The sequence below is a fragment of the Balaenoptera ricei genome, chromosome 6, assembly GCF_028023285.1.
Source record: "Balaenoptera ricei isolate mBalRic1 chromosome 6, mBalRic1.hap2, whole genome shotgun sequence".
Taxonomy (NCBI): Eukaryota; Metazoa; Chordata; class Mammalia; order Artiodactyla; family Balaenopteridae; genus Balaenoptera; species Balaenoptera ricei.
In genome coordinates, this window is record NC_082644.1 from 109,601,473 (window position 1) to 109,744,711 (window position 143,239).

At 45.5% G+C, this 143,239-nt stretch overlaps 2 protein-coding genes and 3 pseudogenes across 6 annotated transcripts; 3 read left to right on the top strand and 2 right to left on the bottom strand.

The window, feature by feature from the left end:
• The first annotated feature begins 24,512 nt into the window (after positions 1–24,512).
• On the top strand, positions 24,513–25,175 carry LOC132367333 (cytochrome c oxidase subunit 2-like; annotated as a pseudogene).
• A 250-nt stretch (positions 25,176–25,425) lies between these two features.
• Positions 25,426–26,105, top strand: LOC132367334 (ATP synthase subunit a-like; annotated as a pseudogene).
• Positions 26,106–33,982: 7,877 nt separating this feature from the next.
• Positions 33,983–89,633, top strand: GSN (gelsolin). 5 transcript variants are annotated; one of them, XM_059925517.1, is made up of 18 exons: positions 33,983–34,088; positions 46,306–46,395; positions 63,996–64,200; positions 64,912–65,066; positions 70,501–70,662; positions 72,483–72,632; positions 73,799–73,888; positions 76,380–76,512; positions 77,002–77,090; positions 77,260–77,475; positions 79,303–79,436; positions 82,644–82,734; positions 84,615–84,785; positions 85,410–85,584; positions 86,663–86,787; positions 87,042–87,119; positions 88,611–88,671; positions 89,227–89,633. In XM_059925517.1, exons 3-18 carry the CDS (start codon positions 64,005–64,007, stop codon positions 89,394–89,396), a joined length of 2,196 nt encoding a protein of 731 aa, XP_059781500.1. In that variant the 5' UTR covers positions 33,983–34,088; positions 46,306–46,395; positions 63,996–64,004; the 3' UTR covers positions 89,397–89,633. The 5 variants fall into 5 exon arrangements, with proteins under 5 accessions (XP_059781500.1, XP_059781499.1, XP_059781498.1 ...); XM_059925515.1 differs by lacking the exon at positions 33,983–34,088 and adding an exon at positions 62,554–62,624 and having other exon boundaries at positions 46,307–46,395; XM_059925516.1 differs by lacking the exon at positions 46,306–46,395 and having other exon boundaries at positions 34,005–34,088.
• A 6,283-nt stretch (positions 89,634–95,916) lies between these two features.
• STOM (stomatin) lies at positions 95,917–124,474 on the bottom strand. Its single transcript, XM_059925518.1, has 7 exons — positions 124,337–124,474; positions 110,783–110,886; positions 109,776–109,848; positions 108,658–108,740; positions 105,288–105,491; positions 104,172–104,306; positions 95,917–97,995 (listed from the first exon to the last, which is right to left on the bottom strand). Exons 1-7 carry the CDS (start codon positions 124,395–124,397, stop codon positions 97,801–97,803), a joined length of 855 nt encoding a protein of 284 aa, XP_059781501.1. The 5' UTR covers positions 124,398–124,474; the 3' UTR covers positions 95,917–97,800.
• A 10,567-nt stretch (positions 124,475–135,041) lies between these two features.
• On the bottom strand, positions 135,042–135,935 carry LOC132368102 (kunitz-type protease inhibitor 2-like; annotated as a pseudogene).
• Between the last annotated feature and the right edge of the window lie 7,304 nt (positions 135,936–143,239).

Sequence of the window (143,239 nt, forward strand, 5' to 3'; positions counted from 1 at the left end):
GGGGGCAGCAATCAGTCACTTTTCCTCAGTGCCCAGCCTTTGCAACTAACCACACCGGATTTGAATCCTGGATCTGCTGGCATTTGCCAGTCCGTTGACAAGCTGTGTAACAGCTCAAATCCTTATCTCCTCATTTGTGAAATGGGGCTAATGATACCCACAGCTTAGAATGTCTTTGAGGAATTAACAAGATGATGAATGTGGTCTGCCTGACACTTATTAGCCAATTTTTTTTTTTTTTTTGGACCGGGCCGATGGGCATGCGGGATCTTAAGTTTCCTGACCAGAGATCGAACCCCGGGCCCCCTGCACTGAGAGCACAGAGTCTTACCCACTGGATCACCAGGGAAGTCCCATTAGCCAATTTTTTAAATGTGTGTTTTCTTTCCATTCTTTTCTCTGAGAACTCACAGATTTCTTGGACTCTCCAATTCATTCATTCAACAATGTTTACTTTGCATTTATGCATGCTGGGCACCGTGCAGTTCTGGGGAAACCAGTATGAATATGAGAGAGGCAGGTAATTTTCTGGGTTTTAGGAATGCTTTGTTCTTACAAGGCAGCTCTGGGTGGGCTCCTGGGTGGCTCCTGGATGAGGGTTGGTCAATACAAAGACCAAGCCATGATTAGAAGATTGGAATTTTCAGCCCTGCCTCTCATTCTCTTGAGTAGGGAGAAGGGCTAAAAATGGAGTTAATGATCAATCATGCCTACAGGATGAAGCCTCCATAACAATCCCCAGAGTTTGGGAAACTTCTGGATAGGTGAACACATCTACCGGAAAGGTGGTGTACCCCAACTCCACGTGGACAGAAGCTCCTGGGCTCAAGACCCTCCCAGACCTCACCCTATGTATCTCTTCATCTGGCTGTTCAGTGGTATTCTTTATCTATCCTTTAATAGAGTGGTAAATGTGTTTCCCTGAGTACTGTGAGCCCCTCTAGCAAATTACTCAAACCCTAGGAGGGGTTCATGGGAACCTCTGATTTGTAGCCAAGTCGGACAGGATTGTGGAAAACCTGGAGACCTAGTAATTGTGATTGGCATCTGAAGTAGTGTGAAAGCAGTCTTGCGGGACTGAGCCCTTAACCTGTGGTATCTGACATTATCTCCAGGTAGATAGTGTCACAATTGAGTTAAATTGTAGAACGCTCAGCTGGTGTTGCAGAGAATTACTTGGAAAACAGATTAAAAGCCAGTAATGGGAATTCCCTGGTGGTCCAGTGGTTAGGACTCCTTGCTTTCACTGCCCTGGCCCACGTTCTGTCCCTGGTCAGGGAACTAAGATACTGCAAGCCGGTGTGGCACAGCCAAAAAAAAGAAAAGAAAAGCCAATAATATTTCAGACAAAAACCATAAAAAGTATAACCATATTCACTAGTTCGCCACTCAGTCCTATGTCACCAATCCTTGATTTTAATCTTCTGTTAATAGTTTTATGAAGCCATCAGGGTTTCCATTAGAATTCTTTAACTTATTACCCAATTCACCGGTATTATCTGAAAGGTATCAGACATCTGTACTTGTCAAAAAGTCCTTTTTGTGAATCTTCTTGAAGATGAAGCATTTTTTGCAAAAGCATCAAACAATAACTGTTTATAGATGACAAAAGACTTAAAATCATGGTCAAAGATCTGATTACAATGCAGTTGACAAAGAAATGTGGTTACTTCTGTGATATACAACATTTTAAGATAATAACTAGAATTATGACTGATAACGTTTTATCAGCACATATTCAACTTTTAGAAATTTTAAATAATTTCTAGACATTAATATTAATGACATTTACTCGTACAATATAACCTAAGAAGGTTTATTACCACTCATTTGAGAATGCTTTCCATGTAATTTAACATACCAAATAAACCTAATTAGTTTAATATTTCTTTCTCTGAGATGCTTCCAGGGCCCTCTCTGAAGCATCCCACAGTTAACTAGAGGTCAAAAGAACTTCAATTAGAATTTGATATTTGGTTAAGTTTGTCAAAAATATCAGAAAAGTTTTAAACACTTGGGGTCAAATAGAATGATACGGCACTTGGAAATAATACTTATTCATTTAATTAAAGTGGCAATAAAAAGATTTCAAAAGCAAATACAGAAAGTTACAACAGATTACTTAAAAGGTAAAGAAACTTTACAATCTGGTATCAAAAGCAGTAATATTCTAAGAAAACTTTGTTCTCTTAACAGAGAGAAAACCAAATTCAGGTTTTGCACCACTTTGCCTTTAATATTAAAATTCATTTACTCAGTTAAATTTATTCTACTCTTAGTCCTGACCACACATAGAATTCCTTTCTAAAGATTCTTTTTTTCCCCTCACAAACCTTCTATAACTTCCTATATCCATATTAATTTGTCTTTTATTTTCTTTCCCATTTAGAAATAACCAGCTTTTGGACAAAATTACTTCCTTTTCCCTTAACAAAACACATTTCCATCCTTTATATCTTCTTTTTCCTTGCATACCAAGATGTTTTCCTTATTAATATTTAGTACATATTTTTATATATTTTAATTACATATTTAATTAGAATTCATAACCTTAAAACCTCAGTTTTAAGACATGAACAATATACCCAAACATCTTTAGTTCTTCTCTAATAAAAAGGCAAAAGTAGGTAAACTTAGACTTGTTTAGCAATTAATTTTCCAGAATCTTATTTGGAAATGATCTGGATATTCAGTCAATTCCTGTCATTTAACTTAATTTAGCAGTTTCAAGTTACCAAAATATGGAGAAACTATTTTAAAGTAAACAGTCCTGAAACATAATTATTTCTAAAGAGTTCACCTAAAAATTCTTATCTCATTTACATTTAATTTACTTAAAAGTTTGACTATATCACTAAATCACTTGGCTGTACACCTGAAATGAACACAACATTGTAAATCAACTATACTCCAATATAAAATAAAATTTTTTTTAAAGTTTGACCATATCAAGTTTTTTCCATGCTGACAAATTATTTTTTTTTAATAATTTATATAAGTTTTTAATTACTAGTCGTTTCTTTTGACGGTTTGTTTTTTTAAATTAATTAATTAATTTATTTTTGGCTGTGTTGGGTCTTCGTTTCTGTGCGAGGGCTTTCTCTAGTTGCGGCAAGCGGGGGCCACTCTTCATCGCGGTGCGCGGGCCTCTCACTGTCGCGGCCTCTCTTGTTGGGGAGCATAGGCTCCAGACGCGCAGGCTCAGTAGTTGTGGCTCACGGGCCTAGTTGCTCTGCGGCATGTGGGATCTTCCCAGACCAGGGCTCGAACCCGTGTCCCCTGCATTAGCAGGCAGATTCTTAACCACTGCGCCACCAGGGCAGCCCCACACTGACAAATTTTATAACAGGAATAATAAGATTGTATTTGACTTCCAGTAGACCTAGGTACAACAAAAATATATTTAATGTTTATGGCCCGAAAGATATGACTGTATTCATTAAACCAATAAACTTAAACTTGTTTTAATTCATTAAAAATTAATCCTATATCATGTGATCCTGAAATTCATTCGTGTTAGTTTCTTTTATATTTCTAAATATTTACATAAGTGCTTAATTTCCTTTAAGTCAATTAAATAGAGTTCTTTTACAATTTATTTCAGCAATACAACAATTCTAGAACACACGTATATAGATACATACAAACATGCAAACAGATACGAGACTCCACAGTTCCCATTCTCAAATTTTAGCCATGAATCACGTACAATAATACAAAACCCATCTGTTACAAGAGAAGTTGGATTCAAATTGTGTTTCTGGCAGATGGAACAAATCGAGGTCACCTGTTTACATGACTAAACTCTTTATTATTATTTATGGAGAAGACACTTAAGATTTGTATTTGACCTTGACAAGTCAAGTTCCAAATCACCTACCCCCTTTTGTTTTTTCTTTAGATAAAAGTTACCTTCCTGAAATTTGCATTTTAGCAAGATGGCCTAGATGAGAGTTTCTGGAGAAGACCAGGTAGAACATTTATATCTCAAAGGCATAAGAGGAGAAATGCCAGTTCCTCGTAGGAGGACTTTGTTCCCTTAAGGCCAGAATGTTTTACTTACAAGTCTTTAAGATGAATAGGGGAGGTTTGGAGAGTGTAAAATCTATTGGTGGGCTTTGAATTGTTTCTGGAGCCACATCTCTGGTCCTGTAAAGACTAGATTTGTAAAACAAGGACAACTATTTTTAATTCCTCAAAGAATTGGATGGCCATCTCAATGATATCAAAGGAGTGACATACCTATACACCTATGTTGGAATGTTTTCCTTTCCCTCATTTAGCTTAAAGAAGAAGGAAAAAAAAAAAAAATTCCTATCGGGCTCTGAATATCAGTTATGGTCAGTTTAGTCAGACAGGTGGCGTGCCATCTTGATTATTCATTTACAAAAACTTTTAAGGATCCCCCCAGGGCTTAAGAAATTCTTTAACTGTGGCCCTCAGTTCAGCCTTTGATCTGAAGAGGCTCGCTTAGAGCCTCATGTAGTCCCATTTCTAAAAGTAACCACTTAATAGTCTCTTAAGAGTGGAAAGGCAATTCAGACAGAGGATTACTACAGTGAGTACTCAAATAAAGGAAGATAGAGGGGAGCAGTAATTACATCAGTCTTAAGGGGGTTTTGTTGTTGTTGTTTATTTGTCTTTTTGTTTGTTTTAGGTACCTTTTATATCATTAATCTTTCATTAGCCTTCTACAACCAATCTTTCAATGAGGCTGTTTTGGAATTTTGAAGCCTTCTGGGGCTTCTACATACCAATTAAAATAGGTCAATATTTTAAGATGAGAGCTCTCTTTAGAACTCTTTCCAAGTCTAAGGATCCAAGGAGCTAGCCCTACAAATATTTTCTCCTGCTAATATAATTTTAGAAAAGAGAAAAACTCTTGCCACTCTTATTTCCAATAGACCCTGCAGGCTGGGCTCCAGGAGACTGACTGATATGGTTAGAACTTACCTTCTGCTGGCTTTACTTGCACACACAAAAATCGGTTTTGCAATGTCAGAAAAGAGTCCCATCATCCTTGCCATTTCAGGGCAGGATTTCCTTTAATTTCCAATTAAGTAAGCACTTGCAAGCATACATAAACCCTGCTGGTATTCCCATAGGTGACCCTCCACTGGGGAGCTGTTTGGCCTCTGAGGCAAAATTTCCCATTATTAATTTAGTAGTCTAATTCAGATATGGGATATGATCTGAACAATTTTTTTTTTTTTTTTTTTTTGCCCCGCCACACAGCTTGTGGGATCTTAGTTCCCCGACCAAGGATTGAACCCATGAACAACTTTCTGAGGACAGTGTGGTGGATCGAATATATGCTGCTTCTGGATCTAGCTCCCCAAGGTGTTACCCTTGAGTACATTCAACTCTTTTACATATCTCGATCTCTCCCTCTGACAGTGTAAAACCACCATGGGTACTCAGAGCACTGGATGATCAGTCCTTATCTCGTGCATCCCCAGAAGAGCACTATTTACTTAATGGCTGTAGTGGGGTTTCCCTGTAGAACCGCTACACGTCACGAGGATTAATCCTTAGATACTTCCACTAGGTCCTCAGTTGCCTGAGGACACCTTGTGGCCAGAAGGAGCAAATGTCCCTTGTTTTTTGGAGTTGAATAATTCAATCTGTCATTCACTAGCAAAAGTTTTATTCAGACCACATATCAACTTGTTTTTTTCCATTTAAACCAAATTTAACAAAAACCCAGCCACCCATGTTTCCCTGGGCCTCCTGCCCACATTTCCCCCCCTCCCCGGTCCCTGCCTAGGAAATGCACTGGTGCCCTTTAAGACTCTGAGTCTTAAGTAAAAACAGCTCAAATAAAATTTTTAGGATCATCAGGGACTTCCCTGGTGGTCCAGTGGGTAAGAGTCCGCGATCCCAATGCAGGGGGCCCAGGTTTGATCCCTGGTCGGGGAACTAGATCCTGCCTGCATGCTGCAACTAAGGAGTCTCCATGCCACAGCTAAAGATCCTGCAAGCTGCAACAAAGATCCTGGGTGCTGCAACTAAGACCTGGTGCAGCCAAAATAAATACATAAATAAATAATAAATAAATAAATAAATATTTTTTAAAAATAAAATTTTTAGGATCATCACTTAAAAGCAATGAAATCCAGATATCAGGAGAACTCACTGGAATACCTGAGGAGTACCGAGAAGCTGGTGGGGCTCAGTGGGCCTCTGCTGGTACCAAGTGCTGGTTCAGGGTAGACTCCAGGTGTCCTCTGGTGGGTATCTCTGATATCCTGCTGACTACACCATTCGTATGTCGATGAACAAATTATTCAATAGTTTATCTAAGAAAGAAATGGAAAGTTGTATTCGAGCCAACCTGAGGATTATAACCTGGGAGACAGTCTTTCAGAAAGTGCTGAGGACTGTTCCGCTTGTTAGAGGTCAAAGCACAGTTATTTAAGATTTTGAGACAAAGGGTCATATGTCAAATGATGTATTAACAGTTTACACAATCCAGATCTGCATGTACAAAATGAGTAGTGGGTCATCACGACCCCTTACAAAATTAAGAAAGAAGATTATTTCCTAAGGAGGTCTGGTTAATGCAGATGCACAATACACTCTAAAGGGGAGGGACGAGGCCCAAGCAAGCAGAGAAAAATTTTGTGTTTAATTTTTTCTTGTCTTGCCATAAAATACAAATTTTCTTTCATCACTGGCTACAAGTTCACTCATAGGCAAAAAAGGGGAGAGGGGTTTTGGTGAACATCTAGCAATCTCTTCCATACATCATTCCAACAGCCCACATTTCCTTGAGAGTCTGTATTAGCTTCCTAGGGCTGCCATAACAAAGTACCACAAACTGGGTGGCTTAACACAGCAGAAATTTATTGTCTCACATTCTGGAAGCAAGAACTCTGGAATTAAGGTGTCAGCAGGGCCATGGTCTCTCTGAACTCTCTAGGGAATGAACTGTTCTCCATGTTTCTTTTCTAGCTTCTGGTTGCTTCCAGACATTTCTTGCATTCCAGGCTTGTAGCTGTGTGATTCCAATTCTCCATCTTAATATGGCCTTCTCCCTGTGTGTCTCCACATTGTCCTCCCTTTGTATATATCTGTCTCTGTGTCCAAATTTCTTCTTTTTAAGGACACTAATCATATTGGATTAGGGATCACCCTAATGACCTCCTTTTAACTTGATTATCTTTGTGAAGATCCTGTTTACAAATAAGGTCACATTCAGAAGTATTAGGGGTTAGGACTTCAACATATCCTTTTTGGGGGGGAGACACAATGCAATCCATAACAAGATGTATTGTCTGCAGTCAACTCTTGGGCACTGATATCTGTATTATTTGCAACAAAAACAAACCTAAACAAACAAAGAGAATGTATTGGAAGGATATTGGGTAGCTCCTGGCATCAAAGGAGCACTTAACCAGGCTTTGGTGGAGAAAGTCTGGGCAGAATCAGAAATCAGGGCATCCCTAGGGAAAAACTCATGGACATCTCCTTAGGGTCTGCCTTCTGCAGGACTCAGCTGCAACATCCTTCTGGCCAAGTGTTTCTTCTCTCAAGACACAAATTCTTGGAAGAGTCAGATGGGTCAGCCTGTGGTGGAACCAAGGCCTCTTTAGGGGTTTGTGAATGGAACATATTGTCTTGCTGGGACCTCATGGGAGTGGGGAAGGGGCAGCTCCTCAAAAGAAACAGGGTGCTGCTACCAAAAGATGGGGGAGGAATGTGTTTTGCAGGCAAAACCACAGCTGTTTGCTACCCATTGTAATTCATTTGAGAAAGATTTTCAGCTCAGGCGGTTATATTTCTAAATATTTTGGCACTTAAAGGAGCCATTTAGTCATCTGGAAAATGCAGAGTTGTGGAAAAATGGCGTGTCATGTGGTAAAAGGAGCACTCATGGTGGGATCAGGAGAGCAGGTTTTATTTTTTAAAAATATTTGCAGATGGTATAATTTTATCCTAGAAACTGAAGAGCTCTTGGAAAAAACAGGAATGTTCAACCAAGTATCAAGTTACTAACTGGAAATAAAAATAATGCATTATAAAGCAATTAGAAGAAAAGCATAACAGAACCAAAGATGTTATTCAAATCAGCTATCAAGGCAATTTGTAAAGGAATAAACTCAGCAAAAAATGCAAAGCACCTTTATTAAGAAAAAACATCAGATTCGCCTTGGAGGCATAAAAGATGAAGGACGGGCAGACTTGAGATTAAAAAGATGTCACCTCTCACTAAATTGATTCATTCAGTGAAAAAACTCTCAGCCAAAAAAAAAAAAAAAAACACCTCAGCCAATCAAAATCTTAAGTTGTTTAAACTCGAAAATATGAGTCTAAAATTCAAGAGAAAAGTCCCTGTCCTTAGACTTCAGGTCCTCATAGCCAACAAGTTTCCTTGCAAGGGACAGGGTCCAGGTTTTTTTCTTTTTTTTTTTTTTTTGAGTGCATTGGGTCTTCGTTGCTGCACGCAGGCTTTCTCTAGTTGCAATGAGCAGGGGCTACTGTTCGTTGCGGTGCGTGGGCTTCTCATTTCGGTCGCTTCTCTTGTTGAGGAGCACGGGCTCTAGGCACGCGGGCTTAAGTAGTTGTGGCTCGCGGGCTCTAGAGCGCAGGCTCAGTAGTTGTGGCGCACGGGCTTAGCTGCTCCGCGGCATGTGGAATCTTCCCGGACCAGGGCTCGAACCCATGTCTCCTGCATTAGCAGGTGGATTCTTAACCACTGTGCCACCAGGGAAGCCCCTAGGGTCCAGGTTTTGATTCTGACTCTGCCAATTACTGATCTATGAGACCTTGGGCAAGTAATGTACCCTTTTGGGACCTTACTTTCTCCATCTGTGAAGTGGGATAATCATATCTTCCTGCTTCAAGAGCTGTTGCAAGGATCATGTAAAAGAAAGTATTTGAAAGTGTTTTATAAACTGCAAGGCACTCTTCATGCTATAACTATGATTTTTTTAACCCCCCAATGATGCCAGACAAATGTGACAAATCACAATGAGAAAAGTCTCCATTTTGCTCTCATTTTGCAAAAAGACAAACACTTTTTCTTATTAAACTCAAATTACAAGATGATTTGTCAGTATTTGATTCCTGTGGAAGACAGAGAAAAGCTCTGTGAGCTGCTTGCTGCACAAGAGGGGTAGTTATTCACTTGACTGCTCACTGGTCACGTGACCTGAACAGGACGCTTATACCTCCCAGTGCTCCTCTCTACTCTACCCCGCCCCCGCCCCGCCCAAGCTATCATTTCCCATCTGTAGAATGGAAGGTTTTGGACTTCATGGGGTTTGAGAGCAAAAACTCTGGAGTCTTCACAGGTCTCAGTTTGAACCCTGTTGCCATCACTTACCTTGGCTAATTCTTTCTTTTTCCTTCATTTCAAAATCTATTAGATGGGGATGATAATAATATCTACCTTATCAGGAAGACTTTAGGATTAAATGTGATAATAAATACAAAGTGCTTGGAAGATAATAAATGCTCAATAAATGGTAGCTGTTATAATTACCATAATAATAATAAACACTATTATTATCATATGCTAGTATTATTATTATCACCTCTAAGGGCCTTTGCAGCTCTGACATTCTAGGATAATATATCAGAGAAAAGCTAAAACAGAGAGAAAATGGAAAAAATGCCCTTAATAGGACTTGAGTCAGTATTGCAAATGGGACATTTTTCTGGAAGGCAGACCCATGTGTTCACAGGGCCTTATTTAACCTTGGTGACTCACAAATAGAGCTCAGCTAGGCCCTACCTCCTGTGGAAAAAGGGAGAGAGAAGAGGGCAAAGCCAGATGGATATGGGAAAGCCCTGGCCTGGGAAGCTGCAGCTGATGGCCCCTTAGAGAGTTTAGTCCAAGGGTTTTTAACTTGTATAAAATATATTTTGATCTGAGGGTTTTGATCTGAGGGTTTTGAGGGTTTTGAGGGTTTTGATCTGAGGGTTTTGATCTGAGGGTTTTGATCTGAGGGTTTTTCTTTTAATGCAAATAATTTTTGAGGTAGGCACCATTGGCAGCCCACCCAAAGCTATGCCCTTCTCCTTCCTTGAGGGCAGAACCCTGATGTGGTCTGGATCAGGCAGCTGTGTGGGTCATTAGAGAATGAAGCAGCCTCAGGGCAAGCAGTAGGAGGAAACCTGATTATTCTTGCCAGTGATTGGCTTAGGAAAGACCATGTGACACAATTCTGGCCAATGAGATATGAAAAGATGTCTGCTCAGGGGCTTCTGGGAAAATTTTCCTCTTCCTTATAAAAGGACGTTCAGTATACTTTTGATGGGACGGCAAAAACAGTACAGCTCCTATGGAGGGCACATTAGTTTCCAATTGCTTCTTTAACAAATTACCACCAACTTGGTGACTTAAAATATCACAAATTATTCTCTTAAAGTTCTGGAGGTCAGAAGTCTTACAGGGCTGTAACCAAGGTGGTTGGCAGGGCTGTGCTTCCTCTGGAGACTCCAGGGGAGACCTATTTCCTTGCCTTTTCTGTGTTTTAGAGCTTCATTCCTTCTGTTCCTTGGCACATAGCTCCTTTCTCCATCTTCAAGGCCAGCAATGCAGTGTCTTCAAAACTCTCTCTGCTCAGTTTTCACATGGCCTTCTCCTCCATAGTAAAATCTCCTTCTGCCTCTCTTTTTATAAGGACACTTATGATTGTATTAGGTTTTACCTGGATAATCCAGGGTACTCTCCCTATCTCAAGATTCCTAATTTAATCTCATCTGCAAAATCCCTTTTGCCATAAAAGGTAATGTCCACAGGTTCCAGGAATTGGGACCTGGATATCTGTGGGAGCCATTAGTCATCCTACCACAGAGGGGATTTGATACTAATTAGCAAAATTACCTGTGCATTTATCTTTTTTTTTTTTTTTTTGGTCAGGTTTATTGAGGTATAATTTACATATAGCAAAATTCACTCTTTTTAGTGTACAGCTCTGTGAGTTTCAACAAGCACGTATAGTTGCATAACTACCACAGTTCCATCACCCCCCAAAATTCCAACATGCAGCCCCTTAGGCATCAAACTATCCCCTCACCTCAGCCCTTGGCAACCACTGATGTGTTCTCTGTCCCTACGGTATTGCCTTTTGGACAATGTCATATAAATGGAATCATGGCGTATGTAGCATTTTAAATCTGATTTCTTTTTCTTAGAAGAATGCATTTGAAATACATCTATGTTGTAATGCACCAGTAGCTTGTTCCTTTTTATTGCTGGGTAGCATTTGATTGTAGAAATGTGTCACAATTTATCCATCAGTTGAAGGACACTTGAGCTGTTTCCAATTTTTGGCCGTTATGAATGCAGCCTCCTTAAATGTTCAGGTACACACAATTCTTATGTGAATATAAGTTTTCATTTCTCTTGAGTAAATAAAGGGATTGCTAGGTCATATTGTAAATGTGTGTTAAACTTTATAAGGGACTGCCAAACGGTTTTCCAAAGTGCTGTACCATTTTGTTTTCTCACTAGTAATGTATGAGAGTTCCAGTTGCTCTACATCCTCATCACCATTTGGTATTATTTTTTTCCTCTCTTAATTTTAGCCATTTTGATAGGTGTGTGGTGATGCAGCAATCCCACTTCTAGAGATCTATCACAGGGGTGCAGTGGCAAAAAGGTGAAAAGATGCACGTATAAGGCTATCCAATATAGCTTTGTAATCACAAGAGACTGGAAACAACCCAAATGCCCATCAATAGAAAACTAATTGAATAGACTATGGTACATCCCCCAAATGGAGTATAGCAAGGAATAAGAAAATTCTTTATTACTATGGTATGATCTCCAGGATACATTTTTAAAGTAAAAAAATAAATGTAAGAGAAAAGTGTGTAGAGTATGTAATCATTTATCTACAAATAAAAGAAGCTATAAAAATTTAATAAATATTACTATAGCAGAGGGAGGGACTAGAGAGGAAAGGAATAGGGTAGAATCTACAATCTATATTAAATATAATGTGTTTTGTAGATTTAACTTTGAAGCCAGGTAAGTATTTTATATAACTGCCAAAAAAATTTATATAATTACCAAAAAAAAAAAAAAATTAAAAAGCAACCCTTAGAAATTGAAAGTAAAATAAAATACAAATGTTCCTAACTGTGGATTCAGTGGATGACATAACCATACAGAGAAGGCTTTGAGTGACTTTAAATCATCATCATTTGACTCTATATCCCTAGATCAATATATCCAAAGACAAAAGAACTGTGTATTATGGGATAAAAATATATAATCATGTTGGTGCCCTTAAGACCTGAGATATTTGGCATAGAGATACAGATTAGGATTGATGAGGTTAACTTAAAACTGTAATTCTCCATTTCAGTTGGAATTATTCATGTGAACATGTTATACCTTTTATCTTTAGAAAATAATATATATTTCCTAGCTATGACCACTAAAAAGAATTCAAATTCAAGTAAACAGTAAAAAGGAAAACACATTTTTAAGACAAGTAGGAAAAAGTGAACCATTTTGCAGATTTGATAACACTAGGAAATGGTTGGCAATATTTTAGCTGTGATCATGATATTGTGGAGATTTTTTAAAAAAAGAATTTGTATCTTTTATAGATATATTATGAAAGATTTACAAAAGAAATAAATGTTTAGGATTTGCCTCAAAATAATCTGACAGGAGGGGAAAGATGTGTGAAAGTGTAGATGATACAGGATGATTGTGTAGTGATAGTTGTGAAAGCTGGGTGATGAGTATATTGGGACCATTATCCTATTCTATTTTTAAATGATTTAAAAATCCTTCAAAAGAAAAACCAGTGTTTTTCTGAAAAAAAATTTATTTGAAAAACTTTGTAGCTATTGTGTGAGGATGTGATGCTTGGAGCTGCTGCAGCCACCTTGTGACCATAAGCATGCAAGCCTGAAGTCAAAAGCATCCAAATTGTTAGCTATTTAATTTGTATAAATTCAAGTTTATTAAACTGACTAATTATGAAACTACTTAATGAGAAAATGAGACAATTTCGGTGGATAAAAATATTGAAATTGGAGATTCTCAATGTACATTCATGAAAATTCTTTGATTGTAATTAATAGAAATCTTAGCTTAGCTTAGGCAAAATTTGGAGGTGTATTATGGGCCTTCAGGGCAATCTCATGGAATTCTAGCACAGAAATGCCACTGAGACTCATGAAGAACATAGTTCAAGATGTAAAGTCTGTCATTATTTTCTTCAGTTCTCATCTCCACTGCTCAGCTTAATTATGACTATCACTGCTCTATCTTTTGTAGACCAACTTCCTTCATTTTCAGTCCACATCACGGAAAACATGCACATCCATAGTCTCTGGTTTTATACGCTCAAGTTCAGTCATTCAGATAGTGACTGATTTTTTCCCCCCTAGACCCAGTTCCAAAAATTCTGGAAGAATGGATTGATTGGTCCAGGAACTGGCATTGTCCTATCCAAAGGGAAGGGCTCACTTAGGTCAGTCATGGCCAGGGTTCAAGGCATGTGCAAAATGGCTGATCCTGTGGTTCCGGTGGTGTTCATGTGAATGGAGAGGGTGATAAGAACAATTCCCAGAGATGAGGCGGGGGGAGTAGTTGGGCAGACAGACAATAGAGGTCTAGTTGGGTCAGGCCAGATCATGATGTTTAGACTGGGTACAAAGACTGGTGAGAATGATGACTTGGATGAGTTTTACTTTGCTTGACTCGGGAAAGCAAACAAGCAGCGCATAACATATGCAAGGGACAAGGATACGAGTGAGGAGACTTGGCTTCCAGCTGCTCCTGGGTCCTCACCCAAGAAAGTTCAGTGGGTTGTGCGGCAACCCAGGGGTCAGAAACTAACCAGGCTAGAAGTGCTCAGGCCATGGCACTGGGGGAAGCTTGTGCCAGCGATCAAGGGTCCATTTACTGCCATATAAGGGACCCCTTGCCACACTGGTGTCCCACATTAGTCCCATGTTGTTCTCTTTCTTACCATGCCATCAGGTCTAAACAGGGCCCACCTGGTCCACCAGACAAGTGCAACATGACAACTGTAACCTTCCATCTGTGCAGCTTCTAATTTCCTTCTGCCTTCTATTTTGGTTACATAGTATTGAGAAAATCCTGATTCACACGGATAAGTAGTTGCAAACTGAAGCAGTTTTTCATCGTCTCCCATTGCAATGTCAGGCCTGAGCTGCTGTCCAATTAAACTGATCCAGAGCAAAGCGTGTAAAAAATGTTCAATTTGAGTTTAAATCATTGGTAATAGCCAATTGTTGTGGGTATTCCTTATCATTCATTTAACTGAGGAGAAAAAGAGCACCCAGGATTTAAAGTAAGTACAAAAAGTATCCAAAATAGAACAGTGTCAGGGACTTCCCTGGTGGTCCACCGGTTAAGACTGGGCTCCCAATACAGGGAGCCTGGGTTTGATCCCTGGTCAGGGAACTAGATCCCGCATGCCTCAACTAAAGACTTGGTGCAGCCAAATAAATAAATAAATAAATATTTAAAAAACAAACAAACAAAAAAACCCAAAATAGAACAATGTCATCAAATTTACACACTTGTTACACTGTGATCCTAATGGTCCCCAGTGTCAAACCCACCTGACTCACAAGGTTCTGGTAATGAGTCACTGATAAGACATAACTAATGCTACCTCATCCACCTTGACTCCGACCCCCTGCAAGGGAGTCCTGCCCAACAACGGTGGTCCACTAAGACTGCAGTCTTCAGTTAATTAGGGGAATAAAGGCTACACAGTAGCTCATTAATAATAACTAGTGTTTTCATGGAAATGAATAAAGTGCTTCCATATTCCTTTCTTTGATCTCCAATAAGCCTGTGAGTTAATTGGACAGGTTATTTTATAAAGGAGGAGCCTGAGTCTCAGAGGAGTGCCGTAACCTTCCAAGTTAGTGACAAATAGAGAGAACAAGTGTGGAACTTCAAGCCCTTGGTTTTTCCTTTTTCCTTCCTTCCTTCCTCCCTTCCCTTCCCTTCCCTTCCTTCTCTTCCCTTCTCCTTCATTCCTTCTTTGTTTTTCTCTCCCTTCCTGCTTCTCACTCTCCTTCCCTTCTTACATCCTTCCATAAGCATTTGTTGATTCCTACTGTGGGTCAGGCCCTAGGCTTGAACTGGGGATTTAAAGATAAATGAGACATGGTTACTGCTCTGAAAAAACACGGCAGGAGAGACAGATGTAACCAGAGCTAAAAATGAACACTATGTGGAGGCACCACAGAGGGAGGGAGATTTAGCTAGACCTTGAAGGGTAAGTAGCATCCCCAGAGAGAGATCATGGAAACGGGAAAGGCATCCTGGGCAGAGGAAACAGAGCAAATACTTGAGAAGACATGAAACATGGTAGGGAGGCTGTGGGGGAAAGTCCTGGTTTTTAGGAAAGAAGGAGAGCACATGAAACTGTCGCTTAGATCAAAAAGGAACTTGAAGGCTGTGCTAAGAAGCTTGGGAGGTAATGGGGGCCATCGAAGAGTTTTCAGCAGGGAAATGGTAGGATAATACGTTTGTAAGAAAGATCATTTGGAGGCCAGCTTGTGGTGGATGATTAGAATGAGGTTAGGCAAGAGGCACTGAGACCGGTTGAGAGACTGTTGCAACACTGAAGACCAAAGATGATAAGATCTGAGGCATTGGAGGTGGTGAGGAAGGAGATATTTCACAAGAGATTTAGGTGATAGAATTGATAGGACTTGGCAATGGAGGTCCATGAAGGATGATGTATAGGGAACTGCAAGAGAGTACCTATGAAGTGGCTCCTGCCATCTTAATTCCATCTCAAATATTGTGTCCTTATCCTCCATTCTTTTCAGAGGATATTTATGTTTATATATTATCTCTCTCGGAAGCTAGTTTCTCAAGAATAGTTCTCCCTTCTCCTGATTTTAGTAGGCAGCAATTGCTTTTCCTTCCCAGCCCCAGTTTTCTAGTGCCTGGTTCCTCCATAAAGAAGGTCATGGTGAGAAATAGCCATGTGTACACCTGGTGACTTTCCTCCCTGGTCAGTACCTGTGATTGGACCAGGTGGGCACGTGAACAAGCCTGGCCAATCAGGGGTTTTCTCCGAGGTCTTGAAATTGGGTTAAAGAATATGGCTGCTGCTCTCTGGAAAGGAGATGGAAACTGGGTCACTGTTGGCTGATGGTTCGAGTAGCTGTTTTCTCAGAAGCAGAAAAAGCTGGCTTTTAATGAGTGAGAATAATGAAGTAATATGCTCAGAGAGAAACTGAGATGAAAGAAGAGGGCTGCGTGTGTTCCTCAGAGCACTCTGGTCCTGATTCCACCTGATCCTGAGGCAGAATGTTTGTACTCTTGGGCTCCCTTTTGCTTTAGCTAGCTCGGTGGATGTTACTGCACCCCCAAAAAACTTTAATACTTTTGTCTACAGATGCTATTACAGAACTCACACACCAATGATTGCATTTTCTAGAAATGACTTTGTGTTTGTGACATTTACTCTCTAAATACTTCCCTTTTAGAATAATTACTTCCCTTTCCCTTCCCTTATTATTCTTGTTTGGTTTTTAGAGTAAACTTTTTAATTGAAGTGTAATATACACACAGCTGATGTTCATTTTTAAAAGACCCGCCCCAAATAAAATCAAAGACCCATTCACAGTTATTTAAAAATCATTATTCAAAATTAAACATAAGGCAGATTCATCAATTCTCCCCCAAACACTTACGGAATATTTTTTCAGTGCTCGTGGGTACTGGGGAAATCCAGAGTTCATAGCCTATTGGGGGTGGGTGGATGGGTGTGGGGAAAGACATAGAAACAAAGTATTATCTGAAAAATTCTAAAGTAGAAGTATTTACTTGACAAATATTTATCTAGTGTCCACTATGTGCCAGGCACTGTGAAAGATGCCAGGAAGTCAGTCCCATGGACTCTAAGTGCTAAAGGAAGTATATAAGAAGAGATGTGGCAGAACTGAAAAGGGTCAATTAGTTTTACCCCAAGGGCTCAGGAACGGAGAAGGTGGTATTTGAGTTGGGCTTAAAAAAGTAGAATTGGCAGATGGTGAAGGTAGAGAAAGGGCATTTTATTGTTCAAGAACCAGCATGAGCAAAGGTCTGGGGGAATGATGGTTCAAGGACATGTCTGGGGAGCTGGGAGAAATGCCTGTGACCAGAGGTGGATTATGAGTTGGGAAGGGGGGGCAGTGGCAGGAAATGAAGCGGGAGGGAATCCTGGGGGGAGATTACAAAGGGTCTCGAATGCTATGTATGAAGAGATATTTACTGCTTACCAAATATCCTTCTCCTCCCCACATTTCCCTGTCTCCTCGCAGTTAAAGAGAAGCACCTGCCTAGTTTCACCAGCGGCTGTCAGTGGAAGTTACGCGTGTCAGTTCTGGACTAGAGTATAAAAAAGCAAGTTCTTCCTTAGCTTTCCTGCCTTGCCAAGTAGCCAAGGAGCCCTCATGTTCCAAGTGATACAGCTCCACCATGGTGGCCCCTCCATCCGTCTGGGTCCATGAGTGATTACGTGGAGCACATGCGTGGGGTATGTACCATGAATAAGAAACAAATTTATGTTGTGTTAAGCCGTTAGGATTTGGGGATTAATTCATTACTGCAGCATAATTTAGACTACCCTGACTGATACACCAGGCTAAGAAATTTGGAATTTGCCCTAGAGGTGGAGTATAGCTATTGAAAGTGCGTAACATTGTCAGATTCGACAGACACTGCTATCCAGATTATCCCTGTTCATGTGTAACAGTGGTGTCATTAACCACTGTCCCATCTCAGGAGGATTTGAGCTTGTTCAGTTCAAATCCCACTTTTCTCATTCCCCTTCCCGCACTGAGTACAGATGCCCAGAGCTTTCTTGTCACCATTCCACTGGGTCCAGGTGCCCATTCCCTTGCTTTGGGCTCATGGCTTTTGTCCTGGGGCATGATGTCACCTGGAGTGATGGAGCAGGTTCATGTTGAAGCTGTGTGGTATGGCTGGCCATCTGTCCAGCTGGGCAGGCATCCAGTGAGTTAGAGACGCTAATGCATCTAACAGCTCCAGTGCTGTTAGAGTGACCTGTTCACCAGCTGCCCACAGAGGAACATTGTGTGTGGGTGAGTTTGGGGCAGGCAACAGGAGGTTCTCTGGTCATGGCTGAGTGACCTGTGACAATGACTCAGCTCTTGCCTTGCTCCTTGTTGCTCAAACAATGTCCCTTGAAGCCTTGTTTGCTAATTCCATTCACCTGGCTCAACTATGCTTTGGGTCGTGTTCCTTTTTGATAAACTGCCCCAGATCAGCTCCCAGGCCAGGAGTGTCCTTGTGTCAACCCCTCCCTGTCACTTTCCTCTCCTCCTCATATCCTCTGACCTCCTTCTACTTTGGAGAAAATCTTTCTTGCTCCTTTTGGTCACCTCCATGGTACTTCTTTCTCTCTTCTGGTTCCTCTGCTCCTCTCCAGTTCGTTAACAGGAGACTTGATGATCTATTAAATCGAGGGCCTGGATCATCAGCAATTAATACAAACAAACCAAAAAAGAAAAAGAAAAAGAGTTCCCTTTTTTTAAGGGTAGGGACAACTCACCTTTCAAACTGCACAATAAATAAGGGAGAATAATTGTGGTAAGTAGGCGAAAAAAGGGAGGCAACTGCAGACTGTTTTGGTATTGAAACGGTTTGAGCCCTCATATCCTGCTGCATTCATAATGGCAAGATCTGGCTCCCCCTAAAACAATGGTCACTTGTTCTAAAGGCCTCCAGCCTCGCACCATTATGGAGAGCCATCTCGGCCCTGGACATCTGTTCCTCTTTCTTATTCTTATTTAGTTCCTTCTCTTTATTCTTCTCTTTCCCCAGGTCTCAGTGCCCCAAACTCCTGGCTCTTGGGTCCACCTCAGAGGAGGTAAAGAATTACTTAAAATCAGAACTGCCTCTCACCCAGAGAGGTCACCCGTTACTTTCTGATGGTTTTAGCTGGGCTTTGGCTTTGCACACCCAGAAGACCCTTACAAGGTTTTCTCCCCAACAGGAGAGCAATTTTCTCCAGAATATGACTTCTTCTGCCATCTCTTTAGCAACAAGTACATACTGCAGTATTTTTGTGTCTCTGCGACATGTGTTTTCTGTCTATTATTGTTATTATTTTGAATAAAGGGTACATTCAGATGATTTAAAATTCAAAGGCAACAAAGGGTATACACAGAAAAATCCCCTTTCTGCCCGTGACTAGCTACCCCAAGATTCTCCCCAGAGGTGAGCAATGTTACTAGTTTCTTATGTATCCTTCCAAAGTACTTTATACAAGTACAAACACATGTATCTATTCTTTCTCTCTTTCTCTTTTTTTTTTCAGTCTTCTCACATATGCTAGCATTGTATACATGCTGCTTTGCATCTTGCTTTTTTCACTGACAAATGTGCATAGTTTGGGAATGCCCCCATTTTACTACATAGAGCGTCACCAATCTATGGTATTCTAGTGTATGCACGTTACATAACTTATTTAAATCATCCCCTATTGATGGACATTTAAGTGATTTCCAATTTTTTGCTACTATAAGCATTGCTGCCCTGATCACCTTGTAGATGTGCCCTTTTGCACATTTTTGAGTACATCTGTAGAAAAGAATTCCTGGAGGTGGAATTCTTGGATCAAATGATAAGTATTCCAATTGCCCATCTTTGGGCTTTTACCAATTTACACTCTCACTAACCATTAAGAGATTCTGTTTTCCCACAGAGTGCTTTACATGTATTTCTAGAAAAATCCTTCTGGGGCCATGTGGAAATCAGATTGGAAGGAGAAGACCTAACAGTACCCATGAGAGAGATGGTGTGTTCTAGGTAAAGTGGGGCAGGGAAGATTTGCTCTTTGGAGGTCAGGGAAGGCTTTCTGAAAATGAGGCTCTTGAAGAATCAGGGGCTCGCCAGACAGAGAGAGAAAAAGCCTGTGTGGCCATGCTGGCTCTTCCTGGTAGTTTAATCTGAAGAGATAATTTTGGGGAGATAAAAACATTGTATGCCTGAGGATGTACCTTGCAGAATCACCTATAAGAATAAGGAATAAGAAATCATTTGGTAAGGGTTAAATAATGATGATACATGAACGTTATGGAAAAGCAAAGTATAATAATAATAACAATAATAGCAATAGTAAGAGCAGCTTTTTTTTATATTTGCTAAGAAATTTATTATTTTCTGATATAAAGCTTAGCAATTAAATGATAAAATTGCATCTGAAAAATATACACATGCATATAAGCTTTAAGTTTAGGACCATATCTTGGCAAAACTAGCATAAAATATGAAAATAAGACAAAGAAAAAGAGAATTATCTTGGGCTAGGCAATTCAAGATATTTGATTTTGCATTAATAGCAGCTATTGTTTATTAAGGGCTACTATGTGTCAGGCACTGGATTACATATTACACATGCATTTCTTAAAACCCATTTAATCCTTATTCCATCTCTCTGCATAAGGCACAACTATTTCCAATTTACAGATAAGAAAACCGAGGATCAAAGATGACAAGTAACTTGCCAAAGGTAACATAACAAGGAAGTGGCAAAACCAGGATTCCACAAAGTTGTGTGACCACAAAGCCTGCCCTCTCACCCACTAGAATAGCCTCCTCCCTGTTAGCTTGCTCAGCTCTCCAGAGCTCTGGTGAAGGTGTCAGCAGAGATGAAGCGATTACAGGTGAGAAAACGGAGACTCAGGAAGTTATGACTTTTTCAGAGGAAATATAAAGAATATATTGCAGCAGGGGAAAATGTTTGCTAAATAATATAGCTATGTGCATAATTGTTTAAATGAGAAGATCACAACTATGTAAAAATAGAAATACCTGTGGGTTTGCTGATTACCCATCCAGAATAGTCTAGGGCAGTCCTGGAATTAAGTTCCTGATTGTTGGCAGTCCTGTATCAGGTGCTATGCTCTGACTTTAGGAAAGTTGGGGAAATTTGGCTATTGTACTTAAAACTAAAGACTATATTGAAGACATTTAAGTATTTTTGATACCACTGAGCATTTAAATATGTAAGTATTATGGAACAAACAGAGTTCCTAAAACCTTTGTGATTTCCTAAGTGATAAGGCTGCCAGGAGCATCTTTTGTACTGATGTTTGGTTTATTGATCCTGGTTCCTGACACAGAGCTCCTAAATCCCTTGGAATGTCCTGGGTGATAGGAATGTCTGTTGTTCTAATGAGGAGAGTTTTGGTGGGTAGGAATGACTATTATTCTAATGAGGAGACTCTTGGTGAGCTGGTGGATGGCTTCAGCATGGGGGTTGGTCATCAGAAAAAACTAAGCTGTGGTTAGAAGTTTGGAACTTTCAGCCCTACTCCTCCATCCTCTGAGAAGGGGAGAAGAGCTAGAGATTGAGTTAATACTTGACCATGCCTATATGATGAAGCCTCCATAAAAATTCCTGAACTACGGGGTTCAGAGAACTTCCAGGTTGCTGAACACATACAGCTGCTGGGAGAGTTGTGACCCCAGAGAGGGCATGGAGCCCAGCTCAACACCTTTCCTCCACATCTTGCCCTGTGTATCTCTTCCATCTGGCTGTTCCTGACTTGTATCCCTTATTGTAAACTGGTCACCTAGTAAGTAAATTGTCTTCCTGAGTTCTGTGAGCCATTCTAGCAAATTACCAAACCTGAGGAGAGGGTCATGAGAACCCCTGACTTATAGCTGGTTGGTCAGAGGTACTGGAGGCTTGGGCTTGCATTTGGCATCTGAAGTGGAGGTGGAGGACATTCTTGTGGGACTGAGCCCTTAACCTGTGGGACCTGATGCTAACTCCAAGTAGATAATGTCAGAATTGAATTGGATTGTAGGACACCCAGCTGGTGTCACAGAATTGGTCAGTGTGGGGAAAACACCTACATATTTGGTGCCAAAGTAAAGTTCTGTGTGAGTAGTAGAGAAGAAACAGTAGTTTCCCCTTTACACACACACACACACACACACACACACACACACACATATTTCAGGGTTGTTACAGTGACTCAAACTTCTTTAAAATATGAAACTTGCAAACAACCAAGGGGTGATATTTGATACAAATCTAGAAGGTTAAGGAAGCAGACATTTTGAGAGGGTATCTTAGCCTTACTAATTAATGTAAATTGATAGCAATGTCTTACCTATTCATTACTCCAGTCATTGGATTTCTGTGGTGATTGTTTTTTAAAGGTTAGACTTGACCAACTCCATTATAATTTTTTTTCCAGTAGTACAAGCAGACAGAATCAAGAGAAGAGGCTGATGTTTATTTCAAATAGTGAAAGTAACAGCTATCAATTGGTTGTGTCAGAAAGGTTATTGGAATTCCTTTATTTGATCATTTGTTCATCCTGCCTTCATGTTAGTTCTTCTCTTTATTCATTAAAAAAAATTTTTTTTTAATTTATTTTTGGCTGTGCCATGTGGCATGCGGGATCTTAGTTCCCCAACCAGGGATCGAACCCGTGCCCCCTGTGGTGGAAGCGTGGAGTCTTAAACACTGGACCGCCAGAGAAGTCCCTATTCATTTAATTCATTTATTCATTCCACATTTACTAGTCTCCCATTATATGCCAAGTTCTGTGCTGGGCACTGGGAGCATAATAGTGAATGAGACTTTGTCCCTGCCCATGAGGGGTTCGCTGGTACAGCTAGAAACATAAACAGATGATTATAACACAGTGTGATCAGTGCCATTTCAATTCAATTTAACAAGTGTATTCTGAGGGTCTGCTCTGTCCAGGATGCTGTGCCAGCCACTTTCATAGGTGGTAGAGGATGAGATATCTGGCCTTGTCCTCAGGGAGCTCATAGTCTAGTGAGGGAGGCAGTATACAAACCAGTAACTAAATCATTACAAATGACCATCATTTGTAAGGGAATTAAGCAGGGTTCTGGGATGAAGAATAACAGGACAGGGGAACCTATTTTGGCAGAATGGTCCAGGAAGTGCTATGACAGAGGCATCGCAGGGGACCATTGGAGCACGGATGGGCAGCTGGTATAATATACCGTCTAGGAGTCAGAGAAGGCTTTGCCAAGGAGGTTCCCCCCAAAGCTAAATCTGAAAAGATAGGAAAGAGTTAAACAAGAGGAAAATGTCAAGATGGGCAATCCGAAGAGAGAGAGAACTGGGGTACAAAGCTTTGGAGGTGTTGAGGTGACAGAAAGCAGGATCTGCTGGAAGATCAGCAGGTGATTCAGTGACAGAGGGGTACAGGGTTCAGGCAGGAGGGGATGAGATGGAGCTGCAAAGATAAAGCAAGGCCAGATCATGTGTGGCCACCAATACCAGCCTATAAAAGCTTGGAATTTGTCTGGATGGTGATAAAATGTAGAGCTTGCCAACCCATGGCCCTCAGCACCTAAGGTTCGCACAGCTTTCCATGGGTCCCCTAAAACCAGACTGTACTGATTGCATTTTATGCCATGATTAAGTTGTATACTTTAAAAGAGTGTAACAGGTTGCCCTCTGAAGATGTATATGTTTTTCTTTTTCATCTCTAGGGAAAGATGAGCTTAAAGATCCTCTTTGGGTAATTCATCTTTAACTGCTTAAAGGTTTCTCCCTCATCCCTGAAGGGGGATATGTAGGGCACCTGGAGACAAAAAAAAAAGGGGGGGGGGGAGGTCTGGAGTCCCAAAGGGCAGAAATGCACACAAATTTTGATTTGGACCTTTCAGATATATGGGTATGGTATGAGCTATAATATCAATCGGGTTCTTAGGGTTTATCGTATGAACCCACCACATATTCACAGTAGGTATAGACGTTGATACACGAGCATATTTTACATCAGCCACTATAATTATCGCTATTCCCACAGGGGTAAAAGTGTTTAGCTGACTGGCAACACTCCACGGAGGTAATATTAAATGGTCCCTGGCCATGATGTTTCATCTTCCTTTTCACGGTCGGTGGACTAACAGGCATTGTCCTAGCTAATTCATCATTAGATATTGTCCTTCATGATAACCTACTATGTAGTCGCACACTTTCACTATGTGCTCTCAATGGGAGCTGTTTTCACTATCGTAGGAGGATTTGTACACTGATTCCCACTATTCTCAGGATATACACTCAACATGAGCAAAAGTTCACTTTGTAATCGTATTTGTGGGTGTCAACATAACCTTCTTCCCACAACATTTTTTAGGCTTATCTGGCATGCCTCGATGATACTCCGACTACCTGATGCCTATACAACATGAAATACTAGTTCATCAATAGGCTCATTCATCTCATTAACAGCAGTCATGCTGATAATCTTCATTATCTGAGAAGCATTTGCATCCAAGCGAGAAGTACTAACAGTAGAACTCACAACTACAAATTTAGAGTGATTAAATGGATGTCCTCCACCATACCACACATTTGAAGAGCCAACCTACGTCAATCTAAAGTAGTCAAGAAAGGAAGGGGTTGAACCCTTTTTTATCAGTTTCAAGCCAACACCATAGCCGCTATGTCTTTCTCCATGAATGAGATATTAGTAAAATTTTATATAACTTTGTTGAAGTTAAGTCACAGGTGGAAATCTTGTCTATCTCTATGGCATATCCATTCCAACTAGGTTTTCAAGATGCAACATCGCCCATCATAGAAGAGCTACTACACTTTCACGACCACACACTAATAATTGTTTTCTTAATTAGCTCCCTGGTTCTTTATATTATTTCACTGAGAATAACTTAGCTAACACATACTAGCACTATAGATGCACAGGAAGTAGAAACTATCTGGACTATCTTGCTGGCCATTATCTTGATCTTAATCACCCTGCCATCACTACAAAGCCTTTACATAATAGATGAAATTAACAATCTATCTGTTACTGTAAAAACTATAGGTCACCAATGATACTGAAGCTATGAATATACTGACTACAAAGACCTAAATTTTGATTCCTATATAATCCCAACATCAGACCTAAAACCAGGAGAACTACGACTGCTAGAAGTAGATAACTGAGTAGTTTTGCTTATAGAGATAACGATCCGAATACTACTCTCCCCCGAAGATGTACCGCACTCATGGGCCGTACCTTCCTTAGGTCTAAAAACAGATGCAATCCGAGGACACCTAAACCAAACAACCCTAATGTCAATACGACCAGGCTTATATTACGGACAGTGTTCAGAGATCTGTGGGTCAAACCATAGCTTCATGCCAATTGTCTTTGAGTTAGTGCCTCTAAAATACTTTGAAAAATGATCCACATCTATGCTATAAGCTCATCAAGAAGCTAGGTTAGCGTTAACCTTTTAAGTTAAAGACTGAGAGCTAAGATTCTCCTTAATGACATACCACAACTAGATATATCAACGTGATTTATTACCATTTCATCTATATTTCTAACACTATTTATTATACTTCAACTAAAAATCTCAAAACATATCTACTACCCCAACCCAAAGTCAACACTCACTAAAGTGCAAAAACAACCTACCCCTTGAGAGACAGTATGAACGAAAATTTATTTGCCCCTTTCGTGACCCCAACAATAATAGGCCTCCCCATAGTCATTCTAATTATTATATTCCCAAGTATTTTATTTCCAACATCAAAACAACTAATTAACAATTGCATAATTTCCCTTCAACAATGGCCAATCCAACTCACATCAAAACAAATAATAAGCATCCGTGATCATAAAGGACAGACTTGATCACTGATACTAATGTCGCTCATCCTATTTATTGGGTCAACCAACCTTCTCGGACTAAGGCCCGCTCATTTACACCCACCACGCAGCTCTCAATGAATGTGGGGGTAGCCATCCCCCTATGAGCCGGTGCCGTGGTTACAGGTCTCCGCAACAAAACAAAAGCATGTCTAGCTCACTTCCTACCACAAGGCACGCCCACCCCCCTCATCCCCATGCTAGTAATTATCGAAACTATCAGCCTATTCATCCAACCAGTAGCCCTAGCTGTGCGACTAACGGCCAGTATTACAGCAGGTCATTTATTAATACATCTAATCGGAGAAACAACCTTAGCGCTAATAAGCATCAACACGTTCGCGGCTCTCATTACATTCATTATTCTCACCCTACTCGCTGTCCTCGAATTCGCCGTTGCTATAATTCAAGCCTATGTATCTACCCTCTTGGTAAGCTTATATCTGCACGACAACACATAATGACCCACCAAACCCACACGTACCACATAGCATAGTAAACCCTAGTCCTTGGCCCCTTATGGGAGCCCTTTCAGCCCTTCTCATAACATCAGGCCTAATCATATGATTTCACTTCAACTCAATAATTCTACTAATACTAGGCCTACTAACTGATACTTTAACAATATATCAGTGATGACGAGATGTTATTCGAGAAAGCATTTTCCAAGGCCACCACACACCAACTGTCCAAAAGGGACCTCAGTACGGAATAACCTTATTTATCGTCTCAGAAGTCCTCTTTTTTTACCGGCTTCTTTTGAGCCTTCTATCACTCAAGACTCACCTCTACCCCTGAATTAGGCGGGTGCTGGCCACCAACAGGTGTTCACCCTCAAAACCCCTTAGAGGTACTGCTTCTCAACACTTCTGTGCTATTGGCCTCTGGCATGTGCATTACTTGGGCCCATCACAGCATTATGGAAGGAAATCGTAAACACATACTTCAAGCCCTCTTTATTACAATTACTCTTGGTATCTATTTTACAATCCTACAAGCATCAGAGTATTACGGTCTCAGATGGGGTCTACGGATCGACTTTCTTCATAGCCACAGGATTCCACAGACTACATGTAATTATTGGGTCTGCCTTCCTTGTTTGTTTCCTGTGCCAATTAAAATTCCACTTCACATCCAACCACCACTTCGGCTTTGAAACTGCTGCTTGATACTGACATTTTGTAGATGTTGTATGACTATTCCTTTACATGTCTATCTATTGATGAGGCTCATAGTTCTTTTAGTATTAATTAGTGCAACTGACTTCCAATCAGTTAGTTTCGGTACACTCCGAAAAAGAATAATAAACTTAATACTGACCCTATTAACAAATACAACACTGGCCTCATTACTTGTACTCATCGCCTTCTGACTCCCTCAACTAAACATTTATGCAGAAAAAACAAGCCCTTAGGAACGCGGATTTGACCCTCTAGGATCCGCCCGCTTACGTTTTTCCATAAAATTTTTCCTAGTAGCAATCACGTTCCTCCTTTTCGACCTAGAAATTGCTCTCCTACTGCCCCTCCCCTGAGCAATTCAAACAAACAACCTAAAAACAATACTCACCATGGCTCTACTTTTAATCTCGATATTGGCAATTAGCCTGGCCTATGAGTGAACTCGAAAGGGACTGGAGTGAGCTGAATATGGTATTTAGTTTAAAACAAAACAAGTGATTTCAACTCATTAGATTATGACTAGGCTCATAATTACCAAGTGTCTTTAGTACATATAAATATTATCATAGCTTTCACTATATCACTCATAGGGTTACTAATATATCGATCCCACCTAATATCCTCGCTACTGGAAGGCTGGGACCTTGGAGAATGGCTGGGTGAGAAACTGAGCGCGGGGTCTAGGCTAAGCAATATGGGAGCTGGACAGCTCCTGGAGACCCCTGGCACCTGCTCAGGGACCTGGATCTGCAGGGTCATCTGTCTGAGGTCAGGGTCAGTACAGCACCACTGTGTGCCAGGGAGAAAGCAAAACTCCAGATTGCCTGCTTGGTGTGGACATGGGCAGACCCTCTCCCTGCTGGGGCTGCTTCAACCTCTGAGTTTCTTGTTGAAACCTGAAAACAGGTTTCTCAAGTTGGTGGTTTTGATTTGAGAAGAAAAAAACTGAAGTGATTGCATTTGCACTGTGAGTTTTTGAAGACATTCTTACAAATCACAGCTGTAAAATAAGACAAGCTAGAGTGACTTGACCTGAAGTCTAACATTTTGAAGGACAGTTTACTAGATCTTAAGAGACAGAGGCCCTCTGGCTCTCCTTGGGGCCAGTGCAGCAGAAGCAGGGGCTGGAAAATCTCCTGGGTTTATGAGCTAGGTATAACCTTTCTCAGAGGCGGTTACTTCTATTGTCCCAATTTGCCGATGAGACAATGGAGGATCAGAGGAGTGAGTGACTTGCCCAGGATCATCCTGCAAGAAAGAGGCAGGGCAGGGAGTGAACGCAGGTGTTCTAATTCCCCGGGCAAGGCTATTTGGACTCCAGCAAAGCACTGCTACTGCTGAAACAGCAGTGAGAAAGGAGAAAGCGGAGAAGGAGGAAGAGGGAAAAAAAGAAAGAGAGAAGCACGAAAGAATAGGGGGAAGGGAAAGGAGGAGGAGAAAGTGGAGGAGCAGGAAAGTAGAGGAATGAGATCAACTTTTGTTGAAAACCTTAACCCAATCAGCTGTTATGGACGACTTTTTGTTTGTTTTTTCTGTTCCTCACATCCCAAAGAAGGTAATGCATTGCTGGTCTGATTGTGTTTCTACCACAACTTGCAGCCCAAGATGCAGCACAGCCTCTGAAAAGCCCATTGTTCCTTGGAGCAATAACTATAACTCTCTGTAAATGGTGCGGTCCAGTGCACACAGCTCTGCCCGCTCCCACCCCACTGGTGACCTGCTGGGACAGCTGAATGCCTTCTGGTCCGCTGAGCCCCGAAGAGTGGGGCTGGGCTTTCAGAAACAGCTGGGCTGATTCATCTAGAACAAAAGCCAGCTCCTCCTGCTAAATCCTTGGCAGGCAAGGGTTGCGAGGCCAGCAGGCCCCTGTGCCCCTCCGCAGAAACTTCTTCTTGATCCGGCTACAACAGCGTCGGTCTGCTGCATGAGAGCCAGCTTCCCGCTGCCCCATCCCTTCAGCCTGGCCTGCTCTTAGCCTCTCCTGGGAGACAGTGGCTTTAGAGTGAAATCTGGGTTCTCGTCCCAGTCTTGCCGTTTCCCAGCTGTGCAATGTAAATGAGGGACTTCACTTCTCTGAGCCTCAGTTTCTCCATCTGTGAACTGGGAGGGAGAGTAGTTCCAATCTGAGGAACTGCTGTCAGATTTGAAGGAGATAATGCCCGGAGCGGGCACCTATGACTAGTTGTCCTCTTGCTGTCTTGTCATCTTGCTGTCTGGCCTCATCTTTCATAACTCAGTCCGGTACCTTGCATTCCAGACACGGTGGCACAAGCTCACCCTTCTTAAACTCCTCCGTGTCTTTACCTGTAGGCTTCCCGTAAATGATACCAGCTTCTGTTTACAGAGGCCCTGCTGTGCCCCAGGCCTTGCAGCAAGCAGTTGACATAGATAATTTCACTTCATTTTCCCACAACTTTTTGAGGTGGACACAGATATCAGATGAAGAAACTGAAGTACAGAGAGGCATCCTCCAAGGCCCAGCTCATCTCCTTCTTTGAAGTCTTCCTGGAGCCTGTTCCCCAGCCTCTACTCCCGTCCCCACCCTGAGCTTCCTCCTTCTTAGTTCCTATAACACACTATTGTAATTGTCTGTTTCCTTAGCCACAGGCCCTGCAAAGATTGAGTCTATGACTGATTCACCTCTATGCCCTTCATGCCAGGCACAGGGCTTGTACTCAGAAAAGCGGTAAGTAAATAATAAATAAAGAAAAAACAAAAAACATGAACTTCCTATGTGGATACAGAATAAAAGGATACAAAAATAGCACTGTGTCAAAGGTTTTTTTGGTGTGTGTGTGTTTAAGGGGTTTTATGAATTACTTTTTATTTGTAAAGCACAGCAGTGTGCAACCTTTCTTAAAACAGGCTTACATTTCTTAAACAACTCCAGATACTTTCCACATAAAGAAATACTGAGTTTTCATAAAACATTAAATGAAATGTACAGGGAAGGGCCCAACTTCAGGCCCTAACATTGTCAAGATGAAGAGAAATCATTCCTGATCGTGAATAGGAGGTATGGAAAAGGCTTTATCTTCCCCTTGACTTTCACTTTGGCTGTAGAAAGAGCCTGGACTTTGGAGACAGACCTGGGTTCAAATCCCAGGCTGCCACTCACCCAGCTGTGGCACCTTAATCAGGTTACTTACCTTTTCTCAGACTATTTATTTGTGAAATTGAAGATTATACCTAACTTGGAGGTAGTTGTAAGACTTAACTGAGATAATAAAGTGGCCAGTAAGCATCCCCAAAGCGGTAGCTATAATTACAATTTTAGTTTTTATTATTTAAAGTGCCACTGTCATAGGGCCAGCTATGTGTAGCTGTGGACAGCAGTGACAGGCACGGCAGAAGGAAGAAGGGTGTCTGGGTGCTTCTGCAATTTCCTTGAAAATCTAACCTGGGAGGCTGGACGGAGGGGAAATCAGAATCAGGAGCCTCTCCAGAGCTCATGCGGCTCAGCATCTTATTGGCATATATGGGGCACAATTATAGAATCAGGCCTTCTAGGAATTCGAACGATGTGCAAATATATAAACTACGGGTTAGGACTGAGCTGACAGTGATTGTATGGCACCCATACTTCTAAGTTCTCATTAAAATAGTGGGACACACACATTCCTGCCCGGGGCGTTCAGAAGACGCTAGGATTGGCAGCTCTTGAAATTCAAAGTGTAGCCCTCTCCTGAGTCCTTCTGAGGCATCCCAACTCACTCTGTCTGGCCAAACTTAATCTCTTGTTTCCCTCACTTACTGATTAATTAATTCAGTAAAAATTTGCTAAGCACTGGCTCTGTGCCAGGCACTATTTGACACGGGATATATTGGAAAACCAAGCAAACACACTTCCTCCTTCTACTGAGTGCCCAGTCAAACAGGTGATCTCAATGCAGAGACCTGAACGGGGGAAACCCACCTCCACTCCGGCTAGAGTCAGTTGGATAAAGGGTAGGCATCTGCCTAAGTTAGCATGTGGGCCACAGACACTGAGTCCAGCTCACTGCTGGTAAAAGGCATTTTGTGGAAAGCAGAGATGTTTTTCTCATGTGAGGCAGAGCAATGAAGCAGATGGGCAGAGATGAACGATGGAGTGAGAGTACTTCCTGGGTTTCCTTAGTACTCACACCCTGCTTCTAGTCTGACTCTGAGGCCCAGCTGCATCCCTGCCCTGGGGCTCCTTGAGATAATTCCAGGATCTCTCCTGAGAGCACTTCTTCAATTACTCCTTTGCATAACATCTCCACTTGGGCTCTGCTTCTATAAGGCATTCAATGCTCAAAAAATACCTGTCCTTATAACTTATTTTTCTGAAGCTAGCTCCAGGAGAGGTCTGCATCCAAAAGAGCCCCACAGATCCAGAAGTCTTCCCTGGTCAGCCCAGCCTTTTCCTCCCTGAGTTTCTTCACACCCATCTAGTCATTTAATGAGAGTCTCATTGGCTTTCTCTGTGGAAGACCCCTGCCTCACAATGGTGGCACTGGCCTTCAGAGATGACCAGTCCTCACATGCCCAGTTAATCAATCACAACTGTTATGTCCCAAATTCTAATTCCAAATTCTGATAGTCCAGTTTGGTTGTGGTGTCCACTCCAGATGGTGTCAACTGTGTTTGTGGTGGGGTGAGAGTTATAGTACCAACTTGGGTACCAAGTGAGGGCCACCACTGTGGATGGGGAAAGGCATTCTCAGAAGAGGGAGCGGGTACCCCCAAATTGTCTACTGCATGGCCTGGGTGTGGCCTTTGTTTCCCCCATCCTCACTCCTGGGAAAGAGGTGGTCTTCTGGCAAAAGACGTCAAAAGTTCTTCCATGAGAGGAGATCCATATCAGCAAGAACAAGAAGACATTCACTCTGAAGGTGAGCTACAGGGCAAATAGTCCTTACTGATCCCTAGACCAATGGGGAGAGGAGTACAAAAAGGAGTCTAGAAAGAAATGAGACTAAGACACCAAGGCAGAGCGGACCTCTGTGCATCCATGCAAGGCAGACTTGACCCTGACTGAAGGGTCAGGCCAAGATATATCCTGATTAGCTGTGAGACACACATTGTCCTGTTGATGTATGTAAAGCAAAGCACTAGGAATTTGCTTGGCCCTCCGATGTCTTATTGGATGTCACTATTGTTGTCATAATCATTTTTTAAAATTATTTCTCGTGACAGCCTAGACTTACGGGCTTCTCCAGGACCAAATGGAGCTGTCAGAGTGTTCTGTGGGCAAGCCTCTCTGCTCTCTTGGCCTCAGTTTCCCCATTTCTAAAATGAGGGGTTGGACTAGATGTTCTCCAATGTTTCCTCCATGCCAATATCATATCCTCCAGTTCTCTGGAGACACAGATTCAGAGGTTTCCCTCTCTTTGCCTGAGAGAAGTTGCTGGGGTTGGAAATGATATGTTAGATAATTCGAGGTCATGTGTATGACAGGGGCTGTAATCAAAGAGCTTAGAACCAAATAGTCTGTGTTTATGCCTTCCTCCCCACCTGTCCCGCAGTGGGCCACAGGCAGCCTCTGGGAAAAAGCAGGGAGTGGCAGAGAGGGTGGGAGCCTCCTGGGGGTGAGGCATCCTGCTTCAGTTCTCAGAGAATGTGGAACTGGACAGAGTTTGCCAAGCCAGGAAGAGTGGTAGAGTATGACAGAGGACATTGAGCAAAGGAGAGGGGGCCAAAGACTCAGACATGTACAGTGTCACTTGTGTGAACTCAGGAGAGCTACTTAACCTTCTCTGTGCCTGGGTCTCCTCATCTGAAAACTGCACATGGTAACGCTTACCTTGGGGGAGCAGGGAACGGGTAAGGTGAGGATGAACGTCGGTAGCATGTGGGAAGCCCAGAGCATGGCACAAGGTGTTCAAGAAATGGTTCTTGTAATTACTAGAGTTGTAGAAAGGGATTGGGGGCAGGAGGAAGAGCCAGGCTGGGATTTCCCCAGGCCCTGTGGCTTCCCTGACTGCTACTCAGTGGAAGAACTAGGAAAAACCAGGAAGTGAGTGTGTGCTCTTAGCTTCTCTGCTACTTTGACAACACCAGCTTTTCTGTCTCTGATTCCCAGCACTTGGCAATTATTGACTGGGTACATTTTACCTTCTGTTGGAGGGAAGTTTACCCAGCTGAACATGGGACTGCTGCCAGCACCTAAGCTGGGAATGGACATCTCAGTCATCTGGTCTAGTCTCCTGTAGTGTGAATCCTCCCAACTTGGAGTCACAGAGCAGCTGCAAGAGGCCAGGATATCACATTTGCACAGGACTGTTGGGAGGCTGTCCTATGCCCTCCTCCAACGTAAATGGCTCTCTGTCAAATGCATGTGAGATGCTATTGCTATAAATAAAATATTACATTTGTTTAAAAGTGACGTTGCATTCATCTTTTTGACAGTGTGGATTTGCTCTATCATCTAAAATAATATTCGCCATCACACTAATAAGAACGTCCATTTATAGAGAACCCACAGTACCAGCCATTGTGTTGAGTCTTTCTCTCACTGAGTCTTCCCAACAGCCCTATGAAGAGGAAACTATGATGCCCATTTTACAGGTGAGGAAATTGAAACTTTGATACGTTAAGTCACTTGCCCAAAGTTACAGGACTAGTAAGTGTCAGGGGGGTCCACCCCAGGCGGTGTGACTCCAAAGCCGCCGCTTAATATTTTAAAGACAAGGATGCGCTTTGGCATTTCTTCTATTTCTTGTTTCTGAATGCAGTTGGGAATCATTCTGCTCCTTTGTTCCCTTCAGTGGGTCTAGCTGCTGCTTATACGCCTCCTCGGTTTTGTGGGTTGCCCAGGTTTCAGTGGTTTTGCCTCCTGAAGCCTGACCTCCCCCGGAGCTGAATCTGCCTCCGCACGCTGCCCATTCCAATTGAGCTCTTTGGCCCCAGCCCAGCTCAAGCGCTCCCCGGGTCTCCTCCCCTGCCCCCCAGGTTCCTGCAGATCTCCCCTCCGCCTCCGGGCCTCAGTTCCCTCCCGTGTAAAGCAGGGAGCTTGATGCTTTCCTTGGGCAAGTAGCGAGGGGTTTGGGGCAAAGTCACATGCAGTGCACTCCACGAACCAGCCAGGAGCCGGAGCCGCCATCCTCCCCGCCGCCTATGGGAGGAGCCGTCGCTCCTCCCCTCTCCCCCCCGACCGCCCGGCGGCCCCGCCCTGAGGGCGGCTCCCGCCCGCGCCCTGCCCATCCCAGCCCGGCGACCGCAGCGCCCCTGCCTCGCAGCCAGGAACCAGCTGAGCACAGCTGGACGCAGCAGCCGCCGTCGCCAGCGCCGCAGCAGCAGGTAGGGGAGGGGAGCGACCACGACCCTGGGGCATCTGGGGATCCCGGGCCTCTGGGTCCTTCTCCCTCCTCTCGCGGTCCGGTCCGAGGTTGCCCGCGCCTGGAGCTCGGCCCGGCAGCCGGGGCGTCGCTGGAGAAGAGCTTCCTCCCTCACCTTGCTGGTCTTCCAGGGGACCAAGGAGAGTTGCATTGGAGGCTTAGGGCGGGGGAGGAGGAGGCTCAGGCCTCCACCCACAGGCCCCGTTTGCTGCAAGCACCTGAACTAACTTTGACCCAGTTCGCGCGGTTGGGGTTAAGTGGGCCCGGGGTCACCCCTGCCCTCGCTTGCCGGCGGTCTCCAGCCCGCGGGCTGGGCGGCGGCTCCGCTGGGGGGCGGTCTGCTCCGCGGATCCTGGACTCCAGGGTTAACGCCTTTGCCTGCGCTCCGCCGACGATGAGGAGCCCTCCACCTCCTTCCTCTTTCAGGGCCCAGGACTGTTAGAAAGTTCTTCCTCCTACTCCAGAATCCGCTTGCATTTGCTACCTGTCGGTACCGTCTCTTCCCCCGCCCTGCAGAGTGTGTTCTCTTCCCTGACTCACACGGAAACTTCTTTCAGAGTTGAAGACAGTGATGGGAATCTCCCTTTCCCTCTAGGCCCCCATCTCTTCTTGGGTCCAAACGCCCCAGATTGTGATTACAGCAGTGTTTCCTGGCCCAGTGCAGGCCGGCTGCTCTGGGCAGTGGCCAGAAGGAAGCCTGGGTCCTTGGAGACTGTTGGGGAACATTGGCTTCTTCTGCGGCCCCTCATCTGCCCAGACATCCACTCCTTATCCTGCTCTCACATCTTCCTCAGAGCAGAGAGGACATCTTTACAACACCCAGAACTCTGTAGAGCCAAAGACATTCAGGGCTGCCCTGGGGGTAACTGCTTTTTGTGGAAGGCAGGGCCTCTGGGGGCTTTTCTGAGGCTTAATCCTGCAGGTCCTGTTCTCCCAGGACCATGTTTCTGACCAGGGCACTGTGAACTCTTGCTGCACTCCACTTTACAGTGACTATAGCTTGTTGGAGTCTCCCCCCAGCCCTGTTCGTTCCACAGTTGAGAAAACTGAAGGGCCCTGAGAGTTTGTGACTGGCTGATAGTCACACAATGAGGAAGGGGCAGGGCTGGGACCCAGTTCCAGGCCTCACTTAGCTGACTCCTTCTAGCTGGTGGGGCTTTAGACTCTTTCTTGAGTCTCGAGTTCCCTTCCCAAAGAAACTGAGCACTGCAGCAACACCCCTGCCCCAACACACACCCACACGTCGGGGCACTGGCTGGTGTTTCTTGGGGATGTTAATTAAGGGGTAGAGGCCTTGGAACAAAGGAGGAGGGCTGGGAGTGGGGACAGCTGGCATCCAACTCCCTTGAAACTCCATTTTCCTCTTTGGGGCCTCGCTATTTATAAATGCCAGGGAAATTGTAAACAGCCGGGGGAGCTTGGATTGGCACCCGGGTGAGTTTCACAGCAGCAAATGTTTCCGTGTGAATCAGGGAAAGGAACTTTACTCCAGAATTTTCCATAATCTTTTTTATTGTGGACTAACATGAATCTGGAAAAGCAAGCGGCTCCCAGGAGGAGGCTGCAGGAGTTGCCTCTCAGGGCATTTCCTTCCTTCCCTCCGTCCTTGATTTAGCGCTCTTCTGGGCCCGTGTTCTGTGTCTTACCCTGTGAGGGGCCCCAGAGCCTTGAGGAGGACAAAGCTATTTGTCCTCAAGATGCTTCTCATCTATAGTGGTTGGAACAAACATGCAATACTGAGAGCTACTTCAGCCTAAAGGGGTGATTAGGTCTGTCTGGCTGACCCAGGCCTTGGAGATGAGGATAAAGCGATTGGGGAAGAGGCATTCTAAGAAGCTGGAACAGCTCAGGCAAAGGCACTGAGGTTTTCTGAACAATCAACATGGCTAGAATGGCAGATGAGCGAAAGGTGGAGTGGTGGGAGTTGAGACTGTAAATCAAAATGGAACTAGATTGTAAACTAAGGGCTTGGACTTACTTTATCCTGAAGGCAGTGATCAAAACTCTCATTAATCTTGTGGCTGATGTAGCGGATGCATTGGAAGGGGCTAACTGGAGGCAGGGAGATCCCAGGGAGGCTGTTGGATGGTCAAGAGAGTGCAGGTCTGGACCAGAGCAGTGACCACGGAATGGACTAGAGTGGCAGATTCTGGAAGCCCAGCTGAAGAACCTGTCAGAACCTGCAGTAAATTTCATCTAAAAGCAGACAATAGGCTTATAGCTATTGGATAAGGTTGCTAAGTTATTCTGAGTTGTTCAGTCTTGGGTTTTACTTTTAAAGCAAAAAAATATTGTTAAAGATTCAAACGTAAAGAAGAGTATAGAGTGGGCTTCATCCCTCTAACCCCCTTCTTTCCGAAGAGGTGGCCCCTGTTGACAGCCTTGTGTGCACTTCTGCCAAGCTGGCACACACAAGAGCTGTAGACTGGATGCCTTCACACTTCTTGCTTAGCCATGCAGTGCCAGAGGGTCACTTCTCCCCACTCCATGTGGGCAGTTTGGGTCTCTCATGAGAAGTTGCCAGGTCATGGAGATGATTTCTGCATGGTCTGTCATCCTTCGCTGAGGCATTGGTCTCTGGTTTCCTTCAAGAAAACTTTACAGCCTGTATCTAGTCTCTGAGCATGTATATTTGGTTATTAGAGATTGTAGGACTACGAGAAGTTAGACACACTGACCTAGGAGTGGAGCTGTAGTCTGAGTTCTTCTGAGTGACCTTGGACAAGTCCCAGTTTGTTGGGCCTCAGTGACCTCATCTGTAAAATGGAGATGTTGGTCTCCGTGATAATAATAAAAAGCTACCTTTTAGTAAAACAAGTGCTGGAGCATTAATTACTTTGTTGGTTCCCCACAACCATTCCTCTCAGGTAGCTACTATTATCCGCTTTTATAGAGGAGGTAACTGAGGCTCAGAGAGGCTAAATAACGTGCCTCGGGTTGTGAAGCTGTTAGGTGTCGGTGCCAGGATTCTGGAGGTCTGACTGTAGAGCTGTAGCTCTTAATCACTGCACTAAATGTTCTCCAGGAGGTTCTGTTTAGTCCTGACATGATGAGAACTGAGGGGGAGTTTTGCTGTGGCTGTGACGAGGGATGCAAATCAGTGTGCGTGGCTTGGGGAGCTCAGCTCTGCAGCACACAGGCCTGGAGGGGCCTCTCGGGACTGTGAGGAAACTCATGCTTTTCTGCACTGTCTACAGGACTCCAGAGTGTAGGTCCATCTCCCCTCCATTTTAGGGAATTCAGGCTATGAGAGGACACAGACTTGCCCAGGGTCACTCAGAGAGTTAGCAGGGGGCCCAGCCAGGCCCTGTCTCCCTCCTTTCACCATTTGAGCCCATGCTCTGGAAAGCTTTCCGAGGAAGCCGGGAAGAGTGGGCACCCCTCTTGCCCCACGGTTATTTCCTGAGAAAATGCTGGCAGAAGCAGGGAGAACCAGGTCCCAGGAGCTATGCATTTTGGGGGGGAGGGAAAGAAAGAGACCAGTGTTCAGGCAGCTGGGGGATGTTAAGTAAAAATATCTCCTCCCTTTCAACTGAGTGAGCCTGTGTCATATTTCAGCCTGGTGTGGTTTGAGAGTTTGGAGACCACAGGCAGGCTGGGTTCCTGCTGCTCTCTGGCTTTTCTTCCCCACCCTCCACCCCCGGATGTAGACTGACTGCTCTCCCCTGCCCTGCCTGGGACCACATCAACAATTTAAGGGCAGGGCAGAGGACAGCAGTAGGCGTGGTGGGCAAGGCTGGACAGCAGAAGGCCTGGGCTTGGGTCCTGGTTTTGCCACTGACAAAATACTGGGTGACTTGAGCTAATCCTTGCCTTCCTCTGGGCCCCAGTGTCCTCCTGGCACTAGGTGGGTGGATGGAATAACGTCAGGCTTTCCCAGCTCTGGTGGCCTCTGAGTCAGAGGGCTTTGTGCTCAGTGCAGGAACATGGGACCCGCACGTCTGTAAGCATAAAGTGAGCCCACAGCAGTCATTTTTGTTTAAGTGACTTGCACCAGTGCCAGCTGGAGATTCAGCTACTGTTCATAAATTTGGTCTTTGTGTGTTGAATTGGTTGCCCATTTTACAGATAAGGAAGTTGAGGCCTAGGATTCATTCATGTATCCTAGTCCCTGTTCTATAAGCAATAAGGATGAGGGCCCCTGTCTGTAGTATTCTTACTGTCTGTGTTCACTTTTTGTCTTCACCACCTTGTTTAATCTTTTAACAGCTCTGCTAGGGAGGAGATATTGACTCAGTTTTACAGATAAGGAAACTGAAGTTCAGCCCAGAGAGCTGAAATGCCTTACTTTCTCTTTTTTTGAGCCTCACAGTAGCCCTGAGGTTGTTATGGGTCCCATTTCACAGATGAGGAAACCGAGGCCTGGAGATGTGAGCTCTCATGCCCAGGGGTCCCCAGGGGCCACATGGCCAGTTAGGTTCCTTCCCAGGCCCCCCATCCTACTCCTTCCAGTACCTTGCTGGTTCTGCCTCAGAACCTCTTACATTCAATGCTTGGACTCAGGGATAACAGTTTTCTTCCTGGGCTGAAATGTATCCCTGAAACATGCTCTTCCCAAGGGGGCTCCAGCAGCAGTTAGAGCCGCAGAGCTTCTCAGGGAACTCGGATGAAGGCGCCACCACACCAGTGGGAGTGGATTTATTTATTCTGCTGAACTGGTTAAGCAAACTACCTTATTTCTTTCCAGCTTCAACAAGGATATCATCTGGGCTCTGCTTATTTGCCAGACAAAGAATATATACCTGGTATATGTGAGCCTTCAGGGTGGGGCTTGGCCCTTAATTTTCCTTTTATAGTGGCTGTGGCTGTGCTGGGCCCTTGGTGGGTACTCAGTAAATACTAGTTAATTTTGAGGGAGTGGCAAAGTGGTATGGGTGGGATACCCATGGGATATGGGTACTTTTCCCCACCTCCTCCACTGACTTTTTTTCTTTTTCTAAATATGATAACTCTTTATGATAGAAAATGTAGAAAATAAAAATAGCATAAAAAAATGAGAACTGTCCATAATTCTGCCAACATGAGATAATCACTGCTAACATTTGGGTGCATTTCCTTCCTGATATTTTCAGCACATTTTTTTTTTTTTTACCCCCATATAATTGTGGTCATACCACGTTTGTAATCTTCTATTCTTTTCAGTTTTTTTCCAACGTTATAACATAAATATTTTTTCATGTTATTTAGTACTCTAAATTTAATTTTTAAAAGAGTTTTAAAAGTATACTTACTCAGCCATAAAAAGAAACGAAATTGAGTTATTTGTAGTGAGGTGGATGGACCTAGAGTCTGTCATACAGAGTGAAGTAAGTCAGGAAGAGAAAAACAAATACCGTATGCTAACACATATATATGGAATCTAAAAAAAAAAAAAAGGTCATGAAGAACCTAGGGGCAGGACGGGAATAAAGATGCAGAACTACTACAGAATGGACTTGAGGACACGGGGAGGGGGAAGGGTAAGCTGGGACAAAGTGAGAGAGTGGCATGGACATATATACACTACCAAATGTAAAATAGATAGCTAGTGGGAAGCAGCGGCATAGCACAGGGAGATCAGCTCGGTGCTTTGTGACCACCTAGAGGGGTGGGATGGGGAGGGTGGGAGGGAGACGCAAGAGGGAGGAGATATGGGGATGTATGTATTATGTATAGCTGATTCACTTTGTTATAAAGCAGAAACTAATACACCATTGTAGAACAATTATACTCCAATAAAGATGTCAAAAAAAATAAAAAATAAAAAATAAATGATTAGGAAACAAAAGTATAGTCTACCTAAGAAGATAAATGCATGTTTATTTAAAATCTTTCATTCCAATAGTCTGGAGGAATTAAAGAAATGAAATAATGCATTTTATTTGTAAAAAACAAGTTTTACGTTTTTATTATTAAAATGATAAACGCTGACCTGATTTTTTATTGTTCTCTATTATTGTATCTATGGTGTGAATTGTTCACTTAACTGATCCTCTATTATTAGGCATCCAGGCTGTTTATAAACAATCCTGCAATGAACATTCTAGTGCCTAAATTGTTCCTCTTTCGTTATTTTCTACAAGAGAGCCCAAGAAATGAAGTTGTTGGGTCAAAAATGATGTATTTACAGCTTTTGCTACATTTTGCCCAATTGCCACCCTTGAAAGGTTGTAGCAGTTCTTTATTTCCACCAGCCATTCACAAGGGCGGCAGCATTCTTTAAGGAGCATTGGAAGCTGATTATCAAAAGGCAAGCTGTCCTGTTAGAAGGCTCAGGGACCATTTTCCTGAAGCATCTACTTTATTTCTTCATTTAGCAAATACAGGCATAACTTGGAGATATTGTGGGTTCGATTCCAGATCACTACAATAAAGTGAATATTGCAATAAAGCGCGTCACACAAGGTTTTTGGTTTCCCAGCTCATGTGAAAGTTATGTTTACACTATACTGTAGTCTGTTAAGTGTGCAATAGCATTCTGTCTAAAAAAGAAAATGTACATACCTTAATTCAAAAATGCTTTATTGCTAAAAAATGCTACCCATCATCTGAGACTTCAGTGAGTCGTAGTAGTAACAGCAAAGATCATTGATGACAGATCACCATAACAAATATAATAATCATGAAAAAGTCTGAAATATGGCGAGAATTACCAAAATGTGACACAGAGACACAAAGTGAGCAAATGCTGTTGGAAGAATGATGCCACAAGACCATTTGCTCGAAGGGTGCCACACACCTTCAATTTGTGAAAAACACAGTATTTATGAAGCACAATAAACAGAAGTGCAATATAACGAGGTATGCCTGTAGATCTGCACAGTTCAGCATCAGTAAGGGATAACGATTAAGATCCCAGGCTGGAGAGGCAGAGAGAATCTGGTTCTCACTCCAGTTTCTGCTTGGCACTTGCCGTAAGACCTTGAGCTTATGCCCGGTCACTGCTCTGCCTCCACGCTTAGGACAGATGGACTTGCCTTTGTGTTTCCAGTGCAGAGACTTTGTTGTGATTGTGGTCACCCTGTGCTGAAGGCTTCTCTCCTGACTGCCTCCTCGCCTTGAAACCGTTTCCAGATTCCAACCATAACGGCTGGACCTTGGGAGTTGCTTGGTCCCATCTCCTCACTTCATGGCCAGGGGTGCTCATGCCCAGCGAGAGCAAGTGAATTTCCTAAAGCCCAAAGCAAGTTCTCTGATTGCTGCTCCACCACTTGTGAGATTTCAAAAGTTCCGGTCTAAACCAAAAGGATTTCAGTTATTATTAAACCCAAGGCCTGGGAAGAAAGGAACTTGGTCGTGGTCAGACCCCGAGCCTGTCCTGGCAGTGTTGTCCTTCGAAAGTCATTTTCCTCTCTAGCCTGTTTCCGCCACTGTGAAATGGGGATGGGCACCTTCTTTGGTCTGCCTGGGTCTACTTTTCCACCAGTCAAAGGCTTAATTACAAGATCCAACGGCAGGTCTTGGTCTCTTGATTGTGCATCCTAAAGTGGGTGACCTCAAGCTTTTTGAGGTCAGTGGTGCAGATGTTAGGGCAGAGACTTAATATTACAACATAAAAAAAGATGCCTTTGGACCCTTTCTCTCCTCAGGGGAAGGGTTTTGTTAACAATGTTGCAGTTGGATGTAAGGGATGTTCTAGAGCATCTCAAGCTTATCCTGCACACAGATCACCTGGGGATTTTGTGAAAATGCAGATTCTGGTTCCATAGGTCTGGAGTGGGTCCTGACACTCTGCATTTCTAACAGGCTCCCAGGTAATGCAGATGTTGCTGGGTCAGGGACCACACTTTGCACAGTAAGATTCTAAATCCTTTGGTAAGGGCCCAGACTAGAGCCCACATCTCTTCTTTTTTATATACAAATTTATTTATTTTATTTATTTTTGGCTGCATTGGGTCTTCGTCGCTGCACGAGGGCTTTCTCTAGTTGCGGCGAGTGGGGACTACTCTTTGTTGCGGTGCACGGGCTTCTCATTGCGGTTGCTTCTCTTGTTGCAGAGCACGGGCTCTAGGTGTGCGGGCTTCAGTAGTTGTGGCACGTGGGCTCAGTAGTTGTGGCTCGTGGGCTCTAGAGCGCAGGCTCAGTAGTTGTGGCTCACGGGCTTAGTTGCTCTGCGGCATGTGGGATCTTCCTGGACCAGGGCTCGAACCCGTGTCCCCTGCATTGGCAGGCGGATTCTTAACCACTGCGCCACCAGGGAAGCCGGAGCCCACATCTCTTGATGTCTTCTTTTTGAGGTTCTTTCTACCCATCGTATTTGCCTCCCTCCTCTCTTCACAACACTGAGTTGAACTGTATTTGATCCACAGTTATGAGTTTCTAGAATCTGAACAGCCCTTGAAATATTTTGCTACCTAATTGCAGAGCGAGGTAGGGCTCTTCTTCAGGAGAGAGTGACTCAGTAGGAAGCCATCTGAAGGGGGAGAAATACAGCTGAAGGACCTAGCATTTGGCATAAACATTTCCACCAGAAGTTTTTATACTCAAGATTATAAATATTATTCTTTTGTAGCTGTAGGCTGCAAACTACAGCCCCGGGGAAGCCCCAGCCTGTTTTTGTATGTCTCTAAGCTAAGAATGGTTTTTACATTTTTTTAAATGTGAAAATGTAAAAAAGAAAACCCAAAACCAAACAAGGAAGAATATGCAACAGAGAGGGTATGTGCCTGCAAAGCCTAAAATATTCACTTTCTGGCTCTTTACTGTAAAAGTTTGCTAACCCCGGTCTAGAGTAAGTGGAGCTTTATATTTTTCTCTAGTGAGCAAGAGGCCCAGCCTTATAGCTTGAAATTTAGTGAGACCAAGGTATCGGGGAGGCAGCCTGACTTGATGGGAGCTGCCCCGACATCTTAGCTGTGTGACCCTGAGCACATTGCTTCACCTCTCTGAACTTGTGCTCTTCCTTCACAAAATAAGGACTGTGACGTCTGCTGGCTGAGTTATTGTGAGGATGAGACATGGTGTATGTAAGGAATTTAACACTCGGTAGGTGCTCAAAAAATGACAGCTGTTGTCATTGGGGCGGCCATTTGAACCCTTCTGGCATTACTGGACAGATAACATGTTGCCCCCACAAAATCTGAGGGTCCTCCCAGCGAGCTGGGAGCAGTCTCTTAGGATAGAACACCTCTGTTCCAGCCTCCCCCAACCACCCCTTCCCTCCAGGGCAGAAAGCTCCTCTTCAGCCACCCAAACAGATGGGGTTCCTGGTGCTTGTGCACTTTCACTAACGGCAAGCTCTCTGCCCACTCTTTCCACTTGTGGGCAGCTCTGACTATTAGAAAGTGCTTCTCTCCCTCTCTAAGATATAATTCAGCAAACAGGCACCACGCGAGCCCCAGACTGGGGTGGTGAGTACTGGAAGGAGACCTCCTCTTTATGGCTCCATCCAACAAGTGGGTGGTAGACTAGAGCTAGTGGTTTATGGACCTTGTTTCTAAGTTGTGGCAGCCTTAAGGTCCAAAATGGAAAACAGACCAACTTGGAGTTAGCTGGAGCTAATTCTAAATCCAGTTGAGTTTGAAACTCTGGGGCTCCCGGTGTCCAAAGCCTGGAAAAGAGTGTATTGCTCTTTTTGCCCATAGATGGCAGCACCTGTACCCTTTGCCATCTCTGTGAACGCGTGTGCGCATGAGTGTTTATGCATGTGTGCACACACGTGTACACGCATGTGTGCATGCATGTGATTTACTAGTTCTTTCCTTCAATGAATCTTGAGCTGTGGTGGCCCTAGACTAGGCGCTGGGATAGCCAGGAGCAGGTCTTGGTCTGATGGGGGAGGCTGACTTGGAAACAGACCATAACAGTGTGATAGGGGAGATGGGTGGTGGCTCAGAGGAGCTCAACCTCACGGGGGAAGGGGAGGTTAGAGAAGAGTTCTTGGAGGAAAGCTGGGCTTGATCATGAGCGGGAGAAAAGAAGAACAGGGATGGAAGAGAGTTCAGGAACAGAGGAAACAGTCTGTGCAAAGATTACAGGAAGATTCAAGAAACAGAGTGCAGCTGTGTCTGGCTGGAGCTTGGAGGGGTGTGGGTGGAAGACAGGAACCGATGAGAGCTGAGGCTCAAGGCGCTGATGGGGGCAGATTGTAAAAGGCGTTGAAAGGTTCGAGGATCTTGTGTTTTATCTGGGGGCTGTCGGGGAGCCATGGTCGAGTCTGAGCAGAGGAGTAACGTGGTCTGGGCTTGCTCTGTAGGGGAGGAGAGAGGAAGTGGGAGGACCAGGTAGGAAGCACTGCAGTATCCCAGGTGAGAGGCAGTGGTGCCTGGACCAAAATGTTGGCAGTGGGGGTGGGGAGAAGTGGATGCATTAGGGTAGAACCAGCAGGCAGTTTTGCAGCTGAGAGTGACAGAGCAGGGAAGGCTGAAGAGGTTGGTGCCCCGGTGTCTGGCCTGGCCCAGTGTGTGCATGGTGGGTGATGGTGCTGATGTTGAGGTGGAGAGCATTGAGGGTGAAACAGGTGACACTTGGGAACAAATGCAGCACTGCCGGTAAGGATGAGCGTGAGATTTGGAGGTGTGTCAAAGAGAAGGGGGCTGGAATTGAAAGGTTTGTCCTCAGGGAGTTAACAGAAAGTGGGAAGTCATTAGTCATTTGCAGGAACCCAGCTCTACTTTGATCTATCCCGCGGAACCGGGAAGTTTCTGTGGAACTCTTTGAAGAGGGCCCATGGAGGTGGCGTTTAACTCTAGGTCATGGGGCCAAGATAAGCGCCCAACCTCTTTCCAGATCCCTTGCTATGCACTGGTGCCACTCACAATGCAGAAATCCACAGGAATGTCTGGGCCATTTACTGTCAGCTAAGAATAGGGTTGATTTGTGTCTTAATCCCAGGAGCCTGCAGGGCTCCACTGAATCTGGAATCTTGGACTCTCTCCCCTTGGCTTGGAGAAGCAGGTTTGGGCAGAGAAATTTTCCAGTTCAGGCAGGAGCCAGTGTGCTCAGCTGCTGCCTGAATGTGGATGAGCCGTGAATGAGTCTGGGAGTGAGGGAGGGTGGCGATCCAGGTTGTCCCTGAAAGTGTGGGAGCTGAAAGACTGGGCTGCATGATCTACTCTGGGGCCGGCGTAGGCTGGCCCTTCGTTTAGTCATCCAGCGTATACCCACTGGTCCGGCTGTCTGCTAGGTCACGTGGCAGCGCTGGAGCTTCAAAGGCAAAACAGTCTAATGGAGCTCACAGTCTGATGGGAGAGAAAGACCCGTCACCAGACAGTGATAATACAGTCTTGCAATAATAGAGCAATGCTAAGCATAGAGGTGGGGACATGGCATGTAAACAGCTTGGGTCCCCAATCTGCACCAGTACAGGATGAAAAAGATATAATGTTTAGAAAAAGGCTTAGAGATTAATAATCAGAGTAAGCACATACACTGTTCAAAACCCTGGACGTATTTTATCTCATTTAATCCTCATAATGAGCCTATGGGGTAGGTTCTAACATAATCCCTCTTTCACAGAGAAGAAAACTGAGACTCAGAAAGATGAAGGAACTTGGTTAAGTTACATATTAGTTAAATGAGGGACCATTTTTGTCTAACTCCAGGATCTTGAACCACAGCTCTGAAGCTGACCATAAGCTAAATTCAGTCATGCAATGAGGTTACCTTCGATGCTCGTGGGACTTCAGGCTGGATTAATAGAGGCATGATATCTAGAATGATGGAGGTGAGAGTTCTGCTTGCCCTGCCCTGGATAGAGCTCGGCTAAATGTTTAATTCTGAGCCTTGTGCTGTCAGTAGGGACAGGGTTCATTTGAAGTAGATCAGGGAAGCAGGGGGAGGGAACCAGACACCTTGATCTCAGGAAGAGCTGGAGGAAGGGGTGGTGTACAACTTGCAGAAGACTTGAGGGGCCCAGGGTCACTGTCTTCAAGTCTCTATGGAGACATTGGGAAACAGGGTGGCAGACCTGTTCTGGGTGACCCCAGAGGGTAGAGTTAGGACTAGTGTGTATGAGGCATAGGAAGAGAGATTTTAGCACATCCTTGTGACAAGCCTTTTAACCAGCCAGACTCTCCAACAGAAGGTCTTGCAGCCTTGGCAGGAAGTGAGTGCCGCATTGCTGGAGGTGTGCAAGTAGGGGCTATGTGATCTTGGTGTGGAGGGGGGTGGGGATTGGGGACGAGTGGAAGCATCACATGGGGCTTTGACCAGATGACCTTGAGCCCCTGACCCTGGGAGTCTTGGCCCTTTCTTTACAGGTGGTGCTGATAACCCCCTGTACCGTGCTTCCGCCTTGGTCCCGACACCTCCCGACAGGAGCAACCCTCTTCACCCAGCAGCCCTGCAAGGTAGGTAGAGCAGTGCAGACACCCTGGCGTCCTTCTAAACCCAGCCCTGGCTGCCCAGGGGAGTCTGGAGGGGACTGTGGAAGCAGCTGCTGGTCACCACGAGTGGATTCAAAGGCGGTCCCTGAGGTTTTTCTAGTAAAAGGCTCAGCGAACGTTTCTGCTCATTACTTCCTTCATTTGCTCCTCACCCTCCCTTGAGACGGAGGCCAGGCAAGGGTGATCCCGTGGGGAAGAGGCAAGAACTGGGCTGGGTGCCAGGGCTCCTGGGGGGCCCCGACCCTGGCTGTGCTGCTTGCGCGCTGGGTGACTGTAGGAAAGCGCTTTCCCTCTCAAGGCCTCTGTTAGCGCTTCGGTAAGAGGGCGGACTCCCGTGAGGAGGAGGTGTAGGAATTCTCTGGAGAGGTGAGAAAAGCTGGGGTACAGCTGCCAAGGAGGCTCCAGGCTTGTTGACCATAGGAGGAGTGAGAAGGGTGAGTCATGGGGAAAGTGGATGAGTCATACACACCTGGGATGGCCGGCAGGGCGGGGCCCGCCTGACTATCAGATTCACAGGTGACCCGCTGAAGGAGGCTGAGAGGCAGGGGGTGGAGTGCAGAGTCCTCGGCTGGAAGCAGGAGACCTGGTTCAGGTGCCAGCTCGGGTCTCGGTTTCTCTGCCTATAAAATGGGTGCATTGGTTTCCCCCAGTCACCTAACAAGGTTGTCGTGAGTACTGCACGAGCTCATAGATGCTGAAGGGCTTTGTGAGCTGTGGAAAGGGGAAGGATCTGCACTAGGGGAATAACCCAGCTTCCAGTGTCGGAACAGAAAGAAAGAAGTGAGTTTGTGATAGCAACCGTGCGGAGAGCCTGGAAAACACCCCTCCAGGTCATGACATCACCCTTAGCTGCCAAAAGGAGAAGGGGCCGCATGCCTCAGGGCTTACTCATCCTTGCAGCCCAGCTGGCTTCCAGGGGGTGACACGACAAGCCAACTGCAGTTGGAGCTGTTCCTCTTTCCCCACGCTTAGATGAAAGGGTCTTCCGATGGTCTCCAGAACGTTGTGTCCTCAAAGCTGGGGATTCCTACAAGGCCCGCTGGGTCCGGAGAGGGGGACTTGTCCAATTGTAGCCGCATCCCGAGGGTTCTAGATAAAGGGGCATCCCTGGTGCTGCCCAGAGAGGAGGGATGGGGGCCATCTTGGTTCTGACGCTCCTGATTTTGAGACTGAGCCCTGACAACTCCCAGAGCCGAAGTGCCTCAAAGCGATCTGTCACCAAAAAGAGAGTTATGCTGTGTTAATGCTTTTGGCGACAATGACACAGGGACCATCTTCTGCTTTCCCACTTCTGCAGAAGTGAGCACCCACCGAGTGAGAACCTGTCAGCTGAGGGCTTTGCGTGTCCACCCCTTCCCTCCTCCATCCCTGTGCTGTACCCTACCTCACGCCCACCTCTGAGGGGACCCCCCCCCGGTGACCTCCTGCTTGTCAAAATCCAGTGGTGTTTCCTCCGCTCTCCACGTCCTACCTCTCTGGAGCCTCGGATACCTCCTCCTTCTAGAAGCTCTCTCTTCTTTTTGCTTCTGGTGGGCTGCACCATTCATTTTATCTCCTACTTCTCTGACCTTCCTCATCAGGGCCCTGGTTTTTTGCCTCAAACATTCAGCAGGATTCTGACTACTTCTTTCTTGAGTTACACGTATAGTAACATAGTTACTATACATGCTATACTATAGTAACATAGTTCATTCACTCGTTCATTCTTTCATGCCTGCATTCACCTGACAGATATTTAGGCCCTGGATTGGGTGATGGAGAATCAGCAACGAAAGAGATTTTTCCAACCCTCATGGTCTTACAGTGTTGAGTCTTACATACATTGTTATACACATAACAAATTCATTCTTTCCTCAGCTATGAAGGAAAGGACCAGCGTCACGGGAGCATATGGGATTGGGTGGGTGTGATGGGATCTTGTCTGGACAGATGAGGGAGGCCTTCTGGAAAACCCTCAGACCTGAAGAAGAAGTAGAAGGTGGCTGAGTGGGTAGGGACAGAGCCCCAGGCAGAGGGAACAGCATGAGTGAGGCCTTGAGGAACTGAAAGAAGGGAGCACGACGAGAGAAGGGCCTGGAGACCAGCCAGCACCTTGGTCGTGCGGGCCCTTGGGGACCTTGGTTAGGGTTTGGACTTTTACCTAGACCCCTGGGGAACCACTGAAAGTTTTAAAGTAGGGGAGAGGTTTGCCCCGATTTCATTATTAGAACGCTTGAAAGAGAGAGTCACAAGTCCCACCCTGATGAGCCCCGAGGCTGTAATTTTGGGCTCTTCCACACTGTGGCATCCTGACGCTGTTCCTCAGTACAAGGCTTGGTGTTGGGCAGCCCTGAAATGTGTACTTTCCAGCATTCTCTGGGCTCCTTGCATTTTTTTCATTGCTGAACTTCTGCACTGGGGAGAGGAGGTGAATCAGACCCTGTCCTGCCCTGGGAGATCCAGACTTGCGGTGGCTGATGCCTGGGGCCCTGGGAGCCACAGAGGGCTTCCCCCTGAGTCAGGCGCTAGGCTGAGAGGATGGGCATTCCAGGAAAGGGAGGTGCCCGTGCAACGGCTTGGCCCCCTGGTGGAACCTCTGTGCCTGGGGACTAGTGAGCAGAGTAGCTAAAGCAAGAGGGTGGGGTTGAGGTGGGGAGACTGGGAGAGCGCGCATGGGAGAGGCTTTGAATGCAGGGTCCCGATCCTCTGGGTGTCAGGGAGCCATGGCAGGTCTTGAGCTGAGGAGTGGCTTGAGCAATGGGATTTGAGAACAATCAGTTGTTGGTGGGAGGCAGAGGGGAGGGCGGATCGAAGAGGCAACGCTGTGAACTGGTTGGAGAGAATGAGTATCACTGGGTGAAGCCTTGTCAGTCCCACCCACCTACACACACACAGTAAAATGCTCTGTGCCTCTTTCTGTTCTGTGCCCTGTTGGGTCATTCCCCCATTGGCTGGCCCTCCTGAGCTGTTTCGCTGGGGTTTGGTTACACCCTGCGCTCCAGAGGCAAGCAGGTCTGAGCATCACTCTGGCTCTGACTTGCTATGTGCCCCTTGACATGTCCTTTAACCCCTTTCAGCCTCAGTTTCCTCATCTGTGAAATGGGGGTGATATTAGGGTTGTTGAGGATTAATGATGGGGAAGTAAAGTCCTAAGCATATGCCTGGTACCTAGTGATGGCTTGGTTATCTTTATTTCCCTGTTGGTTGGTAATGCCCCAGTCCTTGTCATGATCTGCCCCTTTGGGAGGCCTCCTCTGTGGCCATAAATCTGTAATGTGAACTGGAAACAAGGTGTCCCCAGAAGCCCTGAAGGGAGCCTATAGTGGGATGCCGAGTGGTTTGGAAATGCCTTTACACTTCCCCCACTGGGGTGTGGCACAGGGCTGGGCTCCAAGAGCTGGACCAGGTCTTACCTGTCTTTTAGCACCAGCACTCAGCACAAGTCTGGCCTATCATTGTTCTCATAAATATTAAACAAACAAAAAAAATTTTAATTAAAAAAATGTCATAGACCTCAGGCATCAATCTACCAGCACCTTCATCTTATGACTGAGGAATCTGGGGCCCAGAGAGGGATAGTGACTCCTTCAAGGTCACCCAGCCCTTCAGTGGCATGGCTTGGGCCTGTCTCAAGTTTTTATTGCAATTCTAATTTTTAAAATGCTTACAATTTCAAAGTTCCCAAGTAGACTGGGAAAGAGGTAACAATGTCCCCTAGACAATTCTGGGGAGCACCCTGACTAGAAGGGCCCTAAGGATATCAAGTGCAACCTCCCAGTTTACATTTGGGGAGACTGAGGCCCAGAGAGAGGTAGTGACTTGCTCAGGGTCCCCAGAGAGCGGAAAGCAGAAAAGAAGCCACAAGGCCCATTTCCAATAGCCTGCAGTAGGTGGGTGGGCTCTTCCCCCCAGCCCACTTCCTCGTGTTTAAGAAAGTGAATTAGAGCATGAACAATAGTGTCCTGAGGAAGTTTTGGGTTTTAACTGTGTCAAGGCGAAGGAGCATTTCTGGAACTGTGTGCCTGTGGAGTTGGGCCTGGCACAGCTATTTCAGACTAAGCCGCAGGGCCCTATTTATAGGCCGATGTGATTAGGTTGATGTGGTCAGGAGGAGAGGCCCGCCTGTCCTCTGCCCAGCCCAGCTATGGTGGAGGAAGAGGCCCTCAGGGGCGACTCTGACCCATGGGTGAGTAACAAGGGATCTAGGGTCGTCCCCAAGGCCTGCTTGGAAGAGGAGCTCCAGGGAGGCCTCAGGGGAAGTCCCAGTCCTGACTCCCAGTTCATCCGCCAGCCAGGCCCTCTGCAGAGATGAAACCAGCTCCGAGCCTATTCTCTCTGAGCTTAAAAAATCCTCCACTGCCTCAGATCAGGCCAGGACCCCTAGCAGTCAGGCCCCTCCAGTGTTTACCCACCAGGTCTTAACCCCAGGCATGCCTCTCCAGTGTTTGCATTTTCCAGTGGGGGAACACCTCCGAGCTTTTGCTTTTGCTGTTCTCTCTGCCTGGCGTGCTGGTTCCCTGTTCCCCAAAGACAAACCTCCATTCATCCTTCAAGGCCCTGCTCAAATGCTCCTTTGTGGTTCATCAGGACCTGGGTGCTTCCTGCCTTGTGTTCCTGCTGCCTAGAGCCATTTGGGTGAATACCCAAGTTCATGTGTGTGCCCCACTGGGCCGGGGAGTCCTGAGGCAGGGCCTGACACAGGGAAGAAAGGAGAAAAGCATGTGTGGTTGAGCCCCTACTGGACCATTGACCTTACACGGTTATGAGACAAGATCAGCATGCCACGCTACGCAGTAGGTATTTTTAAAAGGAGTGAGAGTAACACTTTGGAGTCAGCCCTGGGTTTGGACTCTGCTCTGCACTTCCTAACTGTGTAACTTTGGGCTGAACCTTTCTGGGTCTCAGTTTCCCTATCTGTAAAATGGGCATGATGCTAGCCATGAGTTTTGGGGAAGCATTGTCAGCAAGACAAAGCTGAGAAGGACCTATCATGTTGCCTGGCCCACATTGAGCTTCTATGTGCAGCAGTAGGTGTTATTTACTCAGGGGAAACTGAGGTCGGAGCAGGGAAGCGCCTTCTCTAGGGCTCAGTGGTGGAGAGGAAAGACCAAGTCTTGGGGTCCCAGCTTCCAACTCCACCCTGTATTCTCCTCCCCTTCCTCTTTTAACCCCCTGGGCCTATTCTGTTCCCCAGATCAGGGGAAGCTTTGTTTGGGGATTGTTTTTCCTAAGAAGTTTCCTCTCTGGTGCCACTGGATGACTCAGAGCCCTGAGTCACCAGGAGGCTGAGGGCCAGGGAGGAGTGGGGCGGGAGGAGGAGGGAAGGAGAGAAGGAACCAGGGAGGGGCCCCAATTCCAGCCCAGGCCCTCCCACTGCTTGATGGACTAGATCTGGCAAGTCCCCAGTGCTGCCTGGCCTCAGTTTCCCCAAGTGCTAGAGGAGATGTTGGGCTTTGATGAGTGTTTCCCAGTCCAGGTTGAGCCTCATAACCCCAGGTTCCCAGGCCCCACCCCGAGCTATAGACAGACGCTGGGTGTGGGGTTTTCAGGAGCTCCCCAGGTAATTCTGCTGCACACCTGGTCTGCAGAGGTGTTTGGGAACCATGCAGCTCATGGCTGCTTTCCCCTGGGCCTCAGAGGGGCTGCTCAGCCTCTGCTTGACTTTACGTGGGATCTTAGCTCCCCTACCAGGTTTCTAGGGAATGTGTATTGCTTTTGCACAGTCGTAAAGTCCGAAAATCGTTAAGTTGGACCATCGCAAGTCGGGGACCGTCTATACAGAGTACATCACACAGCAGAAGTGACATGGTGCATGGTGCGTGATCCAAGGTATAAGTGACATGGGACGCAGCACGTGGGCTGTGCACCAGGGTACACAGGCAGGACGAGGTATGAGGAACACAGGGTCTGGTATGGGATACAGAGAACACGGTGTATGTGACAATGGGCGTGGTTCAAAGTATATGACGCAAGGACATGGTCCCCAGGGTGTAGGGTTTGATGTACGGCAATGGGGCACAGAGGGTCCTTTTTTCATGTCAGTGCCTGGGGCCCCAGCATGTGGCAGCAGGAGCCAATCTTCTCCTCTCACAAAGGCCTGTCTGGTTTGTCTCCTCCTCCTCTCTGCCTCTTTGGATGCCAAAGAGTGGGAGTGTCCCAGAGGAGTGGGGCCCAGAGTACCCCCCTACCAGCTCAGACAGGGGTCAGGGCTTGGGGCCAAGTTCATGGCTCAGGAAGAGCCTGCCAGGCCCCCAAGTCCCCTCTGTCAGAGGCAGCTGTGAGCCCCTGTTGGCTGGGCCGGAGCCGGGTAATTTTCCTCTAAGCCGTCCTCCCTCCTGCTCCCCTGCCTGGCTGCCACTGCCGGCTGTGAGCGCGTCTTAGTTCCGGGGCTTAAGGGGGAGACAGAGCCCCTACTGCTGCTGGGGCAGAGGAGCCGATCCCTACCAGCTGCTGTCAGCGTCGGGGAGACGGAGGTGCAGGTGCAGGGAGGAGGCAATGGCTCCCACGCTAGCGTTTCCCAAGCCCGCCTGGCACCTGACGCTCACTCCCTTACCTTGTCTCATCTGCGCAAGGCCTCCAATAGCCTGATGAGGAGACTGAAGCTCAGGGAGGCAAAGAGCTTGCCCGAGGTCATGCAGTCAGAGGCACCGCTGAGGCTAGACACCCGCTCTCCGGGAGGCAGGAGATTGAGGACGTATAGAGGCAAGAGGTGTCGCAGAGGGTGTCGGGGGCAAGGTGGAGGGGGGGTGTCAGTGGGTGATGAGGCTGCAAGAGCGTGTAGGTCCCAGATCCCAGAGGGCCTTAAGAGCCAAGCTTAGGAGTCCTGACTTCTTCCAGTTTGTGCTGGGGTCCGTGGAAGGGTCTTGAGCAGGGAATGATGCGATCCCTGTGGATAATGGGAGAGTCGAAGGCACTGAGGAAGCTGGTGCAGTGGTTCCAGAGAAAAGATGGGAACCCTGAACCAGGACAGTGTCTGGGATGCGGGAGAGGGAAGTGAGTGTAAATGGGGAGTATGTGGGGTTGAGCGTCTCTGCTCTGGCCTCAGCCCTTGTGTATGGCCTGGTGGGATGATTCTGGAGTGTCCCAGGGGGTTCTGGAAGCCCTCAGAGGGCTTGATGATGCGGGTCATTGGGCAGGTGCCTGGATGGAGGTGAGGCTGGGAGCACACCTGGGGAAAGGAGACGGCACCCGTTCCGGAGCCCTATCATGTGCCAGGCACTGTGCTTTCTGGACTGGATCTCATTTATTTCTTCCAGCTGGTTACGATTATTCACTGAGCTGGGAAAGGAACAAAAGGGTTCCAGTACTATACCTCTGTTTATGTTTAAGAAGGGAAAGTACGTTTTAAAAAGCCTTATTAAAATTAAAGGGATTAGTAAGGATAAAAAATATCTTTGAATCTCTGGTAGTTCTATTGTAGTTAAAAGTTTGAGATAAATTGCAGAGAATTTCTAATCATGCTATAGCATTTGGAGTTTTTCCATAACTGATTTTTACTAGTGTCAAGTTCCGGCAGGCCTGTGAGATAGTCTGGCTTTTCTATACCCAGGGACACAGGTTCAGAGAGGTTGAGTCACTTGCAGGGTCACCTAGGTAGTAAGAGACAGGGCTGGGATCGGGCAGTGACTCCAGAGCCCCTGTTCCTTGGGGTGGGAGCAGACCAGAGGAGAGGGGAGGGAATCATAAAGAGATTTGTGGATGGGGTGGGAGGCAAGGTGGGCTCTTGAAGTGCTGGCTTGAGGCCCCCTCCTGAGATGCCTTCCTATCCTTGGCATCAGCCATCCCTCCAGGTCTCTGGGCCTTGGCTGGGACCCTCCAGTCCTACCCTGCTTTGGATGCAAGGATGCAGAGATAGAAGTCAAGGGTGGGTATGGGGGCCAGTGGGCTGTTTGTCTCCAGGGCCTGGACACATGCTGGGGGGTTGTCTTCGGGTGTTGCGGTTATTGAGCACTTGCTGTGTGCTAATAAGCACAGTGCTGGGAGCTCCTTCAATCCTCCTCCCAGATGACCCCCAGGGTAGGACTCATCACCACATTTTATAGAGGAGAAATTGAAACACTGCAGAAGGGCCATTGGCCCAAGTCCCCCCCTGAGGTAGGGATTTGGGCTCTGTCCAAACTCAGCCTGGACATTATCTTGTCTTCCCTTGGATGGAAGGTTGTGCACCCCTCACCCTACTGGTCATTCTTGGTATCCCGAGCTCACCTAAGCTCTGCTCCTGCTCCTGGATTCTGGACTCTCTCCTCTGTCCTGAACCTGCCCACTTTGTGTTTCTTGGAAGTTCTGCCTGCAGGGTACAAACTGACACCCAGAAGATGGGCTCCCGCTGACAGGAGGTCTTGGCTGTCACTGGCTGTGCAAGGCTTGGGGACAGAGAAAGGCTTCATTCGGAGCCTGCAGCGAGAGGGATATGTCACCATCTTCTGAGGTCCTGTCATTATTGCTCCCATCATGGTGATTATTGGCCTAGGGAGCTGGGTCCTGCTGAAGGATGAACTTGATTCCCAGACAGACAGGGGGGGACCTTGACCAGATGTTCAAACACTGTTTGCCTTTTGCTGTTTCTTTCAGAATCCTAAAGTCCCAGGGCCTGAAGTGTCCTTGGAAATGGGCTGGTTTGCTCATCATCTGAGTCCCCTTGGCTGGGTCACCACTGGGCCACTCATTACCTCTCTGGAAGAGGGGGAAGGAAACCCGCATTTTTGAACATCTGTCTTATGCCAGGCATGGTCCTAGGATCTTCCACATTTATGGTCTCATTCAGTGCTCTCCACTCACCTTTGAGAAAAACATTTTAACCCTGATTTTATACATAAGGAACTTGAGTGTCGAGAGAGAGAGAGAGAGAGGGAGGGAGAGAGATGCTTCCTAGCACCCAGCAAACAACCACCACAGCTTCCTCTATATGTGCATACGCTAGGCCGAGCACCGTGCTAAGCCCCAAACGTATTTTCACCTTACAACATTCTCACAGCAACTCTGGGAAGAAGCTATTCTAATCCCCATTTTACAGATGAGGAAACTGAGTCTCAGAGAGCAGAAGCCACAGAGCTAGAAGTGGTAGGTCGGGATTTATACACAGATTTTCCTGGTGGGAGCTCTTTCCACAGTCCTGCACATTGTTTTCCTCTCTGTTGGAAAGCCTTTCCTGTGTGGAGCGGGGAGCTGCCTCCTGTGGCTTTTGCTGCTTCTGGTTCTGGTTTGGGCCCCGTAGGCCCTGCTGCCCCAGGAGGTGGGCAGGCGGAGACTGTGTTCCCATCTTCTACTGGTCCTGCACCACGGTGCCTGTCGTTGGGCCTCGTTGTCCTGCTGCTGATTTGTGTTTGTGCCTGGACTCCTCTATCAGTGGGCCGTGGGGTGCCAGAGGGGCTAGGATACAGCTGTTTGCAGCCCCAGCTGCTGGCCTGCCAAGCCTCCCAGGGCCACTGCCTCCCCCAGAGAAGGGGACACCGACTTCAAAGTGGACCCTGGCAGGAAGGGCACTGACTCACACCCATGGCCAGATCTGGCTGCTTCCAGGGCACAGGCTCAGGCAGTGGCGGGGCCAGTCCCTCTCTGAGTGTCCTGCCCTGGCTCTCAGCACTAGGTGGAGTTGCCTCCGAAGCTGGGAAAGAGCCAGTGGCTTTGGTCCCTGGGACAGTCAGCCTCTTGGAGTCCCACTGGCCATCTCCCCGACAGCTGTCCACACCCAGGATAGACTGGGCCAGGGCAGAGGTCCAGCTGGCCCTTACAGGGCGCCTTGTCATGTCACGGGCTCAGGCCTTACCTCTGGCCCAGGAATGGAGACCTGGGTTCTAGGTCTGCTCTGCCAGGTACTTGCTATGTGATTCGCAGAAGTTACACTCTTGTTCTTGGTGTCATAGTCTACAAAGAGAGGATGGACTAGTGAGCGTTGCTACAGATAAGTCCTACTCTGTGCAATGCACTCCAGCAGTCTCGCTCCTGAGCTCCCAGCTGGCCTGCAACTGGGCACTACTGTCCCTTTTTACAGCTGAGTGACCCAACGCTCAGAGAGGGAAAGCGACTTGCTCCAGGTTCCATAGCCCAGACCTGAACTCAGGAATCGCCTGTGAAGTCTGTAACCTTTCTCCAGCACCACCACACTGCTCTCACGTGGCACATGCTGAACAGAGGCCTCTGTGCAAAGAAGCCAGTTCAAAAAATGGGCACGGGCTTCCCTGGTGGCACAGTGGTTAAGAATCCGCCTGCCAATGCAGGGGACGCGGGTTCGAGCCCTGGTCCAGGAAGATCCCACATGCTGTGGAGCAAGTATGCCTGTTTGCCCAACTACCGAGCCTGTGCTCTAGAGCCCGCGAGCCACAGCTATTGAGCCTGCGCGCCACAACTACTGAAGACTATGTGCCTAGAGCTCGTGCTCTGCAACAAGAGAAGCCACAGCAATGAGAAGCCCACGCACTGCAACAAAGAGTAGCCCCCGCTCGCCACAACTAGAGAAAGCCCGCACACAGCAATGAAGACCCAACGCAGCCAAAAATAAATAAAAATGAAATAAATAAATTACATTTATTAAAAAAAAAAAAAAATGGGCACTAACTTTGGGAAGCTTCTACTGTGTGTGGGGCCCTGGCCCTCCTCACTGCTCTGTGAGCTGAGTATTATTCTCCCCATTTTATAGATAAGGAAACTGAGGCCCTGATCACAGGAGCTGAGTCTCCCAGATTCTAAAACGTGTTCTTTCAAGTCCCCAGGGCTCCCCAGACCTCACAGACGCCCTGTCCACTTTCACTGGGTTTCGTAACTGCCTTCTCTGTTTACTGCCTGTTGTCCCATTTAGCAAAACCAGAGGGGCGGGTATTCCCAGGAGGACCCAGAGCCCAGCAGTGAGCCAGAAAGCAAACAAGCTCTGAGAGAGGGCTTTCCATGAGTGGCCGGCTGCCCGGGAATCAAGAACAACAGTGTTTGGGGTGAAGAAAAAAGAACAGGGTGGTGTCTTCTAGGGCCAGCCAAGGCCTTTTGTACATCGAGGCCGGGGGCGGAGGGTGAGGCTGCCTGCTCCCGTCGCTGGTAGCTGCCTTGGGAGGTCCAGGGAGACACAGAGGCCAGCCTAAGGTCACAGAGGAGCAGGGCCGGAGCTGGTGGTGGGGGTCCTGGATCCAACTATAGGGGAGAGATGTGGGCTGATGCTGAAAGCTACCTACTGTGTGTAGCACTAGGCGGGAGTCTGGAACACCCAAGATCAGAGGTCAAGGGGATCTCTGAGGTCCAGAGAAGGGCAGGGACTAGGGCGTACTCACATAGCGAGTGGTGGCAGAGCCGGGCTGCCTCCCAAGTACAGGAGACCGTGACTGACCTGCGTGCCCATGAGTGGCACAGAGTGTAGGTGCCACAGTCCATCTTCCACCCAGTGGCTGCAGCCTGGGGACCTTCCTAGGACAAGCCTCTGTCCTGGGTGCTCACAGGTGCGGGTGCAGGGCTGGAGGGCTGCGACCTCTTCAGCCCGCGAGGCGTGGTAGGGACGGCCGCCCCATGGAGTTCCGGCTGCCAGGCTTGGCTTGGGCTTGACTGAGTCAGCGCCTGCAACCCTTTACCTGTAAAGGGTACTGTTGCTCCCTTCCTGCCCAGGTGGGATGGTGCTGGGAGGCCCTGCTTGATCCCCAGATAGAGCTTGGGCACTGGAGCCAGCCAGACTTGTGTCTGAATCTCAGCAGTGCCTCTTTCTAGCTGAATGACCCCAAGCAAGTGACTGAAACTCCCTGAATCTCTGTTTCCTGGTCTATAAAATGGGAACTTTAGGGCTTCCCTGGTGGCGCAGTGGTTGAGAATCCACCTGCCAATGCAGGGGACACGGGTTTGAGCCCTGGTCTGGGAAGATCCCACATGCTGTGGAGCAACTAGGCCCGTGAGCCACAACTACTGAGCCTGCGCGTCTGGAGCCTGTGGTCCGCAACAAGAGAGGCCGCGACAGTGAGAGGCCCGCGCACCGCAATGAAGAGTGGCCCCCGCTCGCCGCAACTAGAGAAAGCCCTCCCACAGAAACGAAGACCCAACACAGCCAAAAATAAATAAATAAATAAAAATTTAAAACCTTTAAAAAAAAAAAAAAAAGGGAACTTTAATACCTATTTCCTCTGGTTGCTGTGAGGAGACTCAGTATCAGACACCCCCCCACCCCTTCCTCCCTCTCTTCTCCCAGAGATGTCTGGATCCAGAGGTGAGGTGGCATGCTGCCATCGGTGACCGCCGTGCCCCCTTGTGTAGGTCAGGGGCCCTGCACTGTCTCATTCAGAAGGACCTGTAGAGGCAACCTGGACCAGTGCTCCCATTTTACAGATGGAAACCCTGAGGCTTAGAGACGTGTCGGTTCCGGATATGGTTGTAGAGCCAGTATCTGGGAATGCTGGGCTAGGAATGAGGCTTAGAGTCAGAGCATCAGGGCCTACTCCATCTTTTGGGTATCTGGACCTTGAGGCCCAGATAGGGACAGTGATTTTCCCAAGGTCACCCAGGAAGTCTGTGGCAGAGGCAAGCCTAGCACTGGGTGGGGACTCTTCCTTTCTACCTAGAAGTTTTTCTTTTGCATTTAAGTCCCCCCACTGGCCCTGAACTCATACATCCTCTTCCAGGCAGGGAGCAGCATAAGACCATGTTGTCCGCATCACAGTCTCCACACATCACTGCCCTGTAGTGAGAGTTTCTAGGCCATGGGCTCGCCGAGGGCAGGAGCCAGGGCCTGTTCACCAGGTCTCCGGCGCTGAGGACCCAGGCTCCAGAGCTATGCGACAGGCAAAGCTGCAGGGCCTTTGAGATCATTAACCAGGGGCCAGTGACCCTGGGCTAGTGGTCAGTGACCCCTGGCACTAAGGCCAAGCCACAGCAGCCCTCTGTTAATCACCAACTGAGCAGAAAGGACTGCTCAGCTGGGCCGGATGCCCCCTCAGGTTCATTCGGGGGACAGGGATGACGAGGAAATTTCTTCTTCCTGCTTGTTTGGATTTTCCAAATTGTCTAATGAGCAGGTATCATTGTCTATTTTAAAGGTATTATTTCTAGATCAGTCTTTTTTTTTTTTTTCCTCGGCCATGCCACGCGGCATACAGGATCTTAGTTCCCCGACCAGGGATGGAATCCGTGCCCCCTGCAGTGGAAGCGCAGAGTCTTAACCACTGGACTGCCGAGGAAGTCCCCCTAGATCAGTCTTTTATAAAAAAAAAAAAACCAAAAAAAACTTCATTGGATAAATACTTGTAAATAGTTTCAATCCCTATAGCACATTAAAAAAATTTTTCACACAAGTATATTGAGGTATAATTTAGATACTGTAACAATTCACCCATTGTAAGCAGATGGGACTATGATTTTTAGTACATTTTTCGGTTGTGTAATCATCACCATAATCCAGAGTTAGAATGTTTTCATCACCCTAAAATGTTCCCTTGTGCCAATTGCAGCGATGTGGGTGCTTAACCCCAACCTCTTCATCCCTTTCAAACAAACTGGCTTGACACTTTGGTGTTTACCCTCCTTGATTTTTTTAAGGATGTATACAAAAACAGGCGCCCTCATAAAACAGAGGAGAGGAGTCACATTATAGTTATTCTACAATTTGCTTTTTGCACTTGGAGATCTCTCCGTGCTTATTGAGCGCCTACTATGTGCCAGGCATGGTCCGCACTAGCTTATTCTTTTTTCACAGCTGCAGAGTGGTCCATTGTATGGCGGCTCCATAATTTGTTTAACCGGGACATTTGGGTCCTTTCCAGTTTTCTTCAAACAATGCTTCAGTGAACATCCTTGCACGTATATTTCCGCGTTCCTCTGTACGTGATATTGAAGGAAATGGCACTGTTGTCGCATTACCTGTTTCGAATTTGTGGTCATAAATTGCTCTCTAGAAAGGGGAAACTGGTTATACTTCCATCAAGAGCATATGAGAACTGTGGGGTTTTTATAATCCTCGAAATGCCTAAGGAGAGGGAAGAGCTCTCTGAATTTAGGCCAGAGCTGATCCACTGCAGGCTCTGCAGGCCCAGGACTAGACATAGAGCTTCAAGAACTCGGGCATCTCTCTGTGGTTCCCCACAGACACTGGGATAAAATTCAGACTCTTCAGTGTGACACACAGGCCCCTGTGACCCCCGCCGCCCTCTCCAGCCTCATCTCTTCTTGCTACTGTGTTTCAGACAGGACCCCTCCTTAGTCACTGCATGTGGCCTGCATTTGCCCTTTGCCCATGCTGTTCCCTCCCCAGAATGCCTCTTCTTCTCAATCTCCCTCCTCCCTGTCCTTCAAGGCCCAGGTCACAAGTCCCTTTGTCCGTGAAGCTTTCTTATAATCCCTGCAGTCTGATTTGTCTTCTCCATGTGTGTGTTCATTTAGCCCTTTATCTGACCCATAGTCCACCTTAAATGGGAGGAAGTTGTGTGTGATGGAAGGCAAACTTCAGCCTGATTAGATAGAAACTGGGCTCCAGGAGGAGCTGGGGCGGATGACTAGAGCTCGTGGGGAAGGAGGATGGGAACTCCCATTTACTAATTGTCAGACCAGGCCATTCTCACACAGAGAGACTGGTTTAATTCTCAGCAACCACTTTATACCCATTTACTAGATGAGGAGACTGAGGCAGAGAAGAAAGTAACTTACACACAGTGGAGGTGGGAATCAAACCCAGGTCTCCAGCTTCTCCATTCTCTTCCCTGTCATTGCATTCCCTGTTATTGGGAAAGGAGGAGATCTGGGATGCAAAGGGAACTTGGAAATAGAGAAGCTGGGTTCAGCAGAGTAGTGAGAGGGAGAAAAGAGGGGCTGGCGAAGGTGGGAAGCAGGCCTGGGTGAATCCGAACAGCACTTCTAACCCAGTGACTGACTGTAAGCCTCCAGTGGGAGAGTGAGAGATGGGAAGGGAGCCTGGGAGAAGGGCAAGAGGCTTGAATCCTTGACTTCCCCAGGGAGAGCCAATAGGACCTAAAACTGAAAAAAACAAGAACAAAACCAAAACAAACACCCCCCCCCCTCAAAAAAGAAAAAACCCCAAACAACAAGGGCTTGTTATTTAAGACATGAAGGCAAACACTGAAATCAGCTGAAGGAGGAAGATAGAAGTGGTTGGTTGCCCCAAGGTAGAAGTAAGTGGGGTTGAGAGGCCAAAATTTGCATAAATAACGTGACTTTAAGTTTTTATCAAAACAACCTTTTACAAAATAAAAACTTTTTTACAAGGAAGGAAAGAAGGGCAGTCTTGAGTAAAACAGAACCTGCAATCCGAGAAGTTGAGAGATCTGCCTGCCCCTCTCTGTCTGGCTTGTTCAAGGGTCCAGTGAAGGTCAGCCCCCTGGACTGTGTCCTCAGCTGGTGACAGCCACATGCTGCCTAAGTGGGTGGTCCACTCAGAGCACCTGGGCTGAAATCTTGGCTTTCGTTTCCTAGTTGTGTGCAAATTGCTTGACTTTTCTGCACTCAAGTTTTCCCCTCGTTAAAATGGGGCTGTCGATAGTACCCAGTCTGTAAAGGATGTTAGGATGTGTCAGTTTTCATATGAAGTGGAAAACCTTCAATAAATGTTAGTTCATGATATTTTTTGCTGGAGACGTTAGGGGTGGAGAGGGGAGGGGTCTTTGCATGGATCATACAGGAGGCTAAGATGGGTGAGCTCCCTGCCATTCTTACGTGTGCCCATTTAGTGTGCACTGAGTTAGCGCCTGCTGTATGCCAGGTCCTGCGCTTGGTCTCCACCCCTGAGCTGGGGTGAAGGGGTGGCCACGCCCAGTTGGATCTGTCCCTGTGGGAACCCCGAGGTCTCTAAAATCCAGGCCAGATCCCCGCCCTTCCCAGGCCCGTGGGGGCCCAGCCCTGCCCAACGCCCTGGGGCCCAGCCCTGCCCCACGCCCTCCCTATGGGGCGGTCCCCAGCTTGGGCGGGATGCGCGGGCGGCTACTTAAGGTCTGCGACTGGGGAGGCCCAGGCTGCCGCCCAGGTCTTCTGCCGCTGTCGCTGCCATGGCTCCGCACCGCTCCGCGCTGCTGGGCGCGCTGGTCCTGGCGCTGTGCGCGCTGTCGCCGCCGGCCCGCGCCGCCACCGCGTCGCGGGGGGCGCCCCAAGTACGGGCGCCCCAGGGGCGGGTGACCCAGGCGCGGGTGAGTGCCCGGGGGGCCACGGGGGGCTCCCGGAGTAACTCTCTATTGTAAGTTCTTGCAGATACAGCGCTAGGAAAAGGGGAGTAATTCAGGTCTAGAATGGAAAAACTGTTTTGTTGCTTTGTAAGTATCTCTTGCTGCTTCCGGGGCTCCGGTGGAGGGGGGTGGGAGCCTCAGGGCCCTGGCTGTTTCCCTTCCTGGAGGCTAACCTCACCTTGGCCGGATTTCTTTTTCCCTCGGTGCTACCTTCTGATTTCTTACCCATCTCTGCCCCCTGATTTCTCCTCTTCCTTGCCTGATTTCTCCTTCCCTCTGCCTCATTTCTCTCCTTCCCTCTTCTGATTTCTTCTTCCATTTCAGATTTTTCTTTCTCATCTAATTTCTCTCTGCCTCTTCAATATTTTCCCCCTCTTTCTTGTATGATCTCACCTCCGCCTGCTTACCGTCCTTCCTGTTATTTATACTCCCCTCTCTGGTACCTCCTCTGCCCTGTCTGGTTTCTCCTCACTCCTGCTGTTCTTTTGTGTTCTCCATCCCTCTGCCTGAGTTCTCCCATCTGTTTTTTTTTGACTTCTTCCACCAGATCCGGCCCGAGGTGACCTGCGCCTGCTGATTTCCACCCTCTGACTCCAAGCTAACCATGCCGCTCTGCTCCATCTCTAGCCCCAGTGCATGTCTGACGGCCTTCCCCCATCCTTGACCACCTCATCTCCAACAGGCTCCTGCAGACCCCGGCTGCGTCCTCTCGCCTTTTCCAAGAAATGGAATTTGCGGGGTGGGGTTTTGGGGGCAGGAGGGAGGAGGCAGACAGCGCAGGAGGCCACTTGGGCTCAGTCATCTAGGCCCTTCTTGGAGGTGTGGACATGGACATGGATGGGGCATGGGAAATCTTCCCACTTCCAAAGAGCAAAAGCAGACAGCCTGTGTGACCTTAGGCTAGTCCCCTTCCCTTCTTGGGGCCTCAATTTTCCTGTCTGCAGGGTGGAGTTGGATAATGAACTCTCTGAGGACCCTTCTAGTTCTAAGGACCACTGAGGATGCTGGAAGGGAACAAGCTGAGCCCCTGGCGACCCCCAGATTTACCATTGCCATCTGAGGGGTCTCCCCACGGTCCCAAAACTCGTGCTCTTAGAGCATGGGCCAATTCCTGCTCTGTCATTTCCTAGCTGGGGGTCCCCGTCTTCACCTCTCTGCGCCTCGGCTGTTGCATCTAATTGGCACTAAGAAAGGAAGAGAGAAGGGAGGGAGAGCCTTCTGTCCCCCCATCACCAGGGAGCTGAGGAGGGGAGACAGATGCCATGGACAGGGTTTGGAGCCTAAACTCTGCCCTGTTTGCTCACTCATCGAGCAGGGGTCATAAAACGGGGTGGGGAGAGTCAGCGGCTCAAGTGAGATGCTCTTGGTGCTGGAAACCACCCTCCCTCGTGCCCCGGGGTGGGGTCTCTCCCCGCCAAGGCCCCTGCCCTCGCTCAGGCTCCTCCCCATCTCTTGCAGCCCAGCAGCATGGTGGTGGAACACCCCGAGTTCCTCAAGGCGGGGAAGGAGCCCGGCCTGCAGATCTGGCGTGTGGAGAAGTTCGACCTGGTTCCCGTGCCCCCCAACCTTTACGGAGACTTCTTCACAGGCGATGCCTATGTCATCCTGAAGACGGTGCAGCTGAGGAATGGGAACCTGCAGTACGACCTCCACTACTGGCTGGGTGAGGCTGGCCCCGCCCGAGCCCCCATCCCAGCCCCTCTGCTGTAAAGCACAGACCTTTGAGGTGTGGTCGCCAGGAAGTGCCCACGGGAATTAAGTGACTATTGACCATCAAGTGTGTGCCAGACCCTTGGTTACATGTTCCCAAGACTCTAGAGCCAGCCTGCCCAAGTTCAGACCCCGGCTCTGCCCTTTGGCAAGATATTCAGTGTCTCTGTAAAGTGGACCTGATGATTGCGCTAGACTACCTCATAGGACTGTTGTGAGGGTTAAACAAGCCACTATGGCACACAGACTGGGGGTGACTTGGGGACCCTGGACCCCCTGCACAGCTCCAGCCACATTCCAGTTTGCCCTTCAGAGTCGGAGCCTGGAGCCCTGCCACGGCTCTGCTGTGTGACTCTGTGAGTCCTGCCCCCTCACTGGGCCTTGGTTTTCTGATGCTCCCTGGCCTGACTTCATGCTCAGGAGGGTTGAGAGTGAGTGCAGGGGGAATGCGTCAGAGCTGGGAGGACTCTTAGAGACCTTGGAGTCAGCCTCCCACCTCCCCCATTATACATACAGATAGATTAACCGAAGCTCGTAGGAGGCAGGGGCTTGCCCAGCTTCTGCAGCCAGGCCGGGGCACTGCTGGGGGCTCCAGACTCCTCCTCCATGGGAGGCTGGGGCCACTTTACAGAAGCCCGGCTCTTGCTGCTCTGATGTCCCCCAGGCAATGAATGCAGCCAGGATGAGAGCGGGGCGGCCGCCATCTTCACGGTGCAGCTGGATGACTACCTGAACGGTCGGGCTGTGCAGCACCGTGAGGTCCAGGGCTTCGAGTCCGCCACCTTCCTTGGTTACTTCAAGTCCGGCCTCAAGTACAAGGTGGGTGCCGGGCAGCAGGGACAGATGCACCAATGGCAGGACTCACTCAGGTCCATCCACCTGTCAGTCTTGTTTGGTGATGTGGGCAGACCGGTCAGAGCTCAGCCTTTGGAGTTGGTTAGCTCTGGGCCCTTCCTAGCTGTGTGACCTTGGACAAATCACACTCTCTCTCTGAGCTTCTGGTTTCTTATTACATTGAGAGAAGAAAATTCTCCATCACTTCACAGGGTGGTCTTCCTAGCCCCAGCAGTAAGGGGTGGGCCATGGGTGGGAACCTTGCTTTCCCGGGGCTTGAGCCTGTACCCTTTAGTTCTTAGTCCCTGCCAACAGGGCCTAGGTTAGGTATTTGAAACACATTTGATCACATTTCTCTTTCTGCTTGTTAGAATCCCCCTTGAACTTGAACTCTGAAGAGTCTGAGCCCCAGCCCCAAGCCAGGTAGGGCTGAGCAAAACCAAGCTGGAAGCCCCAGGAGGCTGTGCCGTATATGCTGTATGACTTCTGGGAAACCATTTGGCCTCCCTGAGCCTCCCTTTCCTCTTCTGTTACATGAGAACCAGTTGTACCTGCCCTTCGGGCCTGGGGAGAGGATTTGGTGAAGGCAGAGCTGGGAAATGCCTTGCACAGGGCTTGGCACCTTGGAAGGGCTCCTGGAAAGCTGTAGTTTTACAAAGCTGGGGTTCTCTTTGGTCAGGATAAGGAGGGGATCATAAGCTTTGATGGTCTTAATGTCAGAGTTCAAATCGCTTATTTTAAGAGAGGGAAGGGCAACTGAGGCATAGAGAGGTTAAGCAGCTGGTCCAGGGTCACACAGCAAGTCAGTCCCAGAGCCAGGACCAGAACCCAGATCTCCTGACTCCCAGCTTTTTCCCACTACACCAACCTGCTTCTCATGAGCAGGGTTCTAGGATAGGTATTAAGCCCCACCTATGCTGCCGATGTGCTGTGTGACCTTAGAGAAGTCATCGTCCATCTCTGGGCCTCCGGGTTGTCTGTGTTAGCAGGGTGGCCACACTGTCTGCTCAGCTGACACATCAGGGATTAGGTGATGGAAAAGCTCTCATGAGACTGAGATAGCAGAGGGCAGGGTGTGCTGTGGGAACAGGGCCTCAGCCCTGCGCTGGGTGGAGCAGGGTTGGATTCCCTGGAGCCTCCCAGCACCCCATCAGCCACACCCACGCCCACAGTGCCTCCTGCGGAGCTGTCCAGCTCTCCCTTCTTTCTACAGCCTCTTCTGGGGCCTTGGTACCGACGGAGGGAGGGGTGAGAAGCTTGGGACCCAGTCCCTGGACTTGGAGAAGGACCAGGGCTTTTTGCAGCTCCTGGATCAGAAAGCGGAAAAGACACTCGATCAGGAGTCAGAGAGATTGGTTCAGGTCCCAAGGCCACCCCTCTCCCTGCTTGTGCCTCCAGGTGGGCGCTCTCACATATTTGTCATTCATTCAGCAAATAGTTATCAAGCCCCTTGAGCAACAGCGCCTGCTTATTGTTGTTGCTGTCTGGACAGCAGCGACTTAACTTGTGGACAAGTTAAGCAGCTTACAGAGCTGGTAAGTGACAGAGCTGGGATTTAAACCCAGGTGTGAAGGGCCTCGCACAGAACGAGTTCAGAGTGGACATTTGAAGACTCCCTGGTCTCTGATCTTAGCTCAGATGGAGCCTAGGAATCTGCGTGTTTAGCAAGCCTCCTCCACCCTCCGGTGATTTTTCCAAGATGTTCTTGGACCATACTCTGAGGAATGCTGCAGGGGATGGGTTCCCAGCCCAAGCCTGGATTCGGAACTTCAGTCCTGAGAGGCCCTGGCTTTCGGTGGAAATGTGAGGTCCACGGCCAGTCCTGCTTTCCATCTTCTGCAAGTCCTCCCACTGCCCCTGCACTTGGCAGGCCCAGTTCAAGGTTCTCGGCCTGGCGCCCTCATCAATTATAGATCTCCGAGGAGCAGAGCTTGTTACGCAAGACTTGCTTCTGTGAAAGCCTGCTCCTCGGAGCCAGTTCCGTCCTCGGGGTGTGAGAAGGGGCAGGGAGGGGACGAGAGCCGCTAGAAAGGGCTATCACGGGGCCTGTGCTTTCCTGTTCCGTGACCTCCACATCCTTAAAGTCATTGCATTTGATCCCTCCTCCTCCTCCTCCTCTTTTTCTTCCTCCTCCTCCTCCTGACTCTCTGACAGAACCCTAAAGACCCCATGGGGCTGCGTTATTTGAAAACCTTTGTTCAAGCAGAGTCCGGGGTGGCCTGAGTCCTAGAAGCTCCCGGAACGCAATGGGAACTCACAGAATCACTTGAACCCTTCCTGTCCTCCCTCCTGTTTCTTAGATGAGGAACCCTGAGTTTAGAGGGTGGAGGGGACCAGCCCCAATCAGTAGGTTTTTCTTTGTTTTATAACATATTTTAAAATGTAGATCTTTATAGCTTTTATCCTTCTTCAGACTACAAGTGTGATACAAGCTTATTGTAAAATGTCAAACGTAGAAATATGGCTTCTAGGAAGTAAAAGTCCCCCATGATTCTACTCTTGGAGATATACACCAAATGGTACATAATTTTTCTCTCTCTATATATGAACATATATGTTATTTATTTTTTTAGCCGCACTGCGTGGCATGCGGGATCTTCCCCAGGACCAGGGATGGAACCCGTGCCCCCTGCAGTGGAAGCGCAGAGTCTTAACCACCGGACTGCCAGGGAAGTCCCTATATGAACGTATAGATGTGTATATTATATATAGATATAGAATCTATACATATATATGATATATGTGTATATATATCGTCCCTTTAATTTAGAAAGTGGCTTTTAAAACAATATCCTATTAAATTTTGTTCAAATAATTTGATGCCAATCTCTGCCCACCTAATGATTAAACCATAGAAAGCAACAATCAATCCTAAAGATTAAAGTAAAAATAGTGAAAAATAGAAAAACTTTCCAAAAAGTCCTGCCCCTTATACTTGGAGATCCACTAATGTCTCCTAAGAGCTTACTTTTATTTTTTTGTTAACTAATCTTTCTAAGTCTAATTTCCTAGATCAGTAAGATTAGAGGAGTTAATTAATCAGGAAATGCCCGTCCATGCTCATTAGAAATCAAGTGTTCTTTTAATTTATAAGTTCATATACAGAATTTATTGGAATTTATTGGAATAAATTTATTGGAACCAAGATTTATGCCATTGAACAACACTTTTCCTTTTTTAAAAGAAAGTTTCTATTTTTTTGATAAAAAATAAAAGGTACACTTGTACAAGTAAAATATTTTAGAGATGTATTTCTAAAAGTTAAGGGTCTTTCTCTTCCCTCATTTCCCCATTTCTTCCTCTCTGAGGAATCCATGAAAATGGTCCATGTGTCCGTTCAGCACCTTTTGGAAAAGCTTTTCAGATCCACGGTCTCTTTACCTCCAGCTGAATGGGGTCCCGGGGTCAGTGGTGCCCACAGACACTCAGGAGTTCCTTGGGCAAGGCTGGTCCCTAGATGGGCGAACTTGGGGGTAAAACTTCCACCAGTTATCTGGGACCCTGGGCACAGGGCTGAACCTCTTTTCACCTCAGTTTCCATGCCTGTGAAATGGGGTAATGAGAGTTGCTACCTCAGGGGCTTGTGGGGACCACATTGCATGGCTGTAAAGCAGGTGCCTCAGCCTCTGTCACAGGCCTAGTAAGTGGCAGCCTCTGCGGTCATTACCAGGTGAGCACGGGGCATTGCATCTTCTTCCCCAGCAGGAGGGTCCCTGAAGCCAGGTGGAAAGAAAGGCTCTGAGAATACCTTGGCCGCCCTGCTGGGCCCAAGGGGATGCTCTTGAAAGGCCTCATGCTGGTACTAAGAAAGGACACCAGGGGGCGCTCCACTCACAACAGGGAAAACATTTCAACTTGAAGAACCTTGCTCTGAACAGTGGTTTGTTCCTGCCTCCCATCCTGGGTGACCCTAGTGACCTTTGCTCTAAGAAAACCTGATGTTGGGGGAAAATGTGGCCCTTACAAATTTAGTTACACCTGGGTTTGCATCCTAGCTCTACCATTTACTAGCTTCGAGATCTTAGGCAAGTCTCTTCACTTCTGGCATCTGCATTTCTCATCTGTAAGATGGGGATGATGACACCTCCCTCATAGATGACACATACAAAATGCCCAGCAGAGTGGGCATTATCATTTCACAGCCACTTCCATGTTGCTTACTGTGTGTAGACGTAATAGGAACCCAATTATACTCACTCCCTTTGTCCCTTGCCCTCGTGGACTCTGTGCGGCAAGTCAGACTTGGCTTCGCTCTGCAAACTGAGGTGTCAGCAAGGGACCTGGAGCGGGTGGCCACATTTCTGGCCTTAGGGGCCCTTGACCTGTGGAGCAGGGAGGTGAGTGCCAGATTGGAAACAGGAGGCAAGGTTTTACTCCTTAGCTTTGCCGCGTGCTTGTTGAGTGCCCTTGAGTAAGTCACTTCACTTCTCTGGGCTTCAGTTTCCTCATGCGTAAAATGGGAAGCTCATAAGGACCTTCGCAGCTCTGACTTGACACCCCTGGGGCTTGGGGTCGGTGAGCACCTGGGGCTGGGAACTGTTTATGAGGACGCCCAACCCACTTTATTTGGCTTTCTGCTGAGCCAAGGGCAGTTTTGACCACTGCCAGGAATCCTTCCTGAAGCTCCCTGGGAACTTGGTGATGACTGCAAAAGGTGGCACAGCAGGGGCTTTTGTCACCATTTCAAAAGGGAGAGGCCTGAGGCTCAGAGAGGGAAAGAGACTTGCCCAAAGTCACCCAGCACTGTAGTGGCAGGGCAGGGACTTGAACCTGAGGTCGGTGCTCTGTCGTTTACCCACAGCTGCCTCTGAAGGCACAGCTGGGTGGGACTTGCTGCAGCAGCATCAGAGGAGGGAGGGGGATGGTCTCGGCTGGAGACCGAGAGAGCCTTGAAGGATGGGAAAGCTTTGGGTGAGTGCTTCTCAAAGTGGGTTTTGCAGAACACTCGAGCTGCAGGCAGGATGAGGAGGAGAAAAGCAGTTCTTGATTCAATAAGGCAGGGAAATGTTCTCTAAAACAAAAGGCAAGCAGGTTTATTTACCATAGGACTTCCCAGAGCCTTTATTGTGTGGATGTACATTATGTAACAGTCAGGGAGCAAGTAAGGAGCATTCCTTGTGCTTATTTGATCATGGAATCCTTTCCTTGCAGACTATCTTGGGGGATTAGAGTTCCTTAGAACATCCCTTGGGAAATGCAGGTTTTGAGAAAGGAATGTTTGAAGCTTTTTGATCCAGGAAAGTGGGCCCAGGGGTCTTTGTTAGTGGAGTATGAGATTCAAAGGGGTGGCAGCAATGTGCAGTGGGTAGGGAATCTGCTAGAAGTCTAGTGGTGCATAGGCCAGAATTTCCTTCAACTCATCCCTATCCCTTCCCCAGATGCTCTCCCGTGGACTAACGCTGTCTCCTTGACCCAACAGAAAGGAGGCGTGGCATCGGGATTCAAGCACGTGGTACCCAATGAGGTGATGGTGCAGAGACTCTTCCAGGTCAAAGGGCGGCGTGCGGTCCGCGCCACCGAGGTGCCTGTGTCCTGGGAGAGCTTCAACAATGGCGACTGCTTCATCCTGGACCTGGGCAATGTAAGTCCTGCCCTCCCCTTTCCCAGGGGCCACTGAGGTGCTCCAGGCCTGACTCTGGGGAGGTGGACACATCCACGTGAACAAGTAGGGCAAGCCACAGAGACAGTAGCCCCCATGCACACACATGCTCTGTGTAGCAGTCAGACATACCTGCAGAGATTTGGGTACAGACGTGCCTGGCGTGTAGACTCAGACTCATCATATGCCTGCACACAGACCTCACGCACAGCGTACTCTGGCTTCAGTTGATGTACAGACTCACTGGCATGTTCATGTGCACATCTTGTGTACCTTTTTACACATAGTCACTCACTTGCAAATACATGGTGGGCATGTGCAGAAACTATAGGCTCTTGGAATATAGCCAATATTTTATAACAACTACAAATGGTGTATAGTCTTTAAAAATTGTGAATCACAATGTTGTACACCTGAAACTTATATAGTATTGTAAGTCAACCATACCTCAATTAAAAAAAAAAAACTATAAGCTCTTGCCCAGCAGGTGTGGACATGGCACCACGATGAATGCCTACACATGGAGACTTGGGCATGTTGTTCAGGGACCCACAATGTGCATGTCATACGTGTAGTTGCACATGCCCACTTGTATGTGGCAACGTGTGTGGGATGCACTTACCCAGGCCCACCTTACTGATGTGTGATGCTTTGTACACATTCTTCCCAAATCCACATATACTCATACCTGCAGAAGGACATGGCCAGATGTTCTACACCCAACCTCATATATACACGTGGTGTAATGTCCATGCAAACGGAGGCACACACTGAGTGTAAGCTTGTTATTAAAGTGTAACAGGTACACAGAAGAGTGTGTGAATCCTGAGTGTGCATCTCTATAGATTTCACAGAGTGAGCACACCTGTGTAATTAACACCCAGATCAAGAAACAGAACGTCACCAGCCCCCAGAAGGCCCCATCTGTCCTCTTCTTAGATTTTTTTTTTTTTTTTGGCCACGTGGCTTGCAGGATCTTAGTTCCCTGACCAGGGATGGAACCCGTGCCCCCTGCAGTGGGCCCCACAGAGTCCCAACCACTGGACTGCCAGGGAATTCCCCGTCTGTCCTCTTCTCGTCCTTTCACCCCCAAGGATAACCGTCATCCCAAACTCTCTCAACCAACAGCATAGACTGGTTCCACCTGTTTCTGAACTTCATGTACGTGGAATCTTTGCTTTTGATCTCTGACTTTTTTGCCCAACATTTTCTTTCTAAGATCCATCCATATTCTTGCCTTTAGTTGTAAATTGTTCCTTCTCCTTGTTATATAAGAATTGATTGGGCAGACATGCCACAGTTTATTGATCTGTTCTGTTGTTGATGGACACTTGGGATAGTTCGGGGCTATTCCAGGTGGTACTGCTCTGAACATTCTTGCACAGGTCTTTTGGTGGATGTATGCATGCACTTCTGTTGGGTATATTCCCAGGAGAGGGATCGCTGAGTCATAGGATACCGGTATACAGAGCTGTAGAAGGTACAGCCAAACGGTTTTCCAAAGTGGTTGTGCTAATTTCTGCTCCCACCAGCAGGCAAACATCTCTATACACATTCTATGTGTAGGGGTACCTGTGAAAAAACACATATCCCAAATCATGCACTCACATGCCCTGGTGCACACAGATCACACCTGTTGTGCTCGGATGTGGGCTTGTGTGTGCTCCACGGGCCGTCACCTGGGCAAGCAGAGAACAGGGTGAGCTCACCGCCCCCCTCCATAGTTCCCTCCTTGCCATGTCGCTGGGCAGGGCTTATACGAAGGTGAGGGCACTGCCTTATGTGGGGTCCCTGTCTTACAGGACATCTATCAGTGGTGCGGCTCCGAGAGCAACCGTTTTGAGAGGCTGAAGACCACACAGATGTCCAAGGGCATCCGAGACAACGAGCGGAGTGGCCGGGCCCATGTGCACGTGTCCGAGGAGGGCTCCGAGCCGGAGGCGATGCTCCAGGTACCCACGGCCCCATCCCAGGAGCGCAGGGTGGGGCCGAGAATAGGGACAGGAGGCTCATTTCTTTCCTCCGTCCAACAGGCAGTGTTGAGGTGAATTTGTTTTTCCACCAAGCTGAAAGAGCAGCTCCCCCGACAACTCCCAGACTCCCCTGAGAAGTGGGGCTGGAATCCCAGGACCTGGTACATCCCAGGGTTGTGAGCCGCACCCTCCCACTGGGAGGGCCAGGTCCTCCAGAGGAGCTGAGAAGGAGGGTCTTGGCATCTTCCGAGGGTGGGCCTGGTGCTGGAACCAGGTCAGAAAGAGACAATGGAGACCCAATCCCCTCTTTCCTCTTCTGACCATTCCTAGTAGTTTATAGCCCATTTCATCAATTGCATGATGGCATTGCCAGCCGTTGTGCTTTGAGGACATATCAACAGAGGCAAAGGTCACCGGGAAAAGGAGGAGACCACGGGCTCTGCTCCGTGCCACTTGTCTCCTGCTTGTCTGGGGCTGTTGAGTTCTGGTTTTTAGGAAGAGCAGAAGGTGATTATTATGGGGAGGAGCCCGGACACCAGACATGGCTTGAGAGGGGCAGCAGCTGGGGCCATTGAGGCTGGAGGTAGCTCAGAATGGAGGTGTGAAAATAAGACTCTAAAATCACAGGGATACGGGTTTAAATTCTGACTTAGCCACCTTATTGCTGTGTGGACAAGGTACTTCTTCTCTCTAGACTTCAGTTTCCTCTCCTGTGAAATGAGAGTGATAGTCTGTGCCTCTGAGCATGGGTGCGAAGATGAAATGAGGTCTGTTAAAGGCATGTGGTGGAAGGTGTTCATAGCTCTACTTATCATTCTTAGAAGGCCAGGAGGAAATGGTTGGATAAATACCTGAAGGACTGTCCAGGAGGCAGAGGAGCACGGAGCTCCTGGAGACAAGGAACAAGGAGGGAAGGACTCGACAGGCAGCCCTGGTTGAGCTCCGCACACAGGAGACACGTCAAGAGATGCAGGATGTCTCTGGAGGGGACCTTACCCTAAGTGGAAGGTCGCTGTGGGTGGACGCCCGTGTGGTCCTTGCCTGCCTGGGGAGGGAGCTCTCTCAGGAATTCAGTCCCCTCCCTGGGGGAGGAGGCTGCCAGGAGCTCACCGCCACCCCTTCTTCCATCTCTCCCTCTCCTGCAGGTGCTGGGTCCCAAGCCGGCTCTGCCCAAGGGTGCTGAGGACACAGCCAAGGAGGACGCAGCCAACCGCAAGCTGGCCAAGCTCTACAAGGTGAGCCTCAGCTGCTCTGTCCCCTGGGTCTGGGGTCAGGAGACCTGGTCTTCCTGAGCTCTGCTGCCATGGGGCCTTGAGCAAAGCATGCGTGGGGGTGGGGTGGGGGGGGACTCGGCTTCCACACGCCTCCAGTAGACACCCATCTGCTGCCTTTGCCTTCCTGCCCCAGGAGTAAGAGCGTGTGAGCGACTGCAGACACATCTGTGTCACATTCATCTGTGGGGTCTTGGGCAGCACATGTTCTCTGCTGGGTCTCAGTTTCCTAGTCTGTAAAGTGGGGAGAAGGGCAGTAGAGTCAACTTTTCAGGATTTCTGGGGGTCCACAGAGGAAACTGATGGGAGTGTTGTAGGAAAATACGGGGAAGTAGCACAGAAGTGTGTGTGTGGTGTGTGTGTGTGTGTGTTGAGGGGCAGGCTATGGTTAATGACTTTATAATTTCTTCTTGTGATTTTATTTTTTATTTATTTATCTTCTTCTTTTTTTTGGTCACGCTGTGCGGCTTGTGGGTTCCCTTTAACCCACACCCTCGGCAGTGAAAGCGCGGAGTCCTAACCACTGGACCGCCAGGGAATTTGTCTTCTTGTGATTTTAAAAAGTGAATTGAGGCTGATCCTGAGCCAAGGAACTCTGGCCTCTGGGCCTGTGACACCCATGTTGTGCCCTAGGCTTGTTTGTGGTAAAATAACAACAAAATGAGGTGCAGATTCTCATCACCACCACAGAAAAACCACATTATTGATATTTACTCTGATACTAAAGTAATACATATGCATTGTAAATAACAGTACTGAGCAATTCTCAAGAACATAAGAAGAAAATACAAGTCAATGCAATTTCACTAGTTTAAGATAACCAGTACTATTTTAAAAATGGGTTTTAATTACAAAAGTAACAATACTCACACACAAAAAATCAGCCTCCCCTCCTCTCCTCTCCATGGGTTACCATGGTTACATGGTTACCCTTTTGGTAAAAGAACCTCCAGATACAGCTTTCTGTGTCTAGTTACATATATTTTTCCATCTCTATTTGATATTCATGGATCCAAACTATTCATGCTTTTCTGTGGCCTTTTTTCCACTTGACATGGTCAGGAATATCTGTCTGTAATAGAGATCCACATGGTCCTTTATAACGGCTGTGTAGTATTCTATTTTAGGAATGTAGGAATCTCAGCAGATACCCAATTGATGGACATTAGAATGTTTCCACCTTTTCTGATTGCAAACAGTCCCTCTTTGTGCACTTAGGCTAAGTGTGGCATTAGGGGAGTTTCCCAGACATGGATTGCTGGGTCATAGGCTGAATAAAGATTCAGTGATTGAAAATACTGGTTCTTGGGAGTCCTCTGGTGGCCTAGTTGTTAGGATTCTGGGCTTTCACTGCTGTGGCTTAATCCCGGGTCCGGGAACTGAGATCCTGCAAGCCTCGGGACGTGGCCAAAAAAAAAAAAAAAAATACTGGTTCTGGAGTCAGACTACCTGGGTTCGAATCCCAGGTCTGGTACTTTCTAGCTGTGCAGGTTACTTAATCTCTCTGTGCCTTGGTTTCCTTGTGAATAAAATGGGGGTACTACTAGGACTACCACAGGGTTGTTTTAAGGATTAAAGGAGTTGTATAATTGTAGAAGTGATTAAATTATATAAATTACATAAATTGCTTAGAACAGTGCCTGGCACATAGTAAGTTTTCAATAAATGTGGAGCACTTATTATTTAGAGTTCTGATATGTATTACTAAAATTCATTCTAGAAGGGCTCCCTAGTTACCTTCACCACGGGTTTGAAAGTGCCTGTTCACCCAGAGTCTTTTCAACGCTGGGTATTGTCAATCTTTTGAATTTTGACGAGTATGGTACACTTAAAAAAAAAGTTCAATGAACTTTTATTTTAGAATAATTTTTAGGTTTACAGAAATATTGCAAAGATAGTACAGAGTGTTCCCATATACCCTTCACCCAGCTTCCCCTGAACATCTTAACATAACCAGGTACATTTGTCAAAACTAAGAAACACCAGTTCAATACTACTAACTAAACTGCAGACTTTATTCAGTTTTCCCCAATTTTTCATTCCAGGTTCCAATCCAGAATCCTACACTGCATTTAGATCTTTTTCTTTTTCTTCTTTATTTCCTTTTTTTTTTTTTAACTGATGAGGTTGAATATCTTTTCACCAACTATACAGTTCTTTTCCTATGCCACCTGCATTCCTGCATTGGATCCTCCCCGTTCCCTTTCCGTGTGCAGTTTCCGTGCTACACCTGTGTTTAGGTCACAGGTGTGGTTGTGACATAGAGGAAAAAGACAAAGAAATCCTGATGAGCCTCAGGGCTTGAGGGCACAAGTCCTCATGTTACCCTGCAGTGTCGTTTGGGGGTGGGGGTGAGACGTGCATCTCCCCATGTGTGGTCTTGGGGGTGACCATGGTTAGGCTGAAGTGGTGGAGGTCACTGATGGGCTGGGCTGCCTTTCCCTTGTCCCTCCAGGTCTCCAATGGCGCGGGCACCATGTTGGTCTCCCTTGTGGCTGACGAGAACCCCTTCGCCCAGGGGGCCTTGAAGTCAGAGGACTGCTTCATCCTGGACCATGGCAAAGATGGGAAAATCTTTGTCTGGAAAGGTATTGGGGACAGGGGAAGGGTTCGAACAGGACCTCGAGTGGGAGTTCCTGCAGCCTTGCAGGAATTTGGCTCATGAGTCTAGGGAAGAGGAGGGGGGCCTGAGGGTCTGAGTTGCACCTTTCCTACTGGCTGAGCGGCCTTGGTCAAGTCACTTAACCTCTCTAAGTCCCTGGCTTCCTTATATGTAAATGAGGATAAGATAATGATCTGTATCACATAAGGTTGTTGTGTGGATTAAATGCCATCATTTTTGTATAGCTCTGAGCTCAGTAAATGGGCCACAGTGGTCGGTGTGCTTGCCGTCATCAGGCAGGACCCCTGGCTGGCCCCCCGAGAGCTCATGGTGTGATCAGCTCTGGGCTCTCTGGCCTTGGCTGTCCACAGTCTAGGAAGAAGAGGGAGGGAGGTTGGCCTTCTGCTTTCCCTGGACCATTGGATGCTGGGGCGCAGCACTGCCCCCCAGCCCCTTACCCTCCCTCTGCTGACAGGCAGGCAGGCCAACATGGAGGAGAGGAAGGCTGCCCTCAAAACGGCCTCTGACTTCATCTCCAAGATGCACTACCCCAAGCAGACCCAGGTGAGTCTTGGAGCCAGGTAGGACGGTGAGGATGCGTCCATTTCGGGTGGGTATCCCACCCCAGTGTGGACTGGGTGTCTGAGGCTCCCTTGAGGACCCCTGCTGGGTGGCCCCTGTCCTCAGGGGGACCCCAAGCCAGCATATCCTGCTCTCCCCCCTCCCCTTCCAGGTCTCCGTCCTTCCTGAGGGTGGCGAGACCCCGCTGTTCAAACAGTTCTTCAAGAACTGGCGCGACCTAGACCAGACGGATGGCCTGGGCCTGACCTATCTCTCCAGCCACATCGCCAACATGGAGCGCGTGCCCTTCGACGCCGCCACCCTGCACACCTCCACTGCAATGGCCGCCCAGCACGGCATGGATGACGATGGCACAGGCCAGAAACAGGTACCTGGGGGGCTGGGGTGGGTGTGTCCAGGCCCCTTCCTTGCTCCCTCCCTGGCATCTCTGGCCTACCCACTGCCTCCCGCTTTTCTGAAGATGTTTCTCTAAGAGATTTTGGCCACAGTTTTTGGTGAATGGAATTCTTTTGTCATGCTGGATTATTGCAACCAACATACCCTAAGCACCTACTGTCTTCCAGGCTCCGTGCCAAGTGTCTGAGACCCCACCCTGCCCATGAAGAGTGCTTGGTCTGGGAGGGGAGGTTACCACAGCCGCAGCTGGTTGCTCAGACCTGTGTGGTCAGTGGAAGATGGGAGGTGCACAGGGATTATGGGAACACAGGAAGGGCAGTGAAGGTGGGTGGTTGGGGCAGTCTTCACAGAGATGGGGACCTTTTGGTTGGGCCTCAGAGTATGAGTAGGAGTTTGCTGCCAGAGAAGAAGAGTAGGTATTCCAGGCAGGGAGCTGTCCTGGGAGCCTGGTGCTGATGGCATCCTCAAGGAGGGGCCTTGAATTCCGTGTCCAGGGGTGTGGACTTGATCCTGTAACCATTAGGTGCTAGTGAGGGTTTTTTTTTCTTTTTCTTTTTTTTAAAGGCAGAAATGTGACAGGCTCAGTTCTGTGCTTCCGAAACTCACTGTGAAAATGAATTTAGAGACAGGATAATGACGGTAGAGACCTCATGAGGAGGTTATAATAGTCTAGGGAAGAGATAATGACCTTGAGAGCAGGAGGGTCACAGTGAAGATGGAGAAGTGTGGGGGGATGGAATTCAGAGATGTTTATGAAGTAGAATCTGCTTCAGGCAAACACTGATTCCATCCTACATAATAGAAATAACAAAAGTGTTAATTTTTATTTATTATTGTTTTTGTCATTGGTGTTATTATTTTTCATTCATCACTCGTTCATGACTTCAGTGGGAGGGGAAGATGCAATGAAAATGATCAGGATAGGGCAGTGTGGAAAGAGCCCTGGCAGCTCAGCTGTGTGACCTCGGGCAAGTTACGTAACCTCTTTGAACCTCACTTTCCTCACCTGTAAAATGAGGCTTAGCCCACTCCATCACCTTCGAGAATTTTCAAAGTCCAGAGATTGTTTCCCGGGACTTGCAGCACCACCAGGTGGCGCTGCAGGGCTTTGTGACCACTTTGAAAACCGTGTTACCGGAGCCCTGCAAAGAGATCTGCCAGCAGGAGTCATTCTGAGGTCACTTAGTGATGGCCCTGCCTCTGCAGGTGATCTATAAAATCCAGACAACTTAATAATGATACAGATAATGGCAACATTAATAATAAAATAATAATAGTTCTAATAATTAAGAGTAGCTGCCACCTGTAGAGCCATTACCCTGTGCCGGGCACTGTGCTAGACTTTCATGAATAGACCAACATCCTTTATTAGTCCCATACTGAGGCTCATAGACAGTAAGCAAGTTGTCCAAGGCTGCACAACCTCTAAGGGGGTGGATCCTGATTTGGATCCAGGTCATTCGTTGATTTGTACCCTTAGCTTGTGTTACACTGTGTAACCCGTGTAACACCCACTAAACCCATTTTGCAAATACCATCATGCAGGTCCAGTCCCTGTGCTGATGTCTACAAGGAGGAAGTACAGGGTGGGGCAGGGGTGCAGTATAAGGATCTAGAGCAGGAAACCTGCGTTTGAATCCTAGTGGCTCTGTGATTTGGGCAAATTATTCAACTTTAGTCTGAGTCCGAGTGCAGTCGTGTTTTGTAACCACTACCTACCACTCTGTGGTTTCTCAGCTGGTCTGAGTTGGGGACTGGGGGTGCTGCACTGTGTCTGAGCCCAGCTTTGCTCTGGTAGATCTGGAGAATTGAAGGCTCCAACAAAGTGCCCGTGGACCCCGCCACGTATGGACAGTTCTACGGCGGTGACAGCTACATCATTCTGTACAACTACCGTCATGGTGGCCGTCAGGGACAGATCATCTACAACTGGTGAGGGTCTGGGGCCCTGTGCTGTGGGGCGAGCATGGGAGCAAGGAGGGATGTGAACAGGGCTGACGGAAGCCTGCGAGTGTGTGGACCTGAGCCGGGGCAGCCACCCTCCACTGGGAAAGGCTCTCGTCCACAGGGCAACACCGCTCGTCTTTTTTCTCTAAACAAATTTTAAACTATTCTCATAAAAGCATTACATGTCCATTATAGGAGACATGGGGACTAGGGAGAAACAAACAAACAGAAAATCTCTCCCACAATCCCACTCTAAGTACTGTTCATCCTCCCATGTTTTCTAATTAAAAATTATTAATTCTTTAAAAATAGATAATACATTCACGAGTCGAGGATCAAAACAGAATAAAAACGCATGTATTGAGAAAGCTTGTCCCCATTCTGTCCCTCCCCACCTTGCTCTATGACCCCCACCCCTCCATGGATGCCCACTTTCATTAGTTTCTTGTATACTCTTCCAGTAATTTTTGATGCAAATATAAGAAAATCTCACCCTATATTCCTAGTTCTTTTCCTTCCTTACAAAAGATAGCTAACTATGTATTTTGTCCTGCGCTTTGCTTTTTTTCACTTAATACTTCCTGGAGCTTAGTCTCTGTCAGTACATAAAGAACTTCCTCACTCCTTTTTACAGCTGCATAATATTCCATCACGTGGCTATCCTGTAGTTTATTTAACAAAGTCCCTGCTGTTGCGTACTTGGGTTGATTCCAGATTTTTGCTATTACAAGCATTGCTGTGATTAGTAACCTTAAACAAACATCAGTTTGAATGTATAGAGAAATATGTTTGCAGTAAGTTCCCAGAAGTGGGATTGCTGGGTCAAACAGTAAATGCACTTGTCATTTTGATAGATAGCACCCAGTTTCCGTAGATAGAGTTTGTAGTATTTGCATTCTCACCCACAACAAATGAGAGTGTCTGTTTCCCCACGGTCTCACCAGTGGACTGTGTTATCAAACTTTCGCTGTTTGTCAACCTTATAGTTTATGAAATGGTATCTCAGTATAGTATTTTTCTTTTTTCATTTCGTTTCTCTTATATGCGATCTCAAACTTTTTGAAGATTGATGGTTAGGTTTCTTTTTTTTTAAACTTTTTATTTTGAAATGACTTGCTGAAAAGTTGCAAAAATACTACAGACAGTTCCCATATACCCATTACGCAGCTCCCTCTATGATCATGTCTTACTTAACCATAGTTCAAGTTTCAAAACCGGGAAATTAACATTGTTACAATACTATTTACTAATCTATAGACCTTACTTGAATCTCACCAGTTCTCCCACTAATATCCTTTTTCTGGTCTAAGATCTAACCCAGGATCTCACATGCCATTTAGTCATCACGTTTCCTTAGTGGCTTTTAATCATGTCTTTGATCTGTGACAGTTCCTCAGTCTTTACTCTTTTTTTTTTAAAATAAATTTATTTATTTTATTTATTTATTTTTGGCTGCGTTGGGTCTTCGTTGCTGCACGCAGGCTTTCTCTAGTTGCAACGAGTGGGGGCTACTCTTCGTTGCAGTACACGGGCTTCTCATTGCGGTGGCTTCTCTTGTTGCAGAGCACAGGCTCTAGGCGCACGGGCTTCAGTAGTTGTGGCGCACGGGCTTAGTTGCTCCGCAACATGTGGGATCTTCCTGAACCAGGGCTCGAACCTGTGTCCCCTGCATTGGCAGGCAGATTCTTAACCACTGCGCCACCAGGGAAGCCCTCAGTCTTTACTCTTCTTTCACAGCCTTGATACTTTGGAAGAGCACTAGTCTTATTCTGTAGAATGCCTCTCAATTTGACAACCTCAGACTTTTTTTTTTTTTTAACATCTTTATTGGAGTATAATTGCTTTAAAATGGTGTATTAGTTTCTGCTTTATAACAAAGTGAATCAGTTATACATATACATATGTCCCCATATCTCTTCCCTCTTGTGTCTCCCTCCCTTCCACCCTCCCTATCCCACCCCTCTAGGTGGTCACAAAGCACCAAGCTGATCGACCTGTGCTATGCAGCTGCTTCCCACTAGCTATCTATTTTATGTTTGGTAGTGTATATATGTCCATGCCACTCTCTCACTTTGTCCCAGCTTACCCGTCCCCCTCCCCATATCCTCAAGTCCATTCTCTAGTAGGTCTGTGTCTTTATTCCTGTCTTGCCCCTAGGTACTTCATGACAATTTTTCTTTTTTTAGATTCCATATATATGTGTTAGCATACGGTATTTGTTTTTCTCTTTCTGACTTACTTCATTCTGTATGACAGACTCTAGGTCCATCCACCTCACTACAAATAACTCAATTTCGTTTCTTTTTATGGCTGAGTAATATTCCATTGTATATATGTGCCACATCTTCTTTATCCATTCATCTGTCGATGGACACTTAGGTTGCTTCCATGTCCTGGCTATTGTAAATAGAGCTGCAATGAACATTGTGGTACATGACTCTTTTTGAATTATGGTTTTCTCAGGGTATATGCCCAGGAGTGGGATTGCTGGGTCATATGGTAGTTCTATTTTTAGTGTTTTAAGGAACCTCCATACTGTTCTCCATAGTGGCTGTATCAATTTACATTCCCACCAACAGTGCAAGAGGGTTCCCTTTTCTCCACACCCTCTCCAGCATTTACTGTTTGTAGATTTTTTGATGATGGCCATTCTGACTGGTGTGAGATGATACCTCATTGTAGTTTCGATTTGCATTTCTCTAATGATTAATGATGACAACCTCAGACTTTTAAAAGCAGCTTGAAAGAAATTTTTTTGAACAAGGTAATACACACACGGTACAAAATTCATGAGAAGCCTTTTTTTTTTTTTTAATAGCTGCATCAGCACGTTGATTTATCAGATTGTTTGCTTATACAGATAACACATGTTGGTTATGAGAAATTTAGACAGTAATAGGAAGAGGTGGGGCAGAAAGCCACCCACTATAAATATCCCTGCAGGGCAGATTTAGGATGAGGAAGTCTGTTGGTTGTGGTCAGATCTTTATAAGAGGTGAGATGCTGAGCTGGGGGATGTGGCATGTTGGTCTGGTTCCTGGCACTGGTTGCTTTTGAGAGAACCCCTTTTCCTCTCTGTGTCTCAGTTTCATTACCTGTAATCTGGGGATTTGTGGGTTTCTCAGGCCCAGGGTGAAAGAGAGACTCGGGGCTCTTTGCAAACCTCAGTGCTGAGTATCACTTCCCTTCCAGGCAGGGTGCTCAGTCCACCCAGGATGAGGTCGCCACATCTGCCATCCTGACTGCCCAGCTGGATGAGGAGCTGGGAGGTACCCCTGTCCAGGTGAGCCCATTGTCCCTCGGGGCCGCACCCTGGGCCCTGTCTATCTGTTCACTCATCTATCTGACTGTCCATCATTCCATTCATCCATCCATCCTTTCAGCGAACATTTATGCAGGGCTCTGACACTGCGTCTGCAGCCATGAACACACAGATCCCACCCCTGCCCTGCCCTGAACTGCTGTGATGTGGTTTACAGTCTAGGGGGGAGAAAGATATTCAGCAGACATGCAGGCAAAGGATGTACAATCACACATAACGACGTGTGCAGTGAGTGAAAATGATAAGACACCCAGAGGAGCAGGAGAGGCAGTGTGGTGGTATAGTTCAGAGGATGGACATGGAGCTAGCCTGCTTGGGTTTAAATCTAGTCTTCACCTCTGGGCAGCCTTGGACAGGTCACTTAGCCTCTCTATGCCTCTGTGTTCTCAAACTGGGGTTAATAACAATACCTATCTCACAGGATTGCTGTGAGGATGAAGAGTTAACATTTGTAAAGCATTTAGAGCCATGCTTGGCCCATAATAGACCCCTTATACAGGTGTGTTATGTATAACGACACATAGATCCCAAGTAGGAGCTAATTGGATTAAACAAGGCCCCCATCCAGGGAGAGATTTTTCAGCTGGGACCTAGTGGATGAGTAGGAGTTAGCCAGGCATATTCCAGGTAGAGGGAATGGTACATGCAAAGGCCCTGAGGTAGGAGGGGGCATTGGTTATTAAAGCGAGGGGAGAGTGCCATGATAGGAGTCTGGGGAGATGATCAGAGGGACCAGACCACCCAGAAGCCACAGTGAGGATGTTGACCTTGACCCTGAGAACAAGGGGACGTTGCTAAAATGGTAAATGTAATGTGAAGGCATTCATGGGTTTAAAAGGTTGCTCTGGCTACAGTGTTGGGCCCTGGAGGGCAGCAGGTGGGGGAGACATGGGAGAAGGAGACAGAACCCTCCTTTCTCTATCCTACCCTTGGAGTGAGCAGGGCTCTGGATTCGGGGTTAGTGCCCTGAACTTTGACCATGACAGTGGGATCCTCTGGGTCCCGGAGGTTGGGTGCCGGGTGCTGAGTGGGATGATTACTGCCTTAGCTCATCCCAACATCAGCCTTAGGAGTAGCATTCTTGGCCCCATTTCACAGAGGAAGAAACTGAGAGGTTGAGGCCCGTGCCTGAATTCTCGCTGTCAGGGCGGAGCTTGGATCTGAGCTCTGACCGAAAAGTGGTGGCCAGTGTTGGGAAGTGACTACAGTACCCCCAACCCACATGTGCGATTGTCTTCTAGATTTAGCTAGCCAGGGTCACAACTGGGATCCGAAATGAAATGGGCACACAGGGCAGAAGCAGATGTGATATATCTTAGACCTCCTTGCCCCCTCCCTCCCACCACCAAGCCCTTGACTGCAGTCCGCTTGTGGGGTGCACTGACTGTGCAGGAGGGGTCTCTCCAGATCTGGAAGGCTCTATTCTCACCACTCTGCCAGCTTTCATGCCTGAGGCTGACATCACCATCCTGGAAGAATGTGCACGAACAGTCCCTGTGCTTCCATTTAAGGGAATATTTGCAAACGTGGGCTCTCTTGGTTCTTGGACTAGACTCAGGCTCAGCACGGCAGGGCCTCGTGGGAGGGGAGCGGCCGAGGCAGTGCCCGGGGGGCCTCAGGCAATAGTGCTGTGTCCGGCCTTCCTGGAACTCCTGTTCCCCTGCCAGCCCCTGTGCGCTGTAGGGTCATGCACCACCCGCGCACAGACCCAAGTGTGATGGCCTTGTTTGAGGGGTGAGCCCAGGCTGTGCTGGCTGCAGCGGGTGGCGGTGAGCCTGGTGTCGTACAGGACTGATGTTCCCACCCCCCTTTCCTGACTTGCTCTCCTGTCTCCCTCCCAGAGCCGTGTGGTCCAAGGCAAGGAGCCTGCTCACCTCATGAGCCTGTTTGGCGGGAAACCCATGATCATCTATAGGGGTGGCACCTCCCGCGAGGGTGGACAGACAGCTCCTGCCAGCACCCGCCTCTTCCAGGTCCGGGCCAGCAGTTCTGGAGCCACCCGAGCTGTTGAGGTAATACCCAGGCCCTGGACCCCAGGCAGGATTGGCCTCTCTGAAACCTCCCAGGCTTGATGGGGAGATCTCTGGGCACGGGATTGGGTGGGTTTGGCTGAGGGGTTAAGAAGCAGCTTTTCGTACCTTCCTGCCCTGGCAGCAGGATTGTATGTCTTAGATTTCCCCTTGTTTCAAGAAATGCCCATTGCCCCTTGCATACCTTCCATAACGGGCAGCTCACTACCTCACAGGTAGTCCATTCTTCACAATCTGGACATTGTTCTTCATTACATTCCAGTTGGCTGCTATCCCTTTCATGGTGGAAGGTGCAGATCTGAACATAATCCTATTGAGCAGCCTAGAGGAGAATGGGACTATCACCTTCTTTGTTCTGGGCGCCCAACTTCTGTTAATGCGGCCCAGATTTCTAGAATCTCCTTGGCTAGCCACAGTGCACTAATGACTCATGGGAGTCAACTAAGGCCCTCAGTGCCCAAAGTCTGTGTCCTCAGCTCTGATGGGGTGTGTGCTTCTCCAAGTCCTCTCCTAAGAGCTGGTCCTGCTGCAGCGTCTCCTGGGCTACGAGGAGGGGGCTGAGGACATTTTATCTGGTTCCTGATTAATCGAGGACTGCCCTCCCAGGTGATCCCCAAGGCTGGCGTGCTGAACTCCAACGATGCCTTTGTCCTGAAAACCCCCTCAGCCGCCTACCTGTGGGTGGGTACAGGAGCCAGCGAGGCAGAGAAGACTGGGGCCCAGGAGCTGCTCCAGGTGCTTCGGGCCCAACCTGTTCAGGTGGCAGAAGGCAGCGAGCCAGGTAGGAACAAGGGGCGGAGGGGCCTGCTGCTCTCTGGGGGTGCAGCTGTTATGTTTCCCTCCCTTCTGTCTGCTTGGGGGTTTCTATATCCTACCCCCTCTCCTGAGCACCTGTCCCCTAATGTGTGTTAATAAAAGTGACTTAGGGAATTCCCTGGCGGTCCAGTGGTTAGGACTCTGCGCTTTTGCCACAGGGGCACAGGTTCAATTCCTGGTCGGGAAACTAAGATCCCGCATGCCACAGCGCTGCCAAAAAAAAAAAAAGTGAGTTAGATGAAAATGAGGACTATGGTCAGTGAGAGGGAGGCGTCCAGGAGTTAGAGAAAGGACAGCTCAGTGTGGGCTGGGGCAGGTGGGGAAGTCAGCTGGAAGAGGGGTAACAATGCCACAAGCCTGCTTTGTTTCCAGAGCACGGGTCAGGAACACCTTTGTTATGCCAACCCTAGGTCTTTCCATTCTTACTTTTAAGCCCAATCCCTCCTGCTTGATGCTTAGCAGAAACGGGGAAGAGTAGTTCTGTCTAGAGCAGCACAGTCCACTGGAACCTTCTGAGAGAATAGACATGTACTATGTCTGCCAGGTCCAGTTTGGTGGCCACTAGTCACATGTTTAGGCTAATGAATATTTAAATGTGACTGGTGGGAAAATGCAATTAAATTTAAATAGCACACGTGGACAGAGCAGGTATAGTGGAAATGATACGTGGCGTCAGGTAAGGTGGCTTTACAGCATACTAGCTGTGTGATGTTGGGTGAGTTGCTTAACCTCTCTGAGCCTCAACCGCCTCATATGTTGAGCGGGGATAATTATCCCCATCCCGCGGTGCTGTCGTCAATCTCAAACCAGAAGTAGTTCTGGCTGTGTGTCCACGGCCAAGTCTTCCCTCTCTGGGCCTCCGTTTCATCACCGTGGAATCCCTCAGGCCCCTTCCTTCTTTGGCGCCCTGGGATTTTACGATGCAGGCTGCGGATTGAGAGCAGTTGGTTGTGCTAGGGCAGGGTTTGTCCCAGGGTCTAAGGAGAAGTGCTGGAGGGGGGAGGGTGGTGTCAGTTGGTAACTGGTGCGGCCTCCCCTCACAGACAGCTTCTGGGAGGCGCTGGGTGGGAAGGCCGCCTACCGCACGTCCCCACGGCTGAAGGACAAGAAGCTGGATGCCCACCCTCCTCGCCTCTTCGCCTGCTCCAACAAGATCGGGCGCTTTGTGGTGAGTCCTGGCGGAGGGCGGAGGGCGTTCCCTCTGCTCGCCCCTTGGGACGTGTGTTCCAGGGAGCGGAGCTGTTGCGTCCACAGCAGGGGCGGGGAGAGCACCCTTCTGACAGACCAGCATAGACCCATGCAGGTTGGAGCCAGCTCTGCAGCTCACTCAAGGGGGCAGATAGAGCAGACCTACCCGGGGCGGGGCGGGGGGGAAAGCGGCTTGCTGGTGCGCTGTTATTAACCTCTTCCATTCCTTCCCAGATCGAAGAGGTCCCTGGCGAGCTCATGCAGGAAGACCTGGCCACCGATGACGTCATGCTTCTGGACACCTGGGACCAGGTGGGTGAAGCACGGTGCTGCAAGTCACTTTCCCTTTCTGAGCCTCCCTTTCCTCATCTGCAGAATGGGCACGGTGGTACCTACCTTGCATAATCCAAACAGATGAGAGGTAGATAAAATCTCCTTGCCAACTGCAAAGCACCATATAAATGCAAATCAGACGGCCAGCGTTATTTCCCAGGCCTTAGGGGAGCGTGAACTCTTCCTTTAAATCTGTTGGTAAAGAAAGTTGAACTTTGCAGCATGTCACATGCAGGCATAAACTGTCCGGTGTCACCTAGAAGTAGACGTTGCCCTGTCCCCACGGGGCTTGCATCCTCGTGGGGGGTGGAAGTCCGTAACCCTTCCTATCAAGCTGGCCTCTCCCAGAGTTGTCAGGGTTGGAGATGGCAGCCGTGCTGGGGTAAGACTCCCCTCGACCTGCAGGGCTGTTTCTCCGGCTCCCCAGTTGGAAGATCAGTACCAAAAGGTTTGCAGTTTAGCCATTCAGCTGCTGGCAACTTTGTTCCATTTACTACTTAATCTGTGCATTCATCTGTTTATTCACTCACTCAGCCAACATTTATGAAGCACCACTGTCTTCCAGGCAAAATGCTGTGATGCTGGGAGTCCTGTGCTGGGCAGTACAGTCACAGTACCTGGTGTTGAGGGGCCGATGTATTGCAGTAGGGAACACATTTGTAAATAAGCAAGGGCGAGAAAGTCTGGCATTTTATTGTCTAATACCATCTTATCAATGACATGCTCTTTAAGATCTTTTAGATACACATCAAAATAAATGATACATAAAAATCAGCTGGATAGATTTTTTGGTGTAACAAGCTTGTCATAAGATTCAAGGTGGTGGTAGCGGTGGTGAGTTGTTTTTATTCCAAGCCTTAGACCGTGTTGGCTCAGACACACGGAGACTGGCACATAGCAGACTCTTAATGCATATTCGTTGGGTGAAGAAACCAGTGAGCATATGTTAGGCTGCTCATTTGTTGAACAAGTAAATGCCCGGAAAGGGATCCTTCCTGAACTTCTAGAGAGGGGTCTCAACCTCAGTGGCTGACGGCACCTGCTTGGCAATGTTAGTGAGTGAAGCAGGCTGAGCTGGGGAGACATGAAGGCATGGTGGAGTCTGAGGCAAACTGGAACTTGCCATTGAGAGGAGCAGCTGCTGCCCAGCTTCGTCATCCACGTGCGGGTGAAGCTGCCAGATCCTCCCCGTTTTCAAGGGAAGTTGGAAGTCTGGATTGAATGTAATCCGCTAGTCACTCAATTTGTCTAAAAAGACATTGCAGACCACCCGCCAGAGGGTGGGTGGGCCTACAGAGCAGGTTGTAGGTCACCAGTTTGCCGTCTCTGTTCCAAATCCTTGGAGTCACGGTCCGTGGGCTCTGTCAGCGAAGGGGGTGTCTGGTCCGCACCTGGAACCTCCCGCTTTTCCTCCAGGAGCGCGTGGAGTCAGCACGCCTCATGCCATTTCATCTCGCGCCTCTCTTCCAGGTCTTTGTCTGGGTTGGAAAGGATTCTCAAGAAGAGGAAAAGACGGAAGCCTTGACCTCTGGTGAGGACCCAAGGGTGTCTGTGGGTCTGTGTCATGCGGTGGGGTGGAAGCAGCTTCCTGTGCGGGTCTGGGCGTTTGTGACCGTGGGGGTGGGGACTTTTGCATCCGTGGTCAGTCCCCGGTGACCTGAAGAAGCCTTAGGTCCCACCAAAAGGAAGCAGCAGCTAGGAGCTGCTTCAGATTCCCAGAATGCCCAAGGACCAAACTTGTCAGGATTTAGATGTGGGAAAGCAGATCCCTGGTAGCTGAAGTAGATCTGATTTGGGAGCTGGAAACCCAAAAGCTGGTTCTTCGATATCTTCCAGTAGGGGACGGCTAGAGAAAAATGACATAAGCTTCGTGAAGCTGGAGGTTAAACTGTGACCCCTGTTCCTTCCCGTGTTCCTGGGCAGGGCGGTGGAGGAGTCATGTGGGTGTCATTGCCTTTAAGGGATGGTGGCGTCCAGTGCCGGGGTTGGGCACTGGGGACAGTGGGACTAAAAACCATCTTAGGCACGGAAGCACCTCTCCTTGGTGAGGGAGACCCTAAGAATTCTTCTCCCTATGTGTCTGCAGCTAAGCGGTACATCGAGACAGACCCAGCTAATCGTGATAGGCGGACCCCTATCACCATGGTGAAGCAAGGCTTTGAGCCTCCCTCCTTCGTGGGCTGGTTCCTTGGCTGGGATGACAACTATTGGTCTGTGGACCCCTTGGACAGGGCCCTGGCTGAGCTGGCTGCCTGAGGAAGGCCCCACCCTATTACTGGTCAGTGCCTTTCAGAACTGTCCACACCGCAAGGAGACCTTACAGCGAGCAGGGCCACTCTGGGGTGTGTGTGTGTGGTTGTTTTTTTGTTTGTTTGCTTTTTTACAGTAGCCAAAAACAGCCCTGCAAAAATTCAGGGTCCTTGCAAAATTATCGCAAGTATTTGTGCTTTTGGAAATAATTGAATTCAATTAAAAGCTTTTTGAAGTGTGTTACCCTGCTGTGGCTCAGTTTGTCCTGGTCATTGCTCTGAGAAGGGCCCGGGGCGGGGAAGGGGAAGGGGGAGGCATGGCTTCTGTCTGTGAACCAGTAAGTCAGCTTCATTCACCTCGTGTGTGAATCATGGTCCGCTGAGAAGCAGTGAGGTGAAAGGGGTATCGATTGTACTAGGGGTAAAATGCTTATGTGGAAGGAAATCGGGAGGGAACCAGGAGGCTGGAGAGCCATCAGACTGAGATGCAAGTCTGACCCCAAGTGAAGGAGGGAGGAAGAGGGGTTGGGTGAATGCATCGTAGATGGCCGTGCAGTCCAGCAAGCTTCAGCAAAGCTTTTGGGGAGTCCTTGAGCCGAAGTAAAAAAAGAAAAATATTTAATGATAGAGTCCCATTTTTGTTATTATTTTTTATTGTAGTAAACTATACATAACATAATATTTTATCACTTTGACCATTTGTAAATGTACAATTCAGTGGCACTAAATACATTTACAATGTTATGTGGCCGTCCCCACTGTCTATACCCAAACCTTTTTCATGATCTCCAACATAAACTCTGTGCCCATTAAACAATAACTCCTATTCCCCCCTCCCCTCTGCCCCTGGCAACCTGTATTCCACTTTCTGTCTTCATGAATTTGCCTATTCTAGGTACCTCATATAAGTGGAATCATGCATTTGTCCTCTGTCTGCCTTATTTCACTCAGCATAATGTTTTCAAAATTCATACATTTTACAGCACATGTAAAAATTACATTCCTTTTTGTGGCTGAATAATATTCCATTGTGTGTATATGCCACATTTTATTTATCCATTCATCCATCGATGGACACTCAGGTCATTTCCACCTTTTGGCTATTGTGAATAATGCTGCTGTGAACCTTGGTGTACAAATATTTGTTTGATTTAAAATGTTCTGGAGCCCAAGTCAAATCAGCCAACAAAGGATTTGAAGGTCTCCCAGGGGTGGGGTGTGTCTTATCTCCCCACTACACTCAGTCATTGGGAGGCATGGCCTTGGAGCACCGTCAGCAGGAGTTCAAAGCCAGCAGCTGGACCCCTGAGTCACTTACATTCCCTGTAGTAGAAAGTGGGCAAGGTACCACACCCTGTAACATCTGCCTGGATCTTCCTTGCTTCCTCTGGTTCCCACAAGTGTTTCTGCTGACATGAGGTGCCCCTGGATGCTCCCGAAGTTTGCAGCCTTTGGGGTGTGGAAGAGGGACTTCCTCTGTGCCCCACTTGGTGCCCCCGACCCTGACTCTTCGCTCATGCTCCGTTTGTCACGAAGTCCCTCTTAGACGTCTCCATGAACTTAACGTCTCTAAACCTTTTCTCCATGGAGATCCCAGACCAGTCCAAGGAACTGCTGGGAGACAGATCCCCTTCCCTCCCCTCTATCCTTCTGGTCTTCTCTCTCCGCGTTTTCCCCTTTTTTGTTCCATGCCACCTCCCCAACCCATCCCCATCAAGTTACAGAGGGAAAACTCCTGTTCATAGGACCGCAGAAAAACAGAAACCAGTGTGAGGGTTTATGCGGTGGGAAGGGTGTGTGTGTGTGTTTACACTGTTGTTTCCAAAGCTGGCTGATCACCCTAATTGCCCAGGGAGTTTTTAAAACCGTAAATTCCCTAGGGGCCCTACTTCAATAGAGTCTGATTCATCGCAGAAGTGAGGAGAGTAGTGGGGAAGGAATTTCCCAGGTGAAACATGGGGGGGGGGGGGCGGGGCGGGAGTCAGGTCATCTCAGGCAGGGTATGGAGCTATACAGAGATGGAGCTCTGAGGGAGAATGTTGTACTCAGGGACAGACAGCAGCCCAGGGGGCTGGAGCAGAAGGTGGGGAAGCCGAGAGTTCACGGAGGGCCTCAAATGCCACGCTGAGGGGTTTGAATTTGATCTTGTAATGCCTACCTCTACTCCAAAGGGCCACTTTCATGGTCAAAGCTATCAACTTGACAAATGCAAAGTTCTGGAACAAAGGCAGCCTTTACCACCTGGAGCTTGTAGGGCCTTCGCTAGAGGAAGGTGGAGGCTTGTCTAGACAGAGCCAGCTCGCTGTGGAAGATCAAAGGCAGGTGAACCTGCCATGCATTCTTCATTTCCATTTTTTGGCATTCAAGGCAGTTTATTGGCCAATTTCGGTTAATTAGTGTCTGTGGCTTCAGAGAGAGAGGTCTGCCTACTCTGAGAAAGGAAGTTGCCTGAGGCAATGGAGTTGCTTGGACTCCATATTTTTTTCTCTCAAAGACAAAATAATGAGTCAGGAACACTATCACTTCAACCACATATTTTTCTCTTCCTAATGGTTTTTTTTTTTTTTAAACCCAGTGCCTGGGCCTCATGCCTAGAAATTCTGTTTTTTAATTGGTGTGAAGTGGGGTTGGGATCAGCAGTTTTTTTGTTTTTTGGTTTTTTTTCACTGCACATTTTTTTAATTATTATTTTTTAAATTAATTAATTTATTTTTGGCTGTGTTGGGTCTTCGTTTCTGTGCGAGGGCTTTCTCTAGTTGTGGCAAGCGTGGGCCACTCTTCATCGCGGTGCGTGGGCCTCTCACTATCGCGGCCTCTCTTGTTGTGGAGCACAGGCTCCAGACACGCAGGCTCAGTAGTTGTGGCTCACGGGCCCAGTTGCTCCGCGGCATGTGGGATCTTCCCAGACCAGAGCTCGAACCCGTGTCCCCTGCATTGGCAGGCAGATTCTCAACCACTGCGCCACCAGGGAAGCCCCTTCCTAACGGTTTTTGAGAGACGTTGGATTCCATCGTCTACAGTGGAGAAGTCATTGCGAAATGCCATGACAGGTGCCCAGGGGGCATCTCTTGGAAAGAGGTTGGTCTGGGCTTGGATCCTGCATCCTATCTTGGACAATTCAGTTCAACAGATATATATTTATGCCAGGCCGTGTGCAAGGCACTAGGGATAGGACAGAAAATTTCTGTGAGCCTCAGCTTCCCCACCTGCAAAATGGTAATATTGTATTCATATAGTACCTAACTGGAAGTGGTACAATATAGGGGTTGAAAGTGGGGCTTTGAAGTCAGACCTGGGTTCAAATTCTAGCTACACCACTAATCAGCAGTGTAATCTTACTTCTTTGTAGCTTCCTTAGCTGCAAAATGGGAATAAGAACAGAGCCTACCCAACTACGACTTTTATGAGATTATGCTTAATACAATACCTGGCACATAGTAAATGCTCAAAAATGGTAACAATGTTATTATTATTATTTGGTAAAACCAAAGAACCTAGTCCACAGCAGGACTCAGTACATAACCATGGAGGGAAAGACCCACTACACCCTGGATCAGATAGGATATTTTTGGCTATAAGCAGTGGAAAACCAACTTAAATCAAATTAAACCATAAGCACACTTATATGCAGAGTTTAGGGGGCCATCTTGGTTGACTAAACCCATTGGGTCTGTCTGGGTTTCTTGTTGATTCTCTTGGCTCTGCCACTCCCGATCTGGTAGTGAAATACCTGTAGCAGTCCTGTCTGTCACACCCATGCATGGCAATGCCCAAAGGAAAAGATAAAGGATTGTTTTGAGAAGTTCTCCCAGAAAAGGGAGGAGGAACTATCCCCCAGTCCATAGAAAACCTCTCCTCAGATCTCAAGAGCCCGTATGGGGTTACATGTCCATTCTTGACCAAATCATGGGCTGGGGGATAGAATTATCAATAGGCCAGTTAAATTCATGACAGGAGCTGGGATTGGATTCCTCTTCCCCTGAGATAAGAGCTCTAATGGGGAGAAACCTAAAGTCATGGTTCCTAGGAAGGAGGAAGCGGGTAAATGGACACTGGGTAGACAGCCATTTTGTGGGAGACTTTTTTGGAGTCAGATGCTAAAAATAATAATGAACAGTAATGGTTCCTTACAGTTTTATGACGTCTAGTAATTTTCAGAGGCTTAATTTCCAGCCTGTTTTTTTTTCAGAATCTTTGTGGGAAGATTCCCAGCCTCCATTATGGTTACTAAATTTCTAGAGCTTCCTGAAATCTGTTAGTCGTTTCAATTTCCTTTGTCAACAAACTCTGGCTATAGGGTGGATTGAAAAGGGCTGCATCCTATTTGCAAGTGTGACTCATTTAGGCAAATCCCAGCCTGATCTGAGCCCAGAGCTGCTGAAATTAGGAAAGATCTTAAAGATCATCTATCTAGTCCAATGGTTCTCGAGTCTTTGGACAGGCATGGCGGTGGGGTCAGTGCATCTCTTAAAGTTGTGTACAAATTTGTGCTTATAGCTTCCAACACTTTCTCTAAAGGTCTGAGACCCAAACAGGTGGAACTCAATTTCTTATTTTACAGGTGAGGAAAATGAGGCTCAGAAAGGAGTATGACCTATCTGAGGTCACCTTACACGTTCAAGGGTGTAGTGGGAAAAGCATCAAGAGCAGTGATTTTTAAACTGGGGTCTGTAGAATTCTATGAGGTGCTTCAGTGATTTTACAAATGTTTGATTCAAATTCCGTTTTTAAAGTGGTAACAAATATCACAGACGAAATAAAATGGAGAAATTGAATGTAGAGCCTAATTTAAGGCTGTAATTGCCTTTTGTAACTCTGATTAATTTTTTTCAAAACAGTCTCGATTGACATTAAGTAAATGTTATAAATGTGAACTTAAGAATTTATCCTGATAAGAGGCATTTTAAATCTTTTACTTTATAGTTTCCTTTGGAAATAGAAAAAAGGGGGTTGCTGCTAAAAAGAAGTTTGGAAACAGGTGGTTCTTTACTAGCTAGTAACCTTGTGAAGCCCAGCATGGTGAAGCTCACAGAGATAATATAGTTTAAAAGGCCACGAAGTTTCAAAGATCCATGGAACCCTGGTTTCCTCCCACTCAGGCCAGTGTGTTCTAACAATGTGGTTACCAACACCCAATCTACTTCCTTCATTTGGACCGAAGCCTAGATCTGATGGTCCAAAACTAGAGTTTAAGGCCTGCTTGGGTATGAATGCCAAGTTTCACTAGTCAGATGAACCTTGACAGTCTTGAAAAGTTATCTACATATAAAAAGACTGTGGGTGGTGGTGTGTATATGAAAGTGGAGGATGCAGGCACTGCCTCGCCAGGATACATTCAGACAACTTAGGAGTCTTTGGCGTTAGATCCATGTTCAAATCCCGAGTCCGCTCCTTACTACCCATGTGACTTTGGGTAACTTTTAACCTTTGAGCCCCAGGGTCCTCATCGGTAAAATGGCTAAAAATGTGTCTCATCAAGCTGTTTCTTTTTTTATAAACATTTTAATTTATTTATTTATTTGGCTGCATTGGGTCTTCGTTGCTGCACGCGGGCTTTCTCTAGTTGCGGGGAGCGGGGGCTACTCTTCGTTGCGGTGCGTGGGCTTCTCATCGCGGTGGTTTCTCTTGTTGTGGAGGACAGGCTCTAGGCGCGTAGGCTTCAGTAGTTGTGGCGCTTGGGCTCAGTAGTTGTGGCTTGTGGGCTCTAGAGCACAGGCTCAGTAGCTGTGGCGCACGGGCTTAGTTTCTCCGCAGCGTGTGGGGTCTTCCCAGACCAGGGCTCGAACCCGTGTCCCCGGCATTGGCAGGCGGATTCTTAACCACTGTGCTACCAGGGAAGTCCTTTTTTTTTTTAAGTTTTTTTTTTGATGTGGACCATTTTTAAAGTCTTTATTGAATTTGTTACAATATTGCTTCTGTTTTATGTTTTGGTTTTTTGGCCCTGAGGTATGTGGGCTCTTAGCTCCCTGACTAGGGAATGAACCTGCACCCCCTGCATTGGAGGACAAAGCCTTAATCACTGGACCGCCAGGGAAGTCCCTCATCAAGTTGTTTTGAAGATAAAATGATAGAATGTATGTACCTAATGCTTCACAAGCGGTAGCCATTAATTCAAGATGGTTCTTTGAAGGTTGACTATGGCAGGTAACACCCATTAGTTTTATATCATTTATTTCTCTTTTTAAGTAGGGGGTATGCCAGTGTGATTAGCTGGGTGACAGCAAGAAGTGAGGTCCTGTCCTGTTTGGATTAAGGCAAAGAGAAATGAGCCCAGCCAAGGATTCATCGATCTCAAACTCCCCAGGGAAACTGCAGGCAGGTGCACCAGAGGGAGCCAAGACATGAGAGACGGCAGATGGACCACGGCCTCTCCTCCTCCTCTGGCCCAGGAAAAGCACACAGAAGCCAAAGCGGCTAGTCCAGGACTGGAGGAACTGATGTGCCACTTCTGAAAAACGAAATCCACATACGCGAAATGCAGGCAGAAACAGACTCACCCAAAGAAAATTTCTCTCACCCAAAGAAAATTAGTAAAAGTGCACACTTTATTATGTACAGCACTGGAAAGGGAGGCCACCTGGAAAAAACTCTCGTACTAACACTGTCATCCTAGAGCTCCTTCTATGCCTCCTCCCTCCCAGGCAATTTAATTCCAACCTTTTGGACTATGAATCCACAAGGCAGAAGAGCGAAGGTTGTTTGGTATCTGGAGATAGACTCAAGGAACAGAAAGCATTGAACCTCTAAGTCTGACAAGAGGTTTTCAGCCAGGAAATGTGGTTGTCTCCTGGTCCTCAGTGGTCAAGGGTGAACCACCTCACAAAAGAGAGAAAATCATTATTTAAAAATTCAAAATATAAATGCAGCTTGAGTTCCAAGCCAAAATGCTCTGTATATTGTATATCTAATGAACTCAGCCAGGCACCTGGATCCATGGTGGTTCAAGGTTTTGTAAAATAACCTTAGAAATGGGCTGTTGGGGAGGGGACTCTCGGAGGCTGGGATTTGACAGAGTGACCCATGACCCAGCTAAGGACAGATATGAAGGGCAGCTTTGGGTAAGGAAGCTGCTATTCTTAAGACTTTTCTAGGTGAACTCAGAGCTTCAAAGAGGAAGTGGTACAAATGTCACCAGGTGGCTTTCCAGACCAATAGAAGAATGCCAGATTACTTGGCTTCACAGGCATTTGTGAAACGGGAAGGTGCTTCTTAATATTACAGCAGTGGTGGTTCAGGTCTGACCACTTCCTCCTTCAGCATCACCATATACGACAGAAAAAAAAAATCACCAGGGAAATAAAAAAGATCTACACCTATATAGATATGCTAAGTTTGAGAGGATCTTCCCAAGCTCCTTGGATATTGTGTGCCCGAGAGACTATGAATTCCTTCTACTACTTAATGAATGGCAACCAAGATAGCTAATAGTGTACACGAGTCGATAGCATGCAGACAGTAAAATATAAGGGTTTTCTGAAGATATATTTTTTTAAAGTACTAGTCCCTTAAGCTATTCAAATGGGTATACAAACAATGGTTTATAGAGCTTAGAGAAAATTTTATTTTAAAAAATCAAAACTATTTAGAACCTGATATATGAAAATAGGCAAAAGTAAGAAAAAAAGCACTTTTGTGACAAGTATTTAGCTGGTTTGAAAGACAGACCACAGAGGAATCATTTACTCATAAAGGGGCTCAAAGAAGTTAAAAGAAAAAACCACCCACATTATTTTAAAAGGACCTCTATAGCAATGGATTTAGAAGTCTTTCAAGAGTTAGGGTAATCATTTTCCTTAATCTTCACCTTTTTCTCCAGTGCTAACAGGTACTGGCAAGAAAATGTCTACTCTCAAGTAAGGATTATTTTGCAACATCGGGAGTGTGGGTGGGGCGGTTTGAGTTTAGAAGGTAAACTGATGTTAGGAAAATTTCCTTAACTGAGATTCCCCGGAGGTAAGGCACATGTGGCCCAGAGAAGCTGGTTGTAGCCCGAGGTCACTGTTCTCTGCAAAACATTTGTCCAGCCAGGATGTCAGGTGGGGATGATGGTCTACCTTCCTACTTTTGGCCTGGCTGCTGATAGAGGGCACAGAATGACTCAATGAAATTCGAAAGAAGATGGATTTAACCTATCGCATAACAATCTAAAAATATGAACTTTTAAGTATTTTAGAGTGAGAGATTATCTTACATAAATCATACTCTCACGTAGTATTTACAAGCCAACAACCTTCATCTGTGGCTAGGAGCACTACACGTTCTAAGAACATCACACTCAACATACGGAAAAAGGAAGGGAGGGAGGAAAGTCAAGGTTCCCGCCCTATTCCCTCCTTATGGGTTAGAGGCTGGTTTGGTCCTCACTTCATCCTTAGGAGGGAAGAGCTCATCTCTGCATCGGCCTACATGGCTCACTGTTTTGCCCCTATGACGCCTTGCAGCATATCTATGGGCAGAGGGAAGACGATGGTCGAGTTTTTCTCAGCAGCAATGGTGGTCAGTGTCTGAAGGTACCGGAGCTGAAGGGCGGCAGGAGATTCGGTGATGACCATGGCGGCTTCTTTCAGAGCCCTGGATGCATTCATTTCTCCCTCAGCTGCAATGACCTACAGAACAGTGGCAAGGAGAAGTCAAACCAGAGAACACGGCGGGTGCTGAGCAGTTCAAACCGGGGTATGTCTAGCTCAGGTGGTACACAAAGCCTTCCTGGGAGTCGGCCAGAATAGTTCTAAGGAAATCAATTTCCAGACTCAGTTCCTGTATGTTCTTTTTCCTGTAACTGATTTGCCTGAATATGTGCCTGAGGTCAAGACATCCTCTTTTACTATTTATTGCCTTTCTCCCATTTCTAGTGCACCAAACAAGGGGACAATTCAGAATACTGTGTAGGGGCTGAGAAAGTGAATGACCCCAATGACTGGATACAAAGCCTTTTGCAAGTCAGATGGATTTCCAATTCTTTGATTTCAAAGAAAGGGAAGAGGACCTTATTGTACTGCAAGCGGATGAATGGATAATTAAAAATATTTTTTGATGAAAGATCACTGTAGGATTTTTTAGCACGTAAATTCAGAGGGAGTGCTAAGAATTGTATAAAGTTACTTAAAAAAACCCTTCCAATTCCATCTACTTATTTATATAAATAAGGTTTCTTACTCCTTTTACCTGTAAAAATGAAAAGCAGAATTGATGCTGAATCTTGTCTTATTCTAGCAATAAGTAACAGCCATCTACAAAGACATGAATTCATTCCTCATTCATCTCATTGAGACCCTTGCTTGTAGTCAGAGAAATTTTAAAAATATTTTAACTTATATACTAAATGTGTTCCAGAAGGGTGAGAAAATAATTCATGACAAAATACATTATATTAGGAAAAGACTGGGGGGGAGTTGGAATGGAAATATAAGTTCAAGGAGAAAAAGAAAAAATGAAAAATTCCTAATTGCTAAAAGAACTTATTCTTTCATCATTCTATAAAACAGAGGATGAAATCATTACGTTATCGAAATTTCACTGGATACATTTAAAAGAATGATGTTAACAGTTTCATTTTAAAATGTCAATATTTAAAACATGCCAGGACTTATATGCTTGACAAGTATATACATTCAAAATGAAAAATTTTACATGTCTATTTAAAATGTGAGATGGGACGTAGAGTTTTTCTAAATTCTTTGAGGGGTTACATGAGCAAAAAGTTTGAAGATCACTGGAGTGGTGGGGAGGGCAGGGGCTTTGGAGTTTGGATGGTCTCAAGCTCAAATTGCAAACCTAACCCTTCCTAGCTGAATGTCCTCAGAAAGGTTACAGTAAGTCTCCCACAAACGAACGAGTTCCGCTCTGAGAGCACGTTCGTAAGTCCAATTTGTTCGTAAGTCCAACAAAGTTAGCCTAGGTACCCAACTAACACAGTTGGCTACATACCGCTGCTTCTAAACTTGCTTCCGGACATCCTAGATAAAGATACTGTACTACTGTACTCTATAAAGTACTGTAAGGTACACAAAAGCACAACCACTTGTAGAGGATGCACGCACACGACAATGTAACCCAGACACGTGAACTAACTTATGTGACTGGACATGCGAACGCACGTTTGCATCTTTGAAAGTTCGCAACTTGAAGGTACGTAACTTGAAGGTTCGTATGTAGGGGACTTACTGTATTTAACATTCTGAGCCTCAGTTTCTTATTCTTAAAATGGGATAGCACCTACCTCATGGGACCATTGTGAGGAAGACAGAGAAGGTCTATTATATGTTGAGTGTATAAACGGAGGCTAATTATGTAGGAAGGGCAAGCGACAAGTCAAGACCTAATTTTTGGATCCACTTATGCCCTAATTCCTAAAAAATTCAGAAGCCAAATCAAGGCAGTTACTTCTAATTCATAATCCTAGGAGAAGAGGTGTAAAGATACCATAATCCTCAAGACTAAAACGGTAGTTAGGTTGTTCTCACAGGGATCTCAAAATATTAATGGTTCTTAACACTGCTGTGAATATCAGAATTAAAAGCAATGGTCTTACGACCAGTACAATTTCATTCACGTATACAGTAAACGTTGGGGGCCTCCCAGGTGTCAAGCCCTGTAAGGGGCTAGGGATAGAGGGGGAACTCCCCCGCCTCCCTCAGCTCCTGGCCAAGTAGGGGAGACAGACTGGAAGCAGGTCATTTCATTCCAGTGTGACAAATGCTGACAGAGACATGTACAAATGCCGGCACTGAGAAGAAAGCAATTTTTGCAGAAGGTGAAGTGGTGAGGTTACAGAAGAAGCTGAACATTACAGGATGAAAGCCTTGCTGTTTGGATTAAGATGAGAAAGAATATTTCAGGCAGAACACATGAAAAGGTACTGAGGTGTAAAAAAGCTGGTGTATTCCAGGACCCTGTAAGGGGATGAGCACTCTGGGGAAGAAGGGAAGGTAGGGGATGAATGAGGCAGGATGGGAAGGTGGGAGACGAATGGGACAAGGTGGGAAGGTGTTGGGGGGGAATGGGGCGGGGTAGGAAGGGCAGCACAAGCTCGGGTGTTCGTCTTCATCCCAGAGGCGATGGGAACCCTCATCAGATCTAGTTTGAGCAAACATTCCGACAGATGTCTGAGCATCAATAAGAGAAAAGACCGAGAGGGACAGCTTTCAGAGTGATTTGGTGCCCGTCACCGGCAGTGGGGATGGAGGAGGAAACGGACTGGGGCGCTGCTCAGGAGGGAGACTCAACAGTGTGGGGCGGACTGGGACGGGACCAGAGGGGGACAGAGGCTGAGTCCAGGTTCCTGGATTGCGGTGCATTCGGTGAGACAGGGGATACTTACTGGGAGATGGAACCCAGATTAGAGGATAAAAACCTTAATTTATCAAGGCAAACCATTATGCCCTACTAGATGTGTGAGAAGGGGCCAGTGCCAGCCATACTGAAAGGGAAGCCGGGAACTGTCCTCCCAGGCAAACACTGGAGAGAACGCACAAGCCGACCCTGCCACGAGAATGGCAGGCTCTGATTTTCTTTCCATGTCATCTCAGATGTCCGGTTAGGTCCTTTTTTCTGTCTGGACATGGACTGACTGCAAAGATAGCTCATCTCCCACTACCAATCAATACACCATCTCTTGGCTGGGAAGCCAGACCCACCCGGCCATCTCACAATTTGTTAATAGAAAAGCTACTCCGAGTGGGCTGCCCAAGAGGTGAACACAATACCACAGGCTGCGTCTAATACAGGCCAGGAGGGCACTGTGGGTAGGACGTTAGGAAGCAACGCAAGCTACCCGTGGGTGTGTGCGCCTTCTGCAAAAAGTGCAGTAGTCCCCTGTCAATCGGCACTTCATATTTACAGACCGTCGTGTCGAAAGCTGGCATTTTCAGGTACGTGGGCGGTCCTGCTGTCTCCTCCTGTGACCCGGGGGGCTGCTCTGAGGGAAGCGCCAAGAAAGGTGACCTGCATTCTTGCACCCCACCCTCTCCATTATTAGATGAGTAGCCCCAGAGATAGGAGCCCGAAAGCACATGCCAGGCACTTTTCTGAGAACCGTGAAAAAGGAAATAAGGGAGAATTTGCAAGCACGGAAGACATTCCATTTCCAGTCATTAAGAGTTGGTCTGAAAACTTTAAAAAGAGGTCCCCCTAACATATCATAACACGTTCAGGAGAATCTGTCCTCTTTTGTGACCTTTCTCTCACAATTACGCCTATGAGCACTTACACGTTCATTCTCTTTGCTGTGCAGTACACCTTCGTATGAATCAACCATGTTTATTTATCCATCCAGCTAGCAATGGATATGTGGGTAGTTGCCAGTCGGGGGTAATTACAAAGTGCTGCTGGAGTACTGGAGTGAACACTCCAGCACGTGCCCTTTGGTAAACAAACATGTGCATTCCTCGCAGATACATACAGACTGACAGTTTTCCAGAGTGGTTGTTCCGATCTATATTCTCACCAACAAGACCTCCTCCCTCACCCACACTTGGATCTTTTGCTTTCTTTTTTCTTTTTTTAAGCCATTCTGGTGGATGGTTAGTGTGGCATCTGCTTGTGACTTGCATTTGCATTTCCCCGATGGCCAATTAACTTGAGGAATTTTTCTCTGAAGTTTCTTAATCTATAGACTCTTCCACCCTTTTCCTCTGCAATTTATTTGTTGAAGAAACGGTGACCCCTATTTCCCTGAGAACTTGAGTACAGGGCCTTATGGCTGTTGCGGGGTTACTGTACCTTATGGAAGGATGAGACTCATTGTGATTCTGCGTGTTAACCGCAACCTTAAAGACAGCCTCACCCAAGTGAGAGCACAGTAATTCAGAATTCTAACCGGCTTCCTTTATCTCTTCTTATTGTTAGAAAGGGAAGTCAGGAGCTCTCTTTCCTAACTGGTGAGAATGCTGGTAGAAGAGACTCGGTCCGTCCTGGAAAGTCCCAGAGGAGGCAGCGAGGAGCAGAAGAAATTCTAATCTCCATGGTCACTAATCAACCGTGTGCTTTTCAAGGAAACACATAACTTTTCTGGGCTTTGATGTTTTCATCTAAAGAGTGAGATGGCAAATAAGTTTCATGTTTAGGGCCAATTCCAAGCAGTTGCAGGTTGTTACCTGGAGTGCTTCAGCACGGTTCTAAGGTCAAGTCAAGCTCAGGGGAAGACAGTGCTGTGGTTAATTAATGGCCTGGGAGCCGGAGGGTGGAGTGGCAGCCTCTGGGCCAGGTATTTGTCACCTTCAGAAGATAATCCCTAAGGACCCTTCAGGCTCTGATACTCTACGTATTCTATGTATGATAAATTCTATTATTCAATATGGTTTGGAAATGGGGCTTTTGGTTAATGACATATTCTAGGTAAAAGCGATTCCTAATCTTCCAAATAACTAAATTATAGTGGGGCATATTTAATATCATTAACACAAATGTAATTTAATCTTCTAAATAAAATATGATGGTTTGGAGAGAAAGTACTTGAGGGTGTTGTAGTGTCATCACAAGCATCAATGAACACATTAGGAAAATCTAAAAATCCTGGTTAGTAGAAAATTCTGGATGCAGTGTGTCAAATGAGCTACTATTCTATTTGGTGCTGGCTAAAAAATTATAGTGACCAATCTGTGGCTTACAGGGCATCCTAACAGAAGGGCAGGGTTCTGTGGTTAGCCAATTATCACCAGTTACTACTGTTTTCTAACAGCAACAAATTGGTTCGCTCCTGGTATCCTGGGAGATCTGTCACATCCACAGCAACCACTCCTATGAAAACTATCCCTCTTCCTCCACCCATTCATAGGTAAGGGGCTGTTGGACCTTATTAGGATCTTTGAGTGAAGTTGGACTGAAAAGAATCACTCAGCTGTGAATTTGGAATCGGGGCTGGTGTGTCTCCTTTAGCGTTCAATTGGGGAGACGTGCACTTGAGAGTCAGACATTCTCCCCCTCCAGCTGTCTGCAGCGAGACGTGGCCCAGGATATGGAATGCCTGCCTCCCCTGAGGCTGCTTTCTGGTCTCTGGCTCCAATTCTGGTGAGGCTTGACTCTACTTCCTACCCTTGGGTTTGGTGAGATATCCCTGTATCCTTATGCACTATCATCTCAATAGATCCTCTTTTCCAGGTTCACAAATATTCCCCCAGCACCTCCCATGGGGGTCATGTACCCACATAGGGTTAAGACATAGGCAGGGATAATGATTAAAAAAAAGAGGGGGGGAAAAAAAGCAGACATCAAAGAAAGAGAAGTGAAAAAAAGAGAAGAGGAGAGAAAGGAAGAGGAAACAGTAAGAAGGAAGAAGAACCTGGGAAAAGACAGAGAATGAAACAGAAGACAAAAATAAGGAAGGAATGAATGGTAAGCAAACTGATGAAATTGCCTGTCTGCTCTGAAGTCAGAACTGTTAATGTGTCCTTAATAGGGCACTGGGAGAATAATGTATGGGATGTGCAGTGAGAACGAGGTAGCTCTCTGTGTACTGCTATTCCCAGGAGATACTGTTAAGTGAAAAAACCAAGGTGAAGAACAGTTATGTATTGTATGATCCCACTTTTGTAAACCAAACAAGCCAGTGGACTACTAACCTAGTCAAATAAACCCCAAATGGAAATCTTCAAGTATGTACGCTAAGCTGTTAAGAGTGCTGGCCTCTGGGGGAAATACAATTTAAAGTGATGGGGAGAGCCTTCATCTTCACTACTTCAGGATCGTTTCAATTTTTTTTACAACAAACACGTTTTACTTTGTGTAACTAAAAAAGAAAACTCAACAGGAAAAACAAAAGGGCTACAAAAAAAAAAAAGGTTACCTTGGCTCGGGCCTCCCGGGATGCCTCTGCTTCGGCAGCCATGGCTCTCTGGAGCTGCACGGGGAGCTTCACGTCCTTAATTTCCACTCGTTCCACCTTTATTCCCCAGTCATCAGTGGCATCGTCCAGAGTAGTCTGTTAGGAAGACAGAAGGCAAGCTGGAAATGTTCAGCCCCTGCCCAGTGGCCTAAGGTAGCTCTGTTCATTGGGATTTGGAGCGGGTAAGGCACTGGTGGAGGGTTGCAGAGAGATCAGTCATCCATGCAGGCAGGGAGGCTGAAGCGGGAGGCTGGGTTACTGGGGAGTGGATCCTGATTCTGTTAACTAATAAGCTAACGTGGGCTGGCAAACGTTTCCTAAAAGGGTCAGATAGTGATGGTTTATTTTCAGTCTCTGTTGCAACTAACCCTACCCTTGCAGGTCAAAAGCAGCCATGGGTAGTACATTAATCAATGGGTGTGGCTGTATTCCAATAAAACTTCACTTATAAAAACAGGTGGCCAGCACACTCCTGAGCCAATGTGACTCTGTGTGAGCCACGTTATTTCTTTGTGCTTCAGTATCCTCCCTTTACAACGGTAGGAACGAAATCATTCTATTCTATTTCATATGGTTGCTGTGGGCATCGAGTAAGACCAGAGATTTCACACACAGTGAAGTCTATACAAATAATAACAGTTCAGATTTATAGTACTTGATCTTTTTTGAACAAGTCAGGTTTGATTCATCATCTGTTACATAAACAAGACTGGAAAGCGCAAGAGTTGCAAAGGCAGTCACGGGACTCGCACAGAATATGGCTTTAACTACACCTGCGCTATCTTGCAGAACGGCCTCTGAACTATTATGCTAAAGAAAAAGTTTAACACTAATTCTGGGAAAAAAAAATACACACTGGAGGGAATTAAAAAACAACGCACACATCGGAGTGTTATTAACCCATGAGCTAATTATGTGAAAAAAATACCCTTCCATCAAGTTTGGGAAAACTTTTCTACAAAGAAAAAAAGGCCGGTGATTCCCCAACTTGACTTGATGAAAAGTTCTCAAACACCCATTGACCCTTTGCTTTATTTTCCAACTTCTGGTGAGTTGCAGCACTGGTGCACTCCTCACCTGCATGTTGTGTGCAATTTCTTCCCTGTCGGAGAGGATCTGGGAAAGGTTCTTGGTGCCCAGGACGTTCCTCAGAGTCGTTTGTGCCAAAAGACGGGTTGCTGAGTCAGCGTTGGTGATGTTCGCCACAGCCAGGGTAGCGTTCTGGACACGGTAGTAGACCACGCCGTCCACACTAATTGTCACTGAATCCTTAGTGAGGATCTGCAACACAAAGGAAGCAATTTTACAACTGTCAACCACCTCTTTCTTGAATAAAACTGTAAGGAATGTTATGTGACAGAACACCTTAAAACACTAGCTGATTGTCTTTAGTAAGTGCTATTGACTAAATGTTTGTGTTCCTCCAAATCCATGTTGAAACCCAATCCCCAGTGTGTTGGTGTTTGGAGGTGGGCCTTTGGGAGGTGATTAGGTCATGAGGGTGAACCCCTCGTGAATGGGATTAGTGCCCTTAGAAAGGAGGCCCCAGAGAGATCCCTCCCCGCTTCTACCATGTGAGGACACAATGAAAAGACAGTGGAAGCAGGCCCTCATCAGACACCAAATCCGCTGGTGCCTTGATCTCACACTTCTCAGCCTCCAGAACCGTGAGCAATACACTTCTGTTGTTTATAAGCCACCTAGTCTATGGTGGTTTGTTACAGCAGCCCAAAGGGACGAAGAGAGCAAAGCTTCAGAATGTTAACTATGTCTATAAAATTTTAACAAAGTACATTCATTTATTTATTAATTCCATTCCTTCATTTGATCACTTAACAAATACTGAGACCTAGTAGCAGTTAGCAGCAGGCACTGTGCTATGTTCCAGGGATAAAGGTATGAAAAAACTTGGTTCCCACTTTCAAAGAGGTTGAGGAATCAAGGGAAGCTCTAAGGGACAAAGGATGGACAGCTTTAGGTGGCAGAGGTGATACATGAACTAAGTCTTGGAAAAGGAAGTAAATATTTTCTGAGGATAGAGTGAAAGAGTATTCAGGGCAGAGAGAATAATGTGTGAAAGGAACAGAGGTACCGGGGAGCTGAGGTTTGATGAACTGTAAGTAGCAGAGTGTTACTAGAACAAAAAGTGAACGGAACTGTTTTCGTAGGGTGAGGTCAAGGTGGAAGTATATTTACAGCACGCTACATAAAAATGCTCAACAGGACACAATGCATCACTGCTTCCTATCACATTCAAGGGCAAAGTCCTTGCCTTGGTGTAAAGCCCTTTGACATCTGCCCTCTGGCTTCATTCCTCCCCACTCCTGCACACACTCTATGCTAGATGACACGCAGGTCCCCACCTGCACCATGTTCCATGCCCCAGGCCTTTCTGCAGGTGGCCCTCTGCTTGCACGTCCTCCCTTCTCTTTCCCCCACGGCTTCAGGCTGGAGCGTCCTTACTCATCATTTAAGACACAGCTCAAGTGTCCTCTTCTCTATGGAACTTCCCTGATTCACTCGGCAGAGTTAAACACTCTTTCCTTTGCCCCTTCACTGCAGTGACATGATTTATCTACATCATCACTTCTCTGTTAGACTATGAACTTCCTGAGGGCAGTCTGTCTTTGTATCTCTAGCACTGGCAGAGCGCTTGACACACAGCAGGTAGTCAGTAAACAAGAGATGAACGGGACTGAAACGTGGTCCCAGGAATACAGTGAGGGATGAAGAATGGGAGTGAGAGAGTCAGGAGACCCCAACTATAGTTTCAGCTCTGCCGGCACCTCCCTCGGTGACCTCCAGCAAGGCCTTTAGACTGACTGAGCGATTCCTCATTTGTGAGATGGGGCTAATAATGAGGCCCAAGTCTACGCAAATTTCTCTGAAGGTCAAAGAAGAAGATGTTTGGAAACGAAGCCCTTTTGAGAGTGTAAAGAGCTATGTACGTGGAAAGTAATAAAAACAATGATAATACGTAGCAGTTTAGTTCTGCAAGGCATCAAAGCAGTAATCCTTTTTTTTTAGTAACCTAAAAATACTTCTAACCTGGAAGAGAAGTGGGGGATTTGTAAATAGATACACAGTATATTACCATCTTGTGTGAAAATTAATCTTTTCCTATGATGTGATGGGAAAATGTGTATCATTTCTAAATGAGTTCTTGCCACTGTGACTCTGCCACAGCTGGAGCTTTGTAAAGTTGCAACTTCTCTATCTACTGATTATTGTAGGCAGAGTGTTTATCTCCCTTTGCAGTAAGTTCACAGGGGATCAGAAAAAGGACTGCTTGCCAAGTTCCAATCCGCTCTGTGTTTAGAAAGCAGCTGGAAGGCAGAAGCTCACAGTGACCCTGCCAGATGCCTGCCATGTTTACAGAGGAAAGTGCCAGGAGAATTCCCCGCTACCCTGAATGGGGCTCCTAACAGTCAATCTTCCACGCAGAGAATACAGCAATGCTCTCAGTCTTGTTCTTGCGGGTGAAAATGATTTCTGGTTTCACCTCGTGGGTGTGGATTACGAAGTCTGACCTCCCTAACTACTTGGCTCAGGGCCAGCAGGGAAATGCCTGAGCTGGTTTCTGGATTTTGTGACAAGGCTCCACCACTCTGCTGAGTACCTGGCCTGTGGCCAGGAAACACTGGCAGTTTTCTTCTGTCCCTCCCGTCGTCATGTTTTTAGGCTTTCTATCTGCGACGGTTATTACAACTCCTTAGACACGAGTGCCAGGATGGCCATCACTCCGTCAAGGGCCAGGACGGAGCTGCTGTAGGACGCACTTAGCGTGGAGCTGTGGGGAAAGCACTGCACAGGGAATCCCAAGGGCTGGAATTCCTCTGTCTCACTGCAACCATCTACTTTCTGGGTTCTGCTGTGCGTTTCAACGGTGATGTGTGGAGCAATTTGAAAAAGCCTGAAATAATTACTAATATAAAACATTATATGCTTATCTAAAGTACCAAACGGGCAGTTTCTAATTCTTTGGCTTCTAACCAATTTAGTTAGAATACAGTCAAGCACCGTAAGAAGAATATTGTATCAGAAACCCAGACAGGAGAAGTGTGGTAGTAAAAATGATGACAACGGTGATAACAGTAATATTATACTTACATTAACATGACAGTACGTTTTGTAATAATAGTAACGACAAGCACTTTCATAGCACTTACTACCTATCAGCCTCTGCTCTAAGCACTTTACATTGAGTATCTCATTTAGTCCTCACAAGAACCACATAAAGTAGGTCCTGTTATTATAACCTCTATTTTAGAGATGAGGAAACGGAGGCACAGAGAAGTTAAAGAACTTGCTCAAGGTCACACAGCCAGAAAATGGTGAGGGCAGCCAGCCTCTAAAGCTCTGCTCTGACCACTGTTCCCTGCTGCCTCTCAACGCCAGGCCCCTCCCCCGTGACAGCTCAGTTACTCACAGCAAAAGACAACCTTACCTCCTGCGGAGGAATATCAAATGAAATAGTTCTCATGTCCACTTTGATGAAGCTGTCAGTGCATGGCAGAATAAAAAACAAACCTGCAACAGAGACATACACGAGATTAGAGGGAGACACCAGCACCTGACCAGCTCACCGCACCATTCAGTTCTAACAGAATCAACCTGATAAACCGAAAGAAAGCAGTTCATCTCAGTGAATGAGCCAGAAGCCAGGAATGTCATCCTTGACTCCCGCTGCTTTCTTCCCACATCTAACTGTCCCCGCAAGACCTGTGGATTGCATCTCCTCACTGCACTGTTACTGTCGCCCATTTGTTTTCCCTTAGACCAATGCAATCACTTCCCAAGTCATCTTTCTACTCCTGCTAGTTTCTCTCCTATGAACCAACACAAAGCCCTGAACAAGCCGTATAAGGTCCTGCACGACCTTGACCCCGCTTACCTCTTCCGCCACTCCCCTCTCCTCCCATCCTGCACTCTGGCTGGGCTGGGCCGCCTGCAGTTCCCTGAGCCTACAATGCTCTCCTCTGCATTGCTCTGCACATATTCTGTGCTGGGAACACCTCTCCCCTGCCTCACACCATCTTGACATCCTGCCAAGATGTCACCTCCAGAAAGCATCTACTAGTTGGGGTCGTCACTCTTCTCTGGGTTTCCACAGCCATCTGCGACTGTTTGACCATAATACTTATCACGTTGGGTTGTAACTACCTATTTCCTTGTTGGTGTCCCACCTCCAGGCAGTAAGATCCTTGAGGGCAGGGACTGTGTTTTCATCTCCCTTGAATTCCCAGAGCCTGGAACTCAGTGGGAGCTTAATCGAAGTTTGCCAAAAATAATGACTGAAAGCATTTATTTCAGTAGGGACTCTCACGCTCAAATTTCGATAGCTGTGGCTATTCTTGGCCTAAGATAAACTTATCAACTCAAGTAGGAAAGGGAGGGGAGAGGCAGGAAGGAAAGGGTAATTCCTGGTAGGCAGCGCTGCTATTGTTGCACAACTTCTGCTATGAGAACTCTCTTCTGAGTCAAGAGACCCTCATAAGGGAAATCACATCAGTAAAAGGGCGAATCTCGTTCTCCAGGCAAACAGTTCAGAGTCCTAGTACTGACCAGGTCCTTTGGCGCCTCCTTGTAAGATGCGACCCAGTCTAAAGATGATGGCTTTTTCATATTCTTTTATGATCTAGATTAAAAGCACAAATAATAATTTAACATGAGGAGTACAAGTATTTATACGCATAGCTTTTAAAATATATATTTCAGCTCTAAACAAGTGAGATGCCTCTATTTTGTTTTCTTCTCTATAATCCAGATAATAGCTATAGGTAACATGGTTAATGTTTAATTAGCCCTGCCAAAATAACCAAGTTATTTACTTTTATTATGGATTATAAAAGCAATAGATACTCATTGTATAAAATCTGGAAAGTATAGAAGAGTATACAGAAGCAAATCCACACCCTCACTCCTCAGCTGTTAACATTATTATTCAGTTACTCATGCATTGTCAATACAGAAAAAAAAGCGCTGAAGTCCTCGTAGTTTGTCTCCTGATTCCTTAAATTATAATAGTAACGTAATCTGAAAATTCTTAGAGCATATTTTCTCTTTTTAGGAATATGAAAATGATAGTCATTTATCACAGTATTAATAACTTTATAGACATTATTAACATTATTAATGTATTACTAACACGTGCCAGGTGTTGTGATAAGTACGTAATTCATTTAATCCTCACAACAGCCCTATAAGGCAGGTGTTGCTATTTCCTCACATTTTACACGGCAAAGGTCACACAGTAAATAATGGCACCAGCAGTCACACCTCAGCATCCTGACTCTGGAGGACTTGTTCTCACAGGACCATCCCACATCCCTGACTCCAGAAAATTTTAGATGGTGATCCCTACTTTAATCGTCAGGAGGGACTGACTGGGCAGTGGCTGAAAAGAAGTCTTAAGATTCCATTATAATTGGTGACTAGAGTTAAGAATTATAGGCCAGTATGGTCTCTCTCTGTCTCTCTTACACACACACACACACACAAACACACACACACAGTGGGTTTATGTACTTAGGAGTTGACCCCTTTCCAGATGTTGATGAAATATTCTTTACCTTTATGCACATCCATACTGACAACGGGAAAGTTAAAACTGTGAACAAGAATGATATAGCCACCAAAATCCATCCACAAGGTCCCAGGCCTGCACTGGGGCTATCTGTGAAAACCAAAAACACACAGCTCTTATCACTGTTCTTAGCATGGTTCCTCCATCATCTTCATCCTTGCTATTCACTGAACACCAGCTGTTTACATGTATTTTCCCATCGAATCCTCATAAAGACCTTGAAGTGCAGGTGCTCCTTTCCCTAATTTTTATTATGCAGTGAAGTGATAAAAGTAAGACCCAATCCCAACTACCAAGAAGGTTAAAGTTTAGCGGGCAAGATAGACAAACAGATCATTATAATACTAAGTGCAGATATAGTGTCCATTCAGCATATTTTGAAAACACAGAATAGGGGTAACTCACACCACACCGTTGGGATGGAGGTGAAAGTAGGGTGGGGTGGGGTGGGTAGACAATGGTGATGGTTGTCAGAGGGGCTTCTTGCAGGATGTAATGGTTAAGGAAAATACCAATGAAAAGAGGAAGGAGGGCAAAGTGAATTTAAGCCGAGGGTACAGCACAATTAAAGGTGAAAATCATATGATACACGCATATAAGCTCATTTAGGTCCTCTTTTTAAAAAGGACACCTGTAAAATATCTCACTGGGTATATGCACAATGTATCATCCATATTGGTTCTGATTTCTTACTATTATGAACAATGCTATAATGAACATCTTTGTACATAGTTTCCCTCTCACATTTCTAATAGTTTCCCTTTTCTGTAACATGAAATAGTTTGTTTCCTTCTTTTTTTTTTGGCTGCACCATGAGGCTTGTGGGATCTTAGTGCCCAGGCCAGGGATTGAACCTGCGCCCTTGGCAGTGAAAGCGCAGAGTTCTAACCACTGAACCGCCAGGGAATTCCCTGAAATAGCTTTTGTCTGATCACAAAGATAATACATGCCCCACTGCAAAAAAATTTAGAAAAGTATAAGGGAAAAATCATTCAATTCAGAGATGATAAATATTCTTCCAAACCCTTTCTATGTGCATGCACATTTTTCGAAGTAAATAAATAAAATTTGTCACCTATGTTTCTCCCCTCTAGATATTGTTCTTTCACCTTCTTTTTTAGCCTGTCGCTATGCATTTGTGCTTTTTCTGTTTTAGTTTTAATTTTTTATCAGTTAAACTTGCATAAAGCTAAAAAAGTCAAATAGTTCCACGAGTACAAGAATGCGGTCCCCTGCTCACCTCTTCCAATTTCTTCTACTCAAGGCAACCGCTATTTCGGCTGAGTATTGTGGTATTTAACCCCCGTTTCTAAATAATACACTGGTTTGGTTATTTGTTGTTTTTTCAGTTTTGAGTTTTATCTATTGACTTTCTACCCCTCCCCCCCACATAAATATACCCATCCTTTGAATTGCATAATTTTGGTTAGATCAATATCCAATTTTATATTTCATGAATATGCAAATGCCATTCAGAGCTAAGCCATGTACTGAAGCATAATTCGTTTTCTTTTCCTGTACAACTTTTTTTTTTTTTTCGGGAGTCAATGTCTGTTTTTTCCCCTTTGCTTAGTTTTCAATGTACTTATTGATTCAACCCCAAACCTTTCATCAATTGTCTACACCTCCTTTCAGCAGGCTCAGGTATTCTACCAATTTCACCTTCCAAAGAAGAGTCTTGGAGCCGTGTCTGGACCTATTCATGTTCCTGCTGCAGCAACCATCCCTCTGATCGCCTTTCACCGTCATCCTGGGAAATTCCCTTCCCTTCCTAAGTTGTGCTTCCCCCTCTCTGTGTCTGATGTCTTCCTCGTTTTTAGTTTGTTTTTCCTTTCTGTGGGGGACAGAGGGACTGAATAGGCCTAGGGATAGATCGCTTTTCTTATCAACCACAGAAGGCGTCTGCTGTCTTTCCAGGAGCTGTTTTAATAATGGGAGGGAGGGAGGTGGTCAGAGGGGAAGAGGTAGGCCAGGCGTGGGTTACTACTCAGATCAGAAGGAGGGGCGAAGACAGCAGCGAGATGGGGCTTTGAATAAATAGGAGGCCAAGAAAGAAGCAGAGTGACGGCTGGGAGCATGAAGAAAAGACACACGTGGGTATCCAGGTCAACTGCTCTAAAACATAAGATGAAAAACCAGAAATACACATGAGTACTTTGGTTACACACGACTTTGTAGTTTTCCGATCCTGTGTCATAGTGTCAGGTTAACATCCTAACGCGTACTTAAGTAAAAGTGAACTAAGTTAATCCTGGAGGCTTCTAAGTTATCATTTTGAGGGGTACGGATATGTTCAGTGAGAGAATATTCCAAGCAAGGCCACTTCTCCATAGGTGAGAAGCCCTATCAGGTGCTGTCATAACGGATGTGAATCACAGCAGCCTTTTTAGACAGTTTGTTATACTTCATGCACTGTAATAAATCACTTTAGACACGTATCTCATTTACTCCTTACAAAGCCCTGCGAAGTTAGGTGTTTTTAATTCCACTGTACAAATGAAGTAACTGAAGCAACATCTTTCCCAAGGTCACAAAATGGAGGACTTGGGATTCAAACATAGGTCATCTCACTCCAAAGCCCATGTTCTGAATCAATTCACTCTTTGACCCTTTGCCTCTGAATTAAAAAAAAAAAAAAAATCCTTATAAAAGAAGTTGTTGTGTTTGGAGCACTTCCTCAAAACAGAATCCAAGCTGGGAAAGCATGGTAGGAGTTCCAAGAATGAAATCTGATATTCTTACAGAGGAAGCCCCCTTAATTCCAGCTGTGCCTATTTATAGCAAGAGACAGTCTCAAGGCTCATTGCCAGGCTCAGGTCTAGGTTTCCCAAATGAAAGGAATTCCAAACAAGGAAGAGATGGGCCACAAATACTTATCTGACAGCATTTGGTGCTTTCTAAAATACTGCCCCAAGTCTCCCATATTCCAGGCAAAGCTCTGTGTCCTGAACAGTATAATGATAAACTCCCTGAGGGCAGGGATGTTTCTTTTTTATTTTTATATTCTCAATGTCTAGCACAGTATCTTGCAGAGAGTGGATATAAAATACTTAGCCAGCTTTCCAACTAGATATGTAATTTCTTGTGCATTTATATCCCTTATTAGATGAACTTCCTGAGAATAGGGAATGTTTAAGTTTCAACTTTCTGTGACTAATTAGTTGTGCGATCTTTACCTCTCTGAACCTTTGTGTCTTTATTTGAAATAATCAGATTGGCCTTGCAGGATTGAGGCAGTGCTCAGTAAACACAGATGACAGTTTTCTGTCATTCTCCTATTTCACTCAAGTGTTCAATTTCCATGATGAAAAATGGGAAAATAGGTGGCTTTTACCCTTCTTGATAAAAGCCTCTGAAACTACTTAATTTTTCCCTCACTTCGTGCCTCCCTCCTGCCAGGCTAGGCCTGGACATTCAAAGACCTTCAAGAAGGTGATTAATGAATCAAATTATTAAGTTACTGAATTATTATCTATATAAGGACAAATCGGAAAGTACAGCCCAGGTTTTTTGTGCTCAATTTCCATTATGTTCTTGAAAACCCCAGATGAGTATATGGGATTTGACTGCAAATCAAGAGGAAGAAGAAATTAAGCGGATTTTCTGAAAACTGGGCTTGGTCTTTCACTTTTCAAACGCTCAGCTAGAAATAATCCGAGCATACGCACTGGAGAAATGGCGCTATTTCATAATATTCTAGTGCCTTTAAAATGAAACTATTCCATTCTCAACCCTTGAAACTCTTCCCCACCTGGTTATAGCTTAAAAAGGTGCATAAATCACATTCCTCAGAGAGGTGAGGCTTAGACTCCACCAGGCTGTAAACAAACCCTTAGTCATTTACGGTCACTACAGCCCAAAGGGGAAAAGAAATTCTCAGCTACTCCCCCAAATTTTATGAAATTCATTTCCTTCAAGATTCCCACTCATTACCCTGAGGACTGAATCCTCCCTCCTACCTTTATGAGGTAAAAGACAAATAATGAACAATAGGTATTTCTGAGACATTTTGGTTGATATACTTGTTGATATTTGCTGGGTAGGAACAATCTTAAAGATTAGGGATCCCATGATACTTGGTGGTAAATACTACTTTGCCATGGTTTAGAGTATTTTTTTTTTCTTTTACTACCAAACTCTTTCCTGAAAACTGTGGTAGAATAAAATTTTAACCAAAGCACGGTATTGAAAATGGATATAAGCCCATCATTAACATTTTTAAATTGAGCATTCAAATTGGGCTTACCTCCAGGAAACTAAATTTTTAAAAATATTACTTTTTTTTCTTATTTTAAAAGCAAAATACTGTCACTATAACATTTAAAATTATAGTTTAGAATAGAGGAAGAAAAATGATCTATATTTTTATATCTCTGGATGGTGATTATTTTCTGCCTTGCTATTGGACACACAATATATATGTGTCCTTTGAATTTTTTCTAGCCTCCTTTTTTTCAAAAATGAAATAATAATTTTAAATCTGTTTTCCCCCCTATATTGTGGACATCTTTTCATGTCAGGAAATACTCTTTATTATTAAAGGTTGAATAATATTCTATTCCTCCATATGATGAACATTTAGGTTGTGTCCAGTTTTCCCAATTAGAAACTCTGTTGCTTTGAATATACTTTTAGCAAAGTTTCCATACATCCTTATTGTGTAAACTAATTTTGCTGAAAAGATGAAATTACACAATTCTTAAATTCCTCTCATTCTGGAGGTACATTTTATTAACACTAATAATAACCATTTATTAAATGCCTATCACATGTCAGCCACAAGCTTACTCCTTATATACATTATTTCTCATGTTTACAAGAATCTGTAAAGTAGATGTAAAATATTCCTTCCAGAGTCCCAAAGTACTAAAGCAAGAGAATTTCTGGGAAGAGACAAAAGAAAACAAAACAAAACCATGAAACAAATGGAAAAAACAAAAAACAAAACCAAGTTGTACAGTAATTTTTGTTGGGTTGGCTTCCAGACAAGCAGTAAAATATTCTTTTCAAGATTATAACAGGCATAATTTCAGAGTACTGCATGTTGTTAATGATCCTATATCAGCCGATTTCCTTTAAGGTTGACTGAATTTGGCACTACTAGAAATCATGTGAAATAATAAATTCCATTTATCATTGGGACTCTATTCTAAAGTTCAAAAGATACAGGATTTCTTCTTCAAGCAAAGGCCAGAAACATACCTTCACGCAGTATGTGAAAATCTGGCTGAGTCATACACATTACTACACACAGAAGGAAAAGGTAAGCCAAAGAATTATTGAAATACCAACATTTAAAGCACAATCTTTTCCTTCCTTTTTCCCGGTATACAGGTGAAATGCTTCATGTTGTAAATTGCCAAAAACGGTGTTGTTTGGGTGGGGAAAGATAGCATGGCTAGGAATTTAGTCTCAAAAACACGTTATCTGGTTCTAACAGCAAGTTTTAAGGGGCAATAGTAGGTCGAAACGAAAGGTCTTGACATTTTTTGAGTTTTTCTTAAAAGCATATATATTCAGCATACAAGTGTTCTTTTTGGCCACAACTACTCCTCATTGGAGATTCCATGTCAAGGTGTGGTAAAATTTTCCTGTAAAGGGCCACAGAATAAACACTTAAGGCTTTACAGGCCAGAAAGTCGGTCTCAACCACTGAATACTCTGCAAAAGCAGCCACAGACTATACATATATGAATGAACACAGCTGTGTTCCAGGAAAACGTAATTTATGAACACTAAAATCTGAGTTCCATATAAGTTTCAAATCTTCCTCTTTTTTGAAAAAATGTATAAATATAATAAAAACTATTCTTAGCTTGTGCGGCATACAAAGCAAGCAGTAGGCCAGATGTGGTCCACAGGCCATACGACTCATTCCAGTTCTATGTCATATAGTCATCTATTTGAGGAGAAGGACATTGTGAGTTAAAGAAGACATCTGATCTTTCTTCTGGCATTTCAAGTAAGGGTACAGTTCCCAGATTCCTAGTTTCTCTTCCCTTTAATTGTTTTGAAACAAGGTCTTTAAAAGACCTGATAGGGCTTCCCTGGTGGCGCAGTGGTTGAGAATCTGCCTGCTAATGCAGGAGACACGGGTTCGAGCCCTGGTCTGGGAAGATCCCACATGCCGCGGAGCAACTGGGCCCATGAGCCACAATTACTGAGCCTGCGTGTCTGGAGCCTGTGCTCCGCAACAGGAGAGGCCGCAATAGTGAGAGGCCCGCGCACCGCGATGAAGAGTGGCCCCCACTTGCCGCAACTAGAGAAAGCCCTCGCACAGAAACGAAGACCCAACACAGGCATAAATAATAAATAAATAAATAAATAAAAATTTAAAAAAAAAAAAAAAAAAAAAAAAAAGACCTGATAAATAAGAATTCAAGGTGGAAACAGGCAAAACGGCAGATAAAATATTTTATTTGAATATAAGTATGTCTTCAATTAATCAAAATTTTACTATAACTGAGTTTTTCAAATGACTGGGATTTTAGGAGAAAGAGAAGGGAAGGAAACAATAGAAGAAAAGGCAAATAAGAGAAATGGAGAAAAGGAGTTAAGAGAAGAGAGAAAACAAAAGTGAAGGCAGCATCCTATAGAGAGAAAGATTCAAACAGGTAGAGGGGAGAAAAGCAGAGTTTAGCACATAGTAGGGCGTCAATAAACAGATGTTGAAAAAATGATGCTGTTTACTTGGCGACCGCAACTTGCAGTTCATTGGGCAGAGGCTTTGAAAGCAAACAAGCACACACTATAACCCATCTTTCAAAAAACTATTTTAATTAGGCATGGTTTATAGTTCTTCAAATGCCTTTATCCTTAAACCTCTAGGGAAGAAATTATGCTCTGGACTGGAGTGACTACAGGCCAGATGGTATCAAGTTAAGAACCAGGACTGGAGACCATAACTTTTCCTCCCTATTATAAACCTGTAGATACAAGACTAAAAGAACTAGTACTGATGAAGCATTATGTGACTTGAATTACAAAACTCAAAATGTGTTTATCATGAGATAGTAAGGAGAGGAAATGGACTAGTCCTTTTGAGAAAGATTTTCAATGAAAGTTGAAATAAAGGGAATGCTGTGCTTAGCTCAAGAAGAATCAGGAGGGCTTCCCTGGTGGCACAGTGGTTAAGAATCCACCTGCCAATGCAGGGGACACGAGTTCGAGCCCTGGTCTCGGAAGATCCCACATGCTGCGGAGCAACTAAGCCCGCAAGCCACAACTGCTGAGCCAGCGTGCCACAACTACTGAAGCTCACGCGCCTAGGGCCTGTGCTCCGCAACAAGAGAAACCACCACAATGAGAAGCCTGTGCACCGCAACAAAGAGCGGCCCCCGCTCGCCACAACTAGAGAAAGCCCACGTGCAGCAATGAAGACCCAATGCCGCCAAAAATAAATAAATAAATTAATTAATTAAAAAAAAAAGAATCAGGAAATCAAATAAATATAAATATTTTATTTCCCAAGCATCTTGAGGATTTCCTGTAGCTTTCCTTCATTCAAATATTTCTAGTCATAAAACAGGAGGAAAAAATAGGTGAGACTATCATCAATAATTTTAAATTTGAACCCCTCAGTCTTTAATAGGGCCCCCTCTCCTAATCTATAGCACTTCACCCTCTCTAAACACTACTTATCATACTTGTAGTTATCTTATTCGGTGTCTTCTTCATGAGATTTTGGTCTTGTTAAAGTAGTATAGCATAAGGCTTCAGAGTTGGCTCTGCCACTTATTAGCTGTGTGATCTTTGGCAAGTGTCTTAGCTCTCTGTGTTTCACTCTAACCATCTAAGAAGAGGGCTAATCAGAGTACCCCCTCAGAGGGTCAGTGTGAAGAGTAAGTGAGCTATCATGGAAGACACCCAGTGCATAGCAGGTGCTTGAACAACATTTGTTAAGTAAATAGCTGTTGAATGAATTGAGTGATACTGCTGGTTTTTGTTTGTTTGTTTTGTTTTGTTTTTGGCCATGCCATGCAGCTTGTGGGATCCTAGTTCCCTGACCAGAGACTGAACCTGGGCCCTCGGCAGTGAAAGCGCAGAGTCCCAACCACTGGACCACCAGGGAATTCCCAGATTCTGCTGTTTTCTGGGGAGGGGAAGAAAAGGCTGAGTATTACAGAAGATAAACGGAAATTACATGTCTGCATACAGGATCCCAGAATACAGTTCATCAGTTTTTGGTGGTGAGCATGCTGTATGGTAGGTAGATAGAAATAGAAATACGATGTTGTATTCATGAAACTTATAAACCAATGTTACTTAAAAAAAAAAAAAAAAAAGAATACAGTTCAGAATCGTCCTCTGTCCCAAAGCAGCGGCCATAATGCTTTCCCCAAATGTTTTCTTTCCTTTTCTCTTTTTAAAATCAGCCCTTTTCACCTGTGAGGTGAGAGAATTCAGGAAGGTAGAAGGATGGGCTGAATATGACCCACTTCTGGAAAGATAAAAATAGTTATGTTCAGAAAAACTGGAGAGAAAAACAATTTCAAAATGTTATTAAGTTAATTAAATTTAGACTAGGCCTGAAATATACTAAACAGAACAAAACCCCCCTACTTCTTCAGTTTTGTTCTTTTTTTTTTCCAGCTCTTTTACTTGGATATCTTAAAAGTAACTATAATTAAGTTTTTCTCATAAAAGTCTTTGGAGGGCAACATCATTTTCATTAAATAATGGGAAACAGAAGCATAAGGAAACTAGATCATGAGGTTTCCAATTCTTCAACTGAGGCTGAGTAGCTAAACAGTGGCTAAGAGCTTGGAGTTTTGGTGTCAGATTTCCATTCTACCACTAAATTTTCTCATTAGTAAAATGAGGGACGAGAATAGTCATTATCTTATAGGAGAAAATATGTAAAATGCTTGACACTTAGGAAGCATTCAATAAATAGTAGCCATTATTATTATCAGAACCTTAAGGTCATTACTGATACAGTTTATAGGAATAAACTGTGTATTAAGTGAATTGCCTTCTGGGACCTGCACACCATAGAGAAACTATCGACTTTAACAACCTGCTTGGGGACTCTGTCTCTGGAGGAGAAACAGACCACATTTGGGGAGGTAAGTTGGAGTCCTAAAGTTTCCTGGACCGTCTTTTATACAACTTTTTGTCCATAAATTTTAATTTCCTGTATAATTACTAGGCTTCCCGAATAGTCATTGTTAACTTTTTTATTCTTTGTTTTCCCCATTAAATAATATCTTAATAATTTACACTTTAAAGTTTCAAAAGTACATTCATATAAACTTTCTCATTTGATACTTAAAACCTTGGGAGCTAGATACCACAGTAAGATTAAGCCCAACATGAAGACGAGGAATTGACTCTGGAGATTGAGACTTCCCAAAGTGACGTAGGTAGTAAGTGATGCTACTGAGGTCTCAATTCAGATCTTCAAACTGGAGATTCCACTCTCATTTCGCTATCCTATACCATCCTACCATCAGTGCATACCCACAACTAGGTAAGGCTGGTATCTAATTTTCATTGTCTGATATTTTAGGACAGACACATTATTGCTCGTATCTTCAAGGCTAATCTAGAGTATAGAGGCTCAGAGTACAGACAAAGGTTCAAAAAGAATGGAGCAACGATTTGTGTGTCAACAGGCACCTGACACACACTTCCTTCTTTCTACTGTGACCTCTAACTGCTCTTTCCACACTTTCATAAGAGGAGATTCCTTAAGTACAATATATTATCATAACAATTATAATCCCTTTATTGATAATATAAACCCAGACAGTTTATCTGTATGAGGAACATGTCCACACCCTAAAATCAATAGTTTGGGTTGTAACAAACTTAATAAAAATAAACTGTAAACAGAAAAACATCTCCACCAACGTAAGCCAAACATTTAACAACTTGATCTACTCCATGGGTGTCTTTATCTCCCTGCTTCCTTTTTCTTTCAACAAATATTTTTGCAAACCTACTATGCACTTGACCCTGAACTTATTACAGTGATGAAGGACACAATCTCTGCTTTCAGAAGCTCTCCTGGTCTAACAAAGGTGATTATAATTGATGTTTATAATACTGTGCAATAAACGTTATGACAGAGGTAGGCACAAGATGCCGGGCAGACACAGAGGAGAGGTGCTCATTTTTTCTGGTTACAGTAATATTCAGGAAAATGTTTTTCCACATCTTCTTAAAAAACAGACTTTGAATCCAATCTTTATCACTTTATCAACATTAAAAATTTTTTTCTTCAAAGCTGACCAGGTGATCAGTGACTCTGTCTTTTACAGTTTACAAGTTACACCATCAGGTGGAACCAATAACCTATTTAATTATAAAAAATTATATAAATGCCAACTTTTGTAGACTTGGTTGTCATTTGAGTTAATCTATGACCATTGATGGTTTAACTCAAATTAATTATTAAATAAGTTACAAAGTTCTCCCCAATCTGGTCGGCTGTAACAACTGAAATAAACAAATCAGTCCCTTGATTCTGCTTATTTTCAGGCGTTCTTCCGAAGGGATTTATTCTGTTGACATGGCTCTTAATTATAACCATACATTTCTTTGCAACCCACCTGCATTATTTCATTAGAAAGCGAATGCACTGGCTTTAAGAAAAACTAGTCTTGCCCTAGGTTTGGTCATATTTATGTTCCTAAGACTAATTATCAGCAAAATCATAAAGGGACAGTTTGGGCTTTTATATTCCACTGCTTCTCTCAGAAGCAGCTCTCTGGAGCTGTCTAGCCAGGAGGTCTTGATTGAAGCCAGGTTCCTTGGGGCTTTATTTACTGTCTCTCACCTTCAGTGAAGTACTGATGTTTGACAAGTTCCTCCTTTTGGGTATGCAATTTGGAAGCAGCTCTAGGATAGGTAAAATGATTTGGAAAATCAGCCCAAGTTTGAACCTCGTTCACAGGTGTGGGTGATTTTTCCACTCTGAGCCTCCGTTTTCTTGCTGTAAAGTGGTAGATAATGACACTCTCCTTGTGGAGCTGCTAGAGGATTGTATTCGATACTGCTTTCAAAGCATTTAGGCTGTATTTGGCATATGGCAAGCACTCGATAAATTCTATTTAATAAATTCTAGTAGTGGCTTTCCTACCAGTGTCAGGTCTCTAAGGCGTACATTTTTAAAAAGGTGACAGCAGGACTTCCCTGGTGGCACAGTGGTTAAGAATCCGCCTGCCAATGCAGGGGACATGGGTTCGAGTCCTGGTCCAGGAAGAGCCCACATGCCGCGGAGCAGCTAAGCCAGTGAGCCACAACTACTGAGTCTGAGCTCTAGAGCCTGCGAGCCACAACTACTGAGCCCGCGTGCCACGAGCCCATGCTCCGCAACAAGAGAAGCCACTGCAATGAGAAGCCCACGCACTGCAATGAAGAGTAGCCCCCACTCGCCGCAACTAGAGAAAGCCTGCGCTCAGCAACGAAGACCCAACACAGCCAAAAATAAAAAAAAATAAAAAAAAAAAAAAGGTGACAGTGACCAAGCAAAATTTTGTTTGTATATATGATTTTCAGAGGAAAGGGTGCACAGTTTTCAATAGATTTTAAAAAGACTTCTGTCTAAAAAGTAGTGTAGAACCAACAAAAAGAATTTAGGAGTGAAAGCTGTTCTGTGACCATGAAAGACAACTAACATTAAGTACAAAGATCATGTTTATTCCCAAAGAACTTCTACAGATTTCCCACTGCAGTTTCACCAAACTTCTAACATTGTCCTCACAGTCCTTTAGTTTCCCACCAGGACATCAGGGTACATATGAAAGGATCCTGCCTACCTTCCTTTCTAGCGAGAGACAACTGACTACCAAAGAGGCGGACTGCACAATTTTTATACGGGCAGGTTTTAGAATCAGTCAAACCCAGACTTCAAATATGCCTCCATTACTTATAAACTGTGTGACTTTAAAGTAATTTAACTTCTCTGAGTATCAGTTTCTTCAAGTACATCCTCTCTGTCACACTCCTGATTTGGGAAAATAACTGTCCAAGGTACAGAAAAGAGGAATAAAGATTTCTGTAATTCTTTTGATGTTCCTGGGGAGGAACTAAAGACAAAGATTGCTGGGGAAAGGAAACGGGGACATAAGGGATCGGTGGACAAGGTTGGCATTACACATAATCAGAATAAATGAGTCCAGTATAGTGTTCTTTGTGGGGTGCTGGAAAAGCCCACCCAGTCCCCTAAACTTCTTTCACTATGTCATTCTGTCTGAAATTCCATCCTTAGAAATAATTCCTTTGGATCACTAAGAGCCCCGGGGAGGCAACTAGTACTCCCAAATGGTTTATTGCCTCTCTTTATGAATCCCCCCTCCCCCGCAAGGATAGCCAATAAAGGTTCTAGGTGATAGGCCTCTCAAGGGTACTAGTACCTTCACAGGGGAACAAACTGAGTCACTCACACAATTTCCGCCTTCAAGACTGGGAAGGGGGACTTCCCTGGTAGCGCAGTGGTTGAGAATCTGCCTGCCAATTCAGGAGACACGGGTTCGAGCCCTGGTCTGGGAAGATCCCACATGCCACGAAGCAACTGGGCCCATGAGCCACAATTACTGAGCCTGCGCATCTGGAGCCTCTGCTCCGCAACAAGAGTCCGCGATAGTGAGAGGCCCGCGCACCGCGATGAAGAGTGGCCCCCACTTGCCGCAACTAGAGAAAGCCCTCGCACAGAAACGAAGACCCAACACGGCCATAAATAAATAAATAAATAAATAAAAATTAAAAAAAAAAAAAAAGACTGGGAAGGGCCTGGTAGGGTGGGGAACTTACAGTTCCTTGTGAGGGACAAAAGTCCGGAAGGCGAGGTTTCTAGACCAAAGGAAGTGGAGGGGCCAGAATGGGGCCAGAAAGTGAAGCTGGAAAGAGATACAGGAAGGATGCTAAAAAGAGACTTCCTTCTTTTCTTCCGCAAATGTGTCGGGAACATGTGGCGAAACTACACAGGTCGGTCTTGCGGCTTAATAGGAAATTGGCAGGGGTGGGGGGTAGGAGTTCTTTCTAGTTCGGGAGGACGGCTGCGCACTCTGGGGGTGGGCGAGGTTTGGGTAAAGGAGCTGGCCTCCGATGGGGCGGGAAGGAAGGGGGAGTGGGACGAAGACGCAGGCTCCCGGGTGTGGCGTGCAGGTCTGGGCCCGGCTCCACCACTCGCTGGCCGCCAGTCACACAGGCACGTCCTCGTCCGCGTGCATGCCACGAGATAATGAGCGGAAAGCGCTGGCACAGGGCCTGGCATCTGGCAGCCGCTGGATAACGCGAGCCCCTGCTCTGGCTGTGGGCACTGGAGACGCGCCCTCTGTTGCAGTGTCCACAGTGTGCCGGGCACTGGGCTTGCACTCAGCACCCTAACATCCCTAAACCTGACCCCCAGCCCGCGAAGTAGAGCTCGTCATTCTCAGTGTACAAGTGGGGAAACCGCGGTTTTGAGCAGCGGTTGCTCGGCTAAGAAACATCCGAGACCTTCCTGGGACCTTTGGGCTAAGGCTCGTTCTCGAGGGGAATGTTAAGGGGCGGCGGGTGACCCCAAGGGCCTCGCCAGGGGCACAGGGCTCACCCTTGAAGGAGTCGGGAAGCCGCCGGGCTTGGGCTTCTGCTGATGGCCGCTTGTCAGACATGATGCCCGAACCGGAGTCGCTACTCTCAGGTAGCTGTCGCCAGGGCCAGAGCGGGAGCGGCGAGGAATGCCCGGAGGCGACCCAGGAGCCTGAGACCCAGCCAGCAGTCCCACCCACTGCCCGCGGCCTGGCCAATCGACGCCCAGGACCGAGGAGGACACGCCCCCACCCTCCACCGCCCTCCCCTCCCGCGCGGCACCTTCTGGGGAGCTTCCCGCTATCCCAGGGCTGAGGGGCGTGGCCTGAGGGGCGAGGCACCCCTGAGGCGGGGGTCCGGGTCGGGGGCAGCACCGGAAGGGTGGGACGGTGCCGGAAGGGAGGGGCGGAGGCCACAGGGCTGGGAATTGCGGCTGAAGAGACAGGGGAGGGGGTTGAGAGGATGGCCTGAGAAAAGGCTACGAAGAAGAAAAAGGCGCCCCTTCTGGGCAGACGAATTAGAAGAAAATGGTGCCCTCCTTGGGCGGGGTAGGGTCCGAGTGAAGGGAGGAGGCAGAGAGGCACCTGTGTGGCCAGAGTGAGGGCGCCGCGCCCAGCCCTAGACTGGGAGCACCCATGGTGTGAGGGGAAGAAAGCGGCGCGACCACCCTCGAGCCCAAGGGAGTGAATTCGAGTGTGGTGCCCTTTATTCAAATAAAATCCTTTCCGAGCCCTTGCCGTCGCCAAGCAGCGTGCTCATTGCTAGGGACGGAGCGGGCAAGGAGCAGACACGGGGCCCGCCCTCGTGGAGTTGACACAGGTAACAAGCAAGTAAACAAATCATTATACGTGAGGAAGAGCGCGACGAAGGGCACGGGGGACTCAGAGGATAGCCGAGGGCAGGTACTCTAGTTAAGGGGACAAGGGAAGGCCGCTGTAAGGAGGTGGCATTGAGGTGTGACCTGAAAGATGAGAAGGAGCCACCCTTGAGAAGGGGGACTGGCGGGGCGGGAGGTCGGAAAGGGAATCCCTGGCGGAGGGAAAAGCACAGCCAAGAGTATTCCCCACCTCACGCTTTGTGCTGGGTGGTGGCTGAAACCTCACCTTTGAAAACCAGGCTGTGTTTTATTCTCGATAAAACTTGTCCGAATGCAAACGTTCAAAGTATGGTGATGCACACAAGCAGGTACACTTTTAAAAACATTTCATGCTGTAATAAATACAGATTCTCAGGAAGTTGCAAAGGCAGTGCAGAGAGGTTATAGGTACCCTCTACCCAGTTTCCCCCAATAGTTACGTCTTACTTATACGTAGTCTCAAAGCCAGGAAATTGACAGTGGCGCAAATGTATATATAGTTCTATGCCATTTTGCCTCAAGCATAGATTTGTACAACCACCACTACAGTCAAATACAGAGCTATTCCATCACCACAAATTTCTCCCTTTGGCCTTATAATATCTGACACTTTGTGGTGTTTGGGTAATTGAAATGGTAGACTTTCTCTCTAGTTTTAGGTCTGGAGCCTTGTGGTTGTCACGGTAGAAAGTGGAGCACACACGATTGTAACAGGTGTTAAGAGAGTGGCTGATCATCGTTGCTTTGGGGTACAGACACTAGGGTGTGGTTCAAGGCTAATGCAGAGCTCTCAAGTTGATCTCCAGTCACGTGTGGGAAAGAACTGCTTATATTCCTGGGGGTGGAGTACAGCTTGTGCAGTCACTTGGTTTATAAGCCTTCTGGAGAAGATAAGGAGGGGGAGTACAGTTATTTAATGATCCTTTCTCTCAATTATCCTGGAGAAAGTCCACAGCTTCATTTTTTCCATTCCACAACGAATAAGCCCCAGAGGCATGAACTTCCTGTTTATGCCGCGGTTCCCAGGAATGAGGAGCAAATGCACAGGCAGCTAATTAAAACTTTTAATAAAGGAGGGCTTGATTACAAATTGCATAATCAATTTGTGAAAAAGTATTTAGCTTGCATTTTTGCTGGAAAGGAAAATATTTCAAAATGAATTTAATGTTTGTACTCCTGCCTGCTGCCTTGATTCAATTCTCAAGGCAATTCCAACAGCATCACTTCTGGAGAATTAGAAAAGAGGCTTCACCCTTTGGGACAAAGACTTTGGTAAACACTTGTTGGCCCTGGTTTCAGATTGCATCAGTTCGGGAGCTAATTCCAGGCCCCAAACTGAGAACAAGATTTGACTTGATTTTTAGATTACTTTCAGAATAGATGGGAATTTACAGATTTAGATTTTAAAATGCTGAATTTCACTTGCCCATGAAACTGTTGTATTCTGGCTTTCTTATGCATATTCTGTATAAATGTATTGATTAAATGTACTTTAAAAATAAATATTATTGTATCACCCTCTCCCTTTGGGGGAATTTCTAGTCCTAAAATTTCTTCCAGTAGTGATTAGAAGGTAGAATGTTTTTTGAGAACTTTATGCTTTAAAAACTGAGACTTATTATATAAAATTACAAATAATTTGAAGAGAGAAAGAATTACTTCTCGTATCATTGCCTCTAACAGAACTATTATCATTTTGGTGAATTTTTCCTCTAGCTGTTATTTAAAGTATATTTGCATGTAAGTTAAAATCAGAGTATTTATTCCATATTTCTTTCATGTTTTATTTTGCTGTTATTTCCCTAGCATATGCAGGGTACCAAATTAAGTATTGATTGATGGTGACAGTGACGACATTAAGACATGGAGATGGGTTTGAGACAGACATGCACCATGAGTTCATAATTGAATAAGTCAGAAGGAAATTTAGTCTTTTTCCTGTGTCCATGTAAGAAATGCTTTAAGAACAACAGAGGAAAGTCCTTATTTATTTTCTTTTCCTTTAAATTATGATTCCAGGCTGTTCACAGTGACTGCAGTGAAATCAGCTAACCAAATGCTTTTGAGGGAACAGCAGTACCAGCAAGCTATGTCTGTTTGTGGCATTTTCAGCAGGATGGGTCTAACTAGGTTGATCTGTTTCTCTGTGTGGACTAATTCACATTTATTGTATTACAGCAGCATTTTTGTCTTCTTAACTCTTCTGTTCTTCAGGAAATTACTCCGGAACTGAATCATAGCAGGAATTTCGCCAGTGGATTTTGTACCTTTGGGCTGTGGCAGCAGACCAATTACACCACAGCACTTGGTAAGAGCACTGGGTGTTTGTGTCCTCAGGTCTTATGAAAATAAAAAGCATTACTGAAACATTGGTGGTATTTAATAGAGTCATCTATGGCAAGAATTTTATTAATCTGCTTTATTTATCAGTTCACAAAGCAAATATTTATTGAACACCTATTATGTGCCAGGCATTGTTGCAGGTGCTTGGGATAAAACTATGAACAAAAAAGACAAAAATTCTTGCCCTCATGGAGTTTTCTTTCTGGTATTCCTTTCCACATGTATTAGTTTGCTAGGGTTTACATAACAAAGTACCACAGACTGGGTGGCTTAAACATCAGAAGTATATTTTTTTTACACCACAGACTGGGCGGCTTAAACATCAGAAGTATATTTTTCTTACAGTTCTGGAAGTGAGAAGTCCAAGATCAAGGTTCAGCAGAGTTGGTTTCTTCTAACGGGCCTGAGGAAAGCATCTGTTCCGGGTCTCTCTCTTTGACTTGTAGATAACTGTCTTCTTCCTGTGTTTTCACATCGTCTTCTCTTTGTACACTTCTGTGTCCAAATTTCCTCTTCTTATAAGGGCACCAGTCGTATTGGATTAGGGCCCACCCTAATGACCTCATTTTAACTGAATTACCTCTTTAAAGACCCTACCTCCAAATACAGTCACATTCTAAGGTCCCAGGGTTTAGGATTTCGACATATGAATTTTGGGGGAACACAGTTCAGCTCATAATACCACATATGACTATGGTGTATTCAAATCTTTGTCCTGCTTGTTTTCTCATATTAATATCTCTGAGGTATTCAAAGTCATGTATGTTTCCCTGTTAAATGTATCCAGGTAACCTATAATTATGAGTGATTATTTTTCTAGACATGATTTATTTTTAATAAATACTGAAAGGAAAGTTCTTGGTTAGGAAGGATTACTCTGCTAGGAATGTTGCTCCATCTAGTGGCTGCTATATTCAACTACTTCTGTCAAAGTTATAAAAATGAATAAAGGGGCACTATGTTGGAGAAAGGGTTCTCTTTTCAACAGGCTATTATTCACAGGGCACTAAGGATTCATGATAAAAAATATTTTTTCCATCACTGTATGTGGAATGAAAGAGAGGTCTACATAATGACACTATTTTTAATAATTCAAGTAATATCAGTACCATCATTTACTATCACTACCAGTTACTGTTTATTTTTTATCTCCTTGAGGAAACTGAGGCTCGGTTTACTCCCTTGCCCAAGATCTCACAGATTATAAGTAGTGTTTGTTCCAAGTCTATATGACTTCAGAGTTTAAGCTCTTAATCATTCAGGATAAATAAAAAGAAACAAAAAGACTCAAACATTTTGTAATGCATTCCTAATAAGTGACACATCTAAGCATACACCTAAATGAATACTCACGTTTGTCTTCAATCTTGATATATACTTAACCTTTATCTTGAAATGATACTTTATTGTTCAGTGTTTGTATCGTCGTTGATGTGCTGTGTCAAAGTGTGTCTGTCTGTCCTAGATAATGAATTTATAAAGGACACAATCCACAACCAGGTCAGTATCTTATAGTTTATTTATTGCATACCTTGAATTACAGCGAACATTTAAAATAACTATTAAAAAGTTTGGATTTTTTTGGTAATTTTAAAGAATAATTTTTGTTTTTCTATTATACAAGTTGAATGGGGCAGCTAACTTGCCTGGAAACATCAGGAAATGCTTCTGCAGAAAGCTGAGTTCGGTAGGATAAATACAAGTTAGAAAAGGATGCCTTAGGAATACAGAGAAGCCCTTGTAACTGCATGGGAGTATGACAGAGTTTGACATTTTTGGGGAAATGTAAGTAGTCAGATATGCAGGGAGTGGGAGTGATAAGAGGTGACAGTGGACTAAAAGGCATATGCCAAACTGAGAAGGAAATTATGAAGCCATAAGTTATGGAATATCTTAACAAGAGAGGTGGAATGAACCCTTCTTATCAAAAGATCATGTAATAGACAATCTGAATAGGCCTTTATCTATTAAAGAAATTGAATAAGTAATAATCTTCTAAAACAGAAAGTCCAGGCCCAGAAGGGGTCACTGGTGATTTCTACCAAACATTTAAGAAAGAAATTATACCAATTCTCTACAGTCTCTTCCATAAGACAGAAGCAGAAGGAGTACTTCCTAACTCATTCTATGAGGCCAGGATTACTCTAATATCAAAATCAGACAATGACATTACATAAAAGAAAACTACAGACCAGTATCTCTCATGAACATAGGTGCAAAAGTTCTCAACAAAATATTAGCAAATGGAATCCAACAATGTATAAAAGAATTATATACAGTTACATATAAAACAGTGTAACATTTGAAAATCAGTCAATGTAATCCATCACATCAACAGACTAAAGAAGAAAAGTCACATGATCCTATCAATAGATGCAGAAAAAGCATTTGACAAAATCCAATAGTCATTAATCATAAAAACTGAGTGAAGTAGGAATAGAGAGGACTTCCTCAACTTGATAAAGAACATGTACGAAAAACCTACAGTGAACATCATGCTTAATGGTGAGACACTAGAAGCTTTCCCACTAAGATCAGGAACAAGGCAACTCCTTTTCAACATCATATTGGAAGTTCTAGCTAATGAATAAGACAGGAAATGGAAGTAAAAGGTATACAGACTGGGAAGGGAGAAAATAAAACTGTCTTTGTTTGCAGAAGACATGACTGTCTATGTAGAAAGTCTGTACTTGTACTCTTACAGTATTATATAAGGAAGCAAAAGAAAGGAGGAAGTTAAACAAACGAAGAAAGGGCCCAGAACAAATAGCTTCACATTTAATAATGGTGTTTTCTTATGTAGTTAACAATTGATACATGAACGTAAGGTTATTAAAATGAATGATCCCAGTATATCATTTGTGGCTAGCTGAGCGTAAAATATCTTCTCACTATTCTTGAAAACTTTTTTCTTGGACTTTAAGACATAATGGCTTGGAGCTACTGGATACAGTTACTACATCATTGGGCATTTTATGGGTGCTATTTGTTTGTACACTGTATCTTTACTTTAAAAAACCTTTATTTAAAGAAGTTAACAGTGATCATTTCGATACTAGCCATTAAGTAATGCAAGCATAGTAATGTAGCATTTGATTATTGTGCCTTTGCTCCCCGTCTTTTTACAGTACTGCATTCCTGTAGGTCATGATAAGTAATCACTCATGTTATCTTTTTGCATATTGCCTAATCTTCGTTTATAGAATAGGCAAATGAGTGAGGCAAATAGAGGTGTGGTTAAGAGCACAGGCTCTGTGCCTCCATTGCCTGTGTTAGAATCCTTGTTCCACCATTTCCTAGCTCTCTGACCTTGGGCAAGTTATGGAAGAGTAAGTGAAATAATCCATGTAAAGTGCTCAGCACGTGCCTGGCACATAGTAAGCACTTCATAAGTGTTAGTGGTTACTAAAAGTAATTGTATATTACACAGACCTTATATACTATTTTTACTATTACAACAAACAATGACACCATGGATTTAAACTTAGGTAGCTCTGACCCTAAAGCTCCCTCGTTTCCCTCTATCAACACCGTCTCTGTAAATTTTTAGTCATTGATGAAGACAGAACTGATTCTCTTTAAATTGCTTAGGCTCCGTGAAAGGTTTGCCAGTTTATCAGTCAAGATAAGAGTAGATTATGCTGCATTAACGAACAACTTCCATATTTCCATGATTTTTCACAAAAATCTTTATTTCTTACTCCCATTTCATGTCCTGGGATGACAGAGGCTTTTTCATCATAGTCACCCAGGGATCTCAGCTGATGGAGGCTCCATCTTAACATGTGCTTCCACCGCCACCAAGGGAGGGAAAAGGGGATATGGTGACTTGTGCACTGCCTCTTGAAGTCTTCTGCTTGGAAGTGACACATGCACTGATGCTTATATTTCATTGGCCAAAGCCAGTAACACAGCTAGGTCCAACTTCAAACGAGCGGGGGAAAGTGCAGTTTTCTGGGTTTAGGAAAGAGAGAATTAGACATCAGTGAGCAGCATTAATAACTACCATACCAACAATTTGAATTTTTTTCAGTTTCCTAAGTTGATATTTATCTTTTCAATTTCTAAATCTGCCCCCATCCTTTCTTATGTGTACAGATCTTCGTCAACTTATGATGGGGTTATGTTCCAATAAACCTAAGTTGAAATCATAAGTTGAAAATATTGTAAGTTGAAAATGCATTTAGTACATCTATCCTACTGAACATCATAGCCTAGCCTAGCCTACCTTAAACGTGCTCAGAACGCTTACATTAGCCTACAGTTGGGCTAAATCATCTCACACAAAGCTATTTTATAATACAGTGTTGACTGTCTCATGCGATCTATTGAATACTGTACTGACAGTGAAAAACAGTATGGTTGTCTGGGTACAGAATTTTTTTTTTTTTAAATTATTTTAATTAATTAATTTATTTATTTTTGGCTGTGTTGGGTCTTCGTTTCTGCGCGAGGGCTTTCTCTAGTTGCGGCAAGCGGGGGCCACTCTTCATCGCGGTGCGCGGGCCTCTCACTATCGCGGTCTCTCTTGTTGCGGAGCACAGGCTCCAGACGCGCAGGCTCAGTAGTTGTGGCTCACGGGCCTAGTTGCTCCGCGGCATGTGGGATCTTCCCAGACCAGGGCTCGAACCCGTGTCCCCCGCATTGGCAGGCGGATTCCTAACCACTGCGCCGCCAGGGAAGCCCCAGAATGGTTGTAAGTGTATCAGTTGTTTCCCCTCGTGACTGTGTGGCTGACGGGGAGCTGTGGCTGCCCGGCATCGAGAGAGAGTGTCGTCGCTAGCCTGGGAAAAGATCAAAACTCACGATTCAAAGTACAGTTTCTTCTGAATGCATATTTTCACGCCATTGTAAAGTCAAAAAATCATTAAGTTGAACCATTGTAAGTCAGGGACGTTTGTATAGATTCTTCAGGAAAAAGCCTAAGTATAGTTTCAGAGAAACACCTCTCTTTCAGAGAGGTATATCAGAGTTATCTGGAGACTTTTTCAAGATCATGTGCCCAAGGCCCACCCAAGAATGGAAATATCTATAGGTCAGGCTCTGGGTGTGTATCTTTTGAAAAAGCTCCCCAGATGGTTCTGGTTTGCTCCCTGTTGTGACTATGCAATTGTAAACTCATATTTGGTTTCAAGGGTTGTCCTTAAGACAGTTGGGAGGAAACAGAGCTGAAAGGGTCAGAAAGAGGAAGGCATCAGGAAGGCGTTATGACTCAAGTGTAGCAGGGTTCTCAGCTCAGGCTGAAGCTGTGCTCACCTCACAAGTCAGTATATCTGGCTTCTGGCATGGGTAGATGACACCAGGGTTCCATTTACATAAAGGAACACCAATCCTCATGAGAAAGACCTCACCTTAAGTTAAGGGAGACTTGACCCTGCCCCAACTTTTTATTGAAAAAATTTTTTTCAGAAGATTAAAAGAATTTACCCACCACTTAATTCAATAAGTGCTAGCATTTTGCCATATTTGTTTTATTTATTTATCTTTTTTGACATCCACTGATGGTTGTTGCCTGAATCAATTATTTCATTGAGGGGCAGGGGGTGCCAAATGGTGATTTTCTGATTCTACCATTCTTTCTACATTTATTATCACTATCTAGCATTCTTCAATAAAGAGGAGCTTTCCTTTATCAACTGGAGATGAATTAAGTTTTTCCTAAAAAGGCAGAATAAATAAATGCTTAATTTTTTAAACTAGGGAAGATTTTTCAGGAACCTATGTTTGATTGAAGGACATCTGGCCAGCATTGTAGTGGACAGATGATCTGAGTATAGCAGAGGCTTATGCATTTAGTTCTACAGCCCAACTCTCAGACTCAGAATGATAGAGCATGGTAGCTAAAGTGGAAAATGGTGTAGGAATTATAGTGGCTGTAACACTGAGAACAGAAAGTGTCAGTAGCATCAGTTGCAAGGCTTGGGAAGTGTCAGAGGACAGGACCCATGGCACAGACATCGGCAGGTTCCATCAGGACTGGTACCTGTTGGTGGGTCCCAGTAGCTAGCTATAGTACCGCCGGTGGCCACGGCAGCTTGGCTGCTGTTTTGTTCATTAGCAACGCCAGGGAACATCAGCAGCAGAAGAGCAAATGGCGCCAACCAAGTGGGTAATCAAGAGGATTTTTCTGTAGAGCATCCATGAGGCAGCCACTGGGGCACCCAAAGCTGTTGCAGGGAAACTGGAGCTCTTGAAGTGCGGGTAGAGTCCGAATCTGAGTCAGAGACATACGGATTTGGGAGACTTACTACTTTACTCTTGGGCTGGTGTGACCTGGGGAAAAAGTGCTGCATCTTACCAAGAACAGAAAATGGTGAAGAAAGGGTTCTTTTTAGGCAAAGGAAACTCAAGGAATAAAGTGATGTATACAATTTGAAAAGCAGGAAGATGATGGCAGGTGGATTAGATTGAAAGAGAAAATCCAAAGATACCAGTTGACTAGTTGAAGGAAGCAGGAAATCCGTCGGTATTTCATGACAGGCTTAGGGAAGCTAACCTCTGGCAGAAGTCGGTAGTGCATGGATGGCTGAATGGCCAGTTTTCTGATCCACAAGTATATCTCTCTCCATTTGTTCAAATCTTCTTTTCTGCTTCTCAGTGCCATGTGATTTTTTAATGGTAAACACTGTTTCAATTAAAGAAAAATTAAAAGTTTATTCCCGATAGAATCCACATCCCCTGAAGAGTTAAAATGGTCTGAATATAAGGTTTCTTCTAATCTGTACTGAACATAGGGGTTGTGGTTACTAAAAGTTAGTCAAACCATATATAGGAAGTAAACTAATGATTGCTTTTTCCTTCCACTTTTAGGATTTTTCTTTTTTAAGGGAAGGCCGTTTTTTTTTTTTTTTTTAACATCTTTATGGGAGTATAATTGCTTTACAATGGTGTGTTAGTTTCTGCTTTATAACAAAGTGAATCTGTTATACATACACATATGTTCCCATATCTCTTCCCTCTTGCGTCTTCCTCCCTCCCACCCTCCCTATCCCACCCCTCTAGGTGGTCACAAAGCACCGAGCTGATCTCCCTGTGCTATGCGGGGAAGGCCATTTTTATTAAACTTGTACATTTTACTTCTTCCTTTCAGAATCCTAATTTAAAAAACATGTTTCTGCTTACTTTAAAAAAACAAAGCAAAACAGAAAACAAACAAAGGAAACTATTAAACATTACTTTTGTGATCGGAAAGGAGACAATAGGATTCAACATAAGCTAAGAAAACTATACGTGGAGCAAAGAAATAAATCGAAGAGGAACCGACTCCCATCTAGGGCTAGACCATTTGCAAAGTGCACAGCCCTTCACTAAGAGAATTTCCAAAGCAAACCCATCCCGGGAGACCAGGGAGCAGCCCTCTTACCTTCTGGATTAACAAACAGACCAAAAGCCCTAATGATCGCGCAAATACAAACCAATCACTCTATTTGAAAAAGCACAGACGCGTTCAACACTTGTCTCCCCTCCCTTCCCAGATTCTCTTCATTAACGGGGGATTGAGGAGGGCAGCCCCTTGGCGACAGGGCATTCACAGGACGAAAGTGTTCTTCACCAGGAGCTCTTTGTCGCCCCCAGAGCTCCACACGGTGCGGGGGGCGCGCTCCTGGTTCCCGCGCCCCACCCTGATCAGGCAGACCGCAGAGGCTCCCAGCAAGAGGATCGGGACCATCACGAACAGCCCTGCCAGGACCACCACTTTAGTGCGGGGCGGGGCAGGACACAACTGCTTGCCGAAGCAGCGCTGCATGCACTCCTCCTTGGAGAGGTAGCTGTTTTTATTGCCCGGCATCCGCTGCAGGTGAAGTTATCACAAGAGTTCTTCTCGGCATTAAAGTAGCAGCGTGGGAAGGACGCGCGGCAAGCCCCAGGGACAGCCTTGGCGGCGCAGTGTTCTTCATAGTCGAAAATACCACTGGGCAGGTCATCAGAATCCTGCCTTCCGGGGACACTTGGGACAGAGGAATCCGCTCCATTCCTGGACAGATCATCGATGGTGTTGACTGTGACACCAGCGCACTTTGCAAGACACTCCTCCTTGGTCATGTAGTTATTGTCATTCCCTCCGCAGCCTCCGTACACAGACTGCTGGCAGGATCCCTCAGTGACATTGTACCGCCACCTAGGGATGGAGGCCCGGCATTTCCCGACACTCTTCGAAACTCGGCAAAAGTCTGTGCAGCTGTGTGTGGCTGGAGAAACACCTCACTCTTAGTAGATGCCCTTGCTTCCATGGACGCCACATTCTCCGTCAGCCGCCTCAGCGGGAGAGGAGCAGCGATGCCAGGAGGGCGAGAAGTGCCCAGTACCGCCTCAGCCCACACAGCTGCGCCGTGACGGGCTCCACCCCTAGGATTTTTTTTTTTTGAAATATAAAAACAAAGTGACTTTTTGTCACACTTCCCCTAAACATTGGTTTATCCATGGAGAAATGGAAACTTTTTCTACTGGAAGAAAGTAAGCTGAGAACTACTGCTGTGCTTGGTTCTATTTTTATTATTATTATTATTATTTTAAATTATTATTTATTTATTTATTCATTCTTGGCTGTGTTGGGTCTTCATTTCTGTGCGAGGGCTTTCTCTAGTTGTGGCAAGCGGGGGCCACTCTTCATCGCGGTGCGTGGGCCTCTCACTATCGTGGCCTCTCTTGTTTCGGAGCACAGGCTCCAGACACGCAGGCTCAGTAGCTGTGGCTCACGGGCCTAGTTGCTCCGTGGCATGTGGGATCTTCCCAGACCAGGGCTCGAACCCGCGTCCCCTGCATCGGCAGGCAGGTTCTCAACCACTGCGCCACCAGGGAAGCCCCCTATTTTTATTATTTATTAATCAAATATACATAGACTGAAAGGAAAATGAAAAAACAAGCCATGCATTAAATCATGGCAAACAGTCTGTATTGTAATCTGCATTTCATAAAATTAAGGAGTGATTTTATACAAATCCCCTCAAAATTAATAAAATTAAATTATGCTTAGCATTCAACTAAGTGATTGTAATTCAGCATAGTGGAACTATCTTTTTTTACTATAAAAGCTACCATGTGTTTATGGAGTGGCAATACAGTAATTAGTAAAAGTGTTTGGTTTTGTCAGTGATTTTTTTCCCCTTGAGTGGAATTAATCAGTTTTTATACTCTGTAAGCAGTCATTGAATCATTCTTAGCTCTGTGTCAGCTAATTTAGTCAGGTGATGAAATCATCACAAGACTTTTTTGAGAACTCTAGACCTTCCAAAGTGGCAGAAAGTTAATTGTTGCCTCAACAGTACTAACAGGAGCATTGGGCATGCACAATTCTGTGGCTGCAAGGAAAGTGAGCAGCACAGTGGTGGTATTTAGTGGACTTCATGTTCAGAAGCCTCCTCCCAGAATCCATCATGTAATCCTTAATTTAGAAGCAGGTGAACCACAGTACTAACCAGAGAGCAAGTGAAGTGCAGAAACAAGAGCCGAAGATGTTCTCTAAGTCTTTTTCTTAAAAATAAATTTATTTATTTATTTACTTTTGGCTGCGTTGGGTCTTCGTTGCTGCACACGGGCTTTTTCTCTAGTTGCAGTGAGCGGGGGCTACTGTTCGTTGCGGTGCGTGGGCTTCTCATTGCAGTGGCTTCTCTTTGTTGCAGAGCACGGGCTCTAGGCGCATGGGCTTCAGTAGTTGTGGCTCGCAGGCTCAGTAGTTGTGGCGCACGGGCTTAGTTGCCCCACAGCATGTGGGATCGTCCCAGACCAGGGCTCGAATCCGTGTCCCCTGCATTGGCAGGTGGATTCTTAACCACTGCGCCACCAGGGAAGCCCTATGTTCTCTAAGTCTCGAAGTGATCTTAGGCAGTTTGTAAATTGGTGTATATTGTCTTCAGCATCCTTTCACTTCTCTTATCTGCTTCTCTTCTACTTCATAGTGCTTGGTGCTAACTACCCTAGATACCACACTGCCCCAGTCCATCCAAGCCTATCTTCTCCCGTCAAAGCTCTCTTTGCACCAAAATTACCTACATTCCTGTTTTGGAGAGTCTCTGATATTAGAAAAAAAGTAACTTTACTGTAGTGATTTGCCCTAATGAGTACATGGATTATTAATAGCCAACCTCTTAACATTTTCAGATATAATTGTTATTTTAAAGAAGAAAGCCTGTTCAAATGAATTTAAATTTGAAAGAATTTCTTTCATTATTAGGATGTAAAAAAAAAATTCAGGCCGTTTCAAGAGGGCATTTTTGGGGAGGGTAGGAGTGAAAGCAGTTTGGTTATCTCTTGGAGACCAGTTCTGCGTGTACTTAGAAATGTAAGCTATTCAGCCTTTCCACAGTTTTACTTCCCTATGTGAAGAGCCTATAAGTTCTTAAGCTCTCAGTTCTTTCACACTGTCTCTTTTGACGATGGTAGCAGGGATGTTGGTTTTATTGTATGAGTTGTTTGAAAAGTCTTTCCTGTACCTTGGTAACTAGGTTGCTAAGTATCTTTGTTATTAGGTCTCTGTCTTGAGAGACTTAGCTGAGGAGGAAAAACAGATGAAGAAACATATGTAATAAGCACTTTAATAAAAAAGTTTCTTAGAGGAATTGACATTTGACTTTACTAATTAATTCAACAAATATTAACTAGGTGCCTGCTATGTGCCAAGTACAGCCTAGGTGCTGGGAATACAGTGATTAATAAGATAGGCTTGGTCCCTGGCTCCATGGGGCTTACTGTCTAGTGGTTCCAGACAGTGGGCTGCAGGCAACATGTCCTCAGGGAAATGGTTATTACATAGAGGTCAGACAAAATGCAGAGACTTTCTTTCATATTCCATGATGGTAAAGTGGCATTCCGTATGCAATGGAAAAATAGCCAATCAAGTTATCTTGTATGATTATATGGAACTATGTACTCACTGAGGAGGAAGCTCTGGGGAATCAGACAGCTGTTGTCATAGTTCAAGTTAAAGGGGAACAGGTGTGATTGAACCATGATGGGTGCCTTTAATCGCATGGGGTAATTTAAAGCAAGCAGGTGACATACTCAAATTGCAAAAGTGTTGCCTTAATGGAATAAAACTCAAAATACTTTATGAGATAGTGTTGTAAAAATCTCTTATTGCTTGTAGTCATAGGGCTGAGGTAACTGAAAACCAAATTCAGAGACTGATTCTGTGATTTGGTAAATTATATTAGTATGTGAATCCACATACTTTGCCAAGCATTTTATATGAATGTCAGGGTAAGCTAGATTAGGGAAGAGTGGGGTCTTGACAAATGGAATAGCAGTATATGAGAGACATCAGGGCTTAGAGAACCCCAAACTCCTAGATTTATCTAAAACAGACTTCTTAGCTGTGGCACTATGAACATTTTGGAATGGATTATTTTGCTCTGGGGGGCTGCCCTGTGCATTGTGAGATGTTTAGTAGCATCCCTGGCCTCTATCTACCAGATGCCAGTAGAACCCCATCCCTGAGTCATGGCGATCAAAAATGTCTCCAGATATTGCCAAATGCCTGCCCCCCAGGTGAGGCAAGGGAGGAAATTGCCTCTGGTGTGAGAAGCGTTGGATAAGTGTTACCTGTTGTGCAAACCTCGCCTAAGGAAACCATGACTCATTGAGGGAGAAAACTGAGAAGTCGTCTCATGCTCCATCTCTCATTATTGCTTATCTGGTAATTCAAACTTAACGTTTTGTTTAAATCATATTAAACATTTTATAAAACTAAAACAAATTACTAATTCTAGAATTAGTATCCATCTGTCAGTGTAAAATACATAGCTTGCTTCATACTTGTTATATCTAGACATATATACACACAGACTTAAGAGTAATATGAATTATTTAATATTACAAAGTGTTTCTCAGTTGCTATGTATAATGGTATTGAATAGTATGCTAATTAGTGCATATCACTGGATACTCCAGCTAGAATTTGAAGTGAAATTTAAAAAAATGGACATCCGACACTCTGAGACTTTAATATGCAAGTATCTATTTCATCCGTGCTCTCAGAGAGAAAGATTTGTCAAACTAATTAATTTGTATTTCTCTTACGGAAGTGCTTCTGCTGTTCATATTCCTTCTGTAGCAAAGTCTGTGTTTGACAGCAGAAGCACAACCCACACTCCTATACAGCATTCAGGGACAGTCACCTTTTATTTAGAGGAGAAAGGAGGACAAGAGCAAGCGATGAGGAGAAGCATCTCCAAATGAAGTTAGTGTCACAAAAGGGACACATTTAAGGTTATAGATTGCACTGTGCCAGCATTGGGTGCTGGGCCTTGATTGATAACGATACCCGTGTGTTCTTTCATGAATTTATTCTCTCCATCTCTCTGATTCATAGGGCTCTCTAACAAGTGGGGCCCAGGCACTCGGTTCTAAGGCTAGCGTTGGGTCTTATCATTCAGTGTGCACAGCTTAGGTCCTGCTCCTGTTTCCCAGTAGGGTACCTGCACCACAGCTGTTCAGTTATTCTGCATTTACCAGTTCCAGTCTTCTGCAGGAAGAGTTAATGCCATGAGGGAGGGGAAGTAGAGCTCTATCTCCTTTTCTCCCTTTTATATTTTTATATCTTTTTATTTTGAAATTTTAGATTTACAAAAAAGTTGCAAAGATAGTATGAAGTACCTGTACACACTTCCCCAAGCTTCCCCAAAAGGTAACATCTTCCATAATCAAGCTGCATTTACCAAAACTAAGAAATTAACATGAGTACAATAGTGTTGACAAAACCACAGACTTTATTTGGAGTTTACCAGTTTTTTCACTGATGCCCTTCTCTGTTTCAGGATATTACACTGCATTCAATCATCATGATCCCTTAGTCTCCAAGCTGTGACAGTTTTTTGGTCTTTCCTTGTCTTTTGTGACCTTGGCAATTTTGAAGAGTACAGGTCAGGTATTGTAGGCTGCCCCTCTATTTGGGTTTGCCTGATGTTTGGGTTTGTCATGATTACATCAGGAATATGGATTTGGGGGAAGAATGCCACAGAGATGAACTGCCCTTTTCACTGCATCGTATCAGGAGAACATGACACCAACATGACTTGTGACTGGTGATCTTAAACTTGAGTGCTCACTTGGCTAAGGTGGTGTCTCTGGGTTCTCTCGTTAACTGTGTCTCTCTTTCCATACCCTAGTCTTTAGAAGAAAGTCGCTAAGCCCAGCCCACACTCAAGGGATGGGGAATGTACTTTATTTTTTTAAATTAATTTTTATTGGAGTATAGTTGCTTTACAATGTTGTGTTAGTTTCTATTGTACAGCAAAATGAATCAGCTATACATATAAATATATCCCCTCTTTTTTGGATTTCCTTCCCATTTAGGTCACCACAATGCATTAAGAAGAATTCCCAGTGCTATACAGTATGTTCTCATTAATTATCTATTTTATACATAGTATCAATAGTGTATATGTATCTCAGCCATAAAAGGGAACGAAATTGGGTCATTTGTATAGACGTGGATGGACCTAGAGAGTGTCATACAGAGTGAAGTAAGTCAGAAAGAGAAAAACAAATATCGTATATTAATGCACATATGTAGAATCTAGAAAAATGCTATAGATGATCTTATTTGCAAAGCAGAAATAGAGACACAGATGTAGAGAACAAATGTACAGATACCAAGGGGGAAGGGGGGGTGGGAGGAATTGGGAGATTGGGAATGTATTTTTTTTAAAAATTATTTAATTATTTATTTATTTATGGCTGCATTGGGTCTTCGTTTCTGTGCGAGGGCTATCTCTTGTTGCGGCAAGTGGGGACCACTCTTCATCGCGGTGCGCGGGCCTCTCACTATCGTGGCCTCTCTTGTTGTGGAGCACAGGCTCCAGACGCGCAGGCTCAGTAATTGTGGCTCACGGGCCTAGTTGCTCCGCGGCATGTGGGATCTTCCCAGACCAGGGCTCGAACCCGTGTCCCCTGCATTGGCAGGCAGATTCTGAACCACTGCGCCACCAGGGAAGCCCGGGAATGTATTTTAAAACTGCATTCTATCAGTCCTTATTTAATATCCCTTCTTACCCTGCCCCCCTCCCCCAACTTCCAAAAGTCCACTTAGTTCCTGAGCCTTTGGAAGATTCTGTGATATACATCAATTTAGTTCTTGGTTTTCCCCACTATATCCTAAGTCACTTTTCCACATTCCAGCCTTAATATTTTGTTGCTATTGTCTCCTCTTCTCTTCTCTCTGGATTTATAGGTTTGTGAGTTAAAAAAAAAGCCCTCTACCGTACTTTCAGTGGAGTTTCAGAGGAAGTAAAATTGAATTATTATACTCAATCTGCCATCTTTATCTGGAAGCCTTGGGGGAAACAATTTTTAATCATCAATACTGACACTTAATCTGCATTATTTGCCATTTCTGTTTGTCATAATTCTACCATTGATATAATCCATAGAATCACTGAATGCTTTTTTTTGGTACCATTGTTGTGTTTCATAAAACATTGTGATCAGTCAAGAAACTCAGTTCACAGCTAGAGAAGTAAGGCTTCTAGTATTGGTTGGTGTGATTGGCCCTGATTATCAAAGGGTTACTGTATTAGGGTTACAGTATTAGGGTTAGTATTATAAAGCTAGCAGAGTTGGATGCTTTCTTTTACATGCCCAGTTATTAAGTTTAACAAAAAACAAGGCAGGCTTAGACACCTCAGGAATCAAAGGTGTCTAAGGGTCAGTTGACTAGGCAAAGAACTTTAACTGACTTACACTAGCCAAAGGCAACCAAAGCTTGAATTGATGGAGGAAGGGAGTTAACATATCCACTATGGCTTCTTGACCATTTGTGTAAATGAGGACTGTAGCTCTCCACGTATTTGCTCTCCTTCTCTCTCCCTCCCTTGGCTTTCACCTTTCCTCTAATTTTTTTAAAGAATTTTAAAGAGCAGTTTTAGGTTTATGATAAAATTAAGAAGAAGGTACAGAGATTTCCCATATACAGGCATACCTTGTTTTATTGTGCTTTGCTTTATAGTGCTTGCAGATACTGTGTTTTTTTACAATTGAAGGTCTATGGCAACCCTGCATCAAGCAAGTCTGTTGGTGCCATTTTTTCCAACAGCATTTGTTCACCTAATATCTCTGTGTCAATTTTGGTAATTATTGCAATATTTCAAACTTTTTCATTATTATTACATTTGTTATGGTGATTTGTGATCAGTGATCCTTGATGTTAGTATTGTGTAATAGTTATTTGGGGGAGCCATTAACCATGCCCATATAAGATGGTGAACTTAATTGATAAATGCTGTGTGTATTCTGACTGCTCCACCGACTGGCTGTTCCCCCATCTCTCTCCCTCTCCTCAGGCCTCCCTATTCCCTGAGACACAACAATATTGAAATTCGGCCAGTTAATAACTTCACAGTGGTCTCTAAGTGTTCAAGTAAAAGGAAGGGTTGCACACCTCTTACTTTAAATCAAAAACAAGAAATGATTAACCTTAGTGAGGAAGGCACGTTGAAACTAAGATAGGCCAAAAGCTAGGCCTCTTGCACCAGTTGGCCAAGTTGTGAATGCAAAGGAAGTGTTCTTGAAGGAAATTAAAAGTGCTATTCCAGTGAACACACAAATGATAAGAAAGTGAAACAGCCTTATTGTTGATGTGGAGAAAGCTTTAGTGGTCTGGATAGAAGATTGAACCAGCCATAACATTCCCTTAAGCCAAAGCCTAATCCAGAGCAAGGCCCTAACTCTTCAATTCAATGAAGGCTGAGAGGTGAGAAAGCTACAGAAGAAAAGTTTGAAGCTAGCAGAGGC

Excerpts from the sequence above, each read along its gene's own strand:
- GSN (XM_059925513.1), top strand. The coding sequence starts at position 62,364 with ATGGCTCCGCACCGCTCCGCGCTGCTGGGCGCGCTGGTCCTGGCGCTG. Across the intron at positions 73,889-76,379 it reads AGCTGGCCAAGCTCTACAAG|GTCTCCAATGGCGCGGGCAC; the intron begins GTGAGCCTCAGC and ends TTGTCCCTCCAG. Across the intron at positions 79,437-82,643 it reads GGACAGATCATCTACAACTG|GCAGGGTGCTCAGTCCACCC; the intron begins GTGAGGGTCTGG and ends CTTCCCTTCCAG.
- STOM (XM_059925518.1), bottom strand. The coding sequence starts at position 124,397 with ATGTCTGACAAGCGGCCATCAGCAGAAGCCCAAGCCCGGCGGCTTCCC. Across the intron at positions 110,887-124,336 it reads GCTTCCCGACTCCTTCAAGG|ATAGCCCCAGTGCAGGCCTG; the intron begins GTGAGCCCTGTG and ends TGGTTTTCACAG. Across the intron at positions 109,849-110,782 it reads CAGTATGGATGTGCATAAAG|ATCATAAAAGAATATGAAAA; the intron begins GTAAAGAATATT and ends CTTTTAATCTAG.